The 144179-nt window shown below is 41.1% G+C and overlaps 3 protein-coding genes across 3 annotated transcripts; 1 reads left to right on the forward strand and 2 right to left on the reverse strand.

Annotated features, from left to right (window-relative positions):
- Window positions 1–7882: 7882 nt before the first annotated feature.
- SPATA6L (spermatogenesis associated 6 like) lies at window positions 7883–69826 on the reverse strand. Its single transcript, XM_089656689.1, has 14 exons — window positions 69729–69826; window positions 67358–67501; window positions 67127–67264; window positions 59621–59669; window positions 54818–54859; window positions 31137–31261; window positions 26752–26829; window positions 26396–26656; window positions 22803–22899; window positions 22494–22537; window positions 19749–19897; window positions 17573–17663; window positions 16374–16464; window positions 7883–8344 (listed from the first exon to the last, which is right to left on the reverse strand). The coding sequence occupies exons 2-13, from the start codon at window positions 67394–67396 to the stop codon at window positions 16378–16380; spliced, it is 1200 nt and encodes a 399-aa protein (XP_089512815.1). The 5' UTR covers window positions 67397–67501; window positions 69729–69826; the 3' UTR covers window positions 7883–8344; window positions 16374–16377.
- A 51-nt stretch (window positions 69827–69877) lies between these two features.
- On the forward strand, window positions 69878–93539 carry CDC37L1 (cell division cycle 37 like 1, HSP90 cochaperone). Its single transcript, XM_089656699.1, has 7 exons — window positions 69878–70013; window positions 77991–78274; window positions 81285–81372; window positions 84072–84187; window positions 89448–89570; window positions 91220–91372; window positions 93031–93539. The coding sequence occupies exons 2-7, from the start codon at window positions 78008–78010 to the stop codon at window positions 93124–93126; spliced, it is 843 nt and encodes a 280-aa protein (XP_089512825.1). The 5' UTR covers window positions 69878–70013; window positions 77991–78007; the 3' UTR covers window positions 93127–93539.
- An 18192-nt stretch (window positions 93540–111731) lies between these two features.
- AK3 (adenylate kinase 3) lies at window positions 111732–136306 on the reverse strand. Its single transcript, XM_089656690.1, has 5 exons — window positions 135938–136306; window positions 124868–124987; window positions 117611–117783; window positions 114613–114731; window positions 111732–112201 (listed from the first exon to the last, which is right to left on the reverse strand). Exons 1-5 carry the CDS (start codon window positions 136083–136085, stop codon window positions 112099–112101), a joined length of 663 nt encoding a protein of 220 aa, XP_089512816.1. The 5' UTR covers window positions 136086–136306; the 3' UTR covers window positions 111732–112098.
- Window positions 136307–144179: the final 7873 nt, after the last annotated feature.

Consider the following 144179-nt stretch of genomic DNA (forward strand, 5'->3'; position numbering starts at 1 on the left):
ATTCATCTAGTACTTGTTGTCATGTTTGGTTTCTCAAGGCCTAGTTGCACAGTAATGTTATCTGACACATGATTGAGCACTCACATATGTGAAACAAAATTCAACTTTACAAACAAGTAGAGTTTAATTTAAGCAAGTATCTCTTGTATACAAAACTCCCAGGACCCATCCCATGCCATGTCAACAGCAGGTATGACCTTTACATCAGCTCTTCACCCCTTGCCACTCAAAATGAAATAAGCACAGAAAAAGTCAAGATTTGCATTTCTGTATCTACTAATCATTTTAACATGATTTTTACAAACATTTACTGAGGGTTGCACATTTTAATTATATGCTCAGCTCAGTTTGACTTGCCAAGGTAAGAACATGTTTCCTTTGAAGTCATCTAGAGATATGTCTGCACACACCTTCCACTGTGTTCAAGTGGTTTTTTGAACCACTGAAATTGGTTCAAATTCTGATCTGAAATTCCTGATCCGATTGCCTCTTGGGGGACCAGGGTTGGATTTTTTTCACCTGCAGGAGCAAATTGGATCATTCTTTGCTGGTTTTTTTGCCTTCCTCTGGATCAACTGTGGGTGTAAGATTATAACTTTTATTTTTTTTTTTGTTAATGGTTGAACTGGATGGTCTTCTGTCTTTTTTCGGCCAGACTAACTATGTAACTATAAAATACAATTAGTATTGGCCATAATTCTTGACATTTGCTGTTTTGGAAGACTAGCTTTCATCATCATGTCATCCTTAATTTTCAGCTGGTCTATCACGCTGAGACAATCAGGGGTTTATTTACTAAAGCTGGAGAGTCCAAAATCAGACTCCCTTCTGCATAGAAACCAATCAGCTTCTAACCTCAGCTTGTTCAATGAAGCTTTGGCAATGAAACCTGGAAGCTGATTGGTTTCTATGCAGAAGGGAGTCTGATTTTGGACTCTCCAGCTTTAGTAAATAAACCCCTTAATGTCTATTATATTTTTGAAAAACAAGTGAATTTGCATTGATGTTGTTTGTCAATTATGAGTAGCCATCTGAAAATGCAAATACAATAGTAGCGCAGTATTAGCATACTATTAGAGCAGAAGAGTCAGTTCATTGTTGGATGGGATTACCCTACAAAAGAACCCTAAACTTTGAAAGCATATTCTTTCAATAAACAAAGGAAAGAAGTCCAGAATGTACACTGGCAAACAGTACAGCATTATGGCATAAGCAGCCCATTGCTCAATGTCCTATGGACAGCAACATAATCATTTGTTTCAAAATGGTGTTTAGGGACAAGTATTACAGACAATTCCGAAAACGTTCTTCAAAATATCTAACTGAACAGTGCATCCTGAAACAATTTTAATAAAAGCTTCTACCATACATGGGAGATGTTGCAAAATATACAGTTCATATGTTGGAAACAATTCCCTTTCTCAAGTGCTTTGCAAATTTTACTAGAGGGACCCAGACTCAGGCCTCCTCATATTCATCCAAGCAGAGGAAGCAATGAACATGAAAGCAGGGAATAGGAATAGAATGAATGGAGTAAAAGAAAGAGGAAGAGAAAAAAAATGGGGGAGGAGGGAAAGGGGAGGAAGTTAATGGGAAGGGGGTAATCCTATCATCTCCCAAGAAAAAAATAAAAAAAGAACCAAAATACAACTCAACTAATCCCAAGTCAACTGATCTCATGAAAAAAATTGTGAAATAAGGTCTCGACTATGTAGGCTCACTGAGAGGCTGAGCCCAGTGCCAGTCCAGACATCTGGGTGGCTCCTGACTTTAATTTTGGGATCTTTCCCCAGCCTGGACCAGCTGAGTGACGTCAGCCGACAGCGGGCTAAAGTCATCACTCGAGCTTTGGCTTATACATTTCAGATGTAAATCGTTTAGGTGGAAAATCTGGCAAATCACAAAATACACAGAAATGTATGTATGTTACCCATTTTATTGCCACAGAATTTGTAATTTTGGCCAATATTGTGAAACAAACACATCTGCTGGTCAGGAAGATTTCTGTGCTTTTTTTCTGATTTAGAATTACTGTTTCATAGGTCAGCTCTCTGCTTTTTAGACAGAGGGAATAATTCTGATCTGTGGTCCAATGAACAGGCTGATGGGGAGGAGGTGGCAGAGGCAATTGAATTGTTGTACAAGCATATATGTGTTTTAACTGTTTAGCTATGCAATGTGGCAGAAGTGCATAAATCAATACATTAGCTGAACAAATTTACAATCCTTTTGCAATTAAACATCCATATTTTAATTGTGTATTTAGCTGGTTGCCTGTGATTTATCTTCATTCTAATGTTTGGGTCACAGATCATTGTGTACATTATAGTTCACCTGTGTAGAATTGAATTATGACATAATTATTTCAGGTTTTTCAGTACTGGTCTTGCAAGAATATACAGGTGAAACTCGAAAAATTAGAATATCATGCAAAAGTTAACTTATTTCAGTAATGCAACTTAAAAGGTGAAACTAATATATGAGATAGACTCATTACATGCAAAGCAAGATAGTTCAAGCTGTGATTTGTCATAAATGTGATGATTATGGCTGGAACCTGGAAGCTGATTGGTTTCTATGCAGAGCTGCACCAGACCTTTGAGCACCACTTTTAGTAAATCTCCCCCTATGGGTTTTTGTTCATCAGAAAGTTTGTTATTGCGTATTTGTTGAGCAACAGTGTAACTGAACACTGCATACAGTTGCACTCCTAAAATATGTACACCTCTCATAGACTAACAAATCCAGTGTAGTAAACAAAATCAAAATTGCTAATAGGTATGAAAAGATATGGCTTACCTGAACAGTCTAGTTATATTTCCAAAGTGAAATATGTAGTTGAACAAATAGATGCACATCAGTATAAAATAAACGCATATAGAGTCCGACACCCATCAGGGTTGCCCACTTTCTGCTGTTTATCATTGCCATCGAGACTCTGACTGTAGCCATCCGAACCCACCCTGACATCTTAGTTGAGGACAGCAGGTTTAAACAGCATAAATGAACTCTGTCGACGATTCACTCCTACACACCACTGCACGATCTCTCATTGATCTTTTAGCACAATTTTAGAATATTTCAAGTTTGGCCATGAACTGGGAGAAGTCTGAGGCTCTCAACATCAACTTACATAGGACACTTTACAGAGTCTGAAAGACCAATATAGTTTCATTTGGCAGGCAATCTCTTTGCTGTATCTATGAATCAAGCTGACCTCTTACATAGCATCACTCTGTAAGGCAAATTGTGCACACTTTTTTGCACATTTGTTGCAGGACGTGGAGCTGTGGTCTTCCTTCACTTCCCTGTCCTGGATGGGTAGAATTTCTGCAGTTAAGATGGTATTGCTACCCAAAATCCTCTATTATTTTTGTCCTCTGCCTCTAGCAGTTCTGGCCCCTAACCTTCATAGGTTCCAGAACAAATTACTGCAGTTTATTTGGGGCACTAGGGGTTACAAAGTACAACGTCAAACACTTTATGAGACTTTGGTTGGCTGGGGATCGCAGACCTTAGAAAATACTATAGGGCAGCTCAGATAACTCAGTTGACCCAAATGTACTCCACTTCCTATCGACTTGAGTGGATAGCCTTGGAGGCCTAGGCTTGCACGCCTCTCCCCATCAATTGATCTTTCTCCCAAACATCAGAGGGCAATCCTCTGCCCTATGCTGTCACATTCGTTGCATTTGTGGGATTCTTTTCGCAAACTGGCTGCACTTCACTTCCCCCCACACTCCTGTAGCACTACTATTTGGCAACCCAGAATTTCCCCTATAGCCTTTGCCCACGGGAATTTCAATGGTGGATAAATAAAGGTCTTTATCATGTGGGACACTTTCTAGATCATAGGGGGATACACCCCACTACATATTTTACACAACAGCTCGAGATGCCTGATGCTGAGCTTTACCACTTGCAGCAAATTCTCCATTTTCTCCTCTCCTTACAACTGAACACCATTGATATTACCACACAAACAGCTTGTTTGTCTCCACTTCAAGTAAACTTCCGTGTATGCTCGCCTGGGAAAGGGACATAGGCAAGGAGGACTGGACTCTTAGAATACATAAGGACATTATGAATGTCTCCCTTGTGGAGGCAGGCTATAAGGTCCTTTCTCGTTAGTATTTGGTCCATTGTACCCTGGTTCCTCCTCACTGTTTCTGGAGATGTGGGCAAGTGGGAACAATGTTGCACATATGGTGGATGTGCTCTAAAGTTAGTACTGGATTTGAGTTCATTCCTTGATCTTCAGTGAAGATCAAGGAATGAACTCAAATCCAGTACTAACTTCTTCTTCTTCACAGTGACCATGACTAATGTGATAAAAAAAAAACAAGAACTGTGGTGTTTAATGAACCCATAGCTGGAGTTTCCAGACCCGCTCAGACCCTAATCTATTTTATGTTCTTGGCAGCCAAATTGTGATTGCATCTGCCCGGAAGAGGCTTGTGGTGGACTTTACCTTGATGAAACTTAAACTCTCGTGGCTCATGATCAACAAGAAAATGGTCAGCATCCTACATGATACCTCTACCAGGTTTGAGCGAGTCTGGAGCCCGTGGATTAGTTACTTACAGACTACAAATTAATAACAAACCCTTTCTCTTTGCTGGGATTGACGGGCCTGTTGCATGGGTGGATTATGTCTCTCTCTTTGCTCTTCCTCTCCTCCTCCCCACTTTTCCTCCCTTCTATTCTCTTCTCATTTTGCCCTTTGATGGATTAATGTACTATTATGATTTAAAGACAAATTGAGTCAGCATATACTGTACATCCCTTTGTTCCTGTTCTTGATTTTCTGTGGTAATTCCCTTTCAAGGGTAAATGTCGATATTTGGGTTTGCTGCACCTGCCACACACATTGTTAATATATGCCTTTTTTCTTTTTTACTTTGTGTGTGTTGCAAGCTCTATTTGCCATTACCACCAAAGGCTTATGGCTGTTTTGGTACTTAGTGTATTCACATGTTACCTTTCAATAAAAACATTGAAACAATTAAAGTAAAATCAAACAGGAAAAATAGAATTCCAACACGCATACCCATTCAAGCTTATGTATTAATTAGAATACCATTTTCTTAATACCTACTGGGGTCCCTTAACTGCATACATTTTTCTTGTGGAAAAGGTGAACTTAAGTTGGCCATAGATGGATTGAGATTCTGCCAGTAAAGCAAGGACTGGCAGAATTTTCAGCCATGGGTGGCCAACTTCTGTCGAACAGGAATGTTGGAAAAATGTTGTCAATCAGTGGCTACAGCTGCTGATCAGTGCATTCTGACAGCAGAGTGTCCTGCCAACATAATACAATGTCCCAGTTGGAAGGCTTCCTCCATCCACCTTGCTTGTGATGTTCGTTTTTTTTCATTCAGCCTGCTGGCGGATTAAAAAAAATATATAAGTCATCTATGGGCAGCTTTAGCTTTAAAATAAACATCTGACCTCACATGTAGGCATCAGAGGCATGGAGTAATACTGTGATGTACATTTTTGGTTTTTTGGCATTCTTTATTTCTGAATGTGATATGCTATTAACTGACATTATTTGGTCTGTTGACATTAGATAATGGTTGGGTTAATGCGGAGTTCCAAAAGTGGAAGCTCTGCTTTTCTGCTTTCTTGCCCCCTCCGCTGCCAAATTTGGCACCTTTTGGGGGGGGGGGTTCAGATACCTGGTTTTGACAGGTACCTGCTCCCACTTCCAACTCAGTTCACACTGGTGAACTGAGCCAGAAGTCCGCCAACCCCCCCCCCAAGCCGTCTGAAACACTTCCAAGGTAACAAAGGACTGCGGCCCACTAACAATGAGCACCGTGCTTTGCACAGTAGGAAAACGACGGTGAAGCTGCAAGGCTTCCCTGCCAGTTTCCCTTGGTCAAAATGGCGGCGCCAGCACCCGGCAGCCGATTGGAGAATCGACTCATAGTGAGGACACCACTGGATGCATGGACAGGTAAGTGCCCTGATATTACAATTTTTATTTTTTTTGGGAGGTGACGGGGGCCAGAACTCCGCTTTAAAGTGATAATAAACCCAGGACCCTGCATTCACTATATCTGGTCTCCCACAGTACACAGAGAATGGAAATGCTATTTCTTAGTCAATATAAACTGCTAAATACCTTTTCTCATCAGCAGTTAGAACAGTCTTGTGACTTCTATCAGTGTCCAGCAGAGCACTGGTTAAAGCTTGTTGGAGTCTTCATTCTCCACTGATTGTCATATGAGGCTGTATAACCCCTTGCCATCTGTCTGGACACTGCTGGTTGGCTCTATGCTGATCACATGCACCCTCCCAAGTAAAAAAAAACTCTCTAGCAATACACACTAAACTGAGCATGTGCAGCTTGCCCCCAAGGCTCTGTTCTATCAGCAGATGGATTGGGAACAGTAGAAGGGGAGGATCAGAGAAGACAGGATCAAACATCCTTTTTACACAGTGAAGGGAAAAACCCCTTAGGTTCCACAGTTTTAGTATTGTGGGTTTAGTAACACATTAAGGTTTATGGCTAGAGAATTAGGATGAACAAAAGTAACCATTTCCTTTACTTGCTTACATATGCAGGGAAAATTGAAAGGAACATTTAACTTTCAGCTTCTCCACAGCATATACTCACCTTTCCTCACTCCTTCACCACTCTGGCCTCTGAATCAGGAAAAGAAAACTGACTCACTGAAGTTTACACAGAGCTACAGATTCCTTTCATGCCCCCCATTTGACAGCACTGGGCCAATTATCACCAATGCTGTCACATGTGAGAGTGGTAGTTATTTATTTACTCAGTAGCAGGTATGAAAAGGAAAACAGATTATACTGTATGCTGCTGTGGAGGGAAGAACTTGAGAACACAAGAGAGTCTTTTAAAGGATTAGGTTTAGGGTAAAGTTCAGGCTATGGTTTACATTTAGGAGTTAGATTAATGGCTGCATTCAGGTTATGGCCTAGGTTTAGGGGCCAGGTTGAGCTTTAGATTTAGATTAAAGGATTTGATTTAGGTTAAAGATTAGACATGGGAGTTTAACTGAGGATAGGGTTAAATTTAAAGTACAGTTGAGTTAGTTGTAGGCGTTATTGTAAGGTTTAGGGTCAGTAAATGTTAATAATTTTGGTGTGAATAAATAAATAATATTTTGGGGATAACTATATACCACATGCAATAAAACCTATGCATCCCAAGACTTATGAGCCAAACTTTCTACCCTAAAATTCATGTGCCAAAAGCATACTCATACAAGAAGCTGAAAATGAACTACCTAAAATGGACCCACATAAGCTTGACTTTATCACAGTATGTACTTCTTATACAAACAGCATTAAATTAGGGGTAGGGTTCTAGGATTATTGAGATGCAAGTTTGACATGATTTGAGGCTGATCATGATGTAACTTTGGTTGCTTTTTGGATGTGATTTGCATATTCTACAGGCCTGTAAATCACACCAAAGTAGTACAGGAACCTTTTCCAAAATCGCCTAGCATAGAGTCGCATTGATGTGCATGGGCACCATGTGATTTCCATTGTTATGCGATTCTGTACAGCTCAAGTTGCATCTGAAATCAGACTAGTGTGACCTTACTTGTTTAGTTTGTATTAGGTGTTTAGGTATAATACATTTGTTGGCACTAAAACTGACAAACCTCCAAAAAAATAAAACTATGATATCAATGGTTCTCTTTCATCCAAGAAAAAGAGTGTGCATTTTTGGGAAATTAGCATAATACACATTAAACTATATCTAAGGATACAAACCAAAGAGATTTGTGATCACATAAAATCACACAGAACTACATGGTGACTTTTTACAAGATCATATTTCATGTTATAGTTTGATCTAGTACTTTGGCACTAACTACAATAAAATCCTAGAAAAAGCAACAGGGATGAATGTCACATTTATTTAAATGCAATGCCTTTCATGGTTATTTCTGGAAAATGTTTACATGAAAAACACAATGGTAAACAATAGCAGTGAACAGGTTCAGGCTACAATCTTTCATGTATGGAGACCTTAGCATCCTTGCAATAAATATAATTTCTATTTGCATTTATTAGTCTGCACAATCTTTCAGCCTCAAGTAAACTTAAAAAATATTATAACAATGATATAATATATATATTTTATTGTCATAAAAAATGTTTGCAATACATAGCAGATTTTAAAAAAGCACAATACAAAAAAAAAATACAAAAACTGTCACACACAAGAATAAATAAATGTTCAATCACAATCATATGGTGTAGATTACAAACAGTAGTCTCCACATATCCAGCACCCTGAGTTGCAAATATTTTAAGATTCTTGACTTCTGAAGGCATTTCATCATTTTATTTAGCCCTTTAATAAAAAAAAAACACAAAAAAAAAAACACAACAGTTACTAAGTGAACCAATGTTTGAAAATCTGTCACAAGCATGTTTCAAGCATAAAGAATGTGAATGAGGGTTACATAAGCAGGTTGAGTTGCTACCCATGTCCTGATGGAGTACACATGTCCCAAACAGGTTTCGATGGCCATTCTGTTCCTTTGTAAGCCATACACTTGTGGCTAGGCTAAATTTGCAAAGATATAAGATACCATCTGTACGTTTTTTAATACAACTAGAGTACAAGTAGAGTAAGTTAGTAGCTTGCATTATTGCACATTTAAAGTGTATCTATAGCTAAAACATTTAACAAGGCTGCAACAATAAGATTTACCCTTACTCACTTTTACAACTTTTTTTACCAAACAGGAAGAGAGGAAAAACTCAGGTCTTTTTTGTGTCAAAATGAGCCGATAAATATATAAATATATATACAGTCATGGCCGAAATTGTTGGCACCCTTGATATTTTTCCTGAAAATCAAGTATTTCACACAAAAAAGGTATTGCATTAACACATGTTTTGCTATACACATGTTTATTCCCTTTGTATGTATTGGAACAAATATAAAACAGAGGCAGAAAAGCAAATATGACATAATGTCACACAAAACCCCAAAAATGGGCTGGACAAAAGTATTGGCACCCTTAACTTAATATTTGGTTGCACACCCTTTGGAAAACATAACTGAAATCAGTCGCTTCCTATAACCATCAATAAGCTTCTGACACCTCTCACCCGGAATTTTGGACCACTCTTCCTTTGCAAACAGCTCCAGGTCTCTCTTATTGGAAGGACACCTTTTCCCAACAGCAATTTTAAGATCTCTCCACAGGTGTTCAATGGGATTTAGATCTGGGCTCATTGCTGGCCACTTCAGAACTCTCCAGCGCTTCTTTGCCATCCATTTCTGAGTGCTTTTTGACGTATGTTTGGGGTCATTGTCCTGCTGGAAGACCCAGGATCTTGGACGCAAACCCAGCTTTCTGACACTGGGCCCTACAGTGCGACCCAAAATCCTTTGGTAATCCTCAGATTTCATGATGCCTTGCACACAGTCAAGGCACCCAGTGCCAGAGGCAGCAAAACAACCCCAAAACATCATTGAACCTCCACCATATTTTACCGTAGGTACTGTGTTTTGTTCTTTGTAGGCCTCATTCCGTTTTCGGTAAACAGTAGAATGATGTGCTTTACCGAAAAGCTCTATCTTGGTCTCATCTGTCCACAAGACGTTTTCCCAGAAGGCTTTTGGCTTACTCAAGTACATTTTGGCAAACTGTAGTCTTGCTTTTTTATGTCTCTGTGTCAGCAGTGGGGTCCTCCTGGGTCTCCTGCCATAGCGTTTCATTTCATTTAAATGTCGACGGATAGTTCGCGCTGACACTGATGCTCCCTGAGCCTGCAGGACAGCTTGAATGTCTTTGGAACATGTTTGGGGCTGCTTATCCACCATCCGGACTATTCTGCGTTGCAATCTTTCATCAATTTTCCTCATCCGTCCACGACCAGGGAGATTAGCTACAGTGCCATGGGTTGCAAACTTCTTGATAATGTTGCGCACTGTGGACAAAGGCAAATCTAGTTCTCTGGAGATGGACTTGTAACCTTGAGATTGTTGATATTTTGCCACAATTTTGGTTCTCAGGTCCTCAGACAGTTCTCGTCTCCTCTTTCTGTTGTCCATGCTTAGTGTGGCACAGACAGACACACAATGCAAAGGTTAAGTGAACGTCTCTCCTTTTTATCTGCTTTCAGGTGTGATTTCTATATTGCCCACACCTGTTACTTGCCCCAGGTGAGTTTACAGGAGCATCACATGCTTGTAACATTCTTATTTATCCGCAGTTGTGAAAGGGTGCCAATACTTTTGTCCAGCCCATTTTTGGAGGTTTGTGTGACATTATGTCGAATTTGCTTTCTTTCCTCCCTTTTTTTGTTTTGTCCCAATACACACAAAGGGAATAAACATGTGTATAGCAAAACATGTGTTAATGCAATACGTTTCGTGAGAAATACATGATTTCCTGGAGAAATATCAAGGGTGCCAACAATTTCGGCCATGACTGTATATATATATATATATATATATTTGCACACCTGAGCCCTGTACAATGTGCACTACTAAGCCCTGTACTCCATGCATCATCCCCTCCTGAGCCCTGCATTCTGTTTCGTATTTTTGAGTCCTGCATTATATAGGCTTTGTTGTACATTTCAGACTCTTAACCATTGCACTCTATACACTGTAATATATATATTATTCTCTACCACTGCACTCTTCATGCTATATTTTACAATGTATACTTCTGATCATGGTGTTTATAGTATCAGCAGTTGCTGGTTGCTAAGTAGTCACTGACTATTTTAACCACCTGCTGACCGCAGATAGCCGAATGACGGCTGCACTGCGGCTGGCCAGTTCTGGGTGGGCGTCATATGATGGCCTCCCAGAACGCGCTCTCCTGTGCGCCCCAGGGGGCGCGCACCCGGTGATCTCCGTGATCGCTGTGTCCTACAGACACAGCTGATCACGTGATGTGGTAAAAGGCCAATCACAGTGGTCTTTTACCACGTGATCAGCCGTGTCCAATGACACGCTGATCACCAGGAAATGCAATTGCCGGTTCTCGGCTGCACTTTCCTCGCGCTGTCAGATCATGAGGAAAGTACTGGCGAGAACCGGCAGTTGTTAGAGCAGGTATTGGCACCGATCATTAGGGCACTGATGATCAGTGCCCTGATGATCGGTGCCCAGCAGTGCCACCCACAAGTTCTGCTCACCTGTGCCCAGCAGTGCGCCCACTAGCTCCGCCCACCTGTGCCCAACAGTGCACCCACCTGTGCCACCCTGCAGTGTCACACACCTATGCCAAGAAGTGCCACCTACCTGTGCCCAGCAGTGCCACCCACCTGTGCCCACCCACCTGTGCCCAGCAGTGCCACCCACCTGTGCCCACCAGTGCCACCCACCAGTGCAGCCCAGCAGTGCTGCCAGTCAGTGTCACCAGTCAGTGCCCAGCGGTTGTGCCAGTCAGTGCCCAGCAGTGCCGCCAGTCAGTGCCCAGCAGTGATGCCAGTCAGTGCCACCTATCAATGCCATCTATCAGTACCCATCATCAGTGTCACCTACCTGTGCCCACCCACCAGTGCTGCCCACCAGTGCTGCCAGTCAGTGCCACCAGTCAGTGCCCAGGGGTTGTGCCAGTCAGTGCCGCCAGTCAGTGCCCAGCAGTGATGCCAGTCAGTGCCGTCTATCAGTACCCATCATCATTGTCACCTATCAGTGCCGCCTATCAGTGCTGCATATTAGTGCCGCCTATCCGTGACACCTCATTAGTGCTGTCTATCAGTGCCGCCTATTCGTGCCACCTCATTAGTGCTGCCTATCAGTGCCGCCTATCCGTGCCACCTCATTAGTACTGCCTATCAGTGCCCTTTAGTGCTGCCTATCAGTGCTGCATATCAGTGCCCTTTAGTGCTGCCAATCAGTGCCCATCAGTGCCGCTTATTAGTGCCCATCAGTGCTGCCTCATCAACGCACATCAGTGAAGGAGAAAAATTACCTGTTTGAAAAATTTTATAATAGAAACAAAGAAACGTTTTTTTTTCAAATTTTTTGCACTTTTTTTTTATTTATAGCGCAAAAAGTAAAGTGCCCAGCGGCGATTAAATGCCACCAAAAGAAAGCTCTATTTGTGAGAAAAAAATGATAAAAATTTCATATGAGTACAATCTTGCATGACCGCGCAATTGTCAATCAAAGTGCGGCAGCACTGAAAGCTGAAAATTGGCCTGGTAAATAAGGGGGTATAAGTGCCCGGTAGGCAAGTGGTTAATGAAGTGCTTTGTTAATGAAGGCTGAAAAAGCACAGTAATTAAAGCATATTGTGCGGGTACAAGGACGGTGGTATATATGTGCCCTGTATACAAGTAGACTCACATTTTATTCAACCATGTCTCTTGTCACTAAGACCTGAACCTATTTTCTGGAAAAAAAAAATGTTAGTTTGGGTTATAGACACAGTTTAATAGGTGGACATTGCTAGAAAGTAGCCACTTCTATGATTTAAATCTGGTTGCTATTTCTATGTTTGGAAGCATCCCAATGCTCCCCCGCTCTCAGCACTCTGCCCAGCTTTAAACTCATCGCTCATTAGATTTGGATTTGATTTAGGTTAAAGATTAGACATGGGAGTTTAACTGAGGATAGGGTTAGGTTTAAAGTAGAGTTAGTTGTAGGCGTTATTGTAAGGTTTAGGGTCAGTAAATGTTAATATTTTTTGGTGTGAAAAAATAAATAATATTTTAGGAATAACTGTATAACACATGCAACAAAACTCATGCATCCCAAGACTTATGAGCCAAACTTTCTACCCTAAAATTCATGTGCCAAAAGCAAAAATATGTCTCTGAAATGCCATTCATTTTTGAACCTGTACTGGGAAGTCCATACGAATAATGGATTTCAGAGGGCATGTGAAGGCCAAGCTGTAAAGAATTTTGACAAGAAGCTGAATATAGTCAGAGATATCTAACTAGATCGGGGAGAGGGGAGCAGAAGACTGAAAGAGTGACTGGATGTGAGGGGTACCTTTTAAAAGTTTGTCTAATTTACTAGTATACAAGGGGGTTGACTAACTAAAACTAGGGAGTGCAATATCTGGTGCAGCTCTGCATAGAAACCAATCAGCTTCCAGTTTTGTTTTTTAAGTTAAAGCTTAATTGAACAGCTGAACAAGCTGAAGTTAGAAGCTGCTTGGCTACCAATGTACCAATATCCATTTTTTGGGATTTTTTTTTTTTACCAAAGACATGTTTGGCCTAAATTTATTCAGAAATTTGATTTTATTGGATATGTATTATGACAGAAAGTACAAAATATATATTTTTTTCAACATTTTTTTGGTCTTTTTTTCGTGATCAAATACCACCAAAAGAAAGCTCTATTTGTGTGAAAAAAAATGATAAAAATGTAATCTGCGTACAGTACTGCATGACTGAACAATTGTCAGTTAAAGTAGTGCAGTGCTGAATAGTAGGAAAAATGCCCTGTTCATGAAGGGGGTAAAACCTTCCAGAGTTCAAGTGGTTACAGATATAGAATGCCCCTCCTATTTCATCTTGGCACCATTTGGATAGAGGTCAATAACTCTTTGTATCAATCAATCAATCTGTTTATTGAAAATATAGTACAATTTATCTACGCTGATATCCACTGATTTTGAAATTAAGATTTACATAGCTGAATTAGTTATGTTTAAATCTGCAAAATGGCTGTATCTGAGCAGGTGGTGGGTATTCTTTAGCTTAGAGACCTCAGGTACAGGAAATATGTCATAATAAATAAACTTCAACAACATTTTTAGGGTGTATCTCGTATGCCTGTCTCCTCTTCCCAGAGATTGCTGCCTCTGATGACGAAACATGTTAGGTAGAGCCACGTTCTGAGTTAAGTTCCCCGCACTTAGTTCGCTTTGACCTGCAGTCTGTGTTACAGTCTTTACTTGTCTATGTGGAAACCTCCTTAGTGTTGGGCATGACACATGGCAATGTGAGTGTACTTATAATGGCTTTTATTAACCGCATGCCGCCCAGCCACTGTACATATACGGTGGCAGGTCGGCACTCACAGGCAAAACGACGTTTTAAAACGTGTGTTTTGTAAACAAATAGGGGGCGCGCGAGGCGCGCTGCTACCCTATTTGTCCTGTGGATCACCGCCGCAGATGTCAGTTGCCGGGTCACAGCCGCTCATTAGCGGCTATGTCCCGGCGATCGGCGGTAAACGGTGACAGAGAGCACAGCTGCAGTAGCTGTGCTGTCTGTCACCTCTCTGTCAGCTCGAGGATGAGCTGATCGAGAAAGAATAGTTTCACTTTCTCGATCAGCCTTGTCCCGCCCAGTACACACGCCCGCCCCCTAGTAAAACACTCCCCTCACTCCTATAACCCTTCCCTGCTAAATAAAGTTAACCCCTTCCTCCCCATTGCCATTAGTACAGTGTCAGTTTTTTTTTTTTGCACTGATCACTGTATTAGTGTTTTTGGGGATGTCAGTGACCCCAAGTCAGTACCCCCCAATGTCAGAATGTCCGCCGCAGTCCCACAGTCCCGCCATAAGTCGCTGGTCACTGCCATAAGTCCCTGATCGCCGCCATAATTCGCTGATCGCCGCCATTATTAGTATAAAAAAAACCCTAAAAATCCCAGTATCTTTCCCGCCATTTGTAAACGCTATAACTTTCACATAAACCAATTAATTTACACGTATTGGGGTTTTTTTTAGCAAAGACATGTCGCGGAATGCATTTTGGCAGAAATTTATGACTAAATTTGATTTTTGCATTTTTTTTTTACTGGACATGTTTTATAGCAAAAAGTCCAAAATATTGTTTTTTTTTCCTCAAAATTGTCAGCCTTTTTTTTTTATAACGCAAAAATAAAAACCGCACAGGCGATCAAATACCACCGAAAGAAAGCTCAATTTGTGGGAAAAAAAAGGATGTAAATTTCATTTATGTACCATATTGCATGACCGCGCAATTGTCCGTTAAACTAGCGCAGCACTGTATAGCAGAAAAATGGCGTAAATTGCAGTATCTATACCATAGTTTGTAGATGCTATAACTTTCACACAAAGCAATCAATATACACTTATTGGGATTTTTTTTACCAAAAACATGGAGCAGAATACATTTTGGCCTAAATTTATAACCAACTTTGAGTTTAGTATATATTTTTTATAGCTGCAAATAAAAAATACTGTTTTTCTTCAAAATTTTTGGCCTTTTTTTGTTTATAGCGTGAAAAATAAAAAGCGCACAGGTGATCAAATTACACCGAAAGAAAGCTCTATTTGTGTGAAAAAAAGGACGTAAATTTCGTTTGGGTGCAGCATTGCATGACCGCGCAATTATCAGTTGAATTAGTGCAGTGCCAAGTAGCAAAAAGAGGCCTGGTCATTAAGGGGGGTAAATCCTCTGGAGGTGAAGTGGTTAATAAATAATAGATTATTTTATGCTATGAAGCCCTCCCTTCTGTTTTTTGACATGTTGGCAAACACTCTGGAACTGTGAGAACCTTGTAAGCAAATTAATGAAGAGAGTGTATCCCTTAACCTATCGTTGGCTATTAAAGATTGCATAGTGCTCCAACAACAGGATTGGAAGTGCATTGCACTGTGTATAATAACTTTTAAAAGAACACATTTTTACATTGAATTTTAAGTTGTTTTGAAAGAGGTGAGCCACTTACTTGAGGAAGTAAAGGACACTGGGTGCTTTGGCATCACACTTTTAAGCAAAGAGAATTTTTGTACAAATTGATTTCATTTTATTTTGTAGTTTTTTTGCACATACTGCATTTATTGGTGGACATTACAAATTTGTTTTTGCTTATTTGGATTCAGGAATAATTATTATGGACAAATTGTTTGTGAACTGAGCTGCACAATATTTTGAAAGTGAATATTTTGTTGATACATTTTATATAGTATTAATTTAAAACTTTTTCTTGTTTTAGGTAGAATAACACTTGATATAAACAGAAAATGTGTCTGGCAACTCCAACATCCATATGCACGTCTTTAGGAGTAAGTAAAATGCTGCTAGAATTTTACTTACCCCTGTGCAAGAAATAAAGACGTTTATACGGATGTTGGAATTGCTGGTCACATTTTCTGTTTATATTGAATTTATTGCATTGAGGACACTCAGTGAGCCAGAGCACCTGTTTTTTGGATACGATGTTCGATTCACGGATCTGTTGCCTGCAGTGAGCGTTGCACCTGTTCCTATTTCTATTAAGTAGTTTAACACTTGATAATTTGAGTGTGGGCATATACATATTTGTTTCTTAATTAACAAGATGTTCTAAATATTTCTAAACATGCCAGGTCAAAAAATACAAATATATATTTCCCACATTTATACAAACAAATCAACAGATAGAAATTGAAAGGTTTTTTTAGTGAAAAAGCACACATAATTTTTAACTTACTTTACTAGAATATGTTTCCATCTGAACTTCTATTCAATAACTTCCTTGATGTTCTTTCAAGGATACGATCCGCTTCACTGTTAGAAATATCCTAAAAGTATGTAACATAACTTTTAATTACACATACTAGATTTGTGTGTGTGAAAACACACAGAACATCATATATAAGCACATTTCTTCACTTTTTACTAAGCATGTTTTCATAACTAAAGCCCATACAATAGTATGGAAGAACCCTTCACATTGTTGAAAGCATTCAGCACCCAGTCAGATAGTCATTTTCATGCTTTTCATGTTATTCATGCAGGCTAGAAAATTGGTGAGACATTTGTATTGGTTGCTAATGTAACCAATATCTTACAATCAATCAATTAAGGTTTAATTATGAAATCAAAAGTAGTTGAAACCTTAGATTAAGTAACCATTAAACATTCAAAGGTTATGTAAACAATATTTTAGTTTTGGTTAGAGTATGGAATTAATCAGACCCCTGTCAGTTTTTTTCTGTCTGTCCTGTAGCAGAGATTTTCCTTCACTTCCAGTCGCAGGGACACCGCAGGAAGTAAAAGGAGATCTCTCCAAAGGGAAGGGTTTGTTCAATAGAATATTTTCTATTACCCTCTAGGACAGCTCAAAAATATTGGATTGTCCATTATTTTTCTGTATAAGAGACAATGGTTAACAGGACAAATACTAAAGCTTTGCCAGATCAGTATTGCCTATAATTCGGACAAACCAGAGGCTGTAGAAAGCTTGATCAAAAAAAGATACTCACTACTCTTGGGCTTTTCCACATTTTACTTATTTAATTATTTATCGTGCCAAATGAAAAGTCTTCATTTGAAACCCTAAATATTCTTTGGTACAACCAATTGCCCTTAGGAGTCATAACTGGTAACCAAAGTCTATTAAACTAAGAAACTGTGTGGCCTAAAAACTGTTGTTCATGAAAAGTCTACATCCAACCTAACAAAGATTTTTGCCAAGGAGTAAAAATTGCAGGACCCAGAAATGAACAGCTAGTGCGGAGTTACTTAAAAGGCTCACAACTGTAATTGCAGCCAAAGGTGATTTTACTAAGTGACCCATTTTTCAGTGTTACAACCTCAAAGTAAAATAAAACCCACTTTTAATTTGAGGTTTTAACACTGCAAAATGTGTAAATGACTATGATTAATTCAGTGTTTTGTTCTACTTACTAAAGACAGCAGCTGCCTGGCACTGTGAGTAGATAACAGATTACGCACTCGGTTGTGTATAGACTCCCAGGTGTTATTGTCAGACCGGCATCTGAAATAGAAAAAAACATTAAAATATGATTTATCCGAAATCCGAAACAGGTAAAATCCAAAGAGTGAAGGCTGGCTACAGGTTAGTGTTCAGGAAGGGATGTGCAAGATATGGTAACAGATTAATATTTTCTACAGCAATGGATTATGAGAAACAATGATGGTTCTATAAATTGGTCCCCCTCTGGGACAGTTATGTTTGTCACTTGCAGTATTTCCTTTTACAGAATAATGGAATGTAATATGTGAGATGTTATTTATATGGGCCAATAACCTTCACAGCTTTATAGGCTCTGTGTGTAGTGAGCATGCAATGTTATATAGATCAAATACCATCAATACAAGGAGAATTTCAATAGGTTATTAAAGGTACAGTAACATTTATTGCCTCTGTTAAAATCCAATTCCAAACTTTTTTTCGATAATTTTGGTAAGAATGAGGAAGGGGCATAACCTCTGTTGGGTTTTTATTGTTTTCTATGTTGCCATTGAAAATAGTTCCCCTTACGTTCTGTGTGGTCATGACAAAATGAAGGCAAAACCTCCCTAATAGAGACACATACAGTTATATCATTCCCCACTCTGGAAAAAAACTAAGGAAAAAAAGTTGGGCTAAGTCTTCAAATCAACATAGTTTTTATTTCCTGCTGTAAAAGTGAAATTTGAAAACATGAAATTTGGAAAGCTCCAATAACTGTATTGACTATTGAGGCTGTTATGAAAACTGTGTTCATATTTGGTGTTAATCAAATACATGGTGATTTTATTAATGCCCAAATATACACACTGACCTTTTTAAAGCATGTGAACATTATTTGATGAGCAATGATACGCATAATCTATTACACCAGTAAAAGAGCATAGATATATTCAGGAAAAGTCTGAAATGAATCCAAGCATAATACAAGAGAAGAATGAATCAGGATTCCAAGATGATGAAGTAGATCTAAAACCAAAATTGTTCTTGTTATGGAAAGTATGGAAAGGATAAATCCCTTATCGCTTTTTTTTGTCATCTGTATCCCAGTGTGGAGTATATCCTTACCTTGCTTTCTTGTAGACCCAACAGAAAGAGACAGGATATCTCCCCAAAGAGAGGAAAACGCCCTCTTAAACATTTGTCACTGGAAAAATGTCCCCACTGAAAAATTGCATTTTATGTTCAATGCATCTTCCAGTGGCAACTTACATTTTTGGGTTCATCCCTCACTTTCAGTCCCAGTAATAATTGTCACTTGGACAAATGGACAGGGTGAGTCTCTTCAGGGGGATAAAGTCAGGAAAAAAAAGACCTGACAGGGCTCAACATTCAACCCCACTCAATTTTAAAAGTACAAAAAAATTTGACTTTAGATACCTATGGAGCAATAGCTGCATTGTTGCACTGCGCTCACAAGGAAGAAAATGGTCAATCCTAAAATGAACCACATCAGTGAGAGACACTGAACCAGTGAGAGAGAGATGGACCACATCAGTGAGAGACACTGAATCAGTGGGAGATGGACCACATAAGTGAGAGATGGACTACATCAGTGAGAGACACTGAATCAGTGGGAGATGGACCACATCAGTGAGAGATGAACCACATCAGTGAGAGACACTGAATCAGTGAGAGATGAACCACATCAGTGAGAGACACCTCATCCATCACCAGGTGTTTTCACAAGTATCAGTGTTAGATTGTACGCCACTTGAGGGTTAGGGACTGATGTGAATGTACAATATATATGTAAAGCGCTGCGTAAATTGACGGCGCTATATAAGTTCCTGAAATAAATAAGTAAATATTTAACAGATGCAGTGGAGCTATGATGCACACACAATCCTCAAAACTGTAGTGCACATGAAAGAGGTGAATGAATTTGCTTTCAAGCAGGTACCAAAACACATAAAATTGTGAGACGAGAGGCTGCCTGTCAGGGTGATATAAATCTTCCCCAAAATAGATAAAACAGTGAACTGAAGACAAAAGAGACCACAAGAAACCAATTAGATTATTAAAAATGGAGAGATAGAAAATCTGCACATGAAGTGAATCCACAGTATAATACAAACAAGTCAACTGTATAATCATATGGTTACAGACCTTTCCTTAAGGCTTCCCTTGAGAACTGGACTTATCCCCAAGTCCTGCAATGAATATGTGCTGGAACTAAGAGAAGAACCCAGAGTGCCATTATGTTCAGATGAGTTAGGTTTTCTTGGGTTGTACAATTCATCTAAATGCAGATTGTCCTGTGCAACATAATGAGCGGCATAAATACAATAACATAAAACACAATGGCCAATGTTTTATGTTTCATTGTAGTATATTACACATTGTTAACTTCAACTTTACTTCTATACTAAAGCTCCATTATTTTCCTAGTTTCTCTAATGCAATGTTTTCTATAGCAAGGATTTCAACATCTTGCATGTAAATATATGATAATACATACACATATTTTATGTTCTATTTTTAGATATTGTATCACAGTGTGTTTTTTTTTATATTGCTCTGAAGCACGCGCACATCACCCCCACACTCAAAAAGCCCTCCCTGGACCCCACCGACCCGAACAACCTTAGACCCATCTCCCTGCTGCCATTTACATCCAAACTCCTTGAGCACTTAGTCTACAATCGCCTAAGCTCCCACCTCAATGACAACAACCTCCTCGACCCCCTACAGTTCGGCTTCCGTCCCCTACACTCCACCGAAACTGTCTTACTTAAACTAACCAACGACCTGCTAACCGCCAAAGCTAATGGCCACTATTCAGTGCTCATACTCCTCGACCTCTCCGCGGCTTTCGACACAGTCGACCACTCCCTCCTCCTCAAAAAACTACACTCCCTTGGCCTCAAAGACTCCGCTTTCTCCTGGCTCTCGGCCTACCTATCACAACGCTCTTTCAGCATTACCTACAACGCTACCACCTCCCCCTCACTCCCCCTCTCTGTCGGGGTCCCGCAAGGCTCGGTCCTCAGGCCCCTTCTCTTCTCCATCTACACCTCCTCCCTTGGCCAACTGATACACTCCCACGGCTTTAACTACCACCTCTATGCCGACGACACGCAAATCTATCTCTCGACCCCTCACCTCACCCCCTCAGTCTCTGCCCGAATCACTAGCCTACTAAACGACATATCAGATTGGATGTCGCTCCACTTCCTTAAACTGAACAAAACCGAGCTCCCAGTCTTCCCCCCAGCCCACGCACACCCCCCCCCCCACTGACGTCTCCATCACGACCAACAATGCCACCATAAGGCCCACCCCGCAAGCCAAAGTACTTGGTATCATTCTTGACTCCAATCTATCCTTCCAGCCCCAAGTCCAATCGCTAACAAACTCATGCCGACTCCACCTCCGCAACATCGCCAAAATACGCCCATTCCTAACCCCAGAAACCACTAAACAACTCATCCACTCCCTCATCATATCACGACTCAATTACTGCAACTCCCTCCTCACTGGCCTCCCCCACCGCAGGCTATCCCCGCTTCAGTCAATCCTGAATACGGCAGCCAGACTCATCCACCTTACCAACCGCTCTGTTTTCGCCACCCCCCTCTGCCAATCCCTCCACTGGCTCCCAATTGCCCAACGGATTAAATTCAAAATACTAACACTGACATACAAAGCTGTCCATAATATCGCCCCAAACTACATCTCCGAGCTAATATCCAAATACCACCCAAAACGCACTCTCCGCTCCTCACAAGACCTCCTTCTCCCTAGCTCCCTGGTCTCTTCCTCCCATGCCCACCTCCGGGACTTCTCCAATGCATCACCCATCCTCTGGAACTCCCTACCCCAATCCATCAGACTATCACCTACTCTCCTCTCCTTTAGGCGCACCCTGAAAACCCACCTCTTCAGGGAAGCCCACTCCGCCCCCTGCTAACTGCCGATCTCCTCCTCTCTTCCCACCACTCCATCCCCCACAGCTTTTCCTCCCGTACCACTATCCCTTCCCTCCTAGATTGTAAGCTCCAAGGAGCAGGGCCCTCGAACCCCTCGTGTATCGCACTGTACTGTCATTGTACTGTCTCATGTATTGTCTCCCATTGTAATGTACAGCGCTGAGTGAACTATTGGCGCTATATAAATGCTGTATAATAATTATAATAATATTGCAACTATGCTATTTTTGAACTGACAGATCAGCATGATAAGCCACTATTACATTGGAAAAGAATACCAAGAGCTATACAGTGACCCATAGGCTTGAGAAAGAGGTTGATCCCAGAAACAAGTTGAAGTAGGTGGAGTTGATGACAGAGCTCTCACCTAGAATAACAAGGACATTAACAACTGCCACTCTGAGATGTTGGATTCTATTTGCTATCCCTAGGACATCACATAGGAATCCCCACCAATGACCACAGTGAATGGACATATCAGGCAGAGTGGACAGCTACAGGGCCATAATAATGCATAAATGAGTGCATATAAAATATTGTTTAATAAATGTGAATATTTTAAAGCAACAAGTCGACACATACTTTTGTTTTAAAAGTATGGTGCTGATCCTTTCCTATCTGTTTAAGAAATTCTCCTTTCAATTCTCCTTCAAGCTTTTGCTGCTTTTTGTGAACCAAGTAGAACAGTTTTTTTTCCACTTTAAAGCCACCATAGAGTTTATTGCACAAAGAGATATTTTTCTTTCATTCTATAAAAATGATCTGTTACTTACAAACCAAGCCACCTTTTAACATTCACTATTAGTTTCCATTTGTTTAAAAGTTATAAACATTACCTGTACGGGAGTCTAAGCAATGATTATTAGTTATTGGATTTTAGACAGCTCATAGTTACATTAAATGCAATTCTACAGAAACATACCTTTTCTGCAGGTGTTGTGCAGTCCAGGTCATCAAAAGTCAATGCTAGGAAAAATATAAACAATAAAATTACATTATTGCATTTTGTGCTAGGGCAGCAATAGAATGAAAACATTCCGAAATTGCAACAAAATTAAAATGTTTCCCCTCTGTGAGATCAATAGTAAAAGATGCATGCACCTCAGAATTAATGAGGACTAACACTGCTTCGTGTGGCCACATCCTTTTTTTTATTGTGTGGCATATCAAAATAAAATGAGAGCAACTACAAAAATCATCATATAACCACAAAAAATGCAAACTCAATCACCTCTGCTTAATTGATTATCCCTACTTGAATGTTGATTGGACTTCGGAGATTGCAGCTGCGATGCAGTTTTCTCACCCACTGGCTTGGATGAGTCAACCTGGACAGAAAGATCACTGATCGATTACTATGAAAATATATTAAAAAATATGGCAGCAATTATTAATCATTAATAATTAATGACAGCAACAGCAAAAGATTACAGTGGGTGGTAAAAAAATGTCAGATTTGTTGTGCACAAAGGGGCAGTCTCAGTGGGAATTGAAAAATGTAGAATGCGTGATTCTCTCTAGGTAGGAAACTACTGTATAAACGTCACATATGCTTCAAAATGTAAGTGTTTCTTTACAGGAGGAGGAAATGATCTCACAATAACGCCACATCAACCTCCAATAGCAGTTTTCCTTTATGCAGTCATATCCTTCTCATGTAAGCTTCATGAATCCTGCAGGCTGTGTGACAGCCTTTATATTTGTTTATTTGCTGTAAAGTGAGCTTCAATATGTACTTTTCAAGTGCATTAATACTAAAACACAGAATTATCTGCTGGCTGAATTACATAATTCGAGCATCTGAGAGCAGATGGTAAATAATTTTATGGCCTTTATAACTCTGGAAGGTATCATGCCTATGATAAGATTAGTTTGTCACACTACTTCCTAGTACAATAAAACATGTTCTTTATTGTTCTGTTATTCTGATCATATTTTGCACCATAAATATCACTTAAAATAGGGGTAGGCAACCTTTGAGAGTTGGAGATCTATCTGAACAACATCAAAGATCACTGGGGTTCAACAATTTTTTTTTAAAGAATTTTTTGTAGAAATTAACTGGCAAGGCCTAACTAAATAGTAAGGATCTTGGGTTCAAATGTATAATCTATTTTTAAATCCTGGGCTCAACTGTTCATTCTATGTTTAAATCCTGGGCTCAATTGTTTGATCTATTTTTAAATCCTGTGCTCAACTGTTTGATCTTCTTTCAAACCATGGGCTCAACTGTTTGATCTATTTTTAAATCCTCAGCTCAACTGTTTGATCAAATTTTAGATCCTGGGTTCAACTCTTCATTCTGTTTTAGATCCTAGGCTCAACTGTTCAATCTATTTTTAAATCCTGAGCTTACCTGTTCATTTTTTTTTTCAGATCCTGGGCTCAACTGTTCAATCTGTTTTTAAATCCTGGGCTCAGCTGCTCATTGTATTTTTAGATCCTGGGCTCAACTGGTTATTCTGTTTTTAGATCCTGGGCTCAATTGGTTATTCTATTTTTAAATCCTGGGCTCAACTGGTTATTCTGTTTTTAGATCCTGGGCTTAACTGGTTATTCTGTTTTTAGATCCTGGGCTCAACCGTTCAATCCAATTTTAAGTCCTAGGCTCATCTGTTCAATCTATTTTTAAATCCTAGGCTCACCTGTTCATTTTATTTTTAGATCCTAGGCTCAACTGTTCGAATCTATTTTTAAATCCTGGGCTCAATTGTTCATTCTATTTTTAGATCCTGGGCTGAAGCACTCTGTGCTGAACAGTTTCCTGTTCATTCACAAACTGAAGCATAGTAAACACAGTTTACTATTTTTCAGTTATGAATAAACAGTGAGTGATCAGCACCAACCATTCAATGTGTTAATTGAGAAAAAGGAAGGGGCATAAAAGTACATATTTACTGGCCCTTTCACCCACTCTCCTTCCTGACACAATCCCCTGCAGAAGCCGGCAGTAGAGGAGAGAAGTTGGCAGCACTGCAGGGGGACCAGGGGAGCATACGGGGAGCCGGGCAGCAGAAGGAAAGGAACCCTGGACAGGAGGGGTGGCGTGGTGGCATTTACTAGAACCAATCCCCTATATTTTCCTCCTGGAGTAGGTGAATGCCAGTGGGAGGGAGAGGAGGAGAACTGGCTTGCAGCTGCTGCAGGAGCAAAATACAGGAGATCAATTTCAGTAAATGCCGCCCCTGTCACCCCTCCAGGTTCCAGGGGTCAGCAAGGAAGGGATGCAAACTACCTGTCACTTGTCCATGATCGACAGGTAGATCGCGATCCACAGGATGCTGACCCCCTGACTTAAAGAATATATTTTTCTATCTCCACACCTTCTATTCTCCTCCATCACCATAACAATAAAAAAACAAAATGAATCATCTAAGATTAGATAGCTAATCATCATAAAAAAACACTTTATATCATCTTCATTAAGTGTAAAACCCACTTTTATGTTTCTGGAGGATCTCAATTGCTCTGTCACTATGATCATGACCTTCCTGACTTCAGAGATAATTCCCGTGACTCCCACTCTACCTATCACATTTTTATTTATTTTAAATTATGAAGATTAATCAAAAAGTTCTGGAAAGCACAAAGATGGGCAGGAATACTTCAAACATTCAGGTGGCTGAGACCAAATCTGGCAGCTATGGTAGGAAAATCTTACAGTTGGCATATCCAAAACATATAAGAAGCATATTATTAAAATATCAGTTTTAACTCTAAAGTAGTTGGGTGACATTTGGAGTACTGAGTAACAATTAGTTAGGCTATGGGTTTAGTATGCATTGCATTCAAGCCAAGAAAATATATGTACTAAACATTGCAGGTAGAATGCAAAGATTGGGGATGTTATCAGGTTTCTTTAGTTTATAAAAACAGCAACCTTTCCTTAAACAAATCACCTGAGTCCATGATTGCTCTATGAATACAGAGATAAGCAAGGTACTGTGGGGTTGATTTACTAAAACTGGAGAGTGCAAAATCTGGTGCAGCTGTGCATGGCAGCAAATCAGCTTCTAATTTCAACTTGTTCAAATAAAGGATAAGTTCACATTTCGTAACATGTTACACCCATATTCATGGCGTAAGATGTAGCATGTTATGAATAGAGCGGCTCCTGCTCTCCCCCCCCAATCCCCTTTGTGACAGATAGAGGGGGATCTTCTCCCTCCTGCTAGCTGCCACAATTTTGAAAAAACGCGGCTGTGCAGGGCTCCATCCACGCGGCCCTGTTACTCATTCACAATATCCTTTGTGACTGTCAGCTTGTAGTTTTCAATGAACTACCATGGCCCTGTGGAACGCCATGGTAGTTAATTGAGTATTCCTGTCAGTGAGGTGTACGAATGCACAGATACACTAATAGGTCTGCAGGAGACCTGCATGGCACCCTTGCTGGTGCAATGCTTTCCAGGCTCCAGAAGCAAAAAATAATAAATGCACATTTTTTTTACCAACAAAAAAATGTGCATTTATTATATTTTGTTAAAGGATTAACTTATCTTTGAAGCTTTGATAAAAAAAAACAAACTGGAAGCTGATTGGTTTCTATGCAGAGCTGTACCAGATTGTGCACTCTCCAGTTTTAGTAAATCAACCCCAGTATGTACACATCTAACATCATGATGATCTTTTACACTTAACAAAAACTGAAGACAGCATTCTTCTTCTATATTTTCTGCCATAGATTTCAAGGAAAATCTTTCCTGTATAGTAGGGTAAATGGATTCTAGGACTGAAAGCTATTGGAATTGCTTAAACAACCATAAAGAGTAGCTTATCAGTAATTTTTTTATCAAGAAGGTGCATTTACCTTTTAATACTTACATGTCTTACAATAAATGGAGGTTTTGTATCTGCGTCTGACTTAAATTCATAACTGCCCAGTTTCAAATGAGCAAGGCGTTGCTGATTGTCCTTATTAAGCTCGCACATTCGCCGTTGTGCATAAGGTGAAGGAGATCGAGATTTTGATGATCTAGTAGGACTGCAGTAACTTTCTTCTGGGCTGGAATAACTTTTTGTTGGCATTCTTGATTTTCTTTTAGGAGAATTTGGCAAAGATCTCTGACACTGTATTTTGCTTGACTGGAACAACAAATAGGCCCAAAATGTCATATACAAATGTTGTCACAGAACTTGCTAGAGTAACTGAGTAACAGATGATTCAATGTTTAACTTACTGAACTTTTTTTCTTGAATTCTTTAGGCTTTTCTTTTATTGTTGTTCTTGTAGAAAACTCAATTTTGGGTGCAATTCCCTTAAAGGAGAGATTCAGAAAACGACAACTTTAGCTTTTTATCTTGATTTTCACAACACTAAATTTGTGTTATTATGTTTATTATTATTATCACGTTTTATTAACTGAAGGGAGTGTTAACATATTACACAGACAATGCATAAAAAAGATGCCCATTACAAAATTCCAAAGGCTGTACTAAAGCATGAAAAATCTCACATTGCTGCAACATCATCTTATTTAGTGTTTTGTGAATGGCACAGTATAGGGAAGAAGCAGTTGCACAACAACAGAACTGATGTCTATCTTAGACTCCCATCCCCAATGCACTGGGGAGCCAGAGGTACAGCTACCCCTGTACTGTCTGGAGAAACCAAAAAGGAGGGTTTTTATTAACTTGCAGCCAGTAATATTTTTTATCAAAGTGATGAATATATACAGGATTGTAAGATACTACACATGGCATGATCTTTCCCAGAGCTGGGCAATAAGCATCACTTATGCTATACAAAGAATAAAATTAACACATTTTTTTCAAAGTCCAAATATTTGTATTTTAATGATGCAGTCTGGGCAAGAAAAAATATCTTCACAGGCTTGCACTTTATATTAACATATTTAAGAAATAAATGAGTGGTACTCATGCAAACGGATGTGGAAGTGTTGAAGTGCTAAGGCTGTGATTTGTACTATGTATTAGTCATAACTTTCACTCTGATAATAAGGCAACCCTGCCCCAAATGCCCCCCACCCCATGGACAATAATATTTTGTTATATTTTTTGGGAATGTTCAAGGCTTTTTTGTTACAGAAAATTATTTCTAAATGCTTCACTGCATTTTGGAAAAATGAGGTTGAGGTTGATTTATTAAAGGTACATAGACTGTTCACTTTGCAAGGAATGTTTCCCCAGAGCTTAGTGAAGGAGGGGAAGCTCTGATGACTTCCATCATCCAAATATGTGCATGCAAAAATGCTGTTTTTTATTTTACTTGAACATGATTCTTTGCAAAGAAATATTTCACCGCATTCACTAAGCTCTAAGGAAAAGTCCTTTTGAAAGAGAACAGCCTATTTGCCTTTAGTAAATCAATGCTAATGTATACTTTATTGCTTTCCCAACATCCCATTTAGTAGAATGAAGTTTCAGTGCAGATGACCAGTTCCTTTCTAAACAAAGAAACAGTGTTAGAATAGTAATAATCATTAGTAATCCCCATGACTAAGCTCCGTGGGTGGAGTGAAATGTGTTGGGGGCATGGCCTGGTGTAGTATATTGTGTGTAAATATATATATATATATATATATATATATATATATATATATATGTGTGTGTGTGTGACCAGTGACAAGTCTATATACATGTTAAAAGGGAGGTCATCAAGATTGATAAAACTGGCAGGCTATTCCTACAATTATTCTACTCAACAGGCAAGCAGTACCTGTATAACTGTAATGAGAAAAATGTGAATTGGTTAGATGTTCAGTTGTTTACTGTCCTGGGTAATGGGGGTTGTAGCTTAATTGTAAGTTTTAATTGTTGCTTTCAGTAGAAAGCAAGTAGGGTCTTTTGACCAACCAATCAGCTGTTTTAGATGGGGGGGTAGAAACTGTATATCAAGAAAATACGCAACATCAATCTGGAAGCACAGGCTTCGACGATAGCATACATTATTGCATGCATGGAAGCTACCCAGGTCCATATTATAGATTGAAAATATGCTGGACAGGTAGAATATCTCTATGCCTGCTAACGTATCATCACAGCAGGATTGGGTACATTGAAGGCTTCCGATCATTGTATTATTTGCAAACACTCTGCGGACTCTGTTCTGTTCTGGGACCCAATAAATGGAAGCCTCTCTGGAGAACCAAGATGCTGTGGGAATTCATTTCTTGAATGGAGGAGTTTTGCATTCCATATCGGCTAGCGAACTCTTGTTTCATTACCACTCCTCCTCCATGATATATAACAAGACCTGGTTGGAGCCTGGGCTGAGGCTTTTATACACCATTTTATGAGGTTTTCAGAGATGTGCAACTTCCAGAACCTTTCCAATGGGAGGCAAGGGGCTATAACTCAAAAACAATTTTAAGAACCATTCATTTACACAGTAATGTAGGTAACTAAAGGGTTGTCAGATGTTTAAAGATATAGGTTTTGGGTGGCAGAGTAAATAGAAGACACTAAAAATGTTGAGTGATGAGTATTATAACTAAGATTTCACAATAAAGCAAACTACCACAAGATGGACTATTATAGTGGGCTTTGTGTTTTTCATGCTCTACGGTGTGTTGTAGACTTGTTTTACACATTTTACATGTGTTACCATTCATAGTGCTGCATCTTTAGCATGGTTTTCATCAAACACATCTTCCATAGGAGCAAAAAGTAATGCATGTAATATGCTTAGTTTTAAACCAAAAGGTGTGAGAGGCGTTAAGTAGAATGAAATGCATTAAAATGCAGAGGTGTGATTATAGCTTAACAGCAACACTACAAAAAAATTCATTTTACTGACCATAAGACCTACGGCTGCCTGGAACTTTACATGGCAGCTTAATATAGCACATAATGGATTATGAAAAGTAACAGCACTACACGCAAAAATGTTGTACTGTATACAAAAAGGGAAGCTCGGATGTTTAGACAGGTCAATGTCATACAAAGGACCAACAGGTCCCAGTCTTATCTGGCATACAGTGATTTAATATCTCATTTTACAACCCACCAAACCATAATACTCTGCTGTGGCATGACTGAGGTTGAGCAAGCTGGCTGTAAATTAAACAGGTTGGAAGCACTGCCGAAACAGAGATATTACAGCAGTAAATAATACGACATATCTGTCCAGCCAAGGGCAGAAGATCTTCTAAGGAGATCGTAGTTAAAACACAGAAAAGGAAGTAGGAAACTAAGTATATGTACACTGTGTGCAGAAATACAGAAAAAAGCGCTTTGTGACTGATGTAAACAAAGATTTCTAGAGATGCAAACCATTAGTTTACATTACCAAACCATATCCAAATGAAAAGACAGCTGTACTGGGAGAGGGATAATTATCATTTAGCTTAGACAATCAGATTGGAGATGTCACTTTTATCTGTTCTGGTTCAAAAATTAGAGAATTACTTTAATCAGCTGCGGATGCCAATAAAGACACATTCTTTCTTTTATAAGTTAGCCCCAAGATGTTTATGTAATATTATACCTTACTATTTACATTTTGTATTGCATTATATACTTGCAATTAATTGTTTATAAAACTACTTCCTTTTTAACCAAATGCTTAGCAAACTATAGGTCCGGTAACATCTAGTAGTAGCTAGTCACATTCAACTAGAGTTGTTCTGTAATTTTGAAGACATTTCATTGTTTATCCAATCCACATCTTAAGTACTAATGAGCATCAGGAACATACCCAGCATCTAAAGTATACCCACATAGGTAGTACATGATCCTTAACCCCTTCCCACCCAAGGGTAAAATAAATGTTAAAGTAGAACTTTAGGCAAAATGTTTTTTTTTTTTTCATTTTGGATGAGTAAGGGAGGGTTATAACCGCTGTAAGATTTTTTTTTTTTTTTGCCATCTGTGTCCCATTGCAGAAATTTCCCTCCACTTCCTGTCCCATAGCCAAACAAGAAGTGAGAGGAAATCCATGCAAATTAAGGAAATTCCGTAAAGGATATATCTCCCTAGCAGGACACAGACAGCAAGAAAGACTGCCAGGAGCTCTAATCCCTCTCCACTCTGTCCAAAACTAAAAAAAGTTTTGCCTTTAGTAATACTTGAACCACTTGCTGACCGCGCTATAACCGAATGACGGTTACAGTGCAGTCATCCAGTTCTGGGAGGGCATCATATGACATCCTCCCAGAAATGCACCCATCCCTCCCCCCCACGGGCAGGCACTGATGAGGCTGCACTGATATGTGGCACTGATAGGTAGTAATAATGGGCACTGATAGGCAGCACTGATGGGCACTAATAGGCAGCACTGAAGTGCACAAATAGGTAGCACTGAAGGGCATTAACAGGCGGCACTGTATGGCAGCATTCATGGGCACTGAGTGGCAGCACTGATGGGCACTGCTGGGCACTATTTAAAAGTAATTTAGAATATCCCCATCTCAAAAATCTACCATAAAGAAATCTTAGCCACTTTCTCAAAGCTTTTATTTGTTTTTCAAAAAGGTAGTCCACAGTAAGTGGTGGCTTACCACAGCTCTTGTCGCAGACAAATTTTATAATATGTATTTACTGAAGGGGAGTTTTGGAAGCGATTACTTACCATACATGCATTTTAAGGACAAAAGGTACTCACTTTGAAGCCACAGCGAGTTTTCATTAGGACCTCCCTGTCCACTCCTGGATATGGAGGAGTCAGTTTTGGTTCAGGAAATAGAAAGTCTCGATGGTTCTGCTTGTATGTGGCTAAAATCTCTTCACCTGTAGCAAGGTATAGAACACATTATCCACAAGTAAAGCAAAAGGAAATATCATACTGCATAAAAATAATAAAGTAATCGCATTTGTCTTTAAACAGAAATGTTGATATAAGGTGGCCAAAGGTTTAGGCACTTGGTAACATGATCTCTGCTGAGATCTTTAGCTGAGATCACATGATCAAATGCCTAGGCTCTTGGTTAGGTGTCAAAGCAGAGACAACCCAAAGCAATGGGAAAATTAAGTATATCTACCTTTTCATCAATTTTTATCCATCCCACCAAGACAGTTAACATTGCTTTATGTTAAAATATGTGGATTGCTCTAAACTACAAACACAAAAAGCTGAGTCTATTCTTTCACATGTTCCAATAAAATACGGCTTTACCCCATTAGAAGGGAATGTTAAATTGAGATAGAAAGTCTAGTAAATAAAATGTAATCATAAAGGGTATATGCAGTGCTTTTTTGATAAAAAATAAAGCAAGACCTATGTAAGCAGGATGAAGGATGTGCTAGTTAGGACAGGAGGGTAAGGGTTATCTCTAGGTCCGATCCAATGATCCTTTGATATAAAAGAGGTACAGTGGTACAGAAGAGAGAGCTTCGGGCCTGAGAGCCCCTGATAGGGGAGAGGAGAGAAGAACAGAGAAAGAGGTAACATCGGGAAGCTGCACCTGTGAGTAGTACAAGTATGTCGTCTGCTGCTGCCATAATGTAGAAGGTCCTCTGAACCCGGGGTTCGCCCCAGAAGCCACCAGCTGCTGGTAAATTCCACTTATGGACCTTTTAGCACATGGACCTTTTGCAGGTATGATGGGGCAGCACATAGCCTGAGTCAGGAGCAGGGATGTAGAAATAATACTGTTTTGCCTGTTGGACTTTGAGATGTTTATTTTGAACTTTTCCAAGTAAAGCTTTGAAACTTTGTTCCCGCCTGGCCTGACGTTATTTGAAAGGGTGTAAAGTAAGTAACCGACTTCTATGGTCTAAGGTTTGGGTTATGGAACACATTGCAGTATGAAGACAGCTTTGCAAGAGTTTACACAGTGTGAAGTCAGTGGTTACCTAAGGTAATGGAAGTTGGGAAGCCTGTCGTTAGCATGTAACTGTTATAGGTGGACCAGCCTCTAGCAGTGAGGGAGATGGTGTTACCATTCCTTCCACCAGCGGCCTGTCTCCCACAGCAATGGGAACAGATATGCATTGCACAGGTCTCATCCTGTACAGAGGATCAGGAGCAAGGTTAAATGCATGTGGAGTGAATGCAAGGTGCAAGGTGAAGTCCATTCCGCTAATGGGGAATGGTAATGGAAAACGCTAGACTGGTGGTTGTGGACAAGGCTCAGCATGTCCCTCCTAATTGCAAGTCTACAATGGGAAGATGTACATTTAGACGGAACTCAGGAGCTAACTGGAAAACTATTATGATGCAAGTGTACATGGTGCACGTTAATCTCTAATAGTAGAAGCCCGCATTAAGGTCAAGTATTCCCCAATGATATCCTTAGCCTTGTCCCAGGGCATTGGTGAAAACAACATAAAGTAAAGGTACCCCATGTGTACTGAAAGTGATCCTGCTCTAGATGCCTAATGTAGCCCAGAAGAACCCACCCCAGGGGTAGTCGTCTTATGTGACCCAGACTTGGTGCCCAACGAGTTAATGGGCAATATGGAGGAAGGTCCCCCATCATCCTCCTACACTATAACCCTGGCCAACACCTAGGCTAAACCCAAAACTGAGCTTGAGGCAGATAAAAAGCCACACAATAATGCAGCTCTGTAATTAATTAATCATTAAATATACTTTTTAAATGCATTTAGTATAAGCTGGTACCTGTATGTAACTCTATGTCAGCCTCTTGCAATCCCCAAAACTGCAGAACTCACACTGGGGGGGGGGGGTGAAAGACTGGGAGCCAATCAGATGCATTTCATGCAAATGTGCTGCAAATAATATACTAATACCAGGAGAAAACAGAGTAAGTAGAGACATGATCTCATTATTCTACTGATGTTTCTTCATTGCCCAATCAGCAGGCTGGAGGTGGAGAAAAATCAGCACTGTATTCCTCCTATAGTCTGTAACTGTAACAGAGAAAATGGTGTTGTCTACCTTGCTGTGCTGTGTGGCATGTCTGTGTAAATCTCAGGACTGAATGTACAAAAGTACAAATATTGTGGAGAGTAAAATGGCTTCCATATACTATACGTATTTTATCTGTGAATATAGATTTTTACCAAGAGTTCATCTTTCAAGCTAAACTCTAGGCTGACATAAAATACACACATTAAGGCAGCTCTGTTACTCTTGAATTTTCCTTTTTTTTAATTGAATGACTATGACCTAGTATTGCCATCTTGCAGTCCCAGTACAGCAAGGAAAGAGCAATACAAGTTCATGTGCTGACAAGGAGCATGGTGCTTCTCTGCTCTTGACAGTGATAGTCTTCGGGGGGCTCAGAGGAAGTGTATTGAATGATGCTGGACATTAGACTGAGGACATCTAGTTGTGGAAAAGAAGTATTGCAAGGGGCAGCTCTGGACTGAAGGTCAATATAGACAAAAGCTGATTTTAATTATTTCTTTTAACAGACTATTCATTTTTATCTTGTTATTTTTGTCTGAAGTTCTGAAACTGTATGGCTGTAGGATAACAATAGAAATGACAGCACATATATTAGAATGACTGTATGTACTGTATCAGGAAAATTGTAGGCTACTGTTATATCCTCTGAATGAAAGTGCTTATTGAGGTCAAGCTGGCAAAGAACAGAACAAGCTTATACAATGTCATTTCTACAGAATTAAACTTGTTCATGAGAACTGAACCACTTAGCATAATTTATCTCCCACAACCTTTTATGTTTCCACTGAGAAAAGTGAGCTGTTATTTAAACCACTGTGCTCTTAGCAACAGTTAACAGTACTTGTAGATATGTGTAATTTGGCAGCAGATTTGAATACTTTTACTATTTACATTTTTGATTCCACTAAAAACTGATAATGAAGCTTTGAAATGTATATAGACAGCACAAGCTATCTGCTCAGGCTTTTTCCTCCAGAAATTGCTGTATTTTAACAGTCCACTACACTCCCCTTTGCTGGTATTCTTGTGATCTGGAAATCTTTTTTTGCTAACCTTCTAATCCTGGGCAGGACAGTTCCTGCATGGAGTTTGCATGTACCTCAGGGGCGGACTAACAACTCATGGGGCCCACGGGCAATAGGGGATTATGGGGCCCCTGTGTCCTTGCCCAAACTTAAAAAAGCCTATGAAAAAGGTACCAGGGGCATCTCATGGGGCCCCCTACTGACCCCGAGCCCTCGGGCAGTGACCGAGTTTCTAAATGGTCAGTCCTCCCCTGATGTACCCCCTGTGTCTTTGACATGCTGGTAGGCTAATTAGCAGGTATGCATGTAGAGGGGGACCTTTTACTGTAAGCTCCTTAAGAGCAGGGACTAATGTGGATGTATAGTATGTAAATTGCAGTGCAAGCTGTTGGCACTATATAAAAACCTGTTATATAAAAATAACACACCACTGGAAACCTGGTATATCGATTACTGTTGTATGCGGATTGAAGCTAGTAATCAGATTCAGCAGTGCCTTGGATGTTTGAATCCGACCAGTGATACAACAAAAGGGGGTATCGAATGTTTAGAAAAGACAGCACATATATGTGTCAAGCTCTGCACCCGAGTCAAAAATGCTGCAGCATCAGCATGTGAACAGCTGTTTTTTTACAGTAGAAGTGGGTGGCAGGGGGGTTAGTACATCTGCGACTCAGCTGTCTGTTTTTAGGATCCAACCGGCCGCTTGTCAGAAAGAGGCCTTCTTCAATGGCCCCCCAAAAAATTAAAAATCAGCAGCTACAAATACTGTAGCTAGTGACTTCTAATATAAGGAAACTTACCTGTCCAGGGATCCAGCGCTGTCCTCACCTGGCCAGTTTCTTCACTGGTCCTCGGTTGTGAGTCCTAGTACCTCCACATCTGTCTTCCTTCTGCGCTCTCATGAGCTGAGCTGCGCACAAGGAATGATCCAACAGCAAATGTTCCGGAAAGCAATGGAAAAAGAGGGGGGTGGACTGAACTTCTGCTCAGACCGCGTAGCGGAAGTGGGAGTCGGTACCTGTCAAAACTAGATACCCGTGCCCCAAAATAAAATAAATGTGTCCAAGGTGTTAGAGGAGGGGGGGAGGAGGCAGAAAAATGGAACTTCCCATTTTGGAAGTGGGGAAGTTCCGCTTTAAAGAACTAAAAGAAAAAGAAGTTTGTTAAATCCCCCAGAGGATCCTGTGCATAACACACCTGGCCTCTTCTTAAACTGTTGCTGAATCAGAAAGGTAGTCCCACGCACCTGTCTAGCTATCCAATAACACTGATTTAGAGGCGATGGAGTTCTGAGTGACAGCTCAGAAGGAGAGGGGGCATGGCAGTCAGAGAAACTCTTCCCCCCAAGCTGTCAGACAGAACATCATTCTGCTGCGCAGTGCTGTCTCTTCATATCTCCTGTTTAATTTACACAGAATCCAGGTCTACCCCCCTCCTCTATCACACAATCTAATTAGGGCTCAAAGTGAGTGGAAACTGTCAGCTTGTGTTGTGAATGACTGCAGCTGCAGAAAAGTGCTTTCATTCATAAAAACAAGCTAACAACTACACAAGCCAGGTACTAGCTAGTGTTTTTGCAAATGAAAGCGCACTTCTCCAGCTGCAAACAGCATAGGCAAAAGAATTACACTAATACCTAGTTAAAACAACAAAAACATTTAAAGCCTAAAATACCTTTAAAGGATAAGTACACGTTTGGGAACATGCTTCATGTTCCACCTGTTTTAGGGTGGAATATGTAACATGTTCCTGATCCTGTAGCTGCCACCCGCTGTTCCCCTCTCCCTATGACAGAAGTACGGGGAGAACATCCCTGTACTGGCTGTCACTTTTCAAAAACAGCAAGGCCTGTGCGGGGCTCCTCTGTGAATGAATTGACTACAGGTCCCAACAGCCTTAGTGGCTGTCGGCTTGTAGTCCTCAATGAACTACCATGGCACTGTGAGCGCTGTGGTAGTTCATAGATTCTTCCTGTCAGAAATGTACGGGATGTACGAGCAAGCAGATACATTGACAGTTTGCAGGAGATCTACATGGCATCAGCGATCTGCTGATCGCTAGTGCAATTCTTTATAGGCTCCTAACACAAAAAAATTATAAATTCACATTTTGTTTACCAACAAAACAATGTGCATGTATTATTTTTTATGTAAAGGTGAACTTTTCCTTTAATGGGGACATATTCTATGTGTACAAGGACCACTGGTAAATTTAACAAACTTTTTTTTTTTTTGTACCTGGTCATAGTTTTAGTAGCATTTCTGACACAGGTGTGTTTGCTGGAGAACACTAACATTTCACTAAAAGGTTTCAATTGTTACCTAGAATTGCTCTTTAAAACAAGAAGAAACTGTGAAAATAAGAACATATACAATATCCTAATATTTCCCAATACCGCTTCTGCAAAACTAGAGCAACTCCAGAAATGTAGCAAAAAAAAATGAAATATACACGTTTTCCTGAGTTAAATAATATCTCATACGTGCATTTTATGAAATGTACAGCAGCAATAGATGGTTGAAAATTTAAAGTATTTAAAAGTATCTTTTTATGCTACTTTATAGTAAATAATTTTTATATACATTGTTACAGAAACATTAATGGATGGTTCACACCAGACCCTGCAAGGCGTGTTTGTTTTTGACAGCCCATTCATTTCAACAGGCTTACAAATGTGCAGTAACATGCAAAAAGTATGGCAGGCACAACTTTTAAAACTCACTGCACCAAACCACATGGTACTACTGTACCTTGGGGTATTTACTAAAATTGGAGAGTGCAAAATCTGGTGCAACTCTGCATAGAAACCAATCAGCTTCCAGGTTTTTATGCCAAAGCTTAACTAGTAGCCGACCGCAGATAGCCGAATGATGGCTGCACTGCGGCCGGCCAGTTCTGGGTGGACGTCATATGACGTCCTCCCAGAACGCGCTCTCCTGCGCGCCCCAGTGGGCGCGCACCCGGCGATCTCCGTGATCGCTGTGTCCTACGGACACAGCTGATCACGTGATGTGGTAAAAGGCCAATCACAGCGGCCTTTTACCACGTGATCAGCGGTGTCCAATGACACGCTGATCAGAGGAAAATGCAAGTGCCGGTTCTCGGCTGCACTTTCCTCACGCTGTCAGATCGTGAGGAAAGTACTGCCGAGAACCGGCAGTTGTCAGAGCGGGGATCGGCACCGATCATCAGGGCACTGATGATCAGTGCCCTGATGATCGGTGCCCAGCAGTGCCGCCCGCAAGTTCCGCCCACCTGTGCCCAGCAGTGCACCCACTAGCTCCGCCCACCTGTGCCCAGCAGTGCACCCACCTGTGCCCAGCAGTGCACCCACCTGTGCCACTCTGCAGTGCCAACTACCTGTGCCCAAAAGTGCCACCTACCTGTGCCCAGCAGTGCCACCCACCTGTGCCCACCAGTACCACCCACCTGTGCCCACCCACCAGTGCTGCCCACCAGTGCTGCCAGTCAGTGCCACCAGTCAGTGCCCAGGGGTTGTGCCAGTCAGTGCCGCCAGTCAGTGCCCAGCAGTGATGCCAGTCAGTGCCGTCTATCAGTACCCATCATCATTGTCACCTATCAGTGCCGCCTATCAGTGCTGCATATTAGTGCCGCCTATCCGTGACACCTCATTAGTGCTGTCTATCAGTGCCGCCTATTCGTGCCACCTCATTAGTACTGCCTATCAGTGCCCTTTAGTGCTGCCTATCAGTGCCCAACAGTGCCGCCTATCAGTGCCCATCAGTGCTGCCTCATCAACGCACATCAGTGAAGGAGAAAAAATACCTGTTTGAAAAATTTTATAATAGAAACAAAGAAACTTCTTTTTTTTTTTCAAAATTTTTACATTTTTTTTATTTTTAGCGCAAAAAGTAAAGTGCCCAGTGGCGATCAAATACCACCAAAAGAAAGCTCTATTTGTGAGAAAAAAATGATCAAAATTTCATATGGGTACAATGTTGCATGACCGCGCAATTGTCAATCAAAGTGCGGCAGCGCTGAAAGCTGAAAATTGGCCTGGTAAGGAAGGGGGTATAAGTGCCTGGTAGGCAAGTGGTTAATTGAACAAGCTGACGTTAGAAGCTGATTGGCTATCATGCAGAGCTGCACCAGATTCTGAGTGCACCAGTTTTAGTAATCTACCCCCATGTGTTCTGGTGGCTGCACTGCACCCATGGTTATTAGATGTGTTTAGGGTTTCATTTACCAATTAAAAGCACATCCATGTTCCCATGCGGTGCAGCAAACGCACACGGAAACGTGAGTTTCCTGCTCCACAGTTGGTGTGAATGGGCTGTCGGACTAAACTTGATACACGGCAGTGACAGTTGACTTTTTGATGAACAGCACATGCAAAAATGCTGAATGTCAAGTTACATGTCATCCACAGCACTTTGTTTAGAGTTAGACAAGTGGGGTAAATTATTTTTATAGTTTACTTTTCTTTACTATTATCACTAGTTGCTTTGCAATAGTGTGTATTTGCTACTTGTTATAATCAAGCAATATATAAATAGTCCATGACAGTAAACAGTGAGCCTGACTAGTGATCATATCTAAAGGAATGTTAGAGATACCTTCTTTGGTATAGCTTCTGTGTGCAGATGGCCCCAGGTCAGCAGATAAGTTTATCAGAAATTAAACAAAAATTCACTGACAGAAAGAAAAGGTTGCTTTTTCGGCAAGCTGTGAGATCAGCTGGCCCCCAAAATAAGTAACAACTTAACATAGGATATCTGATCAATCAAAAATCACACCCATGGTAAAGATTTTCTTCACCCCCACATGCACATCCCACTACTCCTTGGAAGCTGGGTGATCTCTCCATTACTGCCTACCAGATATAGGATTATCTGATGGAAAATTACAAGTCACCTGATGTCACTGTACTGATAATAAAGTCACAGCTTGCAAAACACAGCTCATAAATCAGCAGCTTATTGAGATTAGTTCCTATCACTATGAAACTGCAGAATAGTCTGTCAAACATTTTCATATGTAGTTGTTTTTTTTTTTTTAAAAAGTCTGCTTAGCCATGACAAAATTGTGGGCTAATGGTGTAGAGAATCCACGATCTCTCTAGTGCTGTAACATACATACGCTGTGATCATTAGCTTCAGTTTCATCTTACAGTTCAGAGTTTTCTTTTACCAAAGGATTTTATTAAAAACAAGCCTGAAGCTCCAGGTGAAACATATTACATTAAATCGGAATGCATGTAGACATCAAAAGATGAAGTACCATAACCAGAAATATACAGTGGATGATCACTGCAACAGAAAGCGCAAAGTTAAAATGACGAGAACAATTCTTTAACCGTAAGGAACATTCACAAGGGGTACGTCTCTGAGTAGTTGCTAAGAAGAGAGAGATGAGGATGAAAGGAGATGAGAGGAGATGAGGATGAAAGGAGATGAGGAGAGGAGAAGAGAAGAAAAGGGGGAGAAGTGAAGTGCATGTAAAAGAGGAAAAAGGGAAGGTTGACAAGGATGGCTAGTGGAGGCCTCTTAATAGAAAAGAGAATAGGGCTTAACCACTAGCCTACCGGGCACTTATACCCCCTTCCTGCCCAGGACAATTTCCAGCTTTCAGCGCTGTCACACTTTGAATGACAATTGTGCGGTCATGCAACACTGTACCCATATGAAATTTTTATCATTTTTTGGCGACAGATAGAGCTTTATTTTGGTGGTATTTAATCACCTCTGGGTTTTTTATTTTTTCTTAAACAAACCAAAAATCACTGAACATTTTGAAAAACAAATGTTTTTTCTTACTTTTGTTATAAAATGTTGTAAACAAGTGATTTTTCTCCTTCACTGATGTGCGCTAATGAGGCTGCAGTGATCGGCACTGATAGGCTGCACTGATGGGCACTGATAGGTGGCACTGATGGGCACTGATGAGGAGGCACTGGTAGGTGGCACTGATGGGCATTGACAGGCATCACTGATGGGCACTGAAAGGCAGCACTGATATATGACACTGATAGGCAACACTGATGGACACTGATAGGCGGCACTGATGCACACTGATAGGCGGCACTGATAGTTGGCACTGACTGGCACTGATAGGTAGCACTGATAGGTGGCACTGATTGGCAGCACTGACTGGCAGTGGTGGGTGACACTGAAAGGCAGCTCAGATGGGCACTGATATGTGGCATTGATGTGCACTGGTAGGCACTGATATGTGGCACTGATCGGCACTGGCAGGTGGCATGGATAAGCACTGAGCTGGCACTGATGGACACTGACAGGTGGCACTGCTGGGGCTACACTGATCATCAGGGCACACTAATCATCAGTGCCCTGATGATTAGTGTACATGTACCCTTTGAGGAATGCCGATTACCAGCTTTCCTCTCGAGCTGTCAGCGTGACAGCTCGTGAGGAGAGAAATGCCGATAACCGGCATTTCCCTGTTTATATGCGATCAGCTGTGATTGGACACGGCTGATCATATGACTGAGCCGACATCTTTGGCTCTTTCCATGGATCGGTGATCCACTGTGTCCAAGGGACACAGCGCACTGCCAATTGCCACGCTGCGCACTCCCAGAGCCGCGCATGCACGGTGAGAATGGGAGGACGTCATATGATGTCCTCCCAGAACAAGAGAACCACCTTGCACCCGTCATTGGACTATATGGAGGGCGGGAGGCGGTTAACTAAGGCTTTGGGGCATGCTTTAGAGCTTCAAAGTTGAAGAAGGCAAGATGACTGCTGTGAAGAAGGGGCATATTTAAAGTTTATTAAATGTAGAACCCTGCAGTCACTATGTCTGGTCTCCCACAGTACCCAGAACAAGAAAATACAATTATTTTGGTAAATATAAACTGCTAAATAATACCTTTTCTTATCAGCAATATACTGTATAGCAGTCTTGTGACTTCTATCACTGTCCAGCAGAGCACTGGTTAAAGCTTGTAGGGTGAATTTTCATTCTCCCCTGATTGTCCTATGACCCCTGACACTCTCTCTGGACAGCACTGATTGGCCATGTGCTGATCACATGCACTCTCCCAAGAAAAAAAAAAAACTCTTTAGCAATACACACCAAACTGAGCATGTGCAGCTTGCCCCCAATGCTCTGTTGTATCAGCAGATGGATTGAGGACAGTAGAGGAAGGGGAAGATCAGAGAAGACAGGATCAAATACCCTTTTTACACAATGCAGAGGATTAACCCCTTAGGTTCCACAGTGAGTATAACAAGCATGTTTTACTACATATATAGACTGATTTTACTGTTATGGGTTTAGTAACACTTAGTAAGCTTTTATGTGACTTTTGAATTCTGAGAAAATTAACCACTTTACAACCACGCTATAGCCGAATAACAGCTACAGTGTGGTTGTCCAGTTCTGGGAGGGCATCACCCAGCACTGTCAGTGATTGCTGTGTCCTATGGATACAGCTGATCACATGACTAGGTAAAAAGCCAATCACAGTGGCCTCTTACCACGTGACCAGCTGGGTCCAATGACACAGCAGATCACAAAGTAAATACAGTTGCTGGTTATCGGCAGCACTTTTGTCACAGTGTGAGGAAAGTACTGCAGATAACCAGCAAATGTCATAGGACACCTGCACTGATAATCAGAGCATTGATAATCAGAGCACTGATGATCAGTGCCCTGATCATCAGTGCCACCCAACAGTGTCCAGCAGTGCCACCCACCATTGCCCAGCAGTGTTACTCATCAGTACCCAGCAGTGCCACCCACCAGTGCCCAGCAGTGCCTCCCATCAGTGCTGCCCAGCAGTTGCGCCCATCAGTGCCGCCAGTCAGTGCCGCCAATCAGTGCCTCCTGTCAGTGCCCATCATTGCAGAATATCAGTGCAGTATAATCAGTGCCTCCTCATCAATGCCCACCAGTGCCACCTCATCAGTGCAGCCTATCTGTGCCACCTTATCAGTGCTGCCTATCAATGCCCATCAGTGCTGCCTATCAGTGCAGCCTCATCAATGCACATCAGTAAAGAAGAAAAATTACCTGTTTGCAAAATATTCTAATAAAAAAAAGAAAAAGTTATTTTTTTTAAATTTTTTGCTCTTTTTTTGTTGATCGTGCAAAAAAATAAAAACCCAGTGGTGATTAAATACCACCAAAAGAAAGCTCTATATGCGCAAAAAAAAAGATAACAATTTTATATGGATACAATGTTGCATGACCGTGCAATTGTCATTCACAATGCAACAGCACTGAAAGCTGACAATTGGCCTGGGCATGAAGGGGGTAAAAGTGCCCGGTGGGCAAGTAGTTAAGGGATGGGGATTTCTATGTCTGGGGAACAGTTTGCTTGGTGGCTAAAAATATGTGTTATAAGTGTCTGACGAGGGATGTTATCAATAGGTTTTTGAAAGAGAGCCTCCCAAGGGTCCTTATGAAAGTTGCTTAGCAGAATTGAGTTGATTATGGTATAGACCCTTATCTGCAAATGACGAACTACACTTCAGAATTTTCCGCAACTTTTACCCTCTGCATAGATTTCTGTCCAGCACTTTTGTTTGATAGATCACTACTTTGAATAGTGACTAATGGGCTTGGATTTAAATGCTTCTGATTACAATTCTTTCAAACCATTTTGCTGAGCATCTGCTTCGAGTATTTAGCAATTTAAATCTGTCCAGCAAACAAGCACAATGTTGCTTGTTAAAGGAGACCTAGTGTCAGTAATATTTTTACATATTAAAGGCTTGCATGCCAAGCAGTGTGCAAGTGTGACATGTATATGTATACTTTACCTCTGACATAGATAACTGGACTCCAACTTACAATGTTGTCATCTTTCTTCCTCCCAAGAGGGTCAGAGCCATCTTTGTTCTGCACCATCCTTAGTAAGCATCTACTTCCTTGGCTTAGATGCCGGTACAATCCCCATGCCTGTATAGTTGTCTTTACGTACTTGGCTGTAGGTACAAATCTATTATAAGGATCAGCCCCCATGTGCTGCCTCTCACCTTGTTATAATGTACAGTCTGAGTGAATGAGGAATAAAGGAGGAGACTGAGTATTGCTTTCCTCCTGTCTGCTGCAAATTGATGATGTAATTATCCTGTTTGTGCATTTCATACCTTGTGAAGGCCCCCATTGCTTACTATTCTGCAGAGTTAGCTGTCTGGCCAAATTTAAGTCAATGATCCAGAAAAAGTATGGAAGTAAAAAGATCTGACTATACTCTACGGCTAAGTTTAAACTTGCGTCTACACAGCCACGCCTTTGAAGAGCAAACCATGTTTGGACCGCTTTTCAGTGGTGTTTGGCAAGTGATGAGGAGGCAATACGACTCCTCTTCATTGCTTGATTTAACTCTGTAAATGCCCTCAACCACAAAATGACACAAACGTGTGTTGCATACAGTTGTGGGACACTTGTGGTGTGTCCCCATTCATTTTAAGGGGGACTGATAGTTTTTACTGCAGATGCAAAGAAATGCATATCAACAGCAGCATGTGAACATCCCTGTCCGCCATCATTGCAGCTTGTTGGGGGTGCGCTAAAAAGTATCTCCATTTTTTAAAGCAGTATTAAACCCAAAGACAAACATTAATTATACTGCAGCTTAATATTTCTTAATTTTCTTTTTTTTGAAGAATTTCTTTCTTTTTTTCATTTTATGATCTGAGCAGTGAGTCTGTTGTTTTTATTTATTATTTATTTCAGATACTTATATAGTGCTGTGAATTTACACAGCGCTTTACATGGTGGTGTATTTAGGTTTCATGCTGCCCTAGGCAACACAAAAATTGACTCCCCCTTCCCCCGTGGAGAGACCCTGTCACTGACCAACACCCCTCCCTCCCCCACGAAGAGAGCCTGGCATTGACCAACAACACCCCAGTCCCCCACCCTAGAGAGCCTTGCACTACCAACGCCCCCCATACACTGACAACCCCCCCACCCCCACCCGGCGAGACACTCACCTTCACAGCTCCGGACATCTCCTGGAACAAGATTCAAGCTCTGCATACACCATCAAGCAGCCCGCAGCCTCTCTCAGATCCCACCTGGTCCCCATGCTGTGTATGTCCCTTCTTTTGGGGGGCGGTGCTGCCCCCCTAAAAAATGCTAATGCCCCCCCCCGAAAAATGCCACCCTAGGCAAATGCCTTGTTTGCCTTGTGGTAAATATGCCCCTGGCTTTACATATATATTGCACATTCACATCAGTCCCTAACCCTCAAGGAGTGTACAATCTAAGGTCCCTAACTCACATTCATACATACACATACTAGGGCCAATTTAGACAGGAAGCAATTAACCTACCAGCATGTCTTTGGAGTGTGGGAGGAAACCAGAGTACCCAGAGGAAACCCACGCAGGCACAGGGAGAACATGCAAACTGCAGGCAAGTGGTGCCATAGTTGGGATTCAAACCAACGACCCTAGTACTGCCGGGCGGAAGGGCTAACCATTTAGCCACTGTGCTGCCCAACAAAATAACAAGCTCTTTTCCAAATGTATTAATTTACAGGGATGATACAAACCATTGAACACTGACAGGGGTGCTTATAATGATGTTTTTATTTATTCATACAAAAACATTGTCCCCAAAAAAACAAAAACAGTTTGCTGTGACGAATTATAAACTGTGAGCTGGAATTTGACTTAAATTTGTTAGTGTATTTAAATCTGTACATCTAACACTATCCTTCCCCTAGAATGACAATGATGCTGTCTGCTGTCCCTCTGTGCTCATTCATCCAGAGTGGGGGCACTAATATAGGAAGTGTGCTACTGGCCAGATCACCAGGTAAAAATAAAGGAAAAAGCATAAATAAGAAAATGAATGCAGTCACCACACCGAACAATTGGTAAGAAATATATGTTTGAGGTGATTATAGCCGTATTAGTGCACTTGCGACAGAACCAATTGAGTACTGTCCGTGATACTTTTTTTATTTGCACTAGCATACAATTTTGAGGACAAGCTTTCAGGGAGTGTCCCCTTCTTCAAGATCCAGGACCTTGAAGAAGGGGTCATACCCCGAAAGCTTATCCTCAAAATTGTATGCTAGTGCAAATAAAAAAAGTATCATGGACAGTACTCAATTGGTTCTGTAAGAAATATATAACATTTTTGGTTTTGCGTTAAATACAACTTTAACACCCCCAACCACGAGCCTAAACAAGCCCTAACTTTCCAGAGTATACGTTTTCGTGTCTGTGACAGCACTAAAGATAGAGGGTCACTGTATTAGCCAGGGAGAGAGATGTAGTGTTTTTTAGGAGAAGATGTCAACACGGTCAGCCCCTGTATTACTATTTGTAACGGCAAAGTGTTTTTTCATATACAGTTGTGTATTACAATATATTATAAATGTATCTGTGCAAACAGCATGTTTTATTTTGTCTGCTAAGGCTCCATGTACACGGGACATTTGGAAAACACTTCTGAATGATGGAAACTGACTGCTGGAAAACGTAGGTTAAAAAACGTCTGTTTAGCCGCGTTTGCATACCGCGTTTATGAGCGTTTGCGTTTAGAAGCGTTTTTTAAAGATAACTTCAGGAGACCTTCCAAAATGCCCAGAATGCACTGAAAAACAGTAAAAAATTAACTATTTCAGACATTTTGAGAGAAATAGAGAGAGCAGAAGCAGAAAGCAGTATTTGTGAGCTGTTTTTTTTTTGTGGTGTTTGGATGTGTTCCAGCTCATTTCTGTGCAGAAAATATTGCAGCAGTGTCTAACATATTTTCTTTCATGCGAAACCTCAAAGTATGGTGTACCAGGTCCATTTGAGCACTGGGAAAACGCTTTGCATGCATTTTTCTGGCAGCATCTGGAAATGGAAGAGTTAAAAAAAATTTCCAAACACGGTTAGCCGCGTTTACACGTGTTTGGCGTTTGAAACACTGATAAAATCTACTCCTGAACGCAAGTTTGGTGCGTTCAAAAAAACGACTGTAAACTCAACTACCTGTAAACGACTGTAAACGACTATGTGTACATGGACACATAGGAAAACATTAGGGAGAGTTCAGGGGCTGCGGAAAAAAATGCAGAAAAGCTCCTAAATGTGAGTTTATCAGTTGCAGTGTGCATGGAGCCTAAAAAGGATGCCACTTCAAGGGTAGCATATATATTAAAAAAATATAATTTGGAAATATTGGGGGTTTAGAACTAGTTTAAAAATGCAAAACAAATAAAAAGTATGACTATTGCTAACATGGGATCTACAATCACCCAGCAAGGTAAAGGGTATAAATCATTATAAATAAAAATTGTAGTAATTATTTATGATGTATTATAGGACAAGCTTTTGATTAAACCTATTTTTAGAAAAAGTTTGTTGACAATGTCTCTGCATGAAGACACTTAGTATATTAATATTGTACATCCAACACTAAAACTCAGCCGGCTCATGGAAGGGGTTGTTGCACCACCTAGTGTCCAGCAAGTCCACTGACTAGACATGAAGGGAAATGATAGATTATTTTAAAAAGTCTGTATAACCATTTTTGGTGGAAAACCCAGGAGAGAATAGGATGTTAACAGAATGCCCCCATTTCCCCCTGAAAAAAGAATGAGTATTCATGCTAGTAAATGTTTTGCTAGCCAATATCAAATGATAAAGAAGAGCTTATTCAACAGAGAAGCAAGATATTGCAGTTTAGCAAGTATAACGCTGGCCATACAACATATTTAAATACTCCTTTTAGAACTTCTAAAATCTGGGTTCTTATGCCTGGCAAGATAAATCATCTTCTCAATAGTTACAACAATGGCAGAGGAAATTATTGGGTCCAGACTGGTATACTGTATGTGGGGATCATAACTAACGTAAGCAATTTCTGCCCTTGGGCTAAAAATTTAATAAATGAAATAGTTTTGCATACAGAAGTGTTTAAATAAGCATTCTGAACAACATGATTGATGCTGGAATAACATTGTGGGTCATGTTTTAAATGAAAGGACTTGTCAAAAAGTGTGTGTGTGTGTGTGTGTGTGTGTGTGTTGATTTACCAGACTTTTTTTGTGAATGAGTAAGGGTACTATGATCGTTCGTTGATCGTTCAGGAGGTATTTGTCAGCTCCCTTATTTTTAAGGGTACTTCCTAATTCTTATAATCTCCCCACCACCAGACTCTCACAACCACTGGCCAATGTTGTAAGGAAGAGGCCCTTGTCCTCACCATCATGGGGACAAGATGCTTTGCCAGAGGGTCCCCCCTAGCCCATACCCATGTTGAGGGCATATGGCCTGGTATGGTTCATGGAGAAGGGGTGTGCATGTTCATCACTCAAATTTCCTGACCAGACAAGGCATATCCTCATCAACATGGGGACAAGATGCTTTGCCAGGGGGTCCCCCCTAGCCCATACCCATGTTGAGGGCATGTGGCCTGGTATGGTTCATGGAGAAGGGGTGTGCACATTCATCACTCAACTTTCCTGACCAGCCAAGGCATATCCTCAGATTAGGATCTGGTATGGATTTTGAGGGGGGACCTCATGCTCTTTTTTTTCTTGATTTTTGTGTGAGGTTCTCCCTAAAAATGCATATCAGACTCGAAAAATCTATTATGTAATTCGGGGAGGATCCCATGTTGGTTTTTATGAGGTCCCCCTTAAAATCAATACCAGAACTAAAAGGGCATGGCATAAATTCTGGGGGGGGGCTTGAAACTGTTTTTTTTTTATACACTATCCCAGCTGTTTGTCCCCAGCTCACAGCTGAATATGTCAACTAGGGAATGAATCCCTCATTTTTAGGAAGCCAGCAGGTGCTAACATTCAAAAGAACGCTTTCACATTTGGCAGTGGTAATAATACCACTGCTAAATGTTTAACTTCACACTGCAGCTGAAGGTTCGTTTGGCTGAACACCCTTTCATTCTGCAGTTCGCACTGGATTTTCCATAGAGTTTACACATGATCGAAGGGATGGTGTGCCTAAAAGATGGGAGAACCACTGAGGAGCATGTAGAGCACCTGGAGAAGGTCCTGAAGAGACTTTATGATAAGGGGTTGAAGTTGTCCCTACAGAAGTGACAGTTCTGCAAACCTTCTGTCACTTATCTCAGGCACGTTGTCTCACGGGAGGGATTGGCCACTGACCGTAAGAAACTGGGAGCTGTTACCTTCTGGTCAAGACTTACCAATGTGAATGAGCTCAGGTCATTCCTCAGGTTCTGCTTCTATTAACGGAGGATCATGGAGGGATTTACCAGGATTCCCGACCCCTCAATGAATTACTGAAGAGTCAGGAAGATGACACTGTGCCCTCGTATTATTTCTATTGCTGGTCGAATGTTCTTAGCCTACAGTATTAGGCTATTTTCTCTTTGTGAATGTTAACTCTCATGGTTGAATGCTCTTAAAAATATTTTTATTTTAGGATCGAATGTTTCCTTTTTGCCTTTTGCACACAATGGCAACAAGAAAAATATTACACACATCTTACAAAAAATACGGTATTATTATTTTTTTTATAAATAGGCCGGTATGTTTTCCATTAAAGTATAGTTCCCAATGTTTTCTCATTTGTAAAGCAGAAAAATGAAGAGCTAACATATTTTTACTTAAATTATTATTCAAACAGAGAATAGATACCTGAACATCATTCCAATGTAAATGCTCATACATTTACAAAAACTATTTGTTTTTTTTAAATATTTTTTAAAATAATGCAAGCAGTGTAAGTACCTGAATTTGACTTGATATCAGCCTCTCGTACAGCCCTCAAATTCTCTCTGCCCCCTGCCAAGCAAGTGTTCTAGTGTCCCTATATGCATCTGTGCACACTGTGCATGACCCATTGCAAACACTGAAACACTGCTTTAGAGTATACCATTCCTACTGTGAGGAAGCCTTAACTGTAACAAAGCAAGTACAGCATACTAAATGTAGATGGGCACTCACAGGACTAGACAGGAGAAACACTGTAAACATGCTCATTTTTCTTGTGTATGTATACGTATATGTAGTGTTTTTTGTATAATTTTATGGTAGTATTGAAGTTAAAGTCTTTATAAAATGTCTGCTGGGAAAATATGAATTTAAATAAAAAATAGTTATTAAAAACATGCTAATTTAAGTATTGTAAAAATCTGGTGAATACTTTGTAGAGGAATGTCTTAAATTCATGGGTTTAATAGTCACCAAAGGCAGTAACCTATATAGAGAAACTTTCTTTTTAAAAAGTACATCAGGGAAAGATGCATGCACTCTATAGTATTTAGTTTACAAAGCTGAAGTCTTTATAAATGGAATAAAACAAAAAGCATTCATTAAATGGGGTAAAACAGACAAATTCTTTCAGTTGTGACTATACAAAATAAGTGACACCATAATAATAGACAGCATCTGTAAATTTTTACTTTTCCATCAAGAGATAGACTTCACTTCAAGTTTTTGATCAGTAAAGCATGGTACCATGCCCCCCAGCTAGTTCATGAATGTGTAAATGTGTCAATGATTTCCAGATTTCATATGAAGAAGCATTATGTTCTTAATCAGTGCTTCCGGCCTTCATACACATGAAAAAAATTAAACAAATGTGCCTTTCAAGGTACCTTTGATGTGTGTTCAGCTGAGCCTAAAGCAATAGATGAACTAGCACTTACAAAATGGCTTCCTTTAATCCTGGTAATCCCTTTGATGACATAGACCATCATTAGTCAGATGTAGAAATGTTTTTAGAATACCTACAAGTAATCTGTTATAAGCACCTGTAGGGTGATCACCATAACCAAATCCACATGTGTGGGAAAAAAAACCTCATGTACAAAACAATAATATTTTTGTGCATACAGTAATTTACACCACAGCATTTGTCTTCAAAGAACATGTTAAATAATATATACTGAGAAACATATTTTTGGCTATAGAACAAACTTTAGGTTGATGTGCAATAACATTAAGACAAAGATACGTCTGTCTCTTTTTTAAATATAAAATTATTGATATCTAAAATTAATTGAAAAAACAACATTTTTGAATTTATTACAAAACTTGGACCATTGATTCTGAATTCTGTGTAAAGTCAGACTTTCCCTTTTTAAAGTCAGAGTTCCTTTTCATAAGCTGCAGCAAAGCACCAGTCTTACTATATTATTTATTTAGGGTTCCATTTCTAAAGCAGTGGTATGTCCTTACTGCAGCCATAACACTATTTAAATAGAAGATTTAAAAAAGATGCACATTTATAAAACATTGTGCAGTGTTTTACAAATCTGTATTATGATCCACTTGCTTTGGAAGTAGAACCTAAGCAGAGTGCTAATTTTGCAAAACAAAACAACAAATGCAACCTTAAAAATAGGCATGTTTTTTTTTTTTTATTGGAGCCTGCAAAGCATTGCAGCTTCGATTAGTGGATTGTGGTGCAATGCTCAGGCCACACTTCCAGCCGCAGGGCTGGAGGAAGTATCAGTGGACTGTAAGTGATGTCACCACACTTGTGCTCCACTGAGAACTACAAGTCCCTCTGCTGCAGAGGTAGATGGAACTTGTAGTTCCTTTATTTACAAAATCTTGTGAATGATGCATCTGCGGAGCCACACACAGCCACCTAGAATTAGGAAAATGGCAGGATCCGCTACAGAGAAGAATTTCCAGATCCTAGAAGCAGGGGAGGTCTGGAGGTGTGAAGCTGCAGACTGCAACATTTCAAGTTACACCCTAAAGATGGTCATAAAGAGGGACTCATCTCTTAAATGAATAAATTAAAATAAATTAAAATGAGATGAGTTATGTGACCGACCTCTCCTCTAATCATTTTCTCTGTTAAGCAGAGCGAACTCCATTGGACACTGCAAGCTCCAATCTACTACCTAAATTTGATGAACGTAATATTTGAATAGAGTGATCGAAGCAACACCCTGAAGTGTTAGAGTCCAAAAGAAGATTTTATTCCAAACGTATAATAGGTGCTACAGCCAATGAGTTTCAGGACCACACACTGTCCCCTTCATCAAAGCTTAAAATATATGGAATCAACAGGTATGGACTCAAAGCTGGTTTAAACAACAAAATGTAGTAAATGACTTGAAAACACTGTGTTGTCTACTGAATAGAGATATTTACTCTCCACAATAAACAGGCTCTTTAGTGTCAGCATTTTTTTGCAGAGCAGCATAATGTAGGAACATATAGTGCCTATAACAAGCAATATAACACACACAAGTGAACAGCAGAAATAAACGTGCTGTGGTCATAAAAAAAAAAAAAAAAGAAAGAAATCCTTTCAATCAAAAAGTAGGAAGAGGGCTAGATACAAAATGTGAGGAAAATGTGGTGGCAGAGGGAAAAAAAAGTTGGCATAGTGAAAAAATAAATATAATGGTGATGAGCTTCGGGTTTGGACCAAAAAAAAAATTCAGTTCAAACTTTTTTCGGTAAAATAAATGGGGTGTGCACCCACCCATCAAGCCAAACCTCTGGCTGCAGCAGCGTTACTTCTGCTGCTAAATGTGAAAGCTTCCACCTAGGTTGGTTGTCAGAAAACCAGCAGCTGCCATGACCTGTGAATCATGAATGATCAGTTACAAGATTCTTTCACAGATCGTGTTACAGGTAGTGTAATCAGTGAAAAAACATTTTTCAATAGAAAAGGAAGCAGGAGGGTGTGTGTCCTGAAGCTGTTAACCCCCACAGCGCCTTAAGTTCAGCTGTAAAATCAAGCTTGGCATGGGTTTTGGTGGGGACCCCACGACTTTTTTTTTTTTTTTACATGGGGGTTCCATAACAGACCCCCATTGAGGATAAGGGCCCTTGAATGAATTTTGGTTCATGGTTTTGTCATTCTTGCTGTAGTATGATGTACTAGAGCAGGGTATCTCAACCAGGGTTCCGGGAACTCTGGGGTTCCTCGAGAGGTTGCTAGAGGTTCCTTGAGCAATGATCAATTTCTGCTTCTCAGATAAGTTCCCACTGACACCATTGATCTTTTTAGCTATATGTAAAAGGGTAATTCTTCCAAATGACCACAAGTGTAAGGAACATTCTTCCCACTGACCTTTACACTAATGTATCATGAGTTGTAGATATAGTAATTTTTAGCAGGGGTTCCTTGAGACTGGAAAGTTATTTCAAAGGTTCCTCTGTGCTGAAAAGGTTGAGAAAGGCTGTACTAGACTAAAGGTGACATTTTACAAAGAAAGAAAACCATTGGCTGATAATTTACAACTTGGGGTGGTCCCCATGCTGTTTTCTACAAAGAAAAGTAGGCTGGCAGGGAAGTGTAATTTACCAGCAATTTAAATGGCATTTTTTTTTAAATAATCCCCGAGCGAGTTATTTAATGCAATTGGTTATTTTTAATGTTTAACTTTAAGACATATGAACATTTCTGCTTTTAAAATTGTTTTTACATTAGTACATGTCCCAGACCCCATGCAATTTGTTTGACAATCCCTTGCCAAGACATTTTTTTCCTTAATGCATTACCCGCATTAACGTAAAAAAAATGATCCACTACTTGTATCGCCCCCTCATCTCCCTGAATACTTACGAGTCCTATCTTGATCTATTAAACCTCAAAAATTAAATTCAACACACCAAAAAAAATTGTATTTTAGTGTAACCCCTAAACCATAGCCTAACTTGAAAATCTAACCCTGAACATAACCCATAAACTTAACCCTGAACCTAAACATAGCCCCTAGACTATTTTATTTATTTATTACAGGTACTTATATAGCTCCATCAATTTACGCAGTGCTTTACATATATATTGTACATTCACATCAGTGTCTAACCCTCAAGGGGCGTACAATCTAAGGTCCTTAACTCACATTCATACATACATGTACAAGGGCCAGTTTAGATAGGATCCAATTAACCTACCAGCATGTCTTTGGAGTGTGGGAAGAATCTGGGGTACCTGGAGGTAACCCACGCAGGCACAGGGAGAACATGCAAACTCCAGGCAGGTGGTGCCATGGCTTGGATTTGAACCAACAACCCTAGTACTGCCAGGCAGAAGTGCTAACCATTTAGCCACTGTGCTGCCCTAAACCATTAACTCAACTCTTAACCTAACCCAAAACCTAAATGTAAAACCTTAACCCCCACCCTCATCCTGAATTTACCTCTTTACCTAACCCTTGACCCAAACCCAGGGCCGTGGACAAGGGAATAAAACCAGTCCTCCTGTACAGGGCTTAGGTCAGCAGGGGGCCCAGGCAGCTGAGTGAATTGGATGTGGGCAGGGAGGGGGATTGGTAGGGTGGGCGGGGCAATTACTGGAACCAATCCCTTGTATGGCTCTCAGCTGAAAGCCAGCTTCTACTCCTCTCCCTCCCGCTGGCTTTCAGCTGCTGCAAAGAGAGCCATACAGGGGATCAGTTCCAACCCCCACACCCATCACCCTTCTGTGTATGCATTTCCCCCTGCTGCCCAGCCCTTCCCCCCCGCATGACCCCACCCCCACAGTGCTGCTGACTTCCCTCTTCTCCTTCCCACCGGCAGCTGCAAGCACACAATATGATCCCTCAGGGTGGAGAGTGGGGGAAGGGTCCAGTAAATATATAACATTTACAAGCCCCTTCGTTTCCTAACTGAACACAATCGGTGATAGGTACTGATCACTCGCTGTGTTCATTTATAACTGCAGCATAGTAAACAGTGTTTTTTTTGGGGGGGGAGGGGGGCCCTTACAGTTTGGCTGTATGGGGCCCTGTGGTTTCTCACAGCAGCCCTGCCCAAACCTTATCCATTACCTTAACCTTTAAGCTGGCCCTAACATCTAGAATAGAATAAAGGCTATTACTTATTAGTATGTGGTACCTCATTCTAATCTGGGAAGGCCATCCACAACAGAAAAGTACTAAAGGTATTACATCAGGCCTCTGCAATAACAGCATTTTTGATATGAGGTATGAAGTTCCCACCTTCCACCTCCCCCACAGCAGTCATATACAGTTATCTGTTCCAAAACAACCATGAATGTTATAATGGTCTCTTACCTCCCTTCCCCACAATAGTCATACATATGGTCACATATATTTAAATTTTTCACATCCAACCTAAACAAAAAGCCTTACAGTATATACAGTACTTAAGCTTAAGATTGGTATAGATGTGGTCAAATAAAAGCCTTTGCTAGACACACTGCTTACCCATTAGGCAACTTTATCGCCGATTCGTATAAATCTTTTCTATCAAACTAAACCTTTTTGTAAATGTCAATGTGAAAAGCTTTGTTTGCTTGCAAAATCCACAAATTTTACATGTAACCTCAAAGGAGAATAAATTAGTGGACATGAAAGAGCATGACTACAAAAATTGTATACTGTGGACAAAGAAATTCTTTTTAACATGCCTGAAACAAGAGTTTATATACAACAATATAGAGAAACATTTTCTTGGAGTCCCTATTACATTAAACATTAAACCAGTTAACATTCTGACAGCTTGAATAATAGAGATCAATATTCTTTCAGCATACAAATGCATAGTACAGTAAGCATAGATGTGCTTCTTCTTACCTGACTGGCCAATTTGTATCAATTCAAATCCAGCTGGATATTCTGGAAAGTGGAATATTGTACACACCAGTTTAGTAGCAATAAGCAGTAACTGAATAATGCTAAAGGACGCAAGGCAAGAATCACATAGAGCTCTGCTACAGCAATTAGGTAGTAACAATATACCAGATCAGATGTGATCATGACCCCACTACACAATGGAGAATTTCCAAATGCCATTCATAAGTGAGACCCGTTTGTATTTGCATATGGTATGTTCACTTTTTATTTCTCTACAGATTTCCCCAACAATGGATCTTGTAGGGAGTTGTGAGGAAAATCTGTAAGATTCCCCAAGGTAAAGATGCCAGAGGTCTCTGCTATGAATACAGGCACTTCATGTCTGAAAAGCAACATAACTGGATACATAAGTCAGTTTCAGGAGGACATTATCTGGTACTCAAATCCACATAAACAAATAGGAAGGAACAAACATGTAAAAATATCTCTCTAGAAAAAATAGTAGTGCCTGCTTTTTCTTTTCAAACACGAATGCCAAAAACACTATGTAAAATTGGGGAAAAGAGCCTGTAGGGAAAAAAAAGTTAATGTACTTACCTTACCTTGGCTTCCACCTGTGATGCCAAGGCATAGGTGACATCACTATTCCTTTGAGATCCTGGGCATTGCTGAGTACTGGAAAGAGAAGACACTACTCCAAAATTCCAGGTAATCTGCCAGAAATTATAGTGATATCACTCCCTGCATAATAGAGCCAGGGCAGTTGTAAGTATATTTAAGAACCTTTTACCCTACAGACTTTCACTCTGTTTTGTACAGGCGGATGGTAGGCCATAAAAAAAATATAGTGGATGGTTGTAGTTTTCCAGCCATTTTCACTTATCTAAATGCTTGGTCCTGAACCTCAGGAGGGAAGGGTTTTCCCCAAAATCGGGTTGTTGGAGAGAAGCAAGGGCAGGGCTGGACCAATCCCAGTTACTAGGTTGACATGGGAACAAAAAAGATCTCTGGCATCCAGATACTTGAGCATTTTATATGCTGTTTCATTGACTACAGTTCCAACAACTGGCGCAAATAGAAACAGGATTCCCTCAATTAATTGCAAGTGGTTTTTCCTCACTGTATTTTTGCCATATAGAAGAAAATGAGAGACCATATGGATCAGTAATGGGAGAGTAAGAGAGCATATGGGTCAGAACTGTGAGACTGAGAGAGCATATGGGATAGTGCTGTGAGACTGAGAGAGCATATGGGTCAGAACTGTGAGACTGAGAGAGCATATGGGTCAGTGCTGTGAGACTGAGAGAGCATATGGGTCAGTGCTGTGAGACTGAGAGAGCATATGGGTCAGTGCTGTGAGACTGAGAGAGCATATGGGTTAGTACTGTGAGATTGAGAAAGCATATGGGTTAGTACTGTGAGAGTAAGAGAGCATATGGGTCAGTACTGTGAGACTGAGAGAGCATATGGGTCAGAACTGTGAGACTGAGAGAGCGTATAAGGTCAGTACTGTGAGACTGAGAGCATATGGGTCAGTACTATGAGAATGAGAGAGCATATTGGTCAGTACTGTGAGAATGAGAGAGCATATGGGTTAGTACTGTGAGAATGAGAGAGAATATGGGTTAGTACTATGAGACTGAGACAGCATATGGGTCAGTGCTGTTAGAATGAGAGAGCATATGGGTTAGTACTGTGAGACTGAGAGAGCATATGGGTTAGTGCTGTGAGACTGAGAGAGCATATGGGTCAGTACTGTGAGATTGAGAAAGCATATGGGTTAGTACTATGAGAATGAGAGAGCATATTGGTCAGTACTGTGAGAATGAGAGAGCATATGGGTTAGTACTGTGAGAATGAGAGAGAATATGGGTTAGTACTATGAGACTGAGAGAGAATATGGGTTAGTACTGTGAGAATGAGAGAGAATATGGGTTAGTACTATGAGACTGAGACAGCATATGGGTCAGTGCTGTTAGAATGAGAGAGCATATGGGTTAGTACTGTGAGACTGAGAGAGCATATGGGTTAGTGCTGTGAGACTGAGAGAGCATATGGGTTAGTGCTGTGAGACTGAGAGAGCATATGGGTCAGTACTGTGAGATTGAGAAAGCATATGGGTTAATACTGTGAGAGTGAGAGAGCATATGGGTCAGTACTGTGAGAATGAGAGAGCGTATGGGTCAGTACTGTGAGAATGAGAGAGCATATGGGTCAGTACTGTGAGAATGAGAGAGCATATGGGTTAGTACCGTGAGAATGAGAGAGCATATGGGTCAGTACCGTGAGAATGAGAGAGCATATGGGTTAGTACCGTGAGAATGAGAGATCATATGGGTTAGTACTGTGAGAATGAGAGAGAATATGGGTTAGTACTATGAGACTGAGACAGCATATGGGTCAGTGCTGTTAGAATGAGAGAGCATATGGGTTAGTACTGTGAGACTGAGAGAGCATATGGGTTAGTGCTGTGAGACTGAGAGAGCATATGGGTCAGTACTGTGAGATTGAGAAAGCATATGGGTCAATACTGTGAGAGTGAGAGAGCATATGGGTCAGTACTGTGAGAATGAGAGAGCGTATGGGTCAGTACTGTGAGAATGAGAGAGCATATGGGTCAGTACTGTGAGAATGAGAGAGCATATGGGTTAGTACCGTGAGAATGAGAGAGCATATGGGTTAGTACCGTGAGAATGAGAGAGCATATGGGTTAGTACTGTGAGAATGAGACAGCATATGGGTTAGTACTGTGAGAATGAGAGAGCATATGAGTTAGTACTGTGAGACTGAGAGAGCATATGGGTCAATACTGAGACTGAGAGAGCATATGGGTCAGTACTATGAGACTGGGAGAGCATATGGGTTAGTACTGTGAGACTGGGAGAGCATATGGGTCAGTACTGAGACTGAGATAGCATATGGGTCAGTACTGAGACTGAGATAGCATATGGGTCAGTACTATGAGACTGAGAGAGCATATGGGTCAGTGCTGTTAGAATGAGAGAGCATATGGGTTAGTACTGTGAGACTGGGAGAGCATATGGGTCAGTACTGAGACTGAGATAGCATATGGGTCAGTACTATGAGACTGAGAGAGCATATGGATCAGTACTGAGACTGAGAGAGCATATGGGTTAGTACTGTGAGAATGAGAGAGCATATGGGTTAGTACTGTGAGAATGAGAGAGCATATGGGTTAGTACTGTGAGAATGAGAGAGCATATGGGTCAGTACTGTGAGAATGAGAGAGCATATGGGTTAGTACTGTGAGAATGAGAGAGCATATGGGTCAGTACTGTGAAGTGGGTAAACTAAATAGGTCACTACTGTGTGATCTCTGCAAGATTTGTACAGGCTTTGGCAGGGGATAACACCCGGCCATTAAAAAGCAGTATGAAAGTAGGCCATATAGTTGGGTGCAATTTAATAGTTGGAGGGGTAAGCGACTCCAATCTAGAGTGTATTTTAAGAGGTACCAAGGATAAGGGTCATTCCATAGAGGTTTATAGTTTAATGCTGTCATGCTAACCCAAACTTGTTACAACAAGGGGGCTGAGATGGGCCGGGAAAAAAGAGGCAAAAGAGGGAAGGCCTCCCTGAAAGGGGGGGGTCCCAAAATGCACCACACCCCTGTGAGGGAGTGGAAGGGGTTAACGTCTCATATAATGGAAAGAGATACTGGTGAACTTGGGCAACTGAGGATCCAGGTCCTCATCTAAGTAGTGGACAGTTAGATCTAGCCACAGTCAACCTCAAAACGTCCCACTGAAGAGGAGGGGCACCATACAGCATGAAATGCTTTCCATGTCCCAAGGACACAGGATTTTCCTGAGGAAAGTATTGGAGGCCAAGATGGAGCACAGCTCCAGAAACTGATTCAACACAGCAGCAGCACTGGATAGTTAAAAATGAGAAACTGAGGGGGGATACTACAAGCAAAGGATTAGCCTGTGGTTCAAAAGAGGAGCTCTCTGCTCTGGAATGCCGGACCCATCAGGATGTAAAAGGGAGGGAGTACCTTCATGCAGGAGGCTTATCAGAGGGATCAGCTGACCTCTGAGCCCTATGAGTTGTTTAGGAGTTCAGCTCCAAGGACCTGGGGGCACCTACTAGATGGGAGCAGCCGAAAAACTGAAAGGCACCCAATGGTGAAAATAGTGGACTAGTTCCTTGTGCTCAATCCCAAACAGCCTTACTCACAAGTGAGTATTCCAGAAACAAGGTCAAGTGCTGATGTAATGCCATGGCTCTAGGCCTAGAAAGAGGATAACTTACCAGCACACAAAGGTGCAAAGCCCAGTACCCAAAGTTTACATTCCAAGCCAGCCCCACAACACCCAGTCCACCAGAGTCCAGATACAGCACTTCTAAGTCAGGTTTAGAAAAGGTCACTATGGAAAGCTACTATAAAAAAAAGCAACTCTAGCAGCGATGTGGTGAGGAATCTTAACTGAAGTCAACTGAGGAAGAAATCTTTGAACCAAATCAAAGAAAAATGCTAGAAAAAACTGGCAGATTTTTTTCTCAGAAGAGCTGAAAAATGACATCAATCCTCTTAGGACACTATAAAAAAACTGAGACATGCTGGGTAGAAGAGGGGATATACAGGGACTGCTTAGTTTTTCCTGTCCGCCAGTGTATAAACCTCCTGTAGGTGGCAGTATAGCCCCAAATGTATCTGAATTAATGTATAGCTTAATGGATTAAAAAAATTTTTTTTTTGCATAAACCACTTTAGCAAATTTACTTTATATAATTTATGTATATTTTTTATTTAAGCAAGGAATCAATGGCTCCACTTACTTTGCAAAATTTCAGCCACTGCAGCCGGATCTACTTGCTTTTGAAAAACCTGTAAAAATAGCAAAAACAAAAGATTAAACACAATGATATCAAGGTAACACATAGAAACCATAGAAACATATTTAAAATGTTGAGACCGTGGCATTCACCACACATTTGTGGGTTTGGTACATGCAAATCATTATATAAAACACATTTGCTAGAAAGAACTACCTTCACATTTGCTAACTCATGCAACATTTACAAACATTCTTCAAATGTAGAATAGTGCTTACTGTACTATTTATAATCAGGCAAATGTTACATTCACTGCACATTTGCTGCGCATTCACTGAAAACTTGCACTTTGCTCATACAATTACAATAATAAATCTGGAAAGTTTTCAGTGACATCATGGCCTTTAACGCTATATTTGGTACATTGTTCACCATATTAGGTATTGTATGAAATAAATGTTAAAGTATAAATAAAGGCAAAACCTTTTTTTTTTTTTTTTTTTAGTTGTGGAGAGTGGAGATGGATTAGAACAACTGTTAGGTTTTATTGCTGTCTGTGCCCTGTTAGGAAGATTCACTCTATTTGTCCTGTTTAACATAATCATCGAAAGTGAAAGTAAAACCCCACATTTTGGGATGTCCCCAGAAAAGAAATAGAGGGGAAATTTTCCAATGGGGCAATAGCTCTGGTGACCTGGGGGTCTCAAAGGAACTACCTTAATTTGCAGGGATTTCCTCTCACTTCCTATCTTGGCTATGGGACAGGAAGTGAAGGTAAATCTCTACAATGGGACACAGATGTCAAGAAATAAACTGACAGTTATAACCCACGCTTACTCTATCCAAAAAGAAAAAAAAAAGTTATGCCTATAGGTGTACTTTAATTTGGGAATAACCCTGACCAGAGATCCCTGAGTACCCAGAACCGTTCTTCACAAGAGATACCGCTCCCTTTTTCCCAAAGAGCACAATTGCTGCATTATAAACTTACTAAATATTACTGGCAAATGTATATAATATACAATACTGTATATAGTACATCGCTCCAATGGACATTCAGACAGCAAAAAGAACATTTTTAAGTAGGATAGAGAAGGTGTAAACTCTTGGGTTGATTTACTAAAATTGGAGAGTGCAAAATTTGGCGCACCTGTGCATGTTAGCCAATCAGCTTCTAACTTCAGCTTGTTCAATTAGGCTTTGACAATAAAACATGGAAGCTGATTGGTTTCTATGCAGAGCTGCACCAGATTTTACACTATTCAGCTTTAGTAAATGAACCCCTCTGTTTTTATTGACATGTTCGAGGGTTCTTCAAAACGTTTCCGGACTTTTTTAACATATTCTTTATATATGTGTAAAAGTGAGAAAACTTTTTGAAGATCCCTCGTACATGTGTCCCCATTGGGAGACTTACCCTCAAATTTTTGCCTTGATGGTCACCAACAGTGGAAATAAGAAGTGTCCTCAATGGGGATGCAAAAAGCAATGAAACCCAGACAGTGGATTTGACCTTTCACTAAAAAATTTGTTTTACACTTTTGCTCAAATTGTTATTCACATGAAAGCTTTTTGTTGCATGCTTAAATGATGTTTTATTGCCAAGTTACATAACTTCTTTTCTACTTTACGTTAGGCTTGACAATCATTTTAGGCAACTTGAAAAAAATTATTTATGTTTCCCAACTGCAATGAAAAAGCATGCTGACATTTTTCTGAACATCACAAAAAATATTAAAGACATCACCATGTGTAAACCATCAAAATGGCTCTAGGCAATAAAGGGAATCTGTCACAAATTAAAAAAATACCATTTGTAGGAGAATGCAATGAAAGCTGCCATTCCTTAGGTGTCACACAGTTTTGCATTGTGATAGATGTCAAGGCTCCAGGACTGGCATCTCTATCTCTGCTTTAATACTTACTGGGTCATTGACACAGAAAAAGCACGCAAGTGAAGTATATTAGCACTTCAAGTCAAAAGAACCATGATATCCAACAGTTTATACAGATAAATGGGGTTATTTACTAAAACTGGAGAGTGCAAAATCTGGTGCAGGTCTGCATAGAAAACAATCAGCTTGTAGGTTTTATTGTCAAAGGTTAGCTGAACAAGCTGAATTTAGAAGCGGATTGGCTACCATGCACAGGTGCACCAGATTTTGCACTCTCCAGATTTAGTAAATCAACCCTATAGTGTGCTGAGCAAAAAGTCTAAACATTAATACACACAGAAACACAAGTTTATATCATTCGTGCTTTATTCTGTAATCCTTTACATTTCATTCCTGCAAGACACTTGTATCTGAAATGCTGTCCATGCTTTCCTCAACAAAATTTTGCACGTGGCCATATTTGTGGGCAAATGTGCAATATAACTATGAGGTCTTACATCAATATTTACATTTAGAGTGTGATTTTTTTATTTATTTTATTTACTCGTGTGGCTTTCTGCTGCATGGAAAAGGGTTAGATTTTTTTTAGTATGCCTGTATAATGGGGCAGGATCACAAGATTAGGAGGAAGGAACCACTGTGGTCCCATCCAGGGGCAGACTGACCATTTAAAAACTAGGGCACTGCCCGAGGGCCCGGGGTCAGCAGAGGGTACCTTTTTCATAGGCTTTTATGAGTTTGGGCAAGGACACAGGGGCCCCATGATCCCCTATTGCCGGGGGGCCCCATGAGTTGTCAGTCCACCCCTGGTCCCATCCTTGCATTTATCAGAAAGGTGGGGAGAGATTTGGTGCTACATACAGTGGACATGTGCACACTGTAAGTTTACATTTCTTTTCAAATGCATTAATCCATTGAAGAATTTTGTTTCGTCATATTCATCATGTTGAACTAATTCGCTTTTGGAATTCATTTCATATTTTCGCCATTTGTTTTGTATATTTGTTGGTCCAGGTGGCTTTGAAAAATTTTGCAGTTTTTCTAAAAAACAGCTATATTTTATGTTTTGGTTTCAATAATTTGGGTGGATTCGTTATTCATATATCGCAACTATTCAATATTTTCAGACGCAACGGAATAAATAATGCAAAATTTGGTGGCCCTGAATTTTTCAAACCTAAGAACTGCATTAGACTGTGGAACCTAACTGACTGGCTGTGTGACAATTACAAATTAAATTTAAATCACAAGTTTACTTGAATCTGAATTAACAAATGAATTTGAAAATTGAATTCATTTCTCCATGGGCCCTAACTACTATAGCATCATGTGACGTCATCCGAATGAAACAAAAGAAACAAATGCATTAGCTAATTTTGTTTTAACTTTTTTGATTCACTGGTATTCGTTACTATGTACATTCAGAGATTCATATACATACTATACATACAAATCTCTGAAAATAAAATTTTCATCCGAATGCACACGTTTCATGAGGACACATAAGGGCTTACCACTTTGAAATATGGGTTAGTACTTGTGTGAAAGCCGTGATATAAAATGAAGGCTTTTCCTTGATTTCCTAGGTCTTTAAAGGGGGAAAGGGGTCAAACCAGCATTGTTTGATTTTGGCTTTGCCTAGCATAGCCCAACCAATAGGAACAGAGTCTTTCACAGTTTAGAAAGGTAGGATATTTCTTTTTGGTCTCCAGTAGACTCCTAGGAAAGTTTTCATGATCCTCTATGTTGAAGGCCAGGTTACAATATAAAGCCTATGTATACATAAAAAAAAACATAGGCAAAAAGGACATCATATACCTTCAGTGTGATGTGTCCCTTGTGCTTCTGTCTTCTTGATCAGTTGAAATATTCCATCCTCCGATGCCTCACCCGGCTGCTGTAAACTTCCAGTGCGGCATAGGCTAAAAGACCCAAAAGAGTTATCACAGGCTTTCATCAACTGACTGTGCCTGCTCTTTCTGCACAGCTCCTCCATTCATAGAAGCTGTACAATAGCTTCTATGAATACAACACAATCTATGAATGAAGATTGTAGGCCGTCCTCCATTCATAGATTCTGTTTCATTCACAGAAGCTATAGTTTGGCTTTTGTGAATAGAATAGCTGGGCGGAAAGGATAGGTATAGTCCGGCACTCTTGATGAGAGCCTGTGACAGCTCCCTTAATTCTATTAACCCCCAGAAGATTATGGCGGCGGGTTGGGGGTGGCATCATAGAAGGAAGATTTCTACTGAACTAGGCAGAAAAACAAAGGGACACATGATCACACTGAATGTAATGTCCCTTATGCTTATTTTGTAATTGTTTTTGTAGGTAAACTTAGGCTTTAAGTCAAATCTGTTATTGAGGCTTTCTGAAGATCAGTAATGACTTTGGCTTCCTTAGAGTGGGCTGATTCACAATCACAATAGAGTGTTAAGATTTCCTTTTTTAAGGGTTTTCTTTAAACGGTTAGACATGAGGGCAAAGTCCACCTTTAACAGAATAACACTATCACAGTCCTGATCCAACAGGTTTAAATCGATATATACTGAGGCTTCTGAGTTTGTTGACTGGTTTATCTATCAAATATATATCCTGTGTAGTTGTGCAGGTATTAAGGTTTATAAAAAAAATTAAGCCAGGGGTGCTCAACCCGTGGCCAGTGGGCCACATGTGGCCCGTGGAGCCCTCTGATGTGACCTGTGACCTCAAACCAGGGAAGCACATGCTCAGGGCTGAAACGATCACGATCTGGGCTTGCTGACCCACAATCCCAGAGCATCAGAGTTGATGCAGACGGACATGGAGGGAACAGCAACCACATAAGCTGATGCTTCTTCTGTAGTGCAGGCTCTTGTTCCAAGTGGAGTGATACCAAATGCACTTCGCCTGGGATCTTTCATATGTTTTATATGCGTAGTAAACACATACACTGCGAGTTACCTGCGCTGAGCCATAGACTTTTATTAAATCCTGCGAGAATACAGGAATTTGGTGTGCTTTCAGACAGTGCACCACACCCACAAGATATAACAGAAGTCTATTGCAAAGTGCAGTTATTCGTCAGGAAAGCCACATGTGCACTGCGCTGCACCCACGGTGCAGGTAAACCACAGTACATCTGTGTGAAAGCAGTCTTATAGGAGACTCAGAACAGTAAGTGCTCTTTTACCTTTGCGGTTTAGGGGGTGGTAAAATCCCATAGTTGTTTTACTACACCCTCCCAACCATCAGTGTAGCATCAGGGGTCACAATGGAGACCCTGCCCCATGCTCCAGGGAGCCAGTGCAGTCTCCCTGTCACATTCTGTTTTATACTTGGGCAGGAGGGGAGGCGGAAGCAGCATACACAGGAACCAATCCTCTCCATTTTCCTCCTGCAACCACTAAAAGCCTGCTTCTCATCCTCTCCCTACAGCACTCAGGAGGAAAATGTTCATTATACTATTCAAAATGAAAAATTCGAAATTCTGAACCATTTCTTTTTATTGTGACCGGCGACTGGTTACCAAATCACTTAAGTGGCCCTCCCTTTTCAGAAGATTGAGCACCCTGCTTTAAGCCAAGACCATCATGAACTGCTTAGGAAATTATATCATGAATAGACTTTTTAAATGGCTGGATGTATAATCTAATATACTGTAGCTTGTAATTATTACCACTAATGTGGGGGTCATGTCAGCAAGTAAAGTGGACCTGCTAGGTATTTTAAACTGAGTCTTCCACCAGTTCCTCAGTATATTCCAATGTTTATTCAACAACCAGAATTGCAGGAGGCCACTATCATGTAGCTGGTAAAGGCAGAAATTGTGAAAGGGCTCTCCCTTACATCTACTGTCCTGTTTGTCCCCTGAGATTGATAACAGGGCAGCAAAGGACACGGAGTGGCACAGGCGCCTGTAGTAAATCCTAGCTAGTAGAAGAACTAGATCTTGCGATGAAGTAGAAGCTGAAGGACATGAATTTGTACTAGATGTCATCACAGGGCTTGCAGAAGCAAGAGGCAGGAATGTGGTCAGATAAGTAGAAGTTGGCAACATGAGGGCAGCAGACATACAGATTTGGAAGACGAGAGTGTAGATATGAGGCTGGTCGAGGTCAGCATCACATGGGCAGAATTGAAGCGTGGAGCTGCTCACCCATCCTGTCTTCACCTCACAACTCTTATCAGTAGGATCTCCTGAACAGAGGAGCTACACCTTGTGTTTAAGCTCCATGCTCTGAGAAGCAAGCAAGAGGGAAAGCTAGGCTAGTAGGTTAAAGTGGTAGTAAAATCTATTTTTGTACTTGTATCTACAGGCAAGCCTATAATAAGGCTTACCTGTAAGTACTGCAAATATCTCCTAAATATGCACTGTTTAAGAGATATTTTGTAGCAACACCAGCGCATATACTCTGAAGGAACAACATGCCTATGCTGTTCTTTCAGAGCTGCCATAAAAAGTAACTCCTGCGTGCATGCGTTGGATTGACGTAATCGCGGCTCGGCCATTCAAGCCACTGGAGCCCACGAACCCAAAAGGACTTGGTGAACGTGGAAGCCCTGTCAGCTGTGATAGCATGCCACTGGAGGCTTCGCTTAAAGGTAAGTTTCACATAATGTGCAAGCATGCGATGCATACTAGCACATTATGACATTGCCTTGCAACTATCAGGTTTACTACCGCTTTAATCAGAGCAGGCCATGGCCAAGGCAATTTGATCAGGACAAGGGTAGAGGAATACTGGCTGCACACTGCTATCAGCCCAGAAAAGCAAGTGTCTAGAAGACAGGGGATTTAGAGGTGCCTTGGCAGTTTTTATTGCTGTCTGTGTCTCTGCTAAGGAGATTCGTGTTCTCTAATTTTCCTGATGACCATTGTGACTGGGACTTAAAGTGAGGGGAAACCCAAAATTTTGAGTTGTAACCAGAACAGCAATAGAGGGGAAATATTGCAATGTGGACACTTGTTCCTGTGCCAACTGTCTAATAGGGGAATTTCCTCACATTGGAAAGATATCCTCTCACTTCCTGTTCTGTCCACAGTTGTCAAATAAAAAAACTGACCAGGGTATTAATCATTCCCTACTTCAGCCTAAATGAAAAAAAAAACAGATTTTAACCTTAGATACACTTTAAGATGTCTTAAGGACTCGTTCATACTATGCTCCTAATTAGGAGGTAAAAAATATAATTCTTGCCAATTTAACAAAGTTATTTCTCTGTCTGGCATACTGTGTTATAATCAATTAGTTTTGTGGTCATTTACGTTCAATTTGCCATTTATTCTAACCCGTTTTTAAACAGATTAAGAGCATTTACCACTAAACGGTAGTATGTCTATTTACTGGTAGTAACCCACAACCAGGTTAAAAGTATTTTTCATGTGTACTTATCCATGCTTGCAGTGATTATTAGACAACCAGGTATGTCAGTGGGGCCAAGGTTGTTCTTGCAGTCAAGGCACAGAACAGAGAACCCAAAGTTACCAAGCAGCTCCTTTGGGGGTGACGCCACACAGGTGATCACCCCAAACCAGACATGTAATACTTCCTTACAAGCATGATACATATTAACATATTTTGGGAAGGTACATGAATACAGTGACAACCTATAAAAGTGGACTTCTCACCTTTTCGAACCTCATTTTTTCATGAAACAGTAGTGGGAATACAGCAGGAAGGCACCTTGTTTCCTTGCACTGACCCAGAAGGCTTACAGTAAGAAAAATGTCATCTTTATCTGGCAAGAATACACCAGGACAAGTAACCTAGAGAAGAAGAAAAATCCCATAGCATTATATTTTTATCCAACATTGATGCACTATTTTGATCTTCAGTGTTTTACCCATTGTAACACTTACAGCATGAATCTGAAGTTCCACCACAACTTTCAGAGGCATGTCTCGGGACGTTGACAGCAAGTAGTAGTTACTGGTATTTTAAGTGATGTATACTTTTGCCAGCAAAGATGTTACTTAGCCATAACAGGGCAAGACACCTTATCTCTGCAAAGGGAAACACATTTTAAGTTATGAATTCTAATTATTAACATGTGATAATCATTTTTAGGGATATTTGCTTACTAAAGTAGCATGCCTAACTTAAACTAGCGCATCAAAATGCATGGAAATGTGCATTTAAACAGGCAGAAGCAAAATTGACTGAAGGTGCACTTTTATGTGTGTTGTAGTGTGAGTCCTAAGCTTTGAAAATTGTTCTTTAAATTTCTAACACATCACTTAAAATATCACATTTTAAAAAAAAAATGGGACACCTTCAATAAAATGTAAAGAACGAATTTAAAGTGATTTTGTTTTAATAATAAACATGTTATACTTCCCTGCTCTGTGCAGTGGTTTTGCAGCCCTGATCATCCTCTTCTGGGGTCCTCTGCCATCACTCCTGGCTCCACCTCTTCAGTGAGTGTGCCCTTAGAAAGCCACTTCCTATGGGGGCACTCGTGTGGGTTCATTCCCAAGCTGTGCTGCCTGTGTCTATAGGAACAGACAGCGCAGCTCCATCCCATCCCCTGCTCCATGGTCACAGGATTTGCTTCTCAGCAGCAGAAGCCAATGATTCCCGCTGCTATCAATCTGCCCTGTGAGGAGGGAGAGAGTGGAGAGAGCCACTGCTCTCGGGAACAGTGCTAGATCTAGATTGGGCTCAGGTAAGTATAAGGGGGTACTGAATAGGATTGTGTGCCACAGAAGGTTTTTTACCTTAATGCAGATAATAAATAAAAGTGGTTATAAAGGCTGAATGTTTTTTACCTTCATACATTCTATGCATGAAGGTAAAACGCCTTCTGTGTGCAGTATCCCTCCAGACCCCCCCCCAATACTCACCTAAGCCCCCTCTCAATCTAGTGATGTGCACTGGAGTCTCAGCTATCCCAGGACTCCCTCCTCTCATTGGCTGAGACAGTCAATCACAGCAAGTGAGTCAATGAGGACAGAGAGAGGGTGGGGCCGAGCCTCGGCTCCATGTGTGAATGGACACACGGAGCAGCGGGTACCCCGATACCAAGCTCCTTGCTGTGGGGGCACCCGACAGGCAGGAGAGGCCAGGAGTGCCTGCGGGGGACCCGAGAAGAGGAGAATCCAGGCTGCTCTGTGCAAAACCACTGCACACAGCAGGTAAGTATAGACATGCTTGTTATTATGTTTTAAAAAAAATTATGCCTTTAGAATCACCTTAAGGTAAAAGAATAAGAATTTACTACTACTTTTAAATTCAAACATTGGGGATTTTTATCTGAAAAAGATTATTAAAGTGATTTGTTAACATTGTAATGCAGTAATAAAGTTAGGGATATTCCCCTATTCCCTAACAGTCCGACACCTGCAAGGTCCCTCGCTGGCATCTTCTCTCTGGGTGCCAGTTTTTGGTCATCCTGTATGGCCAGTGCAGGATGACCTCACTCGCATGTATGCACAGCTCCATGTACATTTTATGGAGGATTGCAAACATGAAGGTAAGTGTATTTAATTGCAGAAAAGACATTCTGCAATAAAGAACCTGCAATTTTTGTCAGCCTTTAGTTCCATTCACACATGGAGCCGCAGGTGCCCTACAGCAAGCTGCTTGCTGTGGGGGCACCCAACAGGAGGGAGAGGCCAGGAGCACCTGCGGGGGACCTGAGAAGAGGAGTATCCAGGCTGCTCTGTGTAAAAGCACTAACACAACAGTGACAACAGACAGCCTTTAGTTCTGCTGCAGAAAAAAAAAGACTTTCACTTCGCTTATTAAAGAGAACCAGTCATCAACCAGGCATTTGTAACACTTTGAATCACCACTTTATAAAGCATAGTTAAACCCAAACACAAAAATGTAACCATTCTAATAATATTGTTACTGTTAGCATCACATTTTTTATTCTGCCCATAGTTCCCCACAATAATTACTAGAAGCCCAGAGCCTGCTCATTCAGTAGACTGTAGGATTTTTAGTAGAAGGGATCTGGGAGAAGGAAATGTTTGGAAACGTAGCCTGGCAGCAAAAGGGTTACAAAACATCATGAAGGACATTTCCGATTACAAACCCCTAATAGCTGGCATCAAGCACATTTGACAATTGTATGTGTAGTGAGGTCAGGCAGAAGATTGCTGAAAAAGGATGAATAATTAGATGCATGGTACATAGCAGTTCAATACTTAATATAGAGAATATACTAGATCATGTAAATAGAAAAGAACAGAATAGAATCGTATAGATGAATAGAGAGCAGCTTACAGCCTCAGTATTTTCCTGGAGTCCCAGAGGAAGCGTCTTGTCTCCAAGGTAACACAAACACTGTGCTCTGTGAACCGCTCCTCTTCCGTCATCATCCCGCGCCCACCCATGTGCTGAGCAGGGCGCACTTCCTGTGATGAAGCGACCAAGGGAGCCATCTTTGTAGCGGTAGAGCCCACGCCAAGACAGGCGGTGGCTTTGGTTGTTTGTGGTATTGGCTATACGGGCCGGAAGGGGAGTGAGCTGTACGGCTGTGTTCCCTTTCATGTTGTGGTGGTCTAGCCGGTAAGTGTGTTTTATTTCTTGTTAAGGAGGCAGGAAGCATATGTAATCATCTACTTATTGAGACTACACATCTTTTCCCATACTTAGTACTGTATTCTTCGTGGGGATGGAATGGTCCCTTTAAAAAGTTTTTATTATGTTTACAATTGCGTGATCTGCTAACATACTTCCATGATCTGTTACTGTACTAGAGAGCATGTTTGTGAATGTACTTTCTAATGTTACCTGTGTACAGACTGAAGATGTAACTGTTATCACATGGGGAACATGTACTTCCTGCCTGACTGGGTACAAAGAGATGGGCTTGGATTGCTTCTCAATTGGCCTGATCACACTGATTGATAATCAGAGACTGTGCAGTTCATCAATAATCCTCTGTTGTCAGTCTATAAAACCTCATATGTGATATAGGCTTCACATTGGATCTAGTAAAACTGGGCACTCTGTTCTTTTAAGCACCCCCTGGAATATTTTGTAAATACTTTATGATCCTACCAAGGATAAGTACTGTCTTTAACCACTTGCCCTCCTGAGGATTTACCCCCCTTCCTGACCAGGCCATTTTTTGCATCACAGCGCTGCATTACTTTAACTGACAATTGCACAGTAGAGCTTTCTTTTGGTGGTATTTGATCGCCTGTGCGCTTTTTAATTTTTGCACTATAAAAAAATAAAAGGCTGAACATTTTGAGAAAAAACACTAATTTTGAGAAAAATACTGCTTGGACCTTGAAGAAGGGGACATACCTGGAAAGCTTGTCCTGAAAATTGTATGTTAGTGCAAACAAAACAAAAAAAAAGTATCACGGACAGTACTCAATTGTTTCTGAGAAAAAAAACTTTTGACTTTTTGCTATTAAACATGTCCGGTAAAAAATTTTAAAAAATCAAATTTTGTCAAATTTAGGCCAAAATGTATACTGCTACATGTCTTTGCTAAAAAAAAATAAAATCCTAAAATGTGTAAATTAATTGGTTTATGTGAAAGTTATAGTGTTTACAAATGATGTATGTATGTGTGTGTGTGTATATATATATACACACACGTGTGTGTGTGTGTGTATATATATATACACACACATGTGTGTGTGTGTATGTATATATATATATATATATATATATATATATATATATATATATATATATATATATATACACAGTTGCAAGAAAAAGTATGTGAACCCCTTGGGATTACGTGGAGTTTTGCATGAATTGGGCATAAAATGTGCTCTGAACGTCATCTAAGTCACAACAATAGAAGAACACAGTCTGCTTAACATAATACCACACAAACATTAGATGTTGCCATGGTTTAATTGCACATAACATGTAAACATTCACAGTGCAGGGAGGAAAAAGTATGTGAACCTTTGGACTTAATAACTGGTTGACCCTCCTTTGGCAGCAATAACCTCAACCAAACGTTTCCTGTAGTTGCAGATCAGACCTGCACAACGATCTGGAGTCATTTTGGACCACTCCTCTTCACAAAACTGTTTCAGTGTAGCAATATTCTTGGGATGTCTGGTGTGAATCGCTCTCTTAAGGTCATGCCACAGCATTTCAATCGGGTTGAGGTCAGGACTCTGACTGGGCCACTCCAGAAGGCGTATTCTGTGCTGTTGCAGCCATTGGTTTGTTGAATTACTTGTATGCTTTGGGTCATTGTCCTGTTGCATCACCCAAACTCTGCGGAGCTTCAGTTGGCGGACAGATGGTCGTACGTTTTCCTGCAAAATGTCTTGATAAACTCTGGAGTTCATTTTCCCATCAATGACAACAATCCGTCCAGGCCCTGAGGCAGCAAAGCAGCCCCAAACCATGATGCTCCCTCCGCCATGTTTCACAGTGGGGATGAGGTTTTGATGTTGGTGTGCTGTGCCTTTTTTTCTCGCACACAGAGTGTTGTGTGTTCTTCCCAAACAACTCAATCTTGGTTTCATCTGTCCACAGTATATTTTGCCAGTAGTGCTGTGGAACATCCGGGTGCTCTTTTGCAAACTTCCAACATGGTGCAATCTTCTTTTTGGACAGCAATGGCTTCCTCCGTGGTGTCCTCCCATGTACTCAATTCTTGTTTAATGTTTTCCTTATTGTAGATGTGTCAACAAACATGTTGGCATGTGCCAGAGATTTCTGTAGGTCTTTAGCTGACGCTCTGGGATTCTTCTTTACTTCATGCAGCATTCTGCGCTGTGCTCTTGCAGTCATTTTTACAGGACGACCACGCCTAGGGAGAGTAGCAACAGTGCTAAACTTTCTCCATTTGTAGACAGTCTGTCTTACCGTGGACACATGAACATCAAGGCTTTTGGAGATACTTTTGTAACCCTTTCCAGCTTCATGCAAGTCAACAATTCTTGATCGTAGGTCTTCTGAGAGCTCTTTTCTGCGAGGCATGGTTCACATCAGACAGTGCTTCTTGAAACCAGTAAACCCAAAACAGGTGTGTGTTTTTAAAGGGCAGGACAGCTGTCAGCAACACATCCAATATCATCACACTGATTGGAGTCAAGGTTAGCCCACTCCTGGCTCCAATTAGCTCTGGGAGAAGTCATTAAGCTAGGACCTCACATACATTTTCCTCCCTGCACTGTGAATGTTTACATGTTATGTGCAATTAAACCATGGCAACATCTAATGTTTGTGTAGTATTATGTTCAGCAGACTGTGTTCTTCTATTGTTGTGACTTAGATGACGTTCAGAGCACATTTTATGCCCAATTCATGCAAAACTCCACGTAATCCCAAGGGGTTCACATACTTTTTCTTGCAACTGTGTGTATATATATATATATATATATATATATATATATATATATATATATATATATATATATATATATATATACACACACACACACACACACTGGGATTATTTATTTTTAATTTTTACTAGTAATGGCGGCAATCAGCTTATTACAGGACTGCAGCGGGCATTCTGACCCAAGAGGAACTGACTAGGTGTCACTGACATCCCCAGTGACACCAATACAGTGATCAGTGCTAATAAAAAGCACTGGCACTGTACTAATGACACTGGGCAGGAAGGGGTTAACATGTGGGGCATGTGCTGTTTAATTGTGGGCTGTGTTAGCGGTTTCAACTGTAAGCATACAGCTTTGCATGGCTCTGCTATGCAAAGCAGTGTGCAGGAGCTGACAGGGAAGAGAACTGTATTGTTTACATACAGTTCCCTCCCTCCATTGGTAATGCTCCTCAATCACCAGGTGCCGGTGAGTAATCACTGGCCGAGACCCAGTGATTGACAGCTGAGGCTGCAAATAGTGGCACGGGTAGGGCGCGCAGGCCCTTACCCGGATATGCAAAATCACGTGTATATATTCGTGATTTTACGCACCCCTGCCACCCTGTAGCAGTATATCTGCTATAGGGCAGTGGGAAAGCGGTTAATAGGGTGACAACCCTCTGTCTTTTTCAGTGAAATCACTTCAGTGTTGTCACCATTGTGGCTTCTCTAGCTAAAGCCGAACTAAACCCTCCTCTCCTTTACAGCCATGTAAGCCTCTGTTTGACCTGCAGTTGCAATGGAGCTACCCAAGTGATCATCTATGAGATTGTAAGCTCGAAAGAGCAGGGCCCTCGAACCCCTCATGTATTGTTTTGTTATTGTATTGTCTCATGTACTGTCCCCCACTATAATGTACAGCGCTGAGCAAACCTTTTGGCGCTATATAAATACTGTATAATGATAATAATATGACACCAGCCATTTGATGGCCTGACAGTTTGGTTGAGAGCTGACATAATCACACTAACAACTGTAACAGTTATTCACTGCATGCCTTGAATGTTAGTTTCGCAAAACTAAGGGCCCATTCACACCAGTACTCATTGGAGGAAATTTGCAAGGAACGTGTTCAAAATGCACTGCTGTTGCAGTGCATTTGTCTGCACCGGTACAGTATTACTATGTAATCAGGTTGCTGTTCACTTTTTTTAAGTAGTGCATGCCGTACTTTTAGGCCACTTGTACACGGGCGTCATAATTTACTTATGTTTCCTCCCGTGTGCAAGGGGCCAAAAGCTGAATGTAAAGACCTGAGTAATGTTGGGTATAGGCCAGCAAGTGTCCTTTTACATAGAAGTTTCATTCCATTTGTTTCATCAGCTCAGTCATGTTCTTTAAAAGAAAAAAACGGATTCAGTTAACATCACTTTTTAGCATCCTCTACTAATGCAAGAACGGACAGTTTGTCCATTTTTTGTATGTTCCGTTTTTTAACGAAACAAAAATAGAGGTTGGATTCAGTTAAAAAAATGGATGTTGACGGATGCAGATGTAAACAGATGATTATCAGTTTACATATATTTTTCAAAAGATATGCGTTGATGTCTGTTTTTCATTCATCAACGGATGGATGAAAAATGGACAAAGAAAACACCTTTTTAAAAGGGGCCTTAAGGTGTGTAAATGTATAGATGAGTAAAATTCTTCTTTATTGCCAGTATTGTAATGTAATCATTTATACTTGCATAAACAAGTGAAAGGGTAAACACGTGAGTAAATTACTGCGCTTGAATGAAACAAATTCTGCTTTTGATTTACTGTTCTGTACTCCGTGCTGTATTACTGACTTTTACTCAGCTGTGTGTCACGTAGACAACAATACATCTCATTTAAGATTAGTAAAAATCGCATGTGAATTGCGCAGGAATGCACAGCATGTTCCTGTGCAATTCATAGTATGAACCGACTTTAAAGGCAGAGATACTCCTCTTTTCAAGAGTCCCTCTGGCACCGGCATCTTCGCCTGTGTGCCAGTTTTCAGGCTTCTTCATTGACCGGCACGGGGTGACATCACACCTGAGAATGTGTGCAGAATCTAGTTATCCTGGCACACAGGGTCAGGCAGGTCACTGTAAAATAAATGTGCAGCACTAATAAAAATGTGTGTTATAAACAATGATGTCCAGTGTGATTGTAAAAAAGAAAGGAAACATCATAAAAAAGAAACAGGGAATTCTGAATACTCCAATGAAGAAACAAAATGAACGGTAAATCAACAAAATGTAGTGACTTCTGTACTGCACCTCCACCATAATGCACTCGCTAGAAGTAAGTAGCAAGCAAGCCCAGAGCGGAATGACACCAAGAGGTATTCCTGCTTGTTCCTCCTGCCAGTGACCCGGATGAAGGTGGGATCTCTCCAGAAGCCAGTGATACACCAAATGAACAATCAAAAGTAGAGTAGCCAAGTCTCCATCTCCATTCCACGGTGAACCAAGGAAAGGGGTTCCTAGAGGGCAAGCTCTTAGACCGAGCCCAAAGACCATATCATATAGCGTCAGGGGTGTATTTATCACAAGGCAAACAAGGCATTTGCCTAGGGTGGCATTTTTCAGGGGGGTAGCACCATCCCCTGAAAGAAGGAAATGAAGAAGGGACATGCAGCATGGAGACCAGGTGGGATCTGAGAGAGGCTACGGGCTGCTTGATGGTGTATGCAGAGCCTGATTCTTGATCCTGGGGATGTCCGGAGCTGTGAAGGTGAGTGTCTTATCTGTTGTCGTGGGGTGGGGTTGTCAGTGTATGGGGGGCGGTGGTAGTGGAAGGCTCTCTCGGGTGGGAGTGGGGCTGGGGTGTTGTTGGTCAATGTCAGGCTCTCTTTGTAGGGGAGGGGGGTGTTGGTCGGTGTCAGGGTATCTCCGTGGGGAGGGGAGCCAATTTTTGTGTTGCCTAGGGCAGCATGAAACCTAAATACACCACTGTATAGCGTAGTATGTTTTATTAAAAAGATAGCAACCACGTGGAGCATAAAATCATCAATGGATAAAAAGCACTTACAAAGATGGCCGCTGGACCATCACGTAGACGCGAAGGCGTGACATCAGCACGTAGGCTCCTCCCTACACATGTGCAGCTCAACTTACATTCCAAGGGTTGCTGTGATTAGGCAAGTAGGTGTAGTTTATTGCAGAAGAGGACTTGCATGCCTTTTCTGCAATAAACAGCCTGCCAGCTCATGATGATTTACAGCTGAACTAAACAGATACATTTAATGGGTTTCCAAAACCGTTACATTCAAGGCCTGCCAGGAATGATAACTGTTACAATTGTTTCTGCTGTCACCTGAACTGTCAAGTCATCAAATGGCATGTTTCAAAACTGATCACATGTGCAGCACCATGGCAAGTGCACATCAAACACAGGCCAAGATGGCAGCTTTCTTGGCTGTTAAGGATAGGAGGGTCTAGTGTTGGCAGTGCTGATAGCCCGATTGGTGAATAGCCACACCTAGCTCCACCCACAGTCATATGTAGATTGACAGCACATTACTTTGTCTACAGGAGCTTTGGTAAGTAATGTAAGGCTACATTTAGACGTCCAGCAGCCCTTGCCTCTTCTCTGATAAGTGATCTGCGGTAGATTGGTTTAGAGAGGCATTTGACAGGCAGTGAGGAAGCGATATGTCACCTCCTCAGCACCTCTTTTAACAATGTAAATGCCTTACCACAACTGCATGGCCCCATTTACTTGAATGGGTAGCTTCAGCTGCAATATTGCTCAGCAAACAAAAGATTATTTTCACCTGGTGACCCGGCAAATAAGTCTGTTGTTATTTTTCAGCAACCTTTAACAACCCAAGCTGTCCAGACAAAGTAGGAGTTAGAGCCCTGGTACCCAAACTGCAGCCCAGGGGCTGCATACAGCATTTTTTGTTTGGCCCTCTGGCTCCCTGCAGACACTAATTTGTTTTTCCCTGATTTAATAGCAGTGATTTCTAGCAGTCTCATGCAATATGTCTCCAGTCTATGACTGTCTGCTGAAGAATGTCTCCAGTGACTCCTATAGCGTGCTCACAGTCTCTGACAGTCTCTTGCATTATGTCTTCAGTCTCTATCTCCTCTACCACATATGCAGTTTCTGACCATCTCTTGTATTGTGCCTACAGTCTCTAACCATCTCATGGGTTAATGCCCATAGCCTTTGACTATATCCTGTTGTGCGTCTGTTGTCTCTGACACCGATTATGCACTGAATTTTATGTGCAACCCTTTAGTGATGTCGTGGGTACACTTGAGCCCTCCATTTAAAATAAAAAGTTGACCACCACTGAGGAGGATTGAGACAAACCATTTACCACTGGCAGGGGTGCTTACAATGGTCAGCTTTTATTCATTTATGTAAAACCTTTATCCCAGAAGGAAAAATGTATCTGTAACTGCTTAAACCAGAATTAAAGCCATCGATTTAACACTCACATGTGATAATAAAGCGCCTTAAAATACATAGCCCAGGATTCATTTCACACACTTTTGCATGCCGTCAAGCTCTTCCCTACGCATTTTGGCAACACTGTCATTAGGGACGCTCCACCCGTGCTTTTAGCAAGCAGTTGATGTTTGTTAAAATTGCTTCCTTTTTTTTTTTTTTTTTTTTTTTTTTTTTGTCATTGCTGGCTGTAGATCCATCTCTCTCCCCCTTCCTCTTTAAATAATACCTGAACTATGGAAACTGCGCCCCATAAAGGCATGTTAATACCAGTATTGTTTGTGGGCTATCTGCATCCAGATCCTTTTCTTATTTCTGACTTACCATGCCTTGCTCTGCCCTGTTCCTATGTGTGGAGGTGGCTTTCTTTGTAGAGGAGCATGGCTTTGCTTCCTCATATCAGAGCTCCAGAAACAGAAAGAGAGGTAGAGGAAGCATACATTTTACAGAATTTAAAAAAAAAATGTTTAAAAAAAGTCCATATATTAGGTCAGGACTGGACAAATCCCAGGTAGCCATTGCTCCCTAAAATTACAGCTAATGCCTAGCTTTTGAAGTTTTCTCTAGATGCTGTCAATAAACCTGGCTCAAAGAAAAACCAAAAGCCTACTGGCTTTTGTATTGAACAGACAGACTGGCTCCTAAACCCCATATTAATATGTCCACCCCTCTATTTGGTACAAATATATTATTGACTGTACAGTGTTAGCATCTATAATCACATATACATTTTTTTGCAGAGAAATACACACGCGGCATGGACTTTCCTTGCCCACAGCAAGACGGGGGTGGCAGGAGCACCATGGCATGCAAGTGGAGCCTGGCAGAGGCTCAGCAGAGACTGAACAGTTTAGCACTTCATAATTCTGAGTCCATAGATCAAGAGTATGCCAAAACTCAAACTGAACTGTCAGAACTACAACGTAGTGAAGAAGAATGGAGGCGGAAGGAAGCAGCTCTGCCACTGGGTGAGAACTGGGGAATGTCTTCTTCGGATGCCTTTAGTCAAGATGTATTTAATAAGGTACTGTAATCTATTGCTAAGTATGCCAACCTAAGAAGGCAACTACTAAAGAAATGGGAGTACTTACAGCGGTTGTAAAGGCTCAAGGTTTTTTACCTTCATGCATTCTATGCATGAAGGTAAAAAACATTCTGTGCACAGTAACTCCCCCAGCCCCCTCAATACTTACATGAGCTGTATCGAGATCCAGCGTTATGCACGACAGCCTCGGCTGTCACAGGTTTCTGCCTCCTCATTGGCTGAGACAGCAAGCAGGAGCCATTGGCTCCTGCTGCTGTCAATCATAGCCAGTCAGCCAATGAGGAGAGAGGGGCGGGGCCAAGCCACGGCTCCATGTGTGAATGGACACACGGAGCATCGGTTGCTTCCTTGGGGGCACTCAAAAGACAGGAGGAGGCAGAAGAGCCTGTGGGGGACCAGAGAAGAGGAGGATCCAGGCCGCTTTGTGCAAAACCACTGCACACAGCAGGTAAGATTAGACATGTTTGTTATTTTGCAAAAAACAAAAATTTACATTTTAGAATCACTTTAATCAACAAAAATTAACACCCTATCAGTAAAGGTCAGATTCCACTTCAGGGCTTTATCACAATCAAACTATTTGCTAATTATCTAATTGGGATTCTAAAATGGGCATTGTTGCTTTCTGTCAAGTTGAAGAATGCCAGTAGTTGTAGAGCATCAGATCGTACGTACTATCCAGATAGCTAACTGAGGGGTTTATTGACTCACATCAAAAGGGTTTTTGTTTTTTATGTGTTTGTGCAAACTCAATCACTAAAATTTCACTCAAGTTTTAACATGTTAGTAAGGATGTAATTCAAATGTCAATTTAAACCTGCAGTTTTCATTAAAATAATACTTGGTGATCCTGCCATGCAAGGTGACAGTGCTCTGTCCTTCTAGTTGAGCACCTGTGCTGTCTCTTGCAAGCATCCAATTGAGACTGAAAGCATCCATGCTAAAACACGAACAGAGGCATGGCCTGATATTGTCACCATTAAGAAAACACATGTATGGGTAGCCATTTAGCCATTATTGGAGTTCATGCATGTAAACAGGAATCAAATGCCAAGAGGTTACAGGAGATCAGCAGTATTGAGATGCATATTATATATACACTGCTCCAAAAAAATTAAAGGAACACTTTGAAAACACATCAGATCTCAATAGGGAAAAATATAATACTGGGTATCTATACTGATATGGACTGTGTAATGTGTTAGGAATGTAAGGATGCCCCATCATTTGATGGAAATGAAAATTATCAACCTACAGAGGACTGAATTCAAAGACACCCCAAAAATCAAAGTGATAAAATGATGCAGCAGGCTAGTCCATTTTGCTGAAATTTCATTGCAGCAACTCAGAATGGTACTCAGTAGTTTGTATGGCCCCAACATGCTTGTATGCATGCCTGACAACACATGGTGTCCTAGGGTATTTCCTCCTAGATCTGGACCAGGGCATCATTGAACTGCTGGATAGTCTGAGGTGCAACCTGGCGGTGTCGGATGGACCGAAATATGATATCATAGAGCTTTTCTATTGGATTTAGGTCAGGCGAGCGTGGGGCCATTCAATGGTATCAATTCCTCCATCCTCCAGGAACTGCCTGTATACTTTTGCCACATGAGGCTGGGCACTGTCGTGCACCAGAAGGAACCCAGGACCCACTGTACCAGTGTAGGGTCTGACAATGGTTCCAAGGATTTCATTCCGATACCTAATGGCAGTCAGGGTGCCATTGTCTAGCATGTAGAGGTCTGTGCGTCCCCCCATGGATATGCCTCCCCAGACCATCACTGACCCACCACCAAAACGGTCATGCTGAAGAATGTTACAGGCAGCATAGCATTCTCCATGGCTTCTCCAGACCCTCATCTGTCACATGTGCTCAGGGTGAACCTGCTCTCATCTGTAAAAAGCACAGGGTGCTAGTGGCACACCTGCCAATTCTGGTGTTCAATGGCAAATGCCAGACAAGCTCTATGGTGCCAGGCAGTGAGCACAGGGCCCACTAGAGGACGTGGGGCCCTCAGGCCACCCTCATGAAGTCTGTTTCTGATTGTTTGGTCAGAGACATTCACACCAGTGCCCTGCTGGAGGTCATTTTGTAAGGCTCTGGCAGTGCTCATCCTGTTCCTCCTTGCACAAAGGAGCAGATACCGGTCCTGCTGATGGGTTAAGGACCTTCTACAGCTCTGTCCAGCTCTCCTAGTGTAACTGCCTGTTTCCTGGAATGTCCTCCCATTCTCTTGAGACTGTGCTGGGAGTCTCCGCAAACCTTCTGCAATGGCATGTATTGATGTGCCATCCTGGCGGAGTTGGACTGCCTGTGCAACCTCTGTAGAGTCCAGGTATCGCTTCATGCTACCAGTAGTGACTCTTACACTAGTGCAAACTAGCGAAAAACAGTCAGAAAAGATGAGTAGGGAAAAAAATGTCAGTGGCCTCCACCTGTAAAACCATTCTTGTTTTGGGAGTTGTCTCATTGTTGCCCATCTAGTGCACCTGTTGTTAATTTAATTAACACCAAAGCAGCTGAAACTGATTAAGACCCCCCTCTGCTACTTAACTGACCAGATAAATATCCCAGGAGTTTAATTGACTTCATGCTATACTCTGATTAAAAAGTGTTCCTGTAGTTCTTTTGAGCAGTGTACTTTTTATAAAAATGAACAAACACAATATGTATTAACTGCTGAAAGAGTGTTAGCATTTCTTTAAAAATAGCTAGGTCTAACAGGGACTCAAAAGACTGGACAGACTTTAAAGTGTGCAGCTGTATGCATGACTGTTTTTTTTTATCTTAGAAATCTTTTTGAATTGAAGTTATTTTTGTTTTCATGGTAAAAAAAATAGGTGATTATTGTATTAGTAAAAGAGAGGGAATGCAAGGGAGGACTGACAGTCTACATTAATTTATCCAAATTATTGGGTATCATTGTGTACAGGCATAACTTTTTCCATTTTACACTGCTTACTATTATTTCCTTTTAAAACACAGAGCTTTATTAATCAAGCTAAAACCAGCGAGGATGAAGACCAATCACTGTCATTTCTACAAAAATATGAAGATAAAATTCGACATTTTGGTATGTAGATTGCCTATTATTTATGTATATTTTTTACATGATTGGTGTGCTGTATTGTATTATTATTACAAGTATGAAGAAAAGTTTTATGTTAATGATAGATTTTCAAGCTAGGGGTTTTATTACTCTGTGTTTATCTAGTATCTGTCCTCACTCCTAGGTGATCCAGCATTATTAAACAAAATGTGTAAGCACAGGTTACCTTGGTGAAAACTACTTGTCAAAACAATAAGTAGATCCAGAGATATAGTTCCTATATTATAAGCAATTCTTGACTTTTCCTCTTAGTGGAGCTTGATTGCACCTCATTGTATCCCTTGGGGTTCAATATTGGTCAGTGGGGCCAGCTGTCATAATAAAACCAATAGAAAAAAAGAAAGAGGTGAGGGCCAATCTTAACTTTTTTTCAGCAAAAGCTGATATTTGCATACATCATCCGCTACTAAAATTGAAAGTTTGTTGTTGTGGATTAATAAAATGTGTATGGTCCTCCTGCACTTATATGGATAGGGTAATTAGTAAGCAGCCAGCACTCAAATGCCTCAGCCTCAGCACAAGATATAAGCAAAAATATATACAGATAGTGCAGCGCTATATACAACTCTAAGTATGTATAATTCATAAGGTGCAGGAAATGAGTACATGAATCGATTAAATACAGACTAGGTGAGTCTAGCAAAACATAAGCCCCTATATACTGGGCTATTAGCACAAAATGGATATACTAATACCATACTGTCCCTTCTCTATCCTCATCTGAGGGATCATAAACGAGTGCAGAGAGTGTGTGTGTCCCTGAAAGGAATATGATACTAATAATACTCAGTGAACCATGCCAAAACACACTTCAAACACAGTGACTCAGCATTCCACTGCTATTAGTGTAAAAAATGCCACAAAATGTCCACGTTGATGCCACAAAATCACACTTCATGCAAGTGATATCCTTGTGTCCGTGCTGATATCATGCCAATCCTCAGTAGCTGGAGTGCCCCCTCACCTTACTGCCCAGGCCCCACAGGGCCAATGGGCCTTATGAATCACTCTGGTGGTCCTCCCAGGACTGGGTGGTCTCCTTAGTAGTAGTGGTGGTGGTACTCTCTCCTCCTTTATTGGTACAGCCTCCAACCTCTACCTCCACTGATGTGTATATTGCTCTCCACATAAATCTCCAATAGTAAGACAGAGAATGGCCAACAAAGTGGAAATCCGATTTATTTAACAAAATAAAGTAAGTTAAAATGCCCACTCACTTTCCCGTAGTGACGATCAACCTTTATATCTTATATCCTGAAGAAGTTACGTGACAGACCGTGACGTAACGTGTAGGTACGCTAGTAGGAGGAGCTTCCGGTGCGCGGTGACATCAGATCCGGCGCGGGCGCCATCTTGTTGCACCCGTTCATCTTCATCCATGCAGTACACCCATAATGTGGTGTGAAAGCTTGATTGTCACTACGGAAAAGTGAGTGGGCATTTTAACTTACTGTGTTTTGTTAAATAAATCGGATTTACACTATGTTGGCCATTCTCTGTCTTACTATTGGGGATTTATGTGGAGAGCAATATACACATCAGTGGCAGTAGAGGTTGGAGGCTGTACCAATAAAGGAGGAGAGAGTACCACCACCACTACTAAGGAGACCACCCAGTCCTGGGAGGACCACCAAAGTGATTCATAAGGCCCATTGGCCCTGTGGGGCCTGGGCAGTAAGGTGAGGGGGCACTCCAGCTACTGAGGATTGGCATGATATCAGCACGGACACAAGGATATCACTTGCATGAAGTGTGATTTTGTGGCATCAACGTGGACTTTTGTGGCATTTTTTACACTAATAGCAGTGGAATGCTGCGTCACTGTGTTTGAAGTGTGTTTTGGCATGGTTCACTGAGTATTATTAGTATCATATCCCTTTCAGGGACACACACACTCTCTGCACTTGTTTATGATCCCTCAGATGAGGATCGAGAAGGGACTGTATGGTATTAGTATATCCATTTTTTGCTAATAGCCCAGTATATAGGGGCTTATGTTTTGCTAGATTCACCTAGTCTGTATTTAATCGATTCATGTACTCATTTCCTGCACCTTATGAATTATACATACTTACTTAGAGTTGTATATAGCGCTGCACTATCTGTATATATTTTTGTTGTTGTGGATTATTGCACTTTGAGTAATATATCTTTTAAGTTGTCTATATATTTGAAAATCTAATTGTACAGTCATTAGGATATACTAAGATGCGTAGTCCGTTGCCTACTAATAATCTATAGATTTAGTGAATTATTTAGATAGACCCTCTCACTACACAGTTCTTGGTAAAGCTAAAAGAGATCGTAAAGTCAGATTGTAACATGAGATCAACTTTATTGCTTCATTGGAGCTTGCTTCAACGTCCCTATCCCCAGCAACACATGTGTACTTAGCTTTGCTTTGCTTGTCTGCTGCTTCATTTCATTGATTTAGTTTAAGTGACTTTGTTTTTTTATTGGTTACTTTAAAAGCTTTATGAAGTTTCCCTCTTTATAATGTTGTTGCTTTGCCCTGCATGCTCCAAGCCAGCTCGGACAACTGTGTGGAGGTTTGAATAAAATGGAGCCTTTGTAATTTCTATAATTGTCCCTGGTTCAATTCGTTCTGCTGGTAAATTCAAACCAACAGTATGTCTACATTTGTTTGTATAACTTCTCCTTAGGAATGCTCAGCAGATGGAATGACAGTCAGTGGTTCTTGTCTGAATACCCAGACCTGGTGTGTGATGAAACTGCCAGATACCTTCTTTTGTGGTGTTACCATTTAGAAAGTGAACAGGTAAGTGCCAGTCTGTGTTAGAACTGTTTTTTTACTGATTTTATTTAGTAGGAGGGTAGCCTGACCTCTGTTTATTCCTAAATATATTATATCCCCCCTTTCCTTACACTTATAGATTTCATAGTCCTACAGCTGTCAAGTGGAAAGTGTTGGGCCCCTAGATGTTAATAGGAGGCATCAGAAAGATTGAAGGCAGGAGAAAATAACTAATGAACCATTCACTTTCATTTTTGAAAATAGAAATGATCTTGCTTGCTTTGAGGCAGCTTTTCCCCCAGTTTTTAAAAATCAGCCCCTGGTGAAGCTGGAGAAAAACAGGGCCTAGAGAAGCATGGTGCATTACTATGGAACAGCATCCCAGATGTCCTGTATTTGCATTCTTTAACCACTTGCCTGCAGAGGATTTACCCCCTTCCTGACGAGGCCATTTTTGCGTTACTGCGTTGCATTATTTTAGCCGACTATTGCGCGGTCATGCAACACTGCACCCAAATGAACTTTACGGCCTTTTTTTCCGGCAACTAAAGCTTTCTTTCGGTGGTAATTGATTACCTGTGCGTTTTTTGTTTTTTTTTTTGTTTTTGTGCTATAAAAAAAAAGACTGACAATTTTGAAAAAAAAAACGACATTTTTGACATTTTGATATTAAAATGTCAAGTAAAAAATCAAATTTCGTCATAAATTTAGGCCAAAATGTATTCTGCTACATGTCTTTGCTAAAAAATAATCCCAATACATGTAAATTAATTGGTTTACGTGAAAGTTATAGCGTTTACAAATAACAGTATATATACTGGGATATTTTTTAAATGTTTTATTTTTACTAGTAATGGCAGCAATTTGCAACTTATAGCAGGACTGCGGCGAGCATTCTGACACTGGGGGGAACTGACTTGGTGTCCCTGACATCCCCAGTGACACCAATACAGTGATCAATGCTAATAAAAAGCCCTGATACTGTACTAAGGGCACTACGCAGGAAGGCGTTAACATAAGGAGCAATCAAAGGGTTAACTGTGTATTGTGTGTCGTTTGTAACTGTGTGGCTGTGTTTTTGCTTCACTGTAAGCACACTGCTTTGCATGGCAGGAGCTTACAGGGGCGAGAACTTTTGGAGATGCACAGCAATCACCGGGTGCCGGTCGGAGAGTGATCACCGGGTGCCGGCGAGTGATCACCGGCCGGGACCCAATAATTGACAGCTGAGGCAACGAATGGCTCGCGTGCGCACCGTGCCGCCCTGTTGCAGTTCTGCTATAGGACAGACGGGAAGCGGTTAAAGGCTAATTTCACCATTGTGGAAATACATTTATATTTTTGCTATTAAATAAATGGTATCTTATTAGTTTTTTCTTCTCATTAGACTGCAGAGCATGGCACCTGGGATCAGTGGATCGCAGGTGCAATGTCGGCTCCTGCATGTACTTCATACAGCTCTCTACCTGTACCTCTGTATGGACAGACAGTTGCTGACCTGCAGGAAGTGTCAATGAATTACGAGGGTACTGATCAGCATGCTTGTAGCCCATTGAGAACTACAAGTCTTTCTGCCATGGACACAAATATGACAGTGACTGCAGGAGAGAGGAATCCCTGCCTGCCGTCACGTGGGGGAATTGGGGTGAGGGGGACAAGGGATTAGCAACATGTTACATTTTACACCCTAAATACGGGTGTAACATATTGCTAAAGGTAAACTTGGCTTTTAAATCATTTTTGAAAAAACAGAGCTCCCATTTAACCATTTCATCTCTCACACCTTATACTCCTTATGGACCAAAACATGATTCATCATTACTTAAGATAACAAATATTTATAGGTTTTTTTTTTGTTTTTTCAGCACAAACAAGGCTTCCTGTTATTAATATTGTCTTACAAAAATTATTTAATTTTCTATGCAATATATTGGGGAAAATGATGGCAATACAGAAAAAAATTAGCTTTTTTTCTAGTTGGACTAGTGTTGGTGTTAAATTTCTAAAGTAGTGAATATGAATTATACTGATGGTGAACATGCATGTGGAAGATTTCCCTAAAGTGAATTTTGGTGAATGTCAGATTCACGTCTACATAAATATGTGTAATAGTGTTATTATAGATTAAAAATGTAACACAGATCGAGGTTCAAAGCTGCAGTGACCAATCACAGCGATCACATTACCAGTAGTAAAAAGCTGTCATTTATGATGAAATGGTTTAATTCTGTGAACTCTGTGATTGGCACAGCAATCACATGTTACAGGGTCCTATACCATGTAACAGCTGTGGCTAATCACAGCTATCACTGTAGTACTCAGTGGCTGCAGCCACACCAGTCCCAGTGTCACCAGATTAGTGTATGCCAGCAACAGAAAACACATTTTATTTAATTTCTTCATTAGCTTCCTCACGGTGCCTCTTACTAAATGCCTTGGACTATCTGCTTTCCAAATTTGGGGGGTATTTGTACTGTCATGGCATTTTAGGGCTTCAAGACTAGCTTGTAGACTCTCTAACTTTGCCACAGACTAAATAATATACACTGATTTGGGTTATTTTTTTACATAGGAAATGTAGCAAGATATATTTTGGCCTACCTTTTTATGAAAAAAAAATTATTTGCAAATTTTTTAAACACTTTTAAGATTATGAAAAACTTTTTTTTTCTCAAACATTTTGGCCTTTTTTTTAGTTTATATAGCAGAAATGAAAAAAAAGTTGTAATTAAATACCACCAAAAGAAAGTTCTGTTTCAAAAACTATAACAATTTCTTTTGGGTACAGTGTTGCATGACTGAGTAATTGTCATTCAAGGTGTGACAGTGATGAAATCTGAGAAATGGCCCCACCAGGAAGTGGGTGAAAGTGTCCGGTCTTGAAGTGGTTAAAGTGGAACTAAACTGCATCTGAGCACCACAAACGCTATTTATTTCATTTTTCATATTCAAAGAAAATTCATCCATCATCTATGTCTCCATGCTTTATTTTGCTGGGAAACCACTTTGAAAAACACCCCCTGGCCATGGCCATCTTGAGTAAAGACAGATGATTCATGTAGCATTTACTTTATGGAATCCCTCCCCCAAGGCAAGCAGGAGGGTGTGCTTAGCTGAGAAACCCCCTTCCCCCTCCTGAAGACTCCTTGGATGTATGACATCATTTGCCTAGATATAAAAACCAGGAAGTAACTGAAGAAATAAAATAAAGTTTAAACACGTAAATATAATATATACTATATTGCCAAAAGTATTAGGACATCCCTCCAAATCATTGGATTCAGGAGTTCCATTCGCCTCCATGGCCACAGGTGTATAAAATCAAGCAGCTAGGTATGCAGACTGCCTCTACAAACATTTGTGAAAGAATAGGCCGCTCTCAGGAGCTCAGTGAATACAAGCGTGGTACCATGATAAGTTGCCATCTGTACAATAAGTCCATCCGTGAAATTTCCTTGCTACTAAATATTCCACAGTCAGCTGTTAGTGGTATTATAACAAAATGGAAGCAACTGGAAACAACAGCAACTCAGCCACCAAGGGGTAGTCCATAAAATAACAGAGCGGGGTCAGCGCATGCTGAAGCGCACAGTGCGCAGAAGTTGCCTACTGTCTGCAATAGCTAAAGACCTCCAAACTTCATGTGGCCTTCAGATTAGCAGAACAGTGCGTAGAGAAGTTCATGGAATGGGTTTCCATGGCCAAGCAGCTGCATCCAAGCCTTACATCACCAAGTGCAATGCCCAGCGTTGGATGCAGTAGTGTAAAGCACGCCACCGCTGGACTCTAGAGCGGTGGAGATGTGCTCTCTGGAGTGACAAATCATGCTTCTCTGTCGGTTGCCAGGAGAACGGTACTTGCCTAACTGCTTTGCTCCAAGTGTAATGTTTGGTGGAAGGGGGATTTTGGTGTGGGGTTGTTTTTCAGGGGTTGGACTTTGCCCCTTTGTTCCAGTGAAGGGAACTCTTAAGGTGTCAGCATACCAAGACATTTTAGACAATTTCATGCTCCCAACTTTGTAGGAACAGTTTGGGGATGGCCCCTTCCTGTTCCAACATGACTGTGCACCAGTGCACAAAGCAAGGTCCATAAAGACATGGATGAGTGAGTTTGGGGTGGAGGAACTTGACTGGCCTGCACAAAGTCCTTACCTCAACTCATTGGAACATTTTTGGGATGAATTAGAGCAGAGACTGTGAGCCAGGCCTTCTTGTCCGACATCAGTGCCTGACCTCACAAATACTCTTTTGCAAGAATGGTCAAACATTCCCATAGACACACTCCTAAACCTTGTGGACAGCCTTCCCAGAAGAGTTGAAGCTGTTATAGCTGCAAAGAGTGAGCCAACTCAATATTGAACCCTACGGACTAAGACTAGGATGCCATTAAAGTTCATGTGCGTGTAAAGGCAGGTGTCCCAATACTTTTGGCACTATGGTGTACCTTCCAATCTATTTACTACTGCTAACAACATAAGGATTTTAAATAGTCCGTGTTGACTGAGAGAATGAAGTTCCACTTTTTAGGAACAGAACAGTTATAACTGAAAAAATTTACTGGAAACTGCAAAATAATAGCTAAAGGGAGAAGTAGGTAATTAGGGCTGGTTCGAGTAAACTAAGGATTAATGAGGGGTTATTTAAGAACACTGTTTTTATTTCTAGTTGTAAGGTTGCTTTAGAAGCAGGTGTACATGGTTGTGCGCCTGGGATTACATAAAGCACAATTGTCTATTTCATATTAATGGGCAGTTGTATACAGCAGCTGTGGGTCCCAGAGGAGTAATTTTCATTTTAGCTAGAGTGGCAAGAGATTAGAACATGTAGTGGGTTTTTATAGCTGTGTCCCTGAATATCTGATAAATAGGATGCAAAAAATGGCCTATGGTGAAATGCTTATCATATCCAGTATTTGATATATGTTGCATGGTGTAATATTTATGTTACACACATTCTGATGTAACAAAGATCAAGGAAAATTGGATTGAGAACTCTTAGTACAGAAGACACTATTTTGTAGATGGAAGTGTAGAGCTACCAATAGCTATAGTAGAGCTGCATTATTGCACTCTAGTGAAATGTCATCGGAAGCAGGTGACAATTCACATATGCCCATACCCCAGTGTATGTAAGCCCTGAATCTTTTTAGAAAAATGTTGCAGCAGCTGTAGAAGGTTGTCTCTCTGCCATCTACATGTCAGGCCTAGTGTAGGAGCTACCACAGAGGATCTTCACTGAGATTCTTACATGGTTTCTTATCTTTCATTATTCTTTTGTATTTTTAGAAGAATGCCCTCATGGAGCAAGTTGCTCATCAAGCAGTTGTCATGCAGTTTATCATTGAAATGGCAAGAAGTAGTAATGTGGATCCAAGGGGATGTTTCCGCCTGTTTTTCCAGAAAGCTAAAGTAGGTACTAAGATACTGTGATAATCATTCTGACGGTTAGAACATCTTCTTTATAAAACGTGTTAGGTTAGCAGATGGTCAGAGGTCTCAAATATTCATAATGCAGAAATGTATGAGCCTGAGTCAATGGGCATTTGTTCACTTAAACCTGCTTAAAGCAGCTCAAATGCACCTGTCAGTGAATTCTGAATGATATCTTAAGCATCTCAAACGAATGCCATTAACACAAGCCCAAAGAATAACTGGCCAAGTCTTCTGTTGCTGACTAATTTCCTTTGTCGCCGCTTGGGCTAGGATCACACTGATGCAGTGCATATCCTATCTGTTTTTTTATGCAAGTGCAGCGTGAATTCACAGTGCGATTTCTGTCTTACGGGTGCAATTCTAATGTGAATTTTAAGAAATCACAGCTGTGCCCAATCCCCTGAAATCGCATTGACAACCAGTGAATAGCTGGTTGTTACGGAGCAAGGGGCATTGCGTTCTCAATAACCGATAACTCCCTGCTGACAGCTAAATGTAAACAAAAGGGAATTCCGGCACTAAAAAAATAAATAAAACAAGGGGCAAGGGAGTGAGCAAGTGCCCCCAAGCCCGTCAAACCATATCAGGCCACATGCCCTCAACATGGGTGGGGGGGTGCTTTGTCTTCATGTTAATGAGCACCAGGGCCTCTTCCCCACATGACTTGGCGGCTGTAGGGATGCCGGGGGTGACATATCAGAATCTGAAAGCTACCATGCCAATGAGTATGGGATACATAGTACCTCTATTAATTCACCAAAAAGGTGGCAAAAGGAAGTAAAAACTGTTTTTAGCAAGGCCTTTATGAAAACAAAATAGTCTCTTGGTGTAGATCAAGCGTCTATAACAATAAACGCTGCCATCCGCCCCCCCCCCCCCAAAAAAAGAGAGGTCTGCACCCTAAGGGTCTGGTATGGATTGGGGGGGGAGCACAGTGGGTTTTGTTTTTCAATTTTGGTGTGGGGCCAAAGGGTCTGTCAGTTCTTCTTCTTTTTTTTTTTTTAATGCCTGTATTCTTTTGTTTACATTCAGCTGACAGCTGATGAGTTCTCAGTTGTTAAGGATGTGGCGGCCGTTGGCTTAAAAACTTGCTATTCACAGGAGAGGAGGGGAGGAGCAGGAGGAGGAAAATATGTAAAGTCTACAGAAAAAAAATGCTGGATTCACATTTATGTGAACACAGGATTGTGATTCCCATTAAGGTCTGTGGAGGTTAAATTTGTACCGCACTAAACTCACAAAGGACCTTTTTTTTTAACCGGATCAAACAAATGCACTGCATAGATGTGAACGACCTTCATTGAAAACAATGTTTTTTTAGATGACATGCGAATCTATGCCTTTTTAGATCAAATCAAATCCACATGGAATTCACATCAGTGTGAACGGGAACCCACTAAGAAAATCCTAAAGCTGCAGTTGATCACTTTACTGTATGAAACATAAGATGAAAATGCCCCTTTCAATGGCTTCCTCCCAACAATTAAGTTTTTTTTTTTTTTTCTCATCGCTGAGTACCTCTGAGCCCTTAGTTGTCTTTCTCTGCATACTTTCAAGTTTTACAACATCATTGTGAACTGGTATCCAAAACTGAACTGAATTGTTGTTTTACTTGTCATTCAAAGACAGAGGAAGAAGGGTACATTGAAGCTTTTAAAAGTGAGCTTGAAGCATTTAAATCAAAAGTTCGAATGCACACCGAGCCCCAGAGGTCTGTGAATCTACATAATCTTTCTCCTGGATTTGAACAAGTTGGTATACCATGCTTTAATACACAGGTATGTTTTACCATGCATATATGTAAACTGAACAACATTGCATCCTCTATGAGTAGAAGTAAAAAAAAAAAAAAAAAAAAAAAAACAGCCTCTACTGGAGTATCTGTGTGCACGAAGCCTTCTATCAACAAATATAAGGGAGAGCTATACCTACCTGGCATTACTGTTCATTATGACAGTGCCCAGTCCTTTCAATGTGGAAAAATTCCATAAAGACTTACCATTGCTCATACCTGCAGGGATTATTTACTTTTGTTTAGTGTAGGTTTGCTCGAACATTTGAATAATATAGAAGCCTTTAAATGTTTAATCTGTCTTTGCAACTGTTCCTGTGATACTCCAAGTCCCATGCTTACACCAAGCTGTTTTGTTTTATTAATTTTGCATGTCTGCATATCTGTCTCACGTTATTCATATGGATCGTACATGAGTAGCAAGTGGGCGTTTTGACTGCCCTTTAATTTGTCAATTATTCATAAAGGGAAGGCCACACAAATATAACACAAGACTTAGGGCTCGTTCACACTTGGCTGTTTTACCAACGCTTGCCAAACGCCCTATAGCGTTTGGCAAGCGTTGGTCCGGCGTTTGCGGAGCGTTTTTTAACGCTTGGCAAACTCCGCAAACGCCGCATGCACGGTTTAGCGGCGGTTGCTAGGCGTTTGCCGAGCGTTAATAACGCCCCGCAAATGCTTATAATGCAGTTTGAGTAGTGTTACCGCTCCACAAACGCCCCACAACCGCACGTTTGCGGAGCGGCACCATAGACGAGAATAGGAGGCTTCAAAGCCTCCTGACTCGACCAGAGGTGTCCGTTTTGCTGCAACGCGACGCAAACGCTCCCATTAGAACAGCACCATGTGCTGTAATGTGCAGAATTGGCAGAGGAGTTTGGGTGTGGGGGCACTCTAATACAGTGGGTGTGTTATTGGCCAGATCACCAGGTGAAAACAGAATGAAGAAAGCCTATGGATATATTATATATTTGGTTTTGGGTTTAATATCACTTTAAATAAAAGAGAAAGGTCAGTATGTTCTTATGAGAAGTAAAAATCTCTCTAACCTAGAGTTCACTTGAAAGACACATTTTGGTATCTCTTTCAAGTTTTATACAGGCCCCCTTCTGTCAAATACAGGATATATTACACATCTTGCACTGGTCAACTTTGCAAAACATTTCAGTGTACACAAACTGCATGTGCATTAGCCCCCATTCACACCGATGTGACTTATGTGATTTGAAAGTTCAATTCGCAGTGACAAGTCGCAACTTATTGTTCACAATGGAACCGTTCTAATCAGTGCAACTCTGAGAGAGTTGCATCGATTTTGAAAGTAGTTCCTGCACTACTTCTGGCGATTTTGGGTGCAACTTGCATAGACATCTGTGCATGAAGTCGCACAGATGTCTTACAAGTCACACCTGAAGTCACACTGTCATGTGTCTTTGAAATCATGCGACTTCACTTGAAGATTTCAAAGTCGTATTCAGTGTAAGCCCGGGCTTACAGCCTATGATCATTATAGATATGAATGTGAACTGTCTTGCATGTTGCCACATCTATGCTAAATACTTGAAGAGGGCTAGTTAAATCTTTCTCAGTGCAATGGTGAGTAGAATATGCTTTTGTTTATCTTATTTTTATCTTTGATTACAGAATGTTCCATATTGTCAGATGAATTCAGATCTGCACCATTTTGTCCATACAAAACCAACAGTGGAAGACGATGCAAAGATGATGGATATACAATAAATTACCATTAAGCACTTGAGCCAATTTCGCTACAGGAACTAGTGTGGCTGTGTTCCTACTAGTGACATTTACTACTACACAATGCTGCACTTTATTTATTTTTCCTTCAGCGGGTGAATGCCCAATGCGTTTGTGGTGTCTTACAGTGTGAACATTTTGCTGCTATTTTTCCATGTCAAACAGGAAAATGGAATTGAACTCAATGCTTCTGCCAACAGTAGTTTTGCCTTCAACCTACGCCTTGATTTTTATGAGGAATAGTATTACAAACTTGAATAAAGAACAACAGTACTATTGACCTTATGAATATAGGACTGACTACTTGGAACCTTTGTATTACACTATCCACATGATTCTTCTATACGCCTATGTCTATATTCTAACAAGTGGATTAAAGAACATTTTTTTATTAACTACTTAGTGACATCTTTCATTATTTTGAGGAAATTCACAAATGACCAAAAGAGTTGGACAACCAAAAAGTGATATTTTAGATTATATGGAGTTTAGTGAGAATTCCAGCAGCATTTGTTTTTGGATCTGTTGCCCACCCTGAGTACTACCTATGACTATCAAAACAGTGATGTTCCCGCTTCAGTTGAGGCTTGATAGTGGCATTCTTTTTGGCGGGTATTATTAGGCAGGAAGCCAGCTTATTAAAATATGTCTTCCTATACAAAAGGACCTTTTTATTTGTTGTTCATGGAGGGACATTGAAAGTTTAAAAAAAAAACTGCTACCTACAGGAGTTTGGGATACTTGCAAACCGAAAAATTGTAAGCGATCCTCTTATAACCCCCTCTGGAGCACCCAGCTGCATCAGGATTTTTTGTCCTTGGAGGTTGGACACCTTTTCTTCCACTGTTCTGAAAAAAACGTCTATTTTTCACAAGCCTTCCTTGCCTTTTGTCATCTTTCATCTGTGACATCAAGATTTCTCACTGACATAGCTGGTCTCTATATAGCAGCTAGCAGATTTTACAGTAAATAAAAAAAATCTTATTTCAAATCTTGCTAGTTTTAAAAAGCTTTTTATAAATTTGTGTATACACTGAAAAAATGGTAACTTGGTTGGCTTCAGACACTGCCCAATGGGGAATCATTGTATCATTAATAAGTGAGCACCATCTATGAAAGCAATAATAAAATATGCTCAGGCTTGGAGACCACCGTTTTTTTTTTAACATAGTCGATGATAAAAAGAGTCTCATGGGCACTATGATGCATGAGAAGCTCACTTCAATTTTGGAAGATGTGCATGCCCAACACCTCAAGGTTTGGCTCTCCCCTCGACCCCCCCCCCCCCCCCCCCCCTCCATATTTTTTTTATTTTCCCTTTTGCAGTCGCTTTTGGAGATGCTTAATATTGCCAGTGTAGAGAAAACTTCCTCTTAACTAGGATACTACTGTGGGTCTATGTAAGCCCTACATTTGCACTCTGTTATCCATTTATAGTTGGTATTTGCTGGCGCTTATTGCTATGCTCTGGCTTCCAACATTTCCAAGGTTATTGCTTTTCGTTTGCAGATGTACTGCCTTTTTCTATTAAAACTAAAACCTTAATGAATCTCTTGTAAGGAAATTTTCAATAAAAAAATATAGTACTAGAAAAAATGCTATATGAGGGACATAGTGACTGGTAGAAATAATTTATTTTAGGGAGACATTGCTTCCCCGTGACACTGGCAATGGTTAGAGGGCTTTGTGGAACATCAATATATTTTCCATATAGTATGGTCTAATGATTACCCATATTTCTTAGTGTATGCTGATAAGGAAGCTCAATACATTGGACGTCAACACCCTATGACATTCTGCAGAAAGCATCCATTCATAAATAATGTACCCGGTGTCTCCAGTTTGTCCCAGTGCTATGGCCTCTATTATAGGTGCTTCTTGGGGAGTGAAATTATGGAAAATGCCCCACGAGCTAACAGATTCTGAAGTACCTTTTGGCTTCTCCATAAAGAAAACCCATTGTCCAGGAACAATATTGCATATCAGAAGTCCCGGCATTCTTGTGGGAGCCAGGGACAGCCAGGCAACTTGGTATCTGTATATACTAAAATGTGACATTTCACTGATCACTAAAACGACAAAAATCACTCTGTACCACCAGCTGCAGTGTTTCTTTTTTATTAAGAATGATGATTCAATTAACACTGTTGTGAAAGATAGAATGAACTTTGTTAGCAGTGTTACAAAGCAATAACACGGGCAGCTACAGAACATTCTTTTAGCAGCTTTCTTAATGAATCACCCCATTCTGTAAAATAGAGGTTCCTCACAGGTCAACATAGGTTAAATAGCGTGTGCTCAATACATCAAGAGCAGGATTGTGACTTTAGGTAGCATTATGTCACATCGTAGAACAGCAATTTTTTTTTTTTTTTTTTATCCTTGAGGTGTATATAAATTCTAACAATTGACTTGTGTTCTGTTTTGGTCTGCTAAATTTATCATTGAAACCAATGCATTATATCTGTTCATAAAGTGAAAAATATACCTACTACTCCTGCCTGAAATCTAGTGATGTCCTGTACATGCTGCAGTCTTACCTCAAGGATTGTTATCAGCCCTACCCAATTCATCTCTGCAACATACTGTCTATTCCTCCTGGGAAGATGGCTGGCAGAACACAGGTCACTGGAGCAGTAGGCAGAGGAGCACCACAACACCCAAGTGATAGGTTTGTAAGCAGACTGGTGTGCTGGCTGTGAAGCTGTAGAAAGAGGAGTAGTCTTGGTGCAGGTACACAAGACTATTATGAAGTCAGGTCAGCAATGGACAGGCGGATCAGGTATGGAAACTGCTGCAGAAAAGTCAGAAATTAGGCCAGAGTGGGTAACACATGAGCTGATAGGAACAGAAGAAACCAGCTCTAAAGCATAGTCAAGATGCAGATGGATGAGCATGCGTGGATCTAACCAAGCCAGGTCAGTATTAGGTAATAGTTTGGGAAAATGCAGGTCACGAATTCACAAGTATTGTTGAAAACAAGTCAACACTGGTCACATGCAGTTGTCCAGTTTAAATTGGCGAGCTACCCCTGAAGAATGCATGCTGATATGAACACTTTTGCAAGCACGTGGTTAGTGGCAACCCCACATGAAGCAACCTGCACTTCCGCACAGGTGTTTGTATGCTTGCACAATCTTCTATACTAACATGACCTTCCTGACAGTAGTACTTCTTATTTGAAAATAATAAAACAGTGCCAAGGGAAATTCATCCATGATCACCATCCGGTAAAGTCCACACTTGCCAAATTTGATGGACTCTTAGCTTATATGGCTTAAAAAGAGTCAAATAAACAAAGAGTAGTCCAAAGCTGTCAGGGACAAGATTGTATACCTACACAAGGCTGGACTGGGCTACTAAACTATCGCCAAGCAGCTTGGTGAGAAGGTGACAACAGTTGGTGCAATCATTCGCAAATGAAAGAAACACAACTGTCAGGGACCCCAGTGTTTGCCGCGATCGCATGCAGGTCTGCCCATGCGCGGTGTGCCCGGCCGCACTAGTGTGTGAGCAATGGGACCAGGGCACCCCGCGATTGCAGCGGCGCAATCGCAGGCCTGGCACCAATCAGGGCGCTGGGCACCCTATTTAAAACAGATTTGGACTACATTGAATTGCCGTATGGTCTTACCGGGTTCCTGATTGCTAGATTGCCTTGTTGCCGACCCTGCCTGACCCTGATTTGCTGTCTGTCTCCTGCTCTGATCCCTGGCTCATCTGACCATTCTCCTGCTTAACCCTGCATGTTCTGATCTCCTGTTAACAAACCCGACTTGTGACCTGTTTATCCTTCTGCCTGCTGATTTTGTACTACGCCGCCACCCGTTACCGACCCGGCCTGCCCGACGCTGCTCTTGTTACCTCCTCCCAACAGACTCTCACCTGCTATACACCTCCAACGGTGCTTCTACCTGGTGCTTCTACCTCGCGACCTGGTCTCGGCCTGCTCCAAGTCCATCCCCACCATCAGGGGCCCTGGTGAACAAGCAGGTCGGAGCTTAGATTCCGCGCCTTGGGGGAGTCCAGTCTGTGGAGTGCTAGAGGCTACCGCTGTAGGATCCCTGACAGAACCATACGGTCATGTCCAAATCTGGAGGAGGACCTTCACCCTGGGAAGAGATGTGCAAACATCTGGCGGCACTCACACGAGCGGTGAAAACCCTAGAAGAAGGATACAAGCACCTGGACGGACAGGTTCAGAGCTTGGCCGCACCGGCATCCACAACATCGGGCACAGTGGGAACGCCTCCTGCCACGGGTTCAGCAGGGTCTTTCACTGGAGCCGCATTTACCATTCCTCCGCCAGAACCAAGAGTACCAACCCCTGAACGGTTCAATGGGGACCATGGGAAGTTCAGGCCTTCCAAAACTCCTGCCAGCTGTACTTTGACCTGCAACCCCAGACCTTCTCTTCCGAATCGGTGAAGGTGGGGTTTGTTATATCCCTGTTGCAGGGTGAACCCCAGGGATGGGCTCATTGCCTGATGGAGACCTACCACCCACATTTGAGCACTGTAGCCACCTTCTTTAAAGCAATGGCACAGTTGTACGACGACCCGCACCTAGCCGCCTCGGCTGAGGCAGCCCTCTTTTTCCTACAACAGGGATGCCGGGCTGCGGAGGACTATGCTGCTGAGTTCAGGCGCTGGAGTGGAAATACACAATGGAACGACGCAGCCTTACGCCACCAATTCCCGTTGGGTCTGCCGGAACCGCTGAAGGACGAGTTGGCAAGAATAGGAGTCCCTGACTCCTTTGAGGGCCTAATCGATTGGGCCATCCAAATCGATCGCCGACTGCGGGAAAGGAGACAGGAGAGGTCCAGCCAGGGGCAGAGAACCTCATGGATGCTGCCAAGAGTATCAGTCATGCCAAGGGTCAGTGTCGGCAATCGGAGCCCAGAGCCATCCGAGGGGGCCGAGCCAATGCAACTCGGCTTGATGCGGCCTTCTCTTTCTACTGAGGAATGACAGAGGCATCGGGCAAGCAACCTGTGTCTGTACTGTGGAGCAGCGGGTCATATGGTGCGTTCCTGCCCAGAGAAATACTGTAAGTCCTCCTCTATTTCTTCTAATATATCTACTGTGTGCACAGGCAACCCCACTCACTTGGCTGTACCTGTGTCTTTTCAGCTCCTTAGAGGAAGCATACAGGTGACAGCTATTATTGACTCTGGGGCATGTAGCTGCTGTGTCGATCTTGGTTTCGCTACTCGGCATCAGATACCGTTACTCGCCAAAGAACATGGGTTGAATATTTTTCTGGCGGATGGGTCTTAAATAAAAATCGGGGCTGGTGGAGCGGGAGACCCCTCCTATACACACCATGGTGGCGGGATATCACCAGGAGCTCTTCCGTTTGGATGCCATCGCGTTCCCCCTATTTACAGTTATTTTGGGGCTCCCCTGGCTACGAGCTCACGACCCCCAAATTGATTGGAAGACTGGGTCAGTCCAGTTCCACTCACGATACTGTCAGGAACATTGTTTACCTAGGCTACCACTAGATACACCGGCCCTATTAGCTGTAAGCCCTGATGCAGAGTTAGCCCAGATTGTGCCTGCGGCCTACCACCAATTCTTGGATGTGTTTAGTCCACAGAGGTTCTTTCCCCACATCAAACATATGATTGCCCCATTGATCTGCTCCCAGGCTCTGAAATCCCTTTCGGTCGCATTTTCCCACTATCTGAACGGGAACTAGGGGCATTAAAGGAATACATTGACGAGAGCCTCCGGAAGGGATTTATCCGCTCTTCCACATCACCGGTCGGGGCAGGGATTTTCTTTGTCGAGAAAAAGGACCAATTCTTGAGACCTTGTGTTGACTACAGGGACCTCAATAAAATTACGGTCAAAAAACGCTACCCCTTCCTTTGGTCCCAGAGTTATTTCAGAGGTTAAAGACAGCATCCATCTTTTCCAAACTGGATCTCAAGGGTGCCTATAACTTGGTTTGGATACATGAGGGGGACGAGTGGAAAACGGCGCTTCGCACTCGGTTCGGGGATTTTGAGTGTCTAGTCATGCCTTTTGGGTTATGTAATGCACCAGCCACCTTCCAGCACTTTGTCAATGACATTTTCAGGGACTTCCTGGACATTTTTGCAATTGTCTACTTGAACGATATCTTGATATTTTCCTCATCTTTGGAAGCACATCGGGGACATGTTAGGAGTGTACTGGAACATCTCCGTCAGCATGGTCTCTATGCTAAAGCCAAGAAATGCTGTTTTGAGCAAGAAAGCATCTCCTTTCTTAGTCTAATTCTCTCCACCATGGGGATCGCTATGGACCCACAAAAAAATCTCAGCCATCCTGGAATGGCCTGCCCCCACAGATAAGAAGGGAGTTCAGAGATTTGTGGGGTTTGCCAATTTTTATAGAAAATTCATAAAGAACTTTTCAGGCCTGGTGGCACCCATTACCCAGGTAGGAGTACGTTTCCAAAGGACTTCAGCTGCCCAGGTAGCTTTTGAGGCATTGAAAAAGCTGTTCACAATGGCTCCCATTCTGAGCCACCCTGATGCATCACTGCCCTATATACTAGAAGTAGACGCATCAGGGTGGCTGTAGGAGCAGTATTGTCACAGAGGGTAGGGGCCAAGGAGCTAATGCACCCAGTGGCTTTTTCCAGGAAACTCTCCCCTTTGGAAAGGAACTACGATATTGGCGATCAGGAATTACTGGCCATTAAGACAGCTCTGGAGGAATGGCAATATCTGGTAGAGGGGGCCCTACATCCCATTCTGGTCTATACTGACCACAACAACCTTGCGTACCTGAAAACAGTTAAATGCCTTCGTCCACGCCAGGCCAGATGGGCACTGTTTTTTGCAAGGTTTAAACTCCACATAACGTATCGTCCTGGGTCAAAGAACACTAAGCCAGATTCTCTTTCCCGGATGTTTGAGGACCCTAGAGAGACGCCCCAGCCAGACACCATCCTGCCAGCAGGTAGCTTCCTACTGCTTCAATCGGAACTGTTGTCTAAATTGCAGGCTGCTTCCACCCAGGTTCCTGACCTACCTGGAGTTTCTCTGCTGAACAAGGAGGGTCTTTTTTGGAAGGGGGGGGGGGGAACAGATTGTGGTACCCAAGGAGGTCCAGTCCCTGGTATTAGGTTACTGCCATGACCATCCCCTAGAAAGACACTTCGGGATACATAAGACTATAGACCTAGCACGATGTACATTTTGACGGCCAAGAATTGTGAAGCATACGTGAGATCTTGCCCCATCTGTAACCGGAATAAACCTACCACAGACAAGGCCTGGGGCCTATTGAGACCTTTACCAATACCTGACCGACCCTGGAGTATGATCTCCTTAGATTTTATTTTAGAATTGCCACCCTCACGAGACCACACCGTGATCTTTGTGGTAGTGGATCACCTTTCTAAAATGGCCCATTTCCTTCCACTAGCCAAGACACCACCTGCCTCCAAAACAGCCCAAGTGTTGATTAAAGAGAGATTGTGAGGCTTCACGGAGTGCCAAGAGAAATGGTCTCGGACCAGGGAGTGCAATTTACATCCAGATTCTGGAAAGTGCTATATGAGGGGCTGGAGATTAAGTTATCTTTCTCATCAGCATGTCACCCCCAGACAAACAGGCAGACAGAGCAAACCAGACGCTTGAGCAATATCTGAGATACTATACATCCTTCCTGCAGGATGACTGGCTGACACTTCTACCAATGGCGGAATTTGCATATAATAATGCGAATCATTCTGCCACCAACCAATCTCCATTCTTCGCTAATTATGGGTTCCACCCTACCTTCCTGCCAGGCCTGGTTCCTAAGAACCGGGGGGGGGGGGGGGGGGGGGGGACACATGTCCAAGCCCGTCTGCATCATTCAGATGTTCAGTGGCAAACTTCAGAGGAGGAAAGGTTGAAAATGTTGTGGTCAGAGGAGACCAAAATCAAGCTCTTTGGCTTGAACTCAAGTCGCCGTGTTTGGAGGAGGAGGAATGCTGCCTATGACCCCAAGAACACCATCCCAACTATCAAACATGGTGGAAACATTTGGGGGTGTTTTTCTGCTAAGGGGACAGGGCAACTGCACCGCATCAAAAAGGGATGATGGACGGGGCAATGTACCATCAAATCTTGGGTTAGAATCTTCTTCCCTCAGCCAGGGCATTGAAAATAGGTCGTGGATGGGTGTTCCAGCATGACAATGACCTAAAACACATGGGCAAGGCAACAAAGGAGTGGCTCAAGAAGAAGCACATTAAAGGTCCTGAAATGGCCTAGCCAGTCTCCAGACCTTAATCCAATTTAAAATCTGTGGAAGGTGCAGAAAGGTAAAAAAAAAATTGCCAAATGTCAGCCACCAAACCTTAATGACTTGGAGAGGATCTGCCAAGAGGAGTGGGCCAAAATCCCTCCTGAGATGTGCGCAAACCTGGTGGCCAACTACAGGAAACATCTGACCTTTGCCACCAAGTACCAAGTCATGTTTTGTGAAGGGGATCAAATACTTATTTCCTTCATGAACATGCAAATCAGTGCATTAGGACATGCATTTCTTTTGAATTTTTGTTGCTATTCTGTCTCTCAGTGTTACAATACACCTACCATTTGATTTTTAGACTGATCATTTCTTTGCGAGTGGACAGACATTCAAAATCAGCAGGGAATCAAATACTTATTTCCTTCACTGTAGTACTGCACCTAAAGAAAACAGCTATCTTCCTTCCGGGTTGATGAATTGATTGGTTGTTTTATGAACGGGGAGGAAACTTCCACCCGCGCCGCCATTGCTATGGCAACCTTCACTACAAGTGATGTGCTGCGCCTTCTTCACACTGTGCAGGCGCAAGATCAGGAGGTGCATGCTGGGTAGCCAGTAGCACCATTTCCTGGAAAATGGTCTGTGCAGGTTTCAGATGCCCACACTGAAGATGGAAACTTTCACAATAGAGGATCCAATAAGTAATTTTTTTTTTTTAATGGAAAAACAAAGTACAAATACAGGTACAGTTTATGCCAAATTGCATGGCATAAGCTACCACTGGGGGGGGGGGGGAGCAGGAGTTTAAAAAAAAAAAAAAAAAACCTACTAGAACTCCGCTTCAATATCTGTAAGTATTATGCATATACAGCAAGTGGTATGCATGCACGGAACATGACAAAAATATATCTGCTGCCAAGCCTGTTATAATAATCAAAAGTAGCAAAGATGAAATCTGCAGTTATGAACAGAATAAAAACATACATTGTGAATTAACAACAATTTATTGAGACATTCATATCCGTAGATAGATTTTACAGACAGTATGCAAATTAGAAAGGCACACGCACAATATCTTAATATATTCTTCAAAAAGACAGAATACGGAACACACATTTGGCACTTTAATATGCTTACTGTTTAAGCACATACAATGTGTGCAATCAATTTTTTTATATACCATAGGACCCTTTCAGACCTTGACATCCTGATGTGTTGCTCATTTTTTGCATTACATTATGCCTTGCATTAAGACAGCAAATTCAAATGAAAGGGCTGGCAACACACCTACATTCATAAAGTATTCAGACCCACAAGGGAAATGGAAGGCACCTGAGCTAAAATTTCAAGTGTTGCAAAAAGTCTATAATACTTATGACAATGTGATATTTCAGTTTTTCCTTTTTCATACGTTTGCAAACATTTCTAAGATTCCGGTTCCACTTTGTCATTATGGGGTACGGAGTGTAGATTAATGGAAAAAAATTTAAATTAAACCATTAGTATCAGGCTGCAACATAACAAAATTAAGAAAAGTGTAGGGGGTCTGAATACTCTATGAATGCACAATAAAATGTCACAAAAAAAAAACAAAAAAAAACGCACCATTTATGATAATGCAACACACCGCAAGGCAGTGAGTTATTGTGCATGGTGGTGTACTGCAACACATCTGTTATGGAGCTCCAATGCCTTAGTTATGTTTGTTTCCTATTCAAATCATATGGCACCACAATGCTCCAACATGTGAAATGTAGCAACACATTGTAAAACTGAAAATAAGTTCATAAAAATGCACTTTACTTCACACCAAGTTAAAGTGAACTCACAGTTTTCAAAAATAAGGTGCTATAGCTCTATCATAGATCATAAACATTGCATTGTTTTACAAAAAGGTGACATTAAAAACTAAAATGCAAACAAAGCTCTGATCTTACTTTCATTTCTTGTATTTACTTTTACCCATCATGTTATATTCACAGAATAAACTAAGTCTAATAAACTTGACACTATGGGGTAGATATACTAAAACTGGAACATGCAGAATCTGGTGCCGCTGTGCCTGGTAGCCAGTCAGCTTCTAACTTCATCTTGTTCAAATAAACTTTGGCAATAAAACCTGGAAGCTGATTGATGTCTATGCAGAGCTGCACCAGATTTTGCACTTTCCAGTTGTATTAAAAAGGCAGCTTTAAATAATCCTGCTAAACCACTATTGTACATTGATTTGGATACATAACTGCAAAGTGATTTTGGAAAATAAAAAGCTCTCTGAAAAGTGGTTCTCTGCAAAGTTTTGGCATATGTGGAAGAATAAAAATAAAGTTTTGTGATGCCTTTCCTCTTCAGCAAATTAAATTCCTAAAATAGCATTAGTGATCGCTTCTGGTACATATGGGGAGTTGATGGTGCGGGTGTTTGTGTTTGACTGTTTTTGCTTGTTGATCTGTTATGCTGTTTTTTGTTTTGGAACTCTTACGGTTTTCTGTAAAGGGCTCATGGCCTGGCAATAATTTGTTAATGGTTTCTGATCCCTTTCTGTGTACCCTTGCTCTTAAACAATAGCAGAAAAGAGGTTTTAGTTTTGGGTTCCTGTTATTTGTCTATGTTTTATAAATGCAAAATAAACATTGGGTTCCTGTTATTTGTTTATTTTGCATTTATAAAACATAGACAAACACCTTTTTAAAAAAAAATCTTAAATAGCAGGGATAGGTGGGGGACACAGCTTGGCTCCCTTTTGACTCTCAAGGATTTAAAAGGTGTTTGCCAAAAACTGAAACTCAGACTATTTTTTTTTTTTTGTCCATAGTATATATGGTTGGTTTTGTCAGCACAGACGTGCAACTAGCAGCAATCTATGACAAAATGGTTTTCTATGGTGCAAGCTAAACAAAAGCACATGACCGCAGTTAATTGCACATAATCAAAACATTTCAGATGTGTTCAATAATGTGCAACCCACTTCATAGCAAGCCACTTGCTCCACAAGTTAGAATGATCAAACTGTGTTGTCGCAAGTGATTCTGGTAACATGGCTGAGCCTGTGTAGCCAAAGGGTTAGGAGTCCCAGTAATTAACACATTAGCACCTTCAAAAACTAAAATCGTAGGGCTTATTTCTAAATGCTGAACACTAAAATAATGCCTTTTTTGTATTTTTGTTATGTACCCGATTGGTATATTTACAAAAATAAGAAACAATTTGGATTTTCTTATATAGCACTGCTTTTCATTGCAGCATTGCAACTACGATCAAATTTATTTTGCATGAATCCCAACTTGGGGCTCACAAGTCCTTTCTGCAATTGAAGCACCCCTGCAACCTCAGGTGTATGGCTAGGATCAAGAATGTTACATGTTCTCTTATGCTTCAGTCAGGGAGTGATGCTGCTCGCTGTAGCATACTTTTGTGAGTCAAGAGTGGGGAAACAGAACCTAGATGCCCTGGACTCATAAGACAAGGGTTGAACTGAACCGAGAACAGGAGTGGAATCTAGGAGGTGAGCCGCAAGTATGAAGCAGCATTAGAGATCAGGTTAGTACAGCAGCCAAATTGCCTTTACATTTTAATTGGCTGCTAGGGGATAATTTTATATACAATGCTCAGCATAAATGAGTTCACCCCTTTTGAAAAGTAAAATTGTAATGAACACAAGAACAATTTCCAAAATTGACAAAACTGAGCTTTATAGAACATTTGTTTAGCTCATTACATGAGAGTAAGGTTAATATAAAAAATGAATACACCCCAAAAAAAAAAAACAAAAAAAAAAAAAAAACACTACTACATCTAGTAATTAGTATGGACGGTATGATTTGTGAGGACAGCATCAAGTCTTCTAGGCATGGAATGAACAAGTTGGCAACATATTGCAGCATCTTTTTCCATTCCTCAAGAACGACCTCTTTTAGAGCCTGGATGCTGGATGGGGAGTGATGCTCAATTGTCTCTTCAGAATTCCCCATAGGTGTTCGATTGGGTTCAGATCAGGAGGCATACTTGGCGACTGAATCACTTTCATCCTCTTCTTCTACAGAAATGCAACAGTGTCCTAGATGTTGGTTTTGGATCATTGTCATGCTGGAAAAGTGTGCAGCGTGTTGGTAGCATCTTCTCTTTCAATACAGAGCAGTACATCTGTGAATTCATAATATCAATGAAATGCAGCTCCCCAACTCCAGCAGCACTCATGCAGCCCCACAGAAGGGCACTGCCACCACCATGTTAAACTGTAGGCACCATACATTTTTCTTTGTACTCCTCACCTTTGCGATGCCATATAGTTTTGATGCCATCAGTTCCAAAAACATTTACCTTGGTCTCATCACTCAAGAGTACAGAGTCCCAGTAATCTTTTTCAACATGGGCCCTGGCAAATTCTAGATAGCTTTTTTGTACATGGGCTTTAGGAGAGGTTTCCTTCGTGGACGACATCCACGCATGCCATTCCTTTGCAGGGTACGCTGTATTGTGTCACAGGAAACAGTCACCCTAGTTTGGCCTTCTACTTCTTTAGTTAACTGCAGTGAACTTGCATGGCGATTTTCTTCAACCCATCATTCATCAGAAGACGCTCCTGTCGAGGTGTTAACTTCCATGGACAGCCTGGACGGCTCTGTGAGATGATTGCAGTTCCATCTTTATTACATTTTTGTATCACTTTTGCTACAGTATTCTGACTGCTAAGTAAAGCATTGCTGATCTTCTTGTAGCCTTCACCTTTCTTGTATAAATAAATTACTTTATTTCTCAGGCCTCATGACATTTGTCTTCCATGTGGTGCTATTGCAGACAGCATGAAATGGGAAGGGGTTTTCTTTGTAAGGTAACATCCTTTTATAATCAGCGGTCTGCTGGACACCTGTAATGAATAATTAGACTCCCCTGTAGTTGAATTATTGTCGATTAGGATTTTGTAGTCTAAAATTTAGCTTTGCTCCTAAAACGTTTGTTGGGTGTATTCATTTTTGCAACGTGGTCTTGAATTAATTTGTTACTAAAAATACTTTGTGTGTGCAAATTAACAAATCTTGTGTACTACAAAATACTGCCACAAATGTGGGCCATTGATTTCATAGTGTCCCACAGAAAATGTTGATTCCTAAAGGAAAGTAAAAGGTTTTCTGACAAATCTGTCAGGTGTACTCATTTATGCGGAGCTCTGTATTTTTTATATACAAATTTGTTTGTTTTTTTTCTCATAAATGGAGAATGAAAAAAAATACACAGCTCCAAAAACGTGAAGGAGCACTTTGAAAACACATCAGATCTCAATGGGGAAAAATACCATACTATACATCTAGACTGATATGGACGTAATGTGTTAGTAACGTAAAGATGCCGCATAGTTTGATGGGAATGAAAATTATCAACCTACAGGAGACTAAATTCAAAGACACCCTGAAAATCAAAGTGAAAAAATGATGCAGCAGGCAAGTCCATTTTGCTGAAATTTCATTGCAGCAACTTAAAAAATGGTACTCAATAGTTTGCATGGCCCCCACATGCTTGTATGCATTCCAGATAACGTCAGGGCATGCTTCAAATGAGACGACAGATAGTGTCCTGGGGTATGGCCTCCCAGATCTAGACCAGGGCATCAATGAGCTCCTAGACAGTCTGAGATGCCACCTGGTGGCATCAGATGGACCGAGACATGATATCTCAAGGGTGCTAGGGGATTTAGGTCAGGCAAGCATGGGGGCCATTCAATGGTAAAAATTCCTTCATCCTCCAGGAACTGCCTGCAGACTCTTGCCACGAGGCCAGGCATTGTCGTGCACCAGGAGGAACCCAGGGCCCACTGCACCAGCGTAGGGTCTAACAAGGGGTCCAAGGATTTCATCCCGATACCTAATGGCAGTTAGGGTGCCATTGTCTAGCATGTAGTGGTCTGTGCATCCCTCCATAGATATGCCTCCCCAGACCATCAGTGACCCACCACTAAAGCGGTCATGGTAAACACTATTAAAAGCAGCAAAGCATTCTCCACAGCTTCTCCAGACCCTTGCATGTCTGCACAAATGAGAGCAAGTTCACCTTGAGCACATGTGACAAAGTGCAGGGCCCCAGTGGTGGACCTGCCAATTCTGGTGTTCAATGGCAAATGCCAATCGAGCTCTATGGTACCGGGCAGTGAGCACAGGGCCCACTAGAGGACATCGGGCTCTCAGGCCACCCTCATGAAGTCTTGTTTCTGATTGTTTGGTCAGAGACATTCACGCCATTAGCCTGCTGGAGGTCATTTTGTAGGGCTCTGGCAGTGCTCAGCCTGTTCCTCCTTGCACAAAGGAGCAGATAGTGGTCCTGCTGATGGGTTAAGGACCTTCTACAGCCCTCTTCAGCTCTCCTAGAGTAACTGCCTGTCTACTGGAATCTCCTCTACGCTCTTGAGACTGTGCTGGGAGACATAGTAAACCTTCTGGCAATGGCACATATTGATATGCCATCCCAGAGGAGTTGGACTGCTTGTGCAATCTCTGTAGGGTCTAGGCATCACTTCATGCTACCAGTAGTGACACTGACCCTAGCCAAAATACAACACTAGTGAAAAACAGAAAAGAGAAGGAAAAAAATGTCAGTTGCCACCACCTGTAAAACCTTTCCTGTTTCGGTCCATCTAGTGCACCTGTTACCAAAGCAGCTGAAACTGATTAAAAACCCCTCTGCTACTTAGCTGACCAGATCAAAATCCCAGGAGGTTAACTGATTTGATGCTATACTCTGATTAAAAAGTGTTCCTCTCATTTTTTTGAGCAGTGTATTATGAAACAAAGAAATGAGGAGCAGTTGGCCAAAATGTCATCTCACATTTGTGTGCTTCCTTTCATAGGGAAAACTTCAGAATCAGTCTTAGTTTGAACAGCTGTTTGACAGGACAGCTCCAGAAACCCTGTAGAAGAAGCTGTATCTGAGTAACTTTCTGCTACCTAAATATTCATGATGTATAGCAAATGAGGTAGTTATTTATATGGCCTCTGTTGATGACTGGTGTGGGGTAATTTACTCTACACTGCACTGAGGATAGTAAAAGCATACAATATTTTCTACAAACATAAGGGAAAAAAACCTTTGCAGCTTCGTAAATTAAACTATGCATTGTATTTTGTCCATTATAAATCCATAGCAAGATCTAAAAAACAAAACCGAAAAACAAAAACCTGTAGTCCAAAGCAAGCATCAGGCAGAATGAATACAGCATGACATGAATTCATAGTTATTTTAGATATTTTTAGCTGATAGTTAAGCCACTTCTAGAAGGATCCAGCTCAGTGCTGCTATAAACAAAAAAAAAAAATGGTAATCAATTTATGGAAAGCACTTTTAAAAGAAAGATTATTAAAACAATTCAACTTGTAACCCCAAGTCCAAAATTCTAATTATGTAATTTGCCAGCTTTATAGATAATGATGCCCAGCAAACTTTTATAACAGATACATAAACAATGCCATGACACAGATATGCAGTCTGCTGAAAAAGAACACTATGTCGCCAATTAAAAGACTGCATACATGGACAAAAAAATTACACTACTCCCTGTAGTCAAATGTTGTAAAGGGAACGATGTAGAGTAGGGTTAACTTGCATTGCATTCTTTTATGTAAAAGATGAACATTTAATTTGTTGGGTATTGCACTTCAAATAGGTGGGAGGTTTATAAATCCCTTATGGATCTATATTTTCAGTTACTATTAACTGGCATCTGTACTTGTGAATACTACTGTACTTACATCAAAATGTAAAAAACTGCCTGTGCTTGTAACGCTGAACAGTTTCCAAATTTACAGAACATTCAGTCCATGCGTAGATGCGGTTTTATATTATAAGCTTACTCCCCAACAACATGGAAATCCTATAGGATTTGGGGCACTTTCAAGTATTACCAAGTAGGGATCCTTACCTCCCACATCCTCTTAGTGAACATCATAAGCAGAACCTGCACCCCCACTGTTGGACCTAGGAATATATGTTGGCACGGTGGGTGAAATTGGTGACCTGGAGCTGAAGGACCCAGTTTCTAACCAGAAAATACTCAGCATTCATGGAAACCCTCAAAGTCAATATATAACAGTGACTTTCTCAGAAAACACTAACCCAAACAGTCAGAAAACACTAACCCAGACTTTCTCAACTTTTTTACCCCAGAGAGACCTTTGAGATAATCAGGTCAGGTAGAACCTCAGCTAAACCAGATGATGGGTCAATGGGAAAAATGCCATTTACATTGTTGGTCAGTGGGAAGATTGCACCTCTTACTGTAGTGGTTAGTATGCCACCCATATAGACATCTAAAACTATCTCTGGTGTCATGTTGCTGGATGGGCCAAGTGGAGATGGACCTGGATCTATGCAAACACAATTAAATGGGTCAAAAAGTCAATCATTCACAACTGAAGGAACCACTAGGAAACTCTGGAGGAACCACAGTTGATAAAGGCTGCACCAACTAATTCCAATATTCTACAGAACGTTTAAATGACAGTGTAACAGAGGGGCTGCAGTTGCCCTTTGTCCTGTGCTGAAGCTTCCTGTAATAAAGACCGGTCACCAGTGCTCCCTCTCCTTTTGCAGGGTGACTGGTCTTTTCTCCACCCCCTTCCTCTAGTGTTCTGCAGGCAGCTTGTTGTGGGTGGACCTGTAGGGCCCCTCCCACAGCCATGCTTTCTATAAACACTCTACAGAACAGTGATATGTCCATGCCACTTTTAAGAAAAAAAAGATAGGGAATTTGTTGAGCCAAAAAAATGTGTTTTTATCTAAAGTTCAGCTTTTTTTTTTTTTTTTTTTTTTTTTTTAAAAAAAAAAAAAAAAAAAAAAAAAAAAATGGAATACTAAAAAGACAACATATTGTGAGTAAAGTTTCCAGTCTATAATATTAATGTGCAGTACTAATCAAAATGTGTGTTATAAAATCAATGATGACCAATGTGAGATTGTAAAAAAGAAAGGAAACATCATAAAAAAAAGAAAAATTGGAGTATTCACAATTCCCTATGAAGAAACAAAATAAATATACAAGTCCTCTAAATATCATAATAGTCCCACCATAATGCACTCACCAGAAGTAAGTAGCAAGTAAGCCCAGAGCGGAATGACACTAAGGGGTGTTCCTGCTTGTTCCTCCTGCCAGTGACCCGGATGAAGGTGGGATCTCTCCAGAAGCCAGTGATACACCAAATAAACAATCAAAAATAGAGTAGCCAAGTCTCAATCTCCAGCTCACAGTGAACCAAGGAAAGATTCCCAGAGGGCAAGCTCATAGACAGAGCCCGAAGACCATATCATATAGTGTAGTATGTTTTATTTAAAAGATAGCAACCACGTGGAGCATAAAATCAATGGATAAAAAGCACTTACAAAGAAGGCCGCAGAGCCATCACGAGGACACGGTGGCGTGACATCAGCACGTAGGCTCCTCACTGGCGTGTTTCGTGTGCACGCAAGGTCTCATGAAATGCGCCAGGGAGGAGCCTATGTACTGACGTCACACCACTGTGTCCACGTGATGGCTCGGCGGCCATCTTTGCAAGTGCTTTTTATCCATTGATTATTTTATGCTCCACGTGGTTGCTATCTTTTTAATAAAACATACTATACTATAGGATACGGTCTCCAGGCTCGGTCTATGAGCTTGCCCTGAGGAATCCCTTTCCTTGGTTTACCATTGGCTGGAGATTGAGACTTGGCTACTCTATTTTTGATTGTTCATTTGGTGCATCACTGGCTTCTGGAGAGATCCCACCTTCATCCAGGTCACTGGCAGGAGGAACAAGCAGGAATACCTCTTAGTGTCATTGTGCTCTGGGCTTGCTTGCTACTTACTTCTGGTGAGTGCATTATGGTGGAGGTGCAGTGCGGAAGTCACTACATTTTGTTGATTTGATCACATCACTATTTTTGGGACTATGATATTTAGAGAACTTATATATTTTCATTTGTTATACCGTTCATTTTGTTTCTTCATTGGAGTATTCACAATTCCCCATTTCTTTTTTATGGATGTTTCCCTTCTTTTTTACAATCACACTGGTCATCATTGATTATAAACACACATTTTTATTAGCGCTGCACATAGTGTCTACTATAGTGTAGTGTTTTGGTGGAGCCAGAGGGTCTGCCACGTTGTGCTAGGTGCTTTACGTTTTCCTTTTTTGTCTTGCGTTTATTCTTTGATTATAAAATTTTCCACCCTGCTTTGTTGATGTAACCAGAGGTTAAAAATATTTCCACTAAAGTAACTGACCAGCTGATTTGACCTTACATTTACAGAGGGGGTAATTGAATTAATAATCCTGGTTCTTCTAGGATTGAACACATTTGTAATAAAAAACAAAATACAGGTTCTCCATCTTCAGTTCTAATGTCATAATTGAAAATATGGTGGTTAGAGCAATCGAGAATAAAAATGTCAATAAAGTGTCTTCTTAAGTTAGTTACTTTAGACACACTTTCTGGCCCACAATCCTCTTGTCATTTGATGATCATTTGTTAAAAAAAAATTCAATTTTAAAATTAGACAATTACATAAAATATCATCTTCCAGCTCAATTACTAAACTAATTATAGTTAAATCTGTCATTTAAAAAAAACATTAAAATGCATTAAAACAGCTGGTATGAAGTCTAAATGACAAGGTTAAAAAACATTCACATTGAGGAGGTAATAGATTTACAGTCCAGCATCCCTTGTGCTTTTTGTCTGTCACCAGTTATTCGTGGTCTTCAGGCAGCTTTGTGCGCAAGAACGCGTGAATGTGGGGCCAGATCTTGTTGGTTTCCGTTCCAGTAAATGTTTCCAATACACCCTTGTTTCTAGAGAGACCACAATGAAAAATTATTCAAGTAATGCTTATAGAGACTATGAGCATTGAAGATTGTTATCCACCATTTACAATCTTCAAAAAGCAAGAATCATCTTAGTTTGATATGGAGCAGGCTAGCAGTATTTCACGTATGGTCACTAGTTCTTGGGAACTCTTTTTATATTTCATATTACTGAAAGGAAATGAATAAAAGGCAAGTATTCAAATATGCTACCTAAAGAAATTCAATCCATGCATGGGCAGGGTGGTTGTGTAGAGGTTGACCTACCAACTCCTACTAGCTATAGCCAGCAACTGATAGTATATTCTGATGGTGGGGAAGTCCTACTCACCTAGGCGAGGATTGCAGATACATAGTTAAAAAAAGGTCAAAGTATTTCCCTTTCTTTAAAAAGAAAATCTGATACAGTTTAAGCAGGCAATGGCCCTTAAATGATTCTTATATCTCTAACATATGTGAAGAAGATACCAAATACGTAATGCTCAGTAGACACTAATGTATAGAGTGCCTTGAAAAAGCATTCATTCCCCTTGCAATTTCCCACATTTTGTCATGTTACAACCAAAAACAAATGTATTTTATTGAAATTTTCTGTGATAGACGAACACAAAGTGGTACATTAATTGTGAAGTGGAAAAAAAATTATAAATTGTTTTCAAATTTTTTTTACAATAAATAACTGAAAAGCGTGGTGTGCATTTGTATTCATTCCCCTTTACCCCTAACTAAAATCTAGAGGAACCAAATGCCTTCAGAAGTTACCCAATTAGTAAATAAGAGTCCACCTGTGTGTAATTTCATCTCAGCATAAATACAACTGTTCTGTGAAGCCCTCAGAGGTTTATTATTAAAAAGCATTAGTGAACAAACAGCATCATGAAGGCCAAGGAATACACCAGACAGGTCAGGGATAAAGTTATGGAGAAGTTTAAAGGTTATGAAAAAAAAAAACCCAAGCTTTGAACATCTAATGGAGCACTGTCCAATTCATCATCAAAAATGGAAAAAAAAAAAAAAAAAAAAAAAAAAAGGGGGATGGCACAACTGCAAACCTACCAAGACATGGCTGTCCACCTAAACTGACAGGCCGGGCAAGGAGAACATTACTTAGAGAAGCAGCCAAGAGGCCCATGGTAACTCTGGAGGAGCTGCAGAGGTCCACAGCTCAGGTGGGAGAATCTGTCCACAGGACAACTATTAGTTGTGCACTCCACAAATCTGGCCTTCATAGAAGAGTGGCAATAAGAAAGCCAATGTTGAAAGAAATCCATAAGAAGTGCTGTATGCGAAAACCCATGTGGGGAAACTAGCAAACATGTGGAAGAAGGTGCTCTGGTCAGATGAGACCAAAATTTAACTTTCTGGCCTAAAAGCAAAATGCTATGTGTGGAAAACCAACACTACACATCACCCTGAACTCACCATCCCCACCATGAAATATTGTGGTGGCAGCATCATGTTGTGGGGATGCTTCTCTTCAGCAGGGACAGAGAAGCTGGTCAGAGTTGATGGGAAGATGGATGGAGCCAAAATACAGAGCAATCTTAGAAGAAAACCTGTTAGAGTCTGCAAAAGACTTGAGACTGGGGCAGAGGTTCACCTTTCATAGGACTACGACCCTAAACATACAGCCAGAGCTACAATGGAATGGTTTAGATCAAAGCATATTCATGTGTTAGAATGGCCCAGTCAAAGTCCAGACCTAAATCCAATTGAGAATCTGTGGCAAGACTTGAAAATTGCTGTTCACAGATGCTCTCCATCCAATCTGACAGAGCTTGAGCTATTTTGCAAAGAATGGGCACAAATGTCACTCTAGATGTGCAAAGCTGGTAGAGACAAACCCAAAAAAAAAAAAAAAAAAAAAAAAAAAAAAAAAAAAAAAAAAAAAAAGACTTGCAGCTGTAATTGCAGAGAAAGGTGGTTCTACAAAGTACTGACTCAGTGAGGCAGAATACAAATGCACACCACACTTTTCACACCTTTGTGAAGTAGAAGGAAACTTTTTAAATTTTTTTTAAAATTATGTGCCACTCTGTGTTGATCTATCACAGAAAATCCCAATAAAATACACTTACATTTTTGGTTGTAACATGACAAAATGTGGAAAATTTCAAGGGGTATAAATACTTTAAGGCACTGTATGAGTCTTAAAACCAACTGAGCCAGAAACTGATACCTTTGAAACAAAACTGCTGACATTATATTTTGTAAATTTTTTTTTTTTTATTGTGTCAGTTCCTGTGACAATTAATGCATAATCATGATTTATATTTAGTTCTATAAAAAAAATATTGTAACAGAAAAAGTAACCATTTCATACTCTTGGTTGTTGTATTATAAAGTCATAAAATAGAAAAAAAAAAACAAACAAAAGAAAAAAAACAAAAAACACTTACTGATAATATTCCAATACAGGTCTGGTAAGGGCCTCGTAACCTTTCAGTCTCTTGGTAACGGTTTCTGGCTTGTCATCCTCACGCTGAATTAGAGGCTCTCCGGTAATATCATCTATTCCCTGTTAGAAAATATGAAACAGGATATGTATTGTAAACAAAAAATAAACTGCGCTACTATACACAAAACAAATTGGTGACCAAAATTTGTGCAAAAACTATTGTGCTAAAAGAATGCCGCTGCTCAAAGTGAAATACACGAATAGAAAATAATAAACAGAGCGCATTACAAAATAAAGTCCATATATCTAGTGCTTCATGCTCGTGTACTCCAATAACAGTGTCACATGCTCTGAAAAATCCAATGCAAAAATCCCTTGTTGTAAAACACATTCTAATCATGTTGTGCTCGGTGCTCCCTCTCCTGTGCACTCCTCACTCACCAGATGTGCACGCCCTGTAGGAGGGGTGAAACGTGTTGACAAAATTTCTGGTTTCCAGTTATTTGGAATGATGTCACATCTGGTGAGTGGATAACATGCGAACCAGCGGCACTCCGGAGCCATTTTAGGATACTGCATCACCTGTCTGAGGCTGAGGATACTACATTTTTATATACAAGGCTATTTGTTGTTTATGGAACGTGAGTGTAATATAGATTTTATCATAGTCAATAAATGGCATGACAATATTACACTATTAGTGTTCCTTTTGCTTCCCTTTGGTACATATCTGATGTTAAACGGAATACACTGACAGGTTGAACCTTTCCTATTATAACTATGGATCCAGTACTCTATGGAATCCTGGAAACATCTGTGAGAACATCCCACCAGAGAAAAGTGTTTGACTCTTAAGCCCATAAAGCTAGGAGTCCACCTTATCTGGTGAGTGAAGAGCACACAGGAGAGGGAGCACCGAGCACAACGTGATTGGAAGTTACTTTACAGCTCGGGACATTTGCATTGGATTTTTCAGAGCATGTAACAGTTATTGGAATACATGAGCACGAAGCACTAGATATTAGGGATGCACCAAAATTTTGGTGGCCGAAACGTTTCAGTCGAAAACACCCCATTCGGCCGAAATGAAAAAAAGCACCGATACAGGTGCTGAAAAAACCCTGCCGCTGCCACCGCTTGGTAGTTCCGCCTAGCCTGAGAAACCATCAATCCTGGAGCTGGGCATAGGGATGAGTGAAGGAAAGATGGCCACCACACAGCTCTATGCCCTTGGAGGACCAGAGCGATGTCACTTCCCGTTCCAGCCATTTCTTTTTTTTTTTTTAAAGCACTAGATCAATGCTTTTTTATCAAATGCTTTACATTGTAGAGGAGAGATGTGGGGTCTTATTGACCCCATATCCCTCCATAAAGAAGGACCTGTCACTAATTATTTCTATCACAAGAGATGCATGCATTTCTTGTGATAAGAATAAAAGTGAATACATTTTTTTAAAGGAACAGTGCAAAAAAAAAAAAAAACCTTTAAAGTGCAAGAGCAATAATTCTTGCACTAGACCTCCTCTGTAACATTACACTGCTAACCTGTAGACATTTTTTAAAGCATCACCCATGGAGATTTTTATTTTTTTTTTTTTTTTTAAGTACCGCAGTTTCACGCCATTCCAAGAGCGTGCGCAATTTTAAAGTGTGACATTTTGGGTATCTACTCGCTGTAACATCCTCTTTCATATTTTACAAAAAATGGGGGTATATACTGTTTTTTTAATCAAAGTGTATTTTTTTTCCCCCCAATATATATTAATTTTTAAAAACTGCACATTTCGGTTTTTGGCCAAGTGCATTTGAATTTTTGTTTTTTTGGTTTCGGCACCAGAATTTTCATTTCAGTGCACCACTACTAGATATATGGACTGTAATTTTGTAATGCATGGTCTTTATTAATTATTAGGATATGTATTGTATTTGTATTGGTTTTCCCAAAACATTAAAAACTAGACCTTATCCACTCCATAAAAAAAAAAAAAAAAAAAAAAAAAAAAAAAAAAAGCGCACCCTCCTGCAGTAGACTCTGCAGAATTCAACACTTGCCTGTCTCCCCAGTCATGCTCTGTGGTTCCTTCCTCTTACCCTTCTATCGCTGTCATGTCCTGCAGTGACTTGGGGGTCAGAAGATGGAAGCAATCCCAGAAATTAGAGTCTTACAAAGGCTACAGAGCTGGAATCAAGGGAAGGCAGAAGAAATTGGCCACCAGAGAGGACTTTTCTTGCAACTGTCTCTAATCTGTTTATAATCAACAGTAGGGTCAAACCGTAAAAGAAGCAGGATGAAAAATTTTTCTTGACTGAACAAATTTTTAAACAGTACATTCGGTTTTTCTTCAGGAAGGGCCATTTACTCCACAGTTGAATGTCAAAAGCAAAAAAAAAAAAAAAAAAAAAAAAAAAGTTTTGAAATGCTTTTGAACAACATTGGTAAAGTCATTGAATGTACTGCAAATTTTTTTTGTTCGAATGTTTGTACAGTCGTTCGTGCAAAGATCTACTAATGTATGGCCAGTTTAAGAGTAGCTACAGACAATCCTCGTTGACAGTCAACGAAAAAGGGATTGGCCAAGTTGTCAATTTTTTACCAAACTTTACTGTTTTCCCAGAATAATGTCAACACAAGGGGTGTCTAGTTGTCATCCCCCATACATATTAACATGCAAGTTTGAGATATACAACTGAGCTTTGTAACAGAGCATTAAACTTCTACCTCTTTACTACATCTTACTACCACTTTAAGCTTGGACAATAAAACCTAGATGCTGATTGGTTACTATGAACAGCTGCGCCAGATTCTGTGTGCACCAGTTTTAGTAAATGTCCCATGTCAGTGTTTTGCAAGCACTGGAGTTACTTCTCATTACCCAGTAATCCGCATCAGACCAACCCTGAAAGTTTAAATCGGTTTGGTTGTTCTGAAGAAATAAACACCAGTTCTTAGTAAGAACCAGTTAATACAGAAGGCACGTATTCATATATATTCATCTTACCGAGACCTTGGGTGGATTGAATTCAGTGTTGTATACTCTGCCACTGCCAGGATGGATCCATCGGGCTGTCAGACGATCCTTAATGGTCTGAAATGGCACATTCAGATTAATGACACTGTTTATATAATGAGCATTATCGAGAGCCTGGGCTTGAGGGACTGTTCTTGGAAATCCTAATTAAAAAGATAGAATATAATACTAGATCAGATCAAATAAGCTACAGCAAAGGCAACCAATGTATTAGGCGTTCATGACCCAGTGATGCCAAAAATATGCACGCTTTAAAGCTGAAGCTTAGTATATATTTTTTGGAGGATACAGCACCAAATACATTAGGTATGTGTAACAGTGTATATCCTACCTGCAGACAGCTGCTTCTGCTAAAAATCAACCCTGCTGTGTCTTTCACAGCTGAAATGGTTATGAGTAGCAGCCGCTACTGAGAAAAGTTGTGCCACTCCCCTGCCCTCGACTTTCTCCTCCACCATTATTATTGCTCGCATTACTACACTCCCACAATGCTTTGCCTTCTGTGAATGGGCAGAGAAGATCATGTCATGCATTGTGGGATAATAGTAGGAGTTCTGTGAAAGGTGGAGAGACCAGAAGAAGTCGGGGGGCGCAACTTCTCAGTAGTCTTCAAAGCCAGAAGACAGTTTTTTTAGGGCAATATCCAGCATGGATAATTTAACAGAAGCAGCTGCCTACAGGTAATATGATACACATAAGTACACATTCCTAATGGATTTGGTGCTATATCCCACCCCAAATTATATATATATATATATATATATATATATATATATATATATATCTCTCTATCTATACAGTTGTGTTCAAATTTTGCATACCCTGGCAGAAATCATGAAATTTTAGCATCAATATTGAAAAAAATATGACTGATCATAAAAACAGTCTTACTTAAGGATAGTGCTCATCTGAAGCCATTTATTATCATCACATATTTGTTTGGCTCCTTTTTAAATCATAATAATAGCCCTGATCAAAGGTTTACATACACTGAAATGTTTGGCCTTGGTACAGACACACAAGCTGACACAGGTTTAAAAGGCAATTAAAAAGTTAATTTCCCACATCTGTGGCTTTTTAAATTGCAATTAGTGTATAGTCAATGAGTTTGTTAGCTCTGATGTGAATGCACTGAGCAGGCTAAAATTCTGAGCCATGGGGAGACAACAGAATGTTCAACTGTCGAAAGACCTGTGTAACAAGGTAATGGAACTTAAAAAAAAAAAAAAAAAAAAAAAAAAAAAACCCACACGAAAAAAAAGGTGCTAGTTATGACCTAAAGCTGAATATGAATCCCATAATAAATTAAAGTAGCGTGTAGGTGCGCCAGCCAGACGGGATGGTCCGGCACTAGCTCCGCACATCCCCGGACCCAGTGACAGCCCACGCATGGGCACCGATCCCCCGCTGGTTCCGGGATTTCCCCCGGGTGTTGCCCGGACCTTAGTGCCTCCGCACAATGCCAGGGAAGAGCCGCAGAGTTTTACAATCATTACTCCCTGCAGGGAGGAAGGGACTTAAGATGGCGCCCGGCTCGGCGTCCCCTTTCTCCTACAATTCAACATTAATGGAAAGTCTTATCGGTTCTCCACATTCCAGGATGGCGAGCAACGGCTATTTCAATTGGGCATTATATCTCAGAGTCCTACATCTCACTCCCCAGCAAGATCGGCTTCTCGACCTCAGTCGCTCTCACCTTTGTGGACTGCTTCAAATCCTCGAAAGACTGAGCCGCGGAAACCACCCAAGCAGACTTCCTAAGTTTCTACAGCTTTTCATGGGACTCCTTGGGCGTTTTTTTTTTTTTTTCCCCCCCCCTTTCTTCCACGGTTGGGTGGTGGCCCCTCAGTGGTTCCTCGGGAACATTGGCCATTGCTTTTCTGCTGTTGTGGGAGGTTTAGCGAGGGAAGTGGCCTTGGGGTTACCTCTTATCTACATGTTGATTCCTTTATCAGAGGGATCGGTTGCATTTCTGACTACTAATTGTTATGTTATTGGTGGGTTGTTGTTGGTTCCGGGGAGTGTATGTGCCCTCCCTGATTGGAAGACTCTTCCCTTAGTTGCTTTCTCCGGGTGGACCCATTCCTTTGCAGGGCTATTGCTCTGCAATTACGGGTGTGGAGTTTGATTTGCTTATTTTACAAGACTTTGTACATCACCTTCGGTTGCTTGACATGAGGATTTCTCTATTCCAAGTGTCTCTTCTTCCTTTTTTCCTTCCTCTTTTTTTCTTTATTGTCCTCCCTCTTTCTCCCCCCTTTTTTTTCCTCTCTTCCAGGGTCAGCCGTCAGCATATCTGGATCCTTTGGACCCTTTTACGCTTCAGGAGCGGAGAGTCCCCATTCTATCTAGTTTTTTTAATTGCCGATTATGATTTCTCTACAGTCTCATAGCAGAACGATCTGTCTACTTTCTCATAACGTTCAGGGGCTTAACTCCCCCTCCAAACGCATAAAGGCCTTTAATTCATACCGCTCTTTTGGGGCAGACATAGTTGCCCTACAGGAGACGCATTTCCCACCTTCATTTACCCCCCAATACGTACATAAAGATTATCCTGTCTGTTATTTTGCTAATGCCTCAGAGAAGAAACGGGGGGTTATTGCTTATCTCACCGTCTTTCCTTTACCAAATCTAAAGTTATCCGGAACAAGGAGGGACGGTATCTTCTTGTGCAAGGACACCTGGGGGGACATTTGATTACTTTTTTAATTTACTACACTCCTAATACCAACCAGGTGGCATTTTTCCATTCCCTATTGAACTCTATGGCTAGCGAATTCGAAGGCGATGTCATTCTGGCTGGTGACTCTAACTTAGCTTTGGATCAGATTTTCTATCGTACCTGAACCACTGTGCTTCAGCCTCCTCTAGACAAAGCCGAAAATTGGCCCAGCTATTGTATTGGTTTGACTTTGTTGATGCTTGGAGAGGGGCTAACCCAACCTCTCGAGACTATTCCCATTACTCTAGGACTCATAATTGTTATTCTTGCATTGACCATATATTTCTTCATACACATTCACTCCCTAGACTCCTCACTGCTAAAATACTCTCCACGCCTTGGTCTGACCATGACCCGATTTCTATAACATTGTCATCCGGGCTGCTTGGTAGGACTGCTTATTGTTGGCGCCTTAATGAATCTATTTTGGGTAATTCTTCCTATTGTCAGGACATCTCTTCTCACTTACAAACGTACTTTGAACTTAATAAGTCAGAGGATACGAACCCGGCCATTAACTGGGCAGCCCATAAGGCCTCGGTTAGGGGGTTTATTATTCAGCTCTCTTCACGACTTAAAAAAGCCCAAAATGACCTTCTAGCCACCAAAACTCAAGCATATTCTGACTTGGTTGCCCAGCATAAGCAAAATCCCAGTCCAGACTTGTTGCTTAAATTGGATCAAGCCCGGCTGGAACTAAATCTTTGTCTTACTACTACGGCTGACAAACAACTACGATGGTCTAACCAACCATAAATTTTTTTACTTGGACTTGATACCTTATTGGCCCGCAAGTTGACTCCCAGACATTCTCAAAACGTCTCTCCCTAAGCTCATATTAGACGACGGCACTTTATCCCAAGATCCAGGTAAGATTCTTCGGAAATTTCACTCTTTACACTGAACTTTATAGTACGCTTCAGGGGAGGTGCTTCGTCTTTCGACTCCTTCTTGAGTTCTGTTTCTCTTCCCTGTCTCCAGGAGGCTCATAGGGAGTCGATGGAACGGCCCATTTCGTGTGAAGAGATTAGGGATGCTTTGAAATCTTTTGTTTCTTATAAATCTCCAGGACCGAATGCTCTTCCTCACAATTATTACAAAGTTTTCCCTGATGCCCTGGTTCCCCATATGGTTCAATATTTTAATTATCTACGGGATGGGGGACTGGTGCCCCCTGACGAAAATAAGGCATTCATTAGTGTCATCCCCAAACCTCTCAAAGATGTTTCTATAGTTTCCAATTACCGGCCCATCTCCTTAATTCTGATGTAAAGATTCTCACTAAAATTTTGGCCTTACACCTCCATAAATTCCTAGCACTGTATGTTCATGATGATCAGTCAGGATTTATCAGCGGTCGACAAACATCTGACCAAATTCGCCGGACATTCTAATTGGGACAAATCTTCAGAGGGAAATTTTATTGTTATCGCTGGATATTTATAAAGTGTTTGACAGTCTACCTATTTCAGATGTTAGATAGGTTTGGCCCTTCTTTTACGACCTTGCTACGGGCCCTCTATTCTAATCCTTCGGCTCAAGTTTCCATTTGTGGTTATAAGTCAGCCTCCCTGTTGATAGGGCGTGGTACTAGACAGGGTTGTCCGCTCTCTCCACTATTATTCGCTCTGGCAATGGAACCACTTTCGATCGCCATTCGCGCTGATCCCACTATTTCGGGCAACCGCTGTGGTCAGCAGGATCATAAATGCGCTCTATTTGCGGATGATGTCCTTATGTACATCTGATCCTCGCACTTTTTTTACCCGGTCTTACTCTTAATTCCTCTAAAACAATTGCCTAAAATATTTTGTTGCCTGACTCAGAGGTTTGTTACCTTCAAGACAACTTTGATTTCCAGTGGGCCCCTCGTTCTCTCCCCTATCTGGGGATTCACTTCACAAAATATTTTTTCATCCTTGTACAAGACCAATTATCTTCCGCTCTTCAAGCGACTTAAATCTGATTTACTAGAGTGGCAGGATCTCCCACTTTCTTGGTTTGATAGAATCCACTCTATTAAAATGACTTTTTTATCACACCTATTGTACTACTTTAGGACGTTACCGATCATGGTTCCCAAACAGGAACTGATACTATTACAGGCTGCAGTCTCTAGATTTATCTGGAGGGGAAAGCATCCTAGGGTCAACAGGTCAACTCTCTTTTCCCTAAAGAAGCATGGCTGTTTGGGGCTTCCTGATCTCCTAGCTTATTTTCATGCGGCTCAGATAGCACAGTTAACGTGTACTACAGCCTGGGGTTATGTCCCCCAGTGGGTTGGCATTGAGGCCTTATCCTGCCATCCTTATGCTATTGGTGCTCTTATGTGGCTCCCCAGTCGCTTACGTCCTCCTATTGTGTGTCCTACGCTGCCCTATTCGTTGATGGTTTGGGACAAATGGCGGGCTCCCAAACCTCTCTTCTCCCCACATACTCCATTAGCTCCAGTTTTTTTATAATCCTGAGTTTATTCCTGGTGTGTCACCATCGGTATTTCAATGGAGGTCAAATAAGGGTTTGCTGCATATTGGAGACTTCCTGGATGGACTTCGTCCTCGTTCTCTCCAGTATTTTCCGACACAGTACCAGATGCCTCCCGGAGAATTGTTTCGCTATTATCAAATTATCTCATTTATCTCCAGCAAACTTAATTGCAGAACCTTGTGCACTCACTCTTTTAGAAGTCTCCCGTGGGGCAACTGGGTTGATGAGGGGTCGTTTGTCCATCGTCTATGCTTCCCTTGTCGATCCTCTCACTAAATTATCCTATATGACTCAATGGGAAAGGGACTTGAATAGCTCCTTAGATCTGGAAACTTGGCAGACTGCGGCCCATTCTCTATCAAAGATATCGATTAATACTGCTCTGATTGAATCCAATTACAAAACGCTACTTCGTTGGTACTTGGTTCCTACACGCCTCGCTAAAATATGTCCTTCAGTATCACCCAATTGCTTTCGGCACTGCAGACAAGAGGGAACTATGTTCCATATTTGGTGAAAAGATTTTGGATCCGAATGTTTAATTTTATCTACTCGGTTACGGGAATTAATATTCGTAGAACACCGGACGTGGCCTTATTTCATCTGCTACCGTTCCCAAAAAAAGCGACTAAACGAATTCATTACCTCTTACTGGTGGTACATATTACCATAGCTAGAAGCTGGAGACAATCATTCGCTAGATGGGGTTAAACAAAAACTTAATTGGATAATGGTAAATAAGTTAACTAGCATTGTCCATAATCATGAATCTAGATTTGAGGGAACGTGGGAAGCATGGATCAGATATATCTCCATTGCTTAATGACGCCGCAGCTGACTCATTTTCTCCCTCCCCCCCCTTTTTTTGTCTCTTTTCTTCTCGCCTCGTTTTATCCTAGATCTTTTCTTTTGATCTCCTTATTCTTAACTTTTTTTTTGAATTGGGGTTTTATATTGGTGGCTAATTTCCCTGGCAATGCCCTTGTCCATCGTCTGTTGGAACGTTTGCTACCTGGTGAGAATGCTGGCTTTTATATGCTTATATGTTCTATGACGTTTATGCTCACCATTTCGCCATGTGGGCGGAAATGTTATTGTTCCTATACATACCACGGTAAACCAATTCTCAATAAAAATATTGAAGTATAAAAGTATTGTGTACTGCCTGCTCACCCATGTTTTCTTTAAAAAAAATTGTACATACTGTATAGTGCCAATTCTCCAACGATATGCAAACTTTTGAGCACAACTGTACATACAGGCACATATCTATATACAAAACAATGAAGCTTGAGAAAGGACATGGATGTCTGAATTGTTATTGCTGTGATATACACACTTTACGGGAGTTCTGTCCAGTGGCCCATTGTTCAGGAAAAGGCATGCACACCAAAACTGTGTGAATCTAAACTCTAGGTCTCCTGGTAACTGCAGAAATTCTGCTCATATAAACCTGTTTAACCTTATCCATCCAACTAATTTGCTTAGCATGTTGAATCTGGTGGATGCTAGTGGAGACAGTTGTGTAATATACAAAATAAAAATCTAAAGCAATCTAATAACTAACATAGTCTCAAATACCAACCTAATCATTCTCTTCATTCCTCCCAAGACCTCCTGCTTTCCAGCTACCTCATCACCTGCTCGCCTCCAGGACTTTTCTCGAGCCTCTCCCACCCTACAAAACTACCCCAATCTGTCCAACTATCTCCTACTCGGTTTGCTTTCAATCTGTGAAAACCCTTCTCTTCAGAGAAGCCTATTCTGCCCCCATTTAACGACTGTACTTTTATTTCCTCCATCAGCTCATCCCCCACAGCTAGTACCTTTTGTATCACTTGACCCTCCCTCCTAGATTGTAAGCTCTAAGGAGCAGGGCCAATTCCTCCTGTATTAAAATTGTATTGGAACGGTACTGTCTGCCCTCATGTTGTCAAGTACTGTGAAAACTATTGGGGCTATATCCAGAAGAATAATAATAAATGCACAACGACATTCCATTAAACCCTGCTTACCATCGAGCAGCCAGTCATGTTCTACCATGTTGTTTAGCTCATGTAGAATAAGGCGGGTGATCACATCATCTGGAACAAGCTGGCCCTGATCAATGTACGTCTTGGCAACAACCCCAATTTCTGTGGAATAATGAAAAAAAGGTTAAATTTTGTCCAGTACAAAAATGATAGAGCAGGGGTTCTACTGCCTCTAAAGACACCAAACATAAAGACAGTGTTACAGAACCTCCTTTGACTGAAGTCATTCCCTAGCTGAAAATGGAATTGCTCCAATTGAACCCCCAGGGTCAGCTCTGCACCTCAGCATGTCTAAACTTTTATATGACCTTTTCAACACTGATTTAAAACCCACTGCTTTCAAAACCAGTGCATGCAATATGACACTATCAGGGCTCAGAAAGAATGCAGACGAAAATATTTTCAATGACCCATAACCCACCCCTTCTTCCAATATTTGCAGACGATACAGCTAAGCTCATTCACAGCTTTTAAAACACAAATGCATCTTTAAAATAGGTTTTTGAGCATTTACACCTGGTTTAAACTTGTGCTCATTTATGTTCATTTTGCAGCACGTAAAAACACATTGTGCAAATACCAATAGGACCATTCACATCTGTGTGCTACATTGTAAAAAATAAGGCATGTCTGATAAAATGTATGCATTTCTCTGCGTTTTCTAGCCCCAATAAAGTCTATGGAAGCGCAAGACAAAAACGCATGTAAAAACACAATAAAAATGTGCGGTATAGCACATAAACAAGGGACCAAGGAGAGAAGTCACTGGCTCTGTGCTCTGCCCTTCCAGCACTCACTGGAAAGCAGGGATGGGGAGAGGGCAAAAGCGGCTGGCTCAGGCTCTCAGTGGCACCATGAGCAGCACCCCCAAATCCTGGCTGAAAAAGTGACATACTTGTTTCCCAGTGGACTTTGGGGCACCATTTCTAGTAGAGATGCACCAATACCATTTTTTTAACACCAAGTATGAGTACCGATACTTGCCGATGTAGTATATTTTGTGTAATATACTACAGCTGATACCAATTATCGATACCTATCCCCTAATGAAGAGTAGGTAGAGGGGTGGTGTGATACGGGAATGTTGCATGTTACCGCACTGCACTTTGTGTGAATAAGCCCTAAAATGTACTCTGAGGCAGAATTCAGCTGTCCAGGGGTATACGGTAGCCCTCTTCCCCCTAAATCCCCCCTCTTAGCACAACCCCGCAGGGGAATTCCACTGACAGCTGAAATGTCATCGGTTAAGGAGGGGCTGCCCCTCCTTAACAGCCGACATTTTATTGTTTACATTTCAGCTGTCAGTTGGGGTATTCCACTGACAGCTGAAAGAACCGAACCTAAAAAGGTATTGGTTTTTAGTATCGGAGCATTTGCATGAGGAACAATACTCCTGCAACTGCTCGGTATCGGTGCAACCCTAAATTCTAGCATAATGATCAGATCGGTGTTCAGAGTGGTCAACTTTCATTGCATGTTTAATGGTATGTTTATTTCACTCTGAAAATTGACTGGGGAGAAAATTGGGTTTCATTAAAGTATATATGCAGATTGACCTTTTTTCTTTTCTAGTTTCGGATAGTGTAGGGAAAGATTCTTTTTTTTCGCAGTCTGAGAAATGAAGTGAAGGGAAATTTCCCCAATGATACACAGAGACATCAGGAAGTTGGAGGAAATTTGCAAACGTGAGGGGAATTACCCTCTTAGTCATTCCCAGAACAAGTGTCCCTATTGAAAGATTTCCCTTTACCTCGTTATAGAGACAATTCCAACATTTTTGGATTTTCCCTCACTTTTCTTCCCTGTGATGATGCTCATCAGTACAAATAGATGGCGGATTTCCCTAATGGGGACATGGACAGCAATAAAAAAAAAAAAAAAAAAAAAAAAAAAAAAAAAGGTTCCCGTACAGTGATCGATGTTCCGCTGTGTCCTGTGGACACAGTGGCCACTGGATCGCAGTGCCGCGCGCTTCCAGGGAGCGTGCACAGGCTGTAAATGCATGGCGCAGTTTATGAACGGCAACCTGCTCCTGTCCGGCCATTTATGTACATGGGCCGGACGGGACGTGGTAAAAGAATGCTGTTTGGCTGTAAAAAAGAAAAAAAAAAAATTATCATATATGCATTTAAGTGATAGCAGCATCACCTCCTGAATGCCTCTCAGCCACCCCCTTGCCACTCTGTAAAAAGCAATCCACTGTGGATCTTTCTGCAGACTACAGTGTGTAAATGAGCCTTTGAGCTACAGGACCTAAAGAGTGTTAATCAGCACATCAGCACCTCCTCCTGTTCTAACATACTTGTCATTGTCTGTTTGTGCAGGTGATAGGATGGCTAAGCAGTACTGAAAAAGAAAACAAAAAACAAAAAGAAAAAAAAAAAAACATAAATGAACACACACGTGGCCATGATAAAGAATTCAAACAGGTCACTATCAAACTTTTTTTTCTTCCTTTTTAAACACAAAATGTACTTTTAGATTGTACCTCTCACTAGCAGGATCCTCCTAACCCTCTTTTCTTGTATTGCATCTGTACTGTCTCTCTTTAGGTTATAAAGTGTTGCACAAACTGTAGGAGCTATACAAGTCATGTATTATAATAATAACAATAAGAGTTTAGAATACCAATTCCAGGCAATGTACTGTATGTATTGTGTTCAGAAGGCTAGTCATACATCTCTAAATCTAATCACGCAAGGCAGCAATAAATACTGTATAATAATAATAATAATATACAAGACCCTGTCAAGAAGCAATCAGACCTTGGAAATTGCTGTCTGTGTAAGCACTCCATAGACCAAACATATGGTACCATCCAACATTTGGAAAGCCAGCAGAGATGAACAGGATGCAATATAGATTTTTGTATAGGTCAAGCAATGGCCAGATGTGGTCATTGCAAAAGTGTAACTTGGATTTGGATATTTATCACACCAGGAATCATTTTTATTGTATACATACGGCAAGTCTTCTCCAGTTTAGCCACATCCAAAGTGCCCCTCTGGAAAGAACTTCAAAGTTGTAGTTCATCCTTATTTCTAACAAAGATCACTCTGTCCTCCGAATAACCCTTTAGAAGGAATAGTCCCCTCATGTGATTGACCATAAATCATGATATTTCAGTATGGTCAGACACAATTGTGACTATTGCTACAACATTTGATACCAACTGTAAATTTAAGCACCAGTGGTTACTTCCACAACGACAACCACAGAAGCCTAACCTACTAACGTAAAAGGAGAAGTTTGGCCAAAGCTGTTTTAGCCATACTTCTCCTGTGGGTCACAGAAGTACACTTAGCTCTGTACTCCTGTGACCCGATTCAGCTAATGGGCTAAAGTTTGCCGTTGGCGGATATTACAGTGCCGGTCCAGTCTCTGCAGGGATCCAAACAATAATGTTGGGATCTACCCAGATGCCTGGACCAACAGCTGGCTCAGACTCTCAACACGTCAATGAGATCCTGAGCCAGCTCCTCCACAGTCCAGCGCTCCAGTGAGTGTTGGAGGGGCAGAGCACTAAAAGCTTCTATAAGTCTGTGTGCGCATGGACACATAGGATAATATGGAGGGGCTGTAAAAAATTCCTGATGCCCCTAAAAACCTAAAAATAATCGGCCAATTTTCACTCTGTTAGTGGGGCAATGGCACCTCCCCATTTCGTTTATTGGGCATGCTGGAAAATTTGTAAAAAACGACCGACTTTCGAAATCATTGGTGGCACCATAGTCTTAGAGAATGAATGACCTTTTTGATAATAAAAAAAAAAATAAATAAAAAATAAAAAAAATCATTCAGAATTCAACCAATATATGGCCTGCTTTAGGGGCATCAGGCATTTTTTTTTCTACAGCTTCCAATGCCCCTCCATATTATCCGATGTGTCCATGCACCAGGGGTGTGGAAACTTTTGAAAAAAACCTACTTGTTCGTGGACTAAATCAGTGCCCCAATCTACTTGTCTTGGTTAAAATTACTTTTTTTTTTTTTTTAATCAGAACAGTATTTAAATCTGAGGTGCTTCTAGGAATATTTGGGGCTTTTAAAAACAAAAGGGGCTTTACAGCGACTTAAAAACGTGTAATATTTTTAACATTGCGCTGATTATCTCCTCCTCCCCTCTCTGCCTGTCTCTAGCAGGGAGGGGAGAGACCTTGCAGTATAATGCGTACCGATTGGCTGCTCGTCAGGGAAGGGGCGTGTCCGGGTTATCCTTTATATCCCTTTTGCTGCCAGAACTGATTTTGCAATTTTTGCACGGTTAAAAAAATCATTTAAGACACACACACACACACACACACACACACAATAGTGGTAGTTCCAATTTTATAGGTCACATGATATTATCAGAAAGATCTAGGAAATGCAAAATTTCAGTAACAAATACACTTAAGTTAATTTTAGGGCACAAAAACTCATAAAGTATCCAATTTATTTGTAAAATATAAAATCTGAGGTTGCATCGAGTAAACAAATATCCAACGTGTCAAACCTTAAATTTGCGTGCACTTGTAAAACAGCAACAAACTTCAGTACCCTATAATTTTCTTTTATAGGCGACGCTTTTAAAGCCCCTTTTAGGTCATCAGTTTAGTTTTACAGAGGAGTTCTGGTGCTAGAATTATTGCTCTCATTCTGGCATGTGCGGCGATATGTAATGTGTATCGCAATCAACGTTTTCATGTGTAGGTGCCCCAGCGTGTGCTTTTACGTTTGTACGTGCGTATATGTGGGGGGCCTTGAAAAATTATCTGCTTGGGTGTAACTTTTTTTTTTTAATTTACATAGGGGACAAAAAGTCCCCTATGTGATGATTTTTAGCGACAGGTTCTCTTTTTGGAGACATCCAGGGTCTAAAAGACCCTGGATGTCTCCCCTGTGCTCCACTGGATGTAATGCAGTGCACATTGCACATTCTTTTCTGGCCTCGATGGCCAGGAATTTGTCAGTGGGGACAAGAAGGGGAGGAGAGCGGATGTGTCTGTTCTCCTTCCCCCAATACCACCAGCACCCACAGAACCAGTCCCGGGCCTGCAGATGGGCAAGCGAAACCCAGGACATATAGTGGGCAGGCAGGAGGGCAGCGGCTGGCGCTGTGGAAGCATTCGGGTAGCAGCGCTGCCGCCCGAATGCTTCCACCTGACAGGTACTTTCCCACAGCAGGGCTAAAAGGTAAATAAAAACTACATGTCCTGGGTGCCTGGCGGTATAAAATGAACATAACTGCACACAGATTGTTAGAATCTTTTACTGACAGGGGCTTTTAGGAGCTTTAACAAAAAAAAAAAAAAAAAAAAAAACCCAAAAAACAAACGCCAGCGCGTCCAAGAGCGGCAGCGTTTTGGCAGAAAAAAGCTTGCGTGCCTAAACATGTGTTAACACTGCGTTTATCGATTGAGCGTTAATTTTAATGGCCAGAATAAATCATTATTCTAGCCAATAAAATGAATGAATGTCCAAACGCTTGATGCTGGTAAATGCATTAGACACTTTTACAAGCGTCAGGCATTTTTTCTGCCAAAAAACCATTGCCAGGAGGAGTCTTTTTAACACATCTTGTGTGCATGAGGCCTTAAAGTGGCTGCAAAGACGTACTTTGTGCATAAGGCCTTAGGGCAGGCATGTCCAAAGTCCGTCCCGCGGGCCATTTACGGCCCGGGGGTCGGTTTAATACGGCCCTCCAACAGCCCTCCCTGCTCTGTGTAATGTGGCCCTCCCACGGCCCTCCCTTCTATGGCAGACAGTCTTCTGCTTGAGAGCAGTGCGCATGCGTGACTGCGCCGCGCTGGGAGCGACAGAGGGCGGTGAGGTCAGGGCCGGGCTCCCAGCGTGAAGTGGGTTTCTCTTCCCCTCCCGGCTGCCGAGCAGAGACTTCAGCTCCAGCTACCTTTTTCACCCTTCACGTTAGTGCAGGTAAGTTTTTTTTAAATTTATTTTCAATACATTGTGAAAACTCAGCTGTCAGTTGATCTTAATGTTATGAAATGAAAAGTATGTCGTTTGCAATTAACTTGGCATAAAATAATTTATTTGCATTTAATTGTAATGGTTCAAAGAATGTTCGGAAAAATGTTCGGCCCTCCACCATGTTCACTTCATCCAATCTGGCCCTCTTTGAAAAAAGTTTGGACACCCCTGCCTTAGGGTGACGGCAATGTCCAAGAACACAGACCCAGATCAATGAATGCTTCCAGCAGGGGAAAGATCTAAAAAGGTACGTTGCCTGAAAATATGTCAAGGTCAGGAATTCCTTCTGCAGCATCTCTAATGTGATTAAATGTCTCCGGTCTCACAACCATTCCAGCAGAGGTTACATGAAAATAGGGGCCCGTTATTAGCACAGACAATTATGTGCATGGACAGAAAAATGATCTGGATTCATCTGTATTGTAATCCTAAATAATTCTGGTCTGGTTCTGCAATGGAGTGACTGTATTTTCACCAACTCTGTTCCTATTAATAGTCTTCATAAGAACTGCTTCATCCACAGAAGTATTAAAAAAAAAAAAAAAAAAAAAAAAAAAAAAAAAATTGCATTTACTCAGGGTTTAGACTGTCCATTGAGCTGTGCTGATCTGCACAGAACGCAGTCTCAAGACAAGGGGACTTACAAAACAATGATGCCTTGTTAACACCATACATGTAAAGTGGTATGTACTGTGTAAAAATGCAGCATGGGTGCCTAATGGGATTGGCCTATCTCACCGATTCCAGGAGGCAGTGTGTTACAAGATTCAGCAAAGGCACGCCACCAGTCTTGATATGTCTGTGCACATGCATGGGGATTTCTGGCTCCCATATGCCAGAAACTAGTGGCATTTGTCCGCATGTTTAGAAATCCCCCCCCCACCGCATGTCAAGTCTCTGCCAGGTCCATGCCAATAACATACTGAACTATGAAGATGGTGTCACAGAAGAGGGGCAGGCGGAAGGGACTGATGTAGAGATGACGCTCAGCTTTAAAAGTAGAAGTGTACATTTAATGCACTTACTCTTGACCCTTGGTTCACTTTGAGAGGATTTTTGAAAGGATCAGGGACTTTTTTCCTGCAGCAGATTTTGTTTTGCATGTAACAGAATTCAATAAAACCGCATCAAAAAACACATGCATTTTGTGTGTACATGCATTTTTGGTGTGTTTCCTGCATGGAAACAGACACCTCCCCCTAGCAACATTAAACACATTACAAAAAAGCAAAATGCATAAAAAAAAAACAAAAAAAAAAAAAAAAAAAACACATTAAAAAATTAATGTGAAAAAAATTGCAAAAGGCACCGAGAAAACGCATCAACCGCAACCTACATAAGTGTGAACCTACCCTGACTGCTTGCCTTCCTTTGCCACAACACATACGTCATAATTTAGTTACCTGTGACTCAGTAAAGTATTAACGAACAGCCTACCCTGCACCACACTGCCTTTGTACTGACCTCTTACCCATAAGCCTGGGTTCACATATATGCTGTGTGGTATATCACATGTGATTCGCACAGGAACCGCACACCTGTGTAAATTACATGCGATTTGTGTGCAGTGCGATTGGAGCCATACATTTTGTATGGTTCTATTTGACCCGCACCAAAACCATGTAGGACCCTTTTTTTGGGTCCGCACTAGAATCGGATTGCATAGGAATTCACACCCATGTAATCAGATTCTGCACATCGCACCGCGTTTTGCGGACCACTTATTGGGTGCTATTAACATACACACCTGCAGCGGTTCACATGAACGGGGTGCGATTCTGATGCAGTGTGGAATTCACACTAAAAACACTGAGAATTCTGCACCGCATCAGTGTGAACCGGGGCTAAATGTACACTGCCACTTTGAGTTACATCCACCGGAAGCCCTTCTGCCGCTCGACAGGTTTTACAGGCAAGTGTGACCAAATCACTGAAGAAGTGTAGCAGTACGGCTACTTTCACACTGATCCACTGCAAAAATGCATAAAAAATGCATAGGTGTTTCTACCGCACTTTTTTTAAAGGACACGCGACTTAAAACTGCACCAAAAACACCTCAGAGGCAGTTTCCAGGCATTTCCCATTGATTTCAATGGGAAGGTTTTTTTTTCTTTTTTTCTTTACTCCCCAAACATGCCCCAAAGCTGCTGCAAGCAGGAGTTTTTTACACCGCATCACAAGCACAACGCCTCAGTGTGAAAACATACATAGATGTACTTTCACATACACAGGGAAGCAGTTTTCTTGAGCTTTTCATGCGCTTTTTTTTTTTAATACAAAAGTGCTTCAAAAACTCCTCATTGTGAAAGTAGCCTTAGAAATAAGTGCAAAAAGACTGAAGTGACCTCAAAGGAAATGCAAGCTTAGGAAAAATGCACTGCAATGCATGCAAAAAAAGTGTGTGATAAATGCACGTCACTGTGCATGCAAAACACAGTTTCTGGTGTGTATGGGCGCTAAATAAAAGACTAACGATGGCCATACACTCCTCAATTTTATTATCCAATTAACATATCAAATCAAATTTACAAACTGAGTGCCGATTCACACTTATGCGAATTCCATGCAGATCAGATGCGATCCGAAAACCATAGATTTGCATGTCATCTTCAAAATATAATTTCCAATGCAGGCTGTTCACATATATGTGATAAGTATTTGATATGGTCCAAAAAAGGGTCCTGTGGGAGTTTAGTGCGGGTGTGGTGCAAATTTCATCTCCTGCTGCACCCAGTCCCCTCAGAAATCGCATTTAATTTGCACCTGTCACAGCAAAAATGGCACTGTGGTACTGCACTATAAGGCTAGGTTCCCACCTATGTAGGTTGCGTTTGAGCCGTTTCTGCATTGCATTTTTGCACTTGTATTTTTGGCCTGTTTTTGCATTTTTTGCCTTTATTTTTAGATTTAAAAATGCAAAATTCATCAAAAACACATTAAAAAAATGCAATACATGCTTTTCTGCAGCATTTCCATTGAGATCTATAGAAACAAAAATGCAACTTTTTTCATTAAAAAAAAGTCCCTGACCCTTTCCAAAAAAAAAAAAAAAAAAACATGCCGGGTGCAAACACACAGATGTGAACATGTCCCATAGGAAATCATGTTAAATGGACTGTACTGTATTTCTGCAAAACGCTGCAGAAAACGCTTAGGTGTGAACCTAGGGTGAAACCGCATCAGTGTGAACTGGTACTGAATAGTCACAACTATCCTTCTGACCAATTTGTATTGAATTTAACTGGCCAGAGTGGAAAATGATTGATGCTTTGCATCAATCGGCAAGATCGAGATACTTTGTTCATGAATACGATGGTATTTGAAGACAGCAGTTTATTAGATTACATGGCGGAAATGAAGATGTGACCAATATATTAGGAATATATATATTTAAAAATCACCAGCGTGAAAACCGTGAAATTATATACTAAATAAACAAATAAATGCTGCTGCTCATTAGTGTAAACACCAAAAAAAGAATATAAACATCAAAACAGCACAAATATATAAAATATACACTCCAGTGAAAAAATAAAATATATTAAAAAAAATAAAAAATGATTAATAAGTCCCACTCCAAATCAATAAAGATAAAAATAAAAAAAAAATTCATAAAAATCCTTTCAAAAAAAAAAAAAAAACAAAAAAAAAAAAAACAAAAAAAACACTTTTGACCTGCGTTTCCACCAAAATGGTGCTCAAATACCACACCTCACTCACCAGATATTGGGGAAAGAAACCGCCTTTTAGGGTTTTTTGGGATCCTAGACCCAGTCAATAAGCCTCCAAACACCAGATATTATTGGATCTCCCCTACTCCAGACAGGAATATAGCCAGCCTCCAACCTCCAGGATCATTAGACACTACTCTCCAGGAAAAAGTTTTGAATAATGCAGGAAAATAAACAAATATATAATGTAATACTGCAATACTCGAGCAGAATCAGTTTCCAAGTACCAAACCACTCACATTCTTAAAAAGTATAATCAGCATTTATTGTACAGACAGTCTGTGAAAACGCCCTGGAGCAGGGGCGAAACGCGTTGACGCATTTCCGGCTTCACCATCCAACATACCACGTCACTTCCGCCTAGTGGAATGCACGCCGGCGTGTGGCGCTCCCAGGGGCCATCTTGCTTGTGGGTGATTCTTGTGCTGTCATCTGTTGCTGACCATGAGATCTCAAATACCCTGGTGATATGGCGATTTGGCTCCATTTGAAATACAATAAATGCTGATTATACTTTTTTAGAATGTGAGTGTTTGGTACTTGGAAATCTATTCTGCTTGAGTATTGCACTATATATTGTTTTTTTTTTCCGTGCATTATTCAAAACTTTTTCTTGGACAGTGGTGTCTGGTGATCCTGGAGGCTGGCTATATTCCTGTCTGGAGTAGGGGAGATCCAATAATACCTGGTGTTTGGAGGCTTATTGACTGGGTCTAGGATCCCAAAAAAACCCCTAAAAGGCATTTTTTTCCCCCCAATATCTGGTGAGTGCGGTATTTGAGCACTATTTCGGTGGAAACACTGGTCAAACTTTTTTTTTTTGGAAAAAGGACTTATGAATATTTTTTTTTATTTTATCTTTATTGATTTGGAGTGGGACTTATTAATCTTTCATTTTTTAATATTTAATTTTTCACTGGAGTGTATATTTATATATTTGCGATGTTAATATATTAGGATTGTATGTTATGATCATATTGTATCTATTGAAATCCAACTGTCTGTGTCAATTGTATGGGTTGTCAACTATGGATCGATTATTCCTGTTGGAAAAATCATTTATGGAAGTGTGTATGGCCACCATAAAGGCAGCACACTTGTAAGCAATCTGTAGGTGAGCGGAGGGGGCCCATCAGGCTCCATGAGCTGGGCATACAAGGCCAGCTGTGAGCAGTAGATGGATGCACACTGGCAGATGAAAGCAGTGCAGGGACACGGAAGTCAATGGAATCGTGCCTCTGGTGTCACCTTATCACCATCCATGCAGCCCTGTGCTCCTGCTATCACGTGTCCCCCTAATGAAAACTTCTGGGAATTGTGGTCAGCTGACCCCCTGCCCTGACAGCTGTACCTGTCTTCCTCTGGATGTTCATCCTCAGCAGATCCCCACTGGACAGGTGCTTGAGGGCGAAGTGTTTGACGATCCGATCTGACACCGTGCCTTTCCCCGACCCCGGAGGGCCCATGATCACCGCCCGGAACAGCATACGGGTCACCATCGTGCTGCACAAACTTACAAACCAGGTGGGGAAATACAAGCGATCAGGATGGCCGTGCAAGCAGAGACGAGATCTTCTGGAAGGCTGCTATTAAAAAAATACGGGGAAATCACAAAGTGAGGAATAAAAACTTAAAGAGCGAAAAGTGCAGGGCGCTCTATGGGAAGGCTGGGCTGTGATCGAGTTATTCCGCCCCCGTGCTGGTATTCAGGCCCTCCTCCTCCTTCTGTCCTTTTGACGTCTCTGGAGGGGGCGGAGACCTAAAACAAGCAGATGAGGACTCTACATTCACATCACATTCACACCTCCCGGTGATCGTACACTGCAAGACCTTCACTTCTGATCTCCCATTGACAGGAGGGTGGGGCCTCCATTGTGCACGTGAGCTTGACAGTTCAGCACTCAGGCTTTTGTTTTCTTACACATCACTCTTTTATTGTATTGATCTCACTTTGTATGGCAGAGATACACTCTTCTCTTCATCATTCTACAAGGAAAAAAGAAACTCTCTCCACACTGGTCCTGTGTGTTTGATCATAATTAGGTGTGAGCAATCTAAGCATTACTATTATATGGGCAATCCAAAAATATTCCCAAGCTTTACTGTTGGTGAACAGGTGATCCAAAAACATAACCAAGCTTTACTGTTGGTGAACAAGTGATCCAAAAACATAACCAAGCTTTACTGTTGGTGAACAAGTGATCCAAAAACATAACCAAGCTTTACTGTTGGTGAACAAGTGATCCAAAAACATAACCAAGCTTTACTGTTGGTGAACAGGTGATCCAAAAGTATACCCAAGCTTTACTGTTGGTGAACAGGTGATCCAAAAATATACCCAAGCTTTACTGTTGGTGAACAAGTGATCCAAAAACATAACCAAGCTTTACTGTTCGTGAACAGGTGATCCAAAAATATACCCAAGCTTTACTATTGGTGAACAGGTGATCCAAAAGTATACCCAAGCTTTACTGTTGGTGAACAGGTGATCCAAAAATATACCCAAGCTTTACTATTGGTGAACAGGTGATCCAAAAACATACCCAAGCTTTACTATTGGTGAACAGGTGATCCAAAAGTATACCCAAGCTTTACTACTGGTGAACAGGTGATCTAAAAATATACCCAAGCTTTACTACTGGTGAACAGGTGATCCAAAAATATACCCAAGCTTTACTGTTGGTGAACAGGTGATCCAAAAGTATACCCAAGCTTTACTACTTGTGAACAGGTGATCCAAAAATATACCCAAGCTTTACTATTGGTGAACAGGTGATCCAAAAGTATACCCAAGCTTTACTATTGGTGAACAGGTGATCTAAAAATATACCCAAGCTTTACTATTGGTGAACAGGTGATCCAAAAATATACCCAAGCTTTACTGTTGGTGAACAGGTGATCCAAAAGTATACCCAAGCTTTACTACTTGTGAACAGGTGATCCAAAAATATACCCAAGCTTTACTATTGGTGAACAGGTGATCCAAAAATATACCCAAGCTTTACTATTGGTAAACAGGTGATCTAAAAATATACCCAAGCTTTACTATTGGTGAACAGGTGATCTAAAAATATACCCAAGCTTTACTATTGGTAAACAGGTGATCTAAAAATATACCTAAGCTTTACTATTGGTAAACAGGTGATCTAAAAATATACCCAAGCTTTACTATTGGTAAACAGGTGATCTAAAAATATACCCAAGCTTTACTATTGGTAAACAGGTGATCCAAAAATAAACCCGAGCTTTACTATTGGTTTATAGGTAAACAAATATACTATTTATTAACCACTTAAGAGCCACCCATAGCAGATATACTGCTACAGGGCGGCTCTGCTACAGAAAATCACGTAAATAAACGTGATTTTGCAATTCCAGGTAGGGGACGTGTGTGCTATTGGATGCTGGATATGTCAATCATCGGATCCCAGGCAAAACAAATAATTTGTAATAATAAAAATATATTGAGAATTTTTGTTAAAAAATTTTTTTGAGGGTTTTTTTTTTTAACTACTTGCCAACCACTTACCCGCATTTTGCGGGCAGCAGCTCTTGGCAAAGCGACGTAATCTTGCATCGCTTCCTATTTTGGGGTGTGAATGTGCCTGAGCCCCCCGCTGCCCCTGCTTCTCGAATGACCCTGCCCCATGTGCCATCATCACATGCATGATGTCCCCGGGTGGCCCCTTACCTATTTAAGAACTGTCAAACCACCAGAGCAGGTAGACGGTGGAAGCCATCGTCTGAAGTGGAGCCTTTTTTTTTTTAATTCTTTTTTTCAAGGAGGCAGGCATCATGATTGACGTTGGATCTACTGCGGGGGACATTCTTTTAGTTTTTTCTTTTAATAAAGGACTTGTCAAAGACCGTGTCCTGTATTTTTTCACTCTACACTTTCTGTTATTGTGAATGAGTATCGGGACCATGTACCCAATACTTCACATGGGGGGGGTGGGATCTGGGGGCCCCCTTGTTAAAGGGGGGTTCCAGACTCCGATAAGCCAACACAGCCATCCCAATCAGTGTGCTTACAGTAAAGCACACACACCCCACCCCCTAGTAAAACACTCCCAACACATAGTTATCCCTTTGATCGCCCCTCACATTAACCCTTTCCTGCCTAGTGCCATTAGTACAGTATCAGTATCAGCAATGATCACTGTATTGGTGTCACTGGGGATGTCAGTGACACCAAGTTAGTTCCCCCCAGTGTCAGAATGTCCGCCGCAGTCCTGCTATAAGTCGCTGATCGCCACCATTACTAGTAGAAAAAGAAAATCCCAATATCTATACCGCCATTTGTAAATGCTATAACTTTCCTGTAAACCAATTAATTTACACGTATTGGGATTTTATTTTAGCAAAGACGTCGCAGAATACATTTTGGCCTAAATTGATAACGAAATTTGATTTTTTAAATTTTTTTTAACTGGACATGTTTAACCTCTCTGGATATATTTACCGAGTGTAGCTCAGGGTAAAGTTTCAGCACCACAAGTGGTAACCCCGAGTTGCACTCGGGAATACCTTGCAGCGTTGCACCGGGATCTCTTCTTCACTTACCTTGTCCTGCGCTCCCGCGATGTCCCTCCTGCAGTGTCCCCTGCAATGTCTTCCGGCGGATGCCAGCATCTGTCTTCTGGGTTCCGTTCCCTGTGATGTCAGGACGTACGGGGACGAAATGGCGGGAAATTTATAAATGTGAAAAAGTGACCTTCACTAAATACACTAAAATCACATAGTAAAACATTACTGTATCAAACCATTTCACATACATTTTGTCCCGAGTGCTTTGTCCTGTGCCCTGCCTGCATTTTTACTGTTCTTTCTGCCTGGAAACTGAGAAATGTCCATGGCATTCAAAAAGCGTCCCTTTAGGTCAAAATCAGTTTTAGACCAGCTAGAGAACAGCGATAGTAAAGTAGAACTACTTGCAGAATTGAGTGATAATGATTCGTGGGGAAATTCATCATCAGACACTGAAAATGATTTTGCGACTTTGCCCAGTGATGTGCGAACTTGGCGCTATATTTCAAATTTCAGTGTTTTTGGTTTGATTACATTATTGAATTAAATGTATTATTATTATTATTTTTTATGATTATTTATAAATTATAATTTATGATTTTGTGTTTCAAATTTTAACATACCCGGGATGTTTACTAGACTCTTGTTCGGACAGATTTCAGTGAATTATTCCTAAAAATTACAGGCCTACAATAAAAAAATACATATTTCCATGAAAAAAATGTACCGCTTTGAGCACAGACATATGGACATAATCAGACCGCTAGGGAGGTCCAAAATATTGTTTTTTTTCCTCAAAATTGTCTGTGTTTTTTTGCTTATAAAAAGTGCACAGGCGATCAAATACCAGCAGCGTTGCATGACCGCGCAATTGTCAGCTAAAGTAACACAGCGCCGTAACGCAAAAAATGGCCTGGTCAGGAAGGGGGGTAAATCCTCAGGAGGGCAAGTGGTTAATATGAAATCCAAAAATACACCTAAACATTACTATTGGTAAACAGGTAATCCAAAAATATACAGTTGCAAGAAAAAGTACATGAACCCCTTGGGATTACGTGGAGTTTTGCATGAATTGGGCATAAAATGTGCTCTTAACGTCATCTAAGTCACAACAATAGAAGAACACAGTCAGCTGAACATAATACTACACAAACATTAGATGTTGTCATGATTTAATTGCACAAAACATGTAAACATTCACAGTGCAGGGAGGAAAAAGTATGTGAGGCCCTAGCTTAATGACTTCTCCTAGAGCTAATTGGAGCCAGGAGTGAGCCAACCTTGACTCCAATCAGTGTGATGATATTGGATGTGTTGCTGACAGCTGTCCTGCCCTTAAAAAACACACACCTGTTTTGGGTTTACTGGTTTCAAGAAGCACTGTCGGATGTGAACCATGCCTCGCAGAAAAGAGCTCTCAGAAGACCTACGATCAAGAATTGTTGACTTGCATGAAGCTGGAAAGGGTTACAAAAGTATCTCCAAAAGCCTTGATGTTCATGTGTCCACGGTAAGACAGACTGTCTACAAATGGAGAAAGTTTAGCACTGTTGCTACTCTCCCTAGGCGTGGTCGTCCTGTAAAAATGACTGCAAGAGCACAGCGCAGAATGCTGCATGAGGTAAAGAAGAATCCCAGAGTGTCAGCTAAAGACCTACAGAAATCTCTGGCACATGCTAACATTTTTGTTGACACATCTACAATAAGGAAAACATTAAACAAGAATGGAGTACATGGGAGGACACCACGGAGGAAGCCATTGCTGTCCAAAAAGAATATTGCAGCACGTTTGAAGTTTGCAAAAGAGCACCTGGATGTTCCACAGCACTACTGGCAAAATATACTGTGGACAGATGAAACCAAGATTGAGTTGTTTGGGAAGAACACACAACACTATGTGTGGAGAAAAAAAGGCACAGCACACCAACATCAAAACCTCATCCCCACTGTAAAACATGGCGGAGGGAGCATCATGGTTTGGGGCTGCTTTGCTGCCTCAGGGCCTGGACGGATTGTTGTCATTGATGGGAAAATGAATTCCAGAGTTCATCAAGACATTTTGCAGGAAAACGTACGACCATCTGTCCACCAACTGAAGCTCCGCAGAGGATGGGTGATGCAACAGGACAATGACCCAAAGCATACAAGTAATTCAACAAAACAATGGCTGCAACAGCACAGAATATGCCTTCTGGAGTGGCCCAGTCAGAGTCCTGACCTCAACCCGATTGAAATGCTGTGGCATGACCTTAAGAGAGCGATTCACACCAGACATCCCAAGAATATTGCTACACTGAAACAGTTTTGTGAAGAGGAGTGGTCCAAAATTACTCCAGATCGTTGTGCAGGTCTGATCTGCAACTACAGGAAACGTTTGGTTGAGGTTATTGCTGCCAAAGGAGGGTCAACCAGTTATTAAGTTTAAAGGTTCACATACTTTTTCCTCCCTGCACTGTGAATGTTTACATGTTATGTGCAATTAAACCATGGCAACATCTAATGTTTGTGTAGTATTATGTTCAGCAGACTATGTTCTTCTATAGTTGTGATGTTCAGAGCACATTTTATGCCCAATTCATGCAAAACTCCACGTAATCCCAAGGGGTTCACATACTTTTTCTTGCAACTGTACCTAAGCTTTACTATTGCTTTATAGGTAAACAAATATACTATTTATTAATGTGCAATTCAAAAATATACCTAAGCATTATTAGGTGATCCAAAAATCTACCTAAGCATTACTATTGGTGTATAGGTATACAAATATAACTTTTTATTAATGTATAGTTCAAAAATATACCTAAGCAATACTATTGGTATAGGCAAACTAATATATATATATATATAGTATATAAATCAGGTACTAGCAGGCCTTAAGAGTTACTCGCCACCAGTTGCCCCACCCAACCCCTACCCTTCCCCGCCCCTAATTTTGCCCCTAAACATGCCCTCATAAATTATCTCATGAAATGACACTGTGAAATGTTTTATGCAGAATAAATATTAACAACAACATATTTAATAATATTAATAAAGCAATGTAAACACCTCCTCCATCCCATGTCTTTCTCCTTCTTCAGTCCCATCCCCCCCTTCCCATGTCCTCCTCTACCAGTCCCCCTTTACCATCAGAGTTCCCTTTTACCATCAGAGGCCTCCCCCCCCTCCATACCATCACAGTTCCCCTTCACCATCAAAGCCCCCCTGTACCATTAGAGTTCCCATATAACATCAGAGCCCCCCTTTACCATTAGATTCCCCATGTGCCATCAGAGCCCTCCTGTACCATCAGAGTCCCCCTGAACCATCAGAGTTTCCTTTTACCATCAGAGCTCCCCCTGTACTATCACAGTTCCCCTTCACCATCAAAGCCCCCCTGTACCATCAGAGTTCCCATGTAACATCAAAGCCCTCCTTTACCTTCAGAGTCCCCCGTTTACCATCAGAGTCCCCCGTTTACCATCAGATCCCCCCTTTACCAACAGAGTCTCCACTTACAGAAAGAGCCCTCCAGGTGTGCTGGAACTGTGCATGGAGGGGAAGGAGAAGAGCAACAGGTGTGGTTTGACCGAGAAGACAGAAAGGAGTAAAAAAGGAGACTGAAACAGAATAGAACATCTACACTGGAGAGGAGGGGAGAGATTGTCGGGGAAGAAGCTGCATGTAGCCAGAGCAAAGAGATCTAACCTGTAAGATGAGAACCAGCTTGTCGGGGAGTCGAGGTTGGTGCAGCAGCACCCTGTACACAACGCCGGCCCACACATGTTCCCCTTAGTGAGAGACCCAGAAGCACTTGAAACTGAGGCTGAGGGAGGAGAGCAAAACACTGCGGGTGAGCAGGGAGAGGAATGGGGGAATGGAGAGGGTGATTGGTACACAGGTCTTGGACATGGAGCGCCGGGGTTTGTCTACCCAGCTGCCTGTGCTGCCTTATAGTGGCTCCGGCTTTGCCAGTGACTCGCTCCCACATTATTTCCACTCGCCAAATGCGAGCAGTTGAGTGGAAATTTTAAGCCCTGATATAAATATTAATTTATTACTGACTGTAGCCAGGTTCCGGCTATATAAATAAAAATATGATCAAATGTAAATATGCCTTTCAGGGACATTTACAGATGGGACTATTCTTAGTCTTTTTCCCCCAAGTGCCCAGTACTGGAAATGCTTTATCACTTCCTGATAGAGATTCAGAGCTGAACACAGGGACTGCCTTTCTCCTCCAGAGACAGATTGCGACCATTTGGAAACTCGGGCACTGCCCGAGGGCCCGGGGTCAGTAGGGGGCCCCATGAGATGCCTCTGGAACCTTTTTCATAGGCTTTTTTGAGTTTGGGCAAGGACACAGGGGCCCCATGATCCCCTATTGACCGGGAGCCCCATGAGTTGTCAGTCCGCCCTTGATTGCGAGCCTACTGCTGTGGGACTCTGGACATAAGTTGATCACACCGGGATCGCATCATTTTCAGCACTGGGACTGTCACTGTCCAGTCCTTACACAGGCAATGCTGCTCGCCTTGCTGACAGAATGTTGCACATCCCTGCAAACAGCCAAGAGCCTGTGCAAGAACTCTAGTTCCTAGGAGGTCATGTTATCCATGGGATTGGTGAGCGGGCGAATGCCCAAACTTTTTCTGATATTACTCTAGAGACACTGCATGCAGATACCTTTACATCTCAGTATCAGGAGACCTTTGCTTTGAGCATTACCACAGCCTATCTGTTTAACTTGAATTACCAGTATTCACTAATGTTTATGGGCCCCACCATTGCTAGCAGAAGCCAACAGCTATCACCATATCTGGAACTTTAAACATCAAATGACTCAAGTTGCAATCTCTAGTTAAAGGGACATTTTCTCTTCTAACACCATTGTTATTCAATGTTATTCAGATTAGGGTACTCATATCTATTTATGTCAGAGTATACATTTACATAGTTCTCTGCATCCCCCTTTGTGGTGCCAGTGGCATGGAGGGAGCTGATAAATCAACATGCCTTTTCTTCCCCCTCTTACTGCTGGTGTTGCCATTTAATAGTTGAAGCTTACTACTCATAATTTGTATAAT

This window comes from Staurois parvus, unplaced genomic scaffold, assembly GCF_062004578.1.
Source record: "Staurois parvus isolate SC_StPar_1 unplaced genomic scaffold, SC_StPar_1.0 ptg000929l, whole genome shotgun sequence".
Taxonomy (NCBI): Eukaryota; Metazoa; Chordata; class Amphibia; order Anura; family Ranidae; genus Staurois; species Staurois parvus.

Coding starts and splice junctions, on each gene's coding strand:
- SPATA6L (XM_089656689.1), bottom strand. CDS start 67,396: ATGCCTCTGAAAGTTGTGGTGGAACTTCAGATTCATGCT. Junction 59,670..67,126: donor AAAAAATGAGGTTCGAAAAG/GTGAGAAGTCCA, acceptor CTATTTTTACAG/GTTTTTCAAAAGCAAGTAGA. Junction 54,860..59,620: donor AGTGGCTGAAATTTTGCAAA/GTAAGTGGAGCC, acceptor TCCACTTTCCAG/AATATCCAGCTGGATTTGAA.
- CDC37L1 (XM_089656699.1), top strand. CDS start 78,008: ATGGACTTTCCTTGCCCACAGCAAGACGGGGGTGGCAGGAGCACCATG. Junction 81,373..84,071: donor AGATAAAATTCGACATTTTG/GTATGTAGATTG, acceptor ACTTCTCCTTAG/GAATGCTCAGCAGATGGAAT. Junction 84,188..89,447: donor ACCATTTAGAAAGTGAACAG/GTAAGTGCCAGT, acceptor TTGTATTTTTAG/AAGAATGCCCTCATGGAGCA.
- AK3 (XM_089656690.1), bottom strand. CDS start 136,085: ATGGTGACCCGTATGCTGTTCCGGGCGGTGATCATGGGCCCTCCGGGG. Junction 117,784..124,867: donor ACATGACTGGCTGCTCGATG/GTAAGCAGGGTT, acceptor CTTTTTAATTAG/GATTTCCAAGAACAGTCCCT. Junction 112,202..114,612: donor CCTGTATTGGAATATTATCA/GTAAGTGTTTTT, acceptor TGGTCTCTCTAG/AAACAAGGGTGTATTGGAAA.